Source organism: Labrus bergylta, chromosome 17 (genome assembly GCF_963930695.1).
Source record: "Labrus bergylta chromosome 17, fLabBer1.1, whole genome shotgun sequence".
NCBI classification, from domain to species: domain Eukaryota; kingdom Metazoa; phylum Chordata; class Actinopteri; order Labriformes; family Labridae; genus Labrus; species Labrus bergylta.
In genome coordinates, this window is record NC_089211.1 from 15,866,101 (window position 1) to 15,967,107 (window position 101,007).

Genomic DNA, 101,007 nt, shown 5'->3' on the forward strand with positions numbered 1-101,007 from the left:
GGTGTAATGTCAGTGAATACGCCTGGAGTGGTGGAGCTCCTCTGTGGCCAAATACCCATATCTTCTGTCACTCAAAAGAGACAGTTAACAATTTCAAATTAATGGAAATAACCCTTAAATGAAGAATAATTGCCCCGTATGAAAATTCAATTACTGTTAAACCATGATGAAAGACTGATTGAAAATTATGAAAACTGTCTCTGACAGAGTAAGAAGACTAAGAGGTAAAAATTCAAGAACAAAAGAGGCATCATAAAGAACATTTTCAAAATGGATTCTTTCATTACATTATCAGCTCTACACAGTGCTAAATTCATATATTTCATAGAGCTAAATTATCACTAAATGGATTAAAGACATTTCAAATTTAATCTCATCAACAGTACTTCAGCCTTTCATGGGAAGAGAAATGTCATATTGATAAGGAAAAGCATAGCAAGAAGACCAAGTGTCTAGTGAAACACCAAGCGCTGCAAAATAAGGTACTGATAGGTAATAAAAAGCATTTATGCTACTACTGAAATGCTAATAGCAGCTGTAGTGAATGGTGAATTTGTGTATAACCTATAAGCAGAGTGTTGACATCACTTCCATCAAGTCCACAGAATTAGCAACTTCATTGGGCCCCCAACTCTGGATTAAAATGTATACCTCAAGCCAATTAAATTATTCATCAGTTTCTGGAAAATTGCTGATGCAGCTGTTACTCAGAAGGTATAAAACACTTTTTTGGCACTGACTACAAAAAGGATTTCCTCTTAAGAGACATTACTCACTGATTACAGTAACTAATTACATCACAACTGTGATTTATCCTTTTCATAAAACAACAGCTCCCTCTTCAGGATTTTTCAAAACAGATTCACAAGCAACAGTTTGATACACTCTTAATATGAGAAGAAATATTAATCATGCCCAAACCCAACCATTTTGTGATAAAAGTCTTTATGGAATAAGAGACGCAGTATACACATGGAGACACTGATGGCTTATATTTTCATATCTGGTCAGTGCTAAGATGATACTACTGTGACAGTCTCATGTGGGGCAGCCCTTTTCAATTTAGAGAGTTTGGTGCTTTTCATTAAAGTGGAAATTATTCAATTTGCAAACTGAGTTCACTGTTCACTGTTCAGTTCTCTGTTTAGTTCACCAGCAGCTCAACTCAATAGTGACAGCGCCTCACTTCTAGTCAGACCGGACATGGCAATCATAGATTTAAGAGAAGAACATTTTGATCAAAAAGATGCTCTTTGATCAGCTTCTGTCGACTCTTTCTTAAATTATCCTGCCTTTTTTTGTAAAGATACATAGGGAAGGCGAGCTGCCTAGAAGATGTAAATGGAAAATCCATGGTGAAACGCCTCTATATTTAATAGAATACTGCCCCCTGGTGGTGATACAACATGCAACATGCAGGTAGTTGGATAAGAATGAAAACTGGAAAAGGGTTGAAGTACAAGAAATATTTACACAAATGAGAGCAAGAAATCATTCATCAAATATTACTCAGGAAGTGGGCTGAAGATTCTCTTTAGATTTTGTTGCTGTTGGTGAAGAGTTTGGCTTGACGTTGGGTTTACATCCTACTCAAAGATTAGGCTTATATCAATTAATTCATGACGTTAGCCTGACGTCATATTATGACATTTGATGGATGTCATTTCCGACATTGGGCTGATGTCATTTCCTGATGTTGGAGTTGTGGCATGCTCCGACCTTGGGTTGAAGTTGTATTATGATGTCATGTTGATGTCAAATAATGACGCCCAGCTGGCGTCATATAATGACATTAGGATGATGTCAAATAATTACTTTGGGCTAAAGTCCTTTCACAACATTAAGTTGACATCATATAATAATGTTGGGCTAAGAAATGTATGGCAATAGCTTTTGTAGCTGTTACGAGTCAGCTCATCAGAAAATATCACAGGTTTGGGCAGAGCAGGTCGAAATCTGTCAAAACAGCGCTCTGTTTGTTGCTCTACAAAATAAGAAGTGGCCGACAAAATGTTTTTAGGACTGGAAGTTTAAAAATGTCGTAACTATTGGGACTCATGATTCATCATTAATCTTGATTAGAAAAGAAATGTGAAAAAACACTTGAACAAAGTGCTGTATTCTGATTTTATTAAAAGCATTTAATCAATATAACAGCAAACAAAAACATAACTTAAGGTTTCAAAATAATGAGAAAAATTAATTCCATGACCATAAAATATGCACATTTAACTGAACAATCATGTTTTTAAGCTCCTAAAACCTAACTGCAGAGCCAGGGTTATAAAGGCTTTAAGGCAGTGTTCTGAACATATGAATCGACATCATTTATTTCCAGTGATTCTTTGGTAAGATATCTTGTTCTCTTTGGTCAGGTTTCAAGATTCCCCTGATCCAGTTTCTCCTCGTTTGAACTGTAATTGAAAAAGAAAAGATTAACTTAACACCAGTCTACTGAAGTTATCATCTCATTCAGTGTGGTAGATTTATATTTGATGAATATTCAGGTCTAGCAGATTGATTTCAGGACTTACGGCATTCTTCAGCAAGTTTCCAGATTTGGTGAAGATGTTGGGCTTTCTTAGAGACAGTTTGGGGCTCTGCGAGGTGGTCTGCGACGTCGCCTGGGGCGGTGACAGTGTCTGAGGGTTGGTTTGGCTGGATGTGTTTGAGGCGGGTTGTGATGGTGAGTAAGACGACTGATTTAAGGAACTTTGTGATGGGTTTGGTGTGTACGGCTGAGATGGGACATACGGCTGAGATGGGACATAGGGCTGAGATGGGACATACGGCTGAGATGGGACATACGGCTGAGATGGGACATACGGCTGGGAAGGTGTAAAGGTTTGAGGAGGGGTGTAGGTAGTAGAAGGAGTGTAGCTTTGAGGAGGTGTGTATGACTGAGGTTGTGGTGGAGTGTAAGCTTGAGGCGGTAAGACTGTTGGAGCTGGTGCGAACGGGTTGGTGCTTGCAAAGCTCTGGGTGTTCTGGTACGGCTGTGTCTGTGAAAAGGACTCAGGCTCTGGTGTTGAGTCCAGCAGAGTGGGTGGTGGAGGGGGTGGGAAGCTATCCGATAAGTCCTCAGAATCGGCGACGCCGGTCTCGGGGGGGTTGAGCTCGTAATGCCTCTTCCTGAGCTCCCCTAGACGGACTCGCTCCTGCTCCAGCTGGCTCTCCAGCTGCAGCACCTTCACCTGAGAGGCCCAGAGAGCAGAACATCTTCAACAACAGTGGACTAAGGGAGACTCACCCCCTTAAAAATTCAGCATAACTATTCTCTGGGATTCCCCCCCGAGAGGAGAATGCTAAATAATGTAACAAAAACCAACATCAATTTTTACATGAACTCCTTTTAATCAGAATCACAACGAAACTGGCCCACACACTATACCTCTTACAAAATAAATATTTATAATTATCCAGTAAGTGTGTAATAATTGAACTTAAAATGTAAAAATCTAATTTTGAAAACCTTCGAAGTCTCATGCCCCACCCTACCCCTTTTGTTTTTGGCGCCGTCAAGGTTTCTCTAGGTTTAGTTACCCTTAAAGTAAAAAAAAAAAGCACAATAAATTGCCCTCTCTGGTGCCCTGTTAGTGGAGAAAACAAGATAAAGTTTCCTTTTGCCCCTTAAAGTGAAAAGTTGAATAAATCTTTCAGATGGCCTTTTAGTGGGGGAAACTCAGTAAGAGTGCCCTCATAGTTTCCCTTCCAGTGCTGCAGACACGATAGGGTGCCCTTTTAGTGGAGAAAATGCACTCAAGTGCCCTCTGTGATGCCTCACAAGAAATACAAATGTGACAAAATTGGCTTTGAGATTCCCATTAAAGGAAGAACGTGCTGCTTTTTTGATTGATTTTTTTTCAAGCTGCCTATGGCCTGCATTGCTGTGCTAGCAGGCTAATGTTTGCACTCTTCAGTTAGCTTGTAGCTTCACATTGCATGTGAATTGACACGGAATGACCGTGATCCAAAAATGCTTCCAGGACATCCACATAAGCAGTAAGTATTTTCTTCTTCTTTTCCCTAGTCCTTGACTAAAACAGCTTTTATACGCAAGGGGAGGAGTCAGCCGTCCCGTCCATGTAAACATGGCACGACAACAACACTGTCAGTGGGACTCTCGCTTCTCACTCATCGTAGACAGGCATGACTCAGACAGATATTTACAGAGGATAGTCTTGATTTCGTCTATATTTATGTGTAAAATGTTGTATCTTCTTCCTTTAAGTGGTAGATGTTAGTTAAAGTTTGCTAAAGACTGTTACTGCTAAAGTGCTCTGTAGACTTTCTCTTAGTGGGGACAGTTTCATTAACTGTCCTCTATGAAAAAAGGGTCATAGGACCCTCTGCAGTGCCCCCTTCTTGGGGCAAATGTTCTCCCCTTATTAAGATAATTACACAAAGTGCCCTCTGGGATGATCTCTTAGAGGAGGTAATTAGATAAAGCACCCTTTACCATGACCTTTTCTTGGAGAGAATTTCCTGCAGGAACCTTCGGTGTTCCCTTCTTGTGGAGAAAATGAGACAAAGTGCTGTGTGTGCTAAAAATAGTTTACTGCTTTGTGCATCTGTGAGTATTTATTTCAGAGTTTAAGTAGTTACACTTAGTCACAATCTGAGTCAAAACAAAATAATGTTGATCTTAAATACAGTTCTGAACCTTCCAGCTGTCAATGTTAGGATGTGATAGATAGATAGATAGATAGATACTTTATTGATCCCGAGGGAAATTCAAAGCATCCAGTAGCAGGTTACAAAGACGTACATGACATGAAACATTTGTTACAAATTAAACCACAAAACCGACGCACCCCACCCATGCATATATATTAACCCGAAAAAAAGATTTAAAGAATAACCCTAGATGAATCAAACTTAAACTGTGCAATTAAAAATAGACTTATACAAGAAATGCACATAACCCGCGCAGGGATAAAAATATATGTGCAATTTAAACAAGAACCTATAAACAGTTGAGGAAAAAAATTTGATTAGATAATTAGATATCCTCACCTGCGCTTCCATTTCTTCTGTTTTCAGCTTGATCAGCGACAAGCCAGAGAAGTCCATAACACCTGTGAAGACATGAGAGTTCATTGCATTTAAATGTCCGATCACTGTTTGCAATATTATGTTGATGTTGCTTCACAGCTTCCTTCCGCTGCCAATAAGTAACCCGATAAATCATTTAATGCACGTCTAATGTAACCAGAGTTGTTAAGTTTCTCCTCTCACCTTCACTGGTCCTCCGCTTCCCGTGTTTGGTGGAGGTGACCACCACGGCAGCCATGTCATTAACGTGCCGCGACGCCTGCTGCAGCGTGCTCAGCTTCTTGTTGTTACGATCTGCCTTCACCTGAAATGATGACACATCACAGCACGACAGAACTTCAACGAAAGAAGACAATTAAATCACCACATGGATGGAGTAACGAGTCAAATATTTGCTCATCGGAGCACTTTGCAAAATGGCTTGTTGATGTTGTGATTTGATTTCCTACCTTTGAGGCGGCAACCAGCTGCGCCGTGCTCGCAGCAATTTCATGACAGCAGGCAATGAGCTCCTCATGTGTACCTTTCTCATCCACAAAGCGGTCAGCAGAGTCTCTGACAGTAACAAGGCAAACACATATGTACTGTTACTAAAAAAAAGTTTGATATATTAAGAATAGATATGGAATAACTTTTAATTGATAAGACTAAAATTGTCACTTACAGCAGCTGTGTGGCGCCCCAGCCCACGGCTTTGGAGGCGGAGATGAGTCCTTCTGTCCAGCGAGAGTTCTTGGCGTAGAATTCTGTAACAGAAGCTGCGCCCTGTGGTAGAAAAAAATGTGTTGACATGTGTTATTGTTGACACGCAACTGTTAATTCGGCTTTTTGCTTCAGCGGTAATCAGAATAAATCAAGATGTTATAAAACTAATAATATGGAATTTATTCCCTTTCTCAAAGTCAAACATATCATAGAGTCAAATAGAGAAAAAATAGGGACAATACAGCCTGAATTTATTTTTTATTCATTCAAAAAGTCAGCAAATCATTCGCTTCTGTGAGTAAAGGTTAAAATCAAAGTGACTATTTGTTTTTGTAACTTATTGATCTCGAATAACCTCAAACTCACCCAAAAAAATAAAACAACCCTTTCCTGTTTGCTGATAAGAAAACACAACTTATCGATTAACTGTTTGAAAGAGACTTTGCATTGGAATATGAAGACAGGATGTCAAAAAACCCCTTGGAATAATCCTTTAATCTACATTGGTAAAACTGAACACTTGGCTATGTGTGAACGACCTCAGAATAAACACAACTCAGGAACAACTCAGGAACACAGCCGAGTTAATCAACACGGCAGGGGATGCCTTTGATGTGCTCTGGACAAGGGCTGGGGCGATATGGACCAAAACTCATATCTCAATACTGTCTAGCTGAATGGCGATACTCGATATATATATCGATATGTATTTTATTAACAGTGAAAACACATGAAAAAATAAACTAACTGTTTGTGAATTTAAAAAGTAATATAATAAAATAAAAATGTTCCTTAAATACAATAAAAGAGAGAGAGAGGAGGAGCAGGGTTAAGAGGGACAAACAGTCAGTCATCATCACAGAGATGAGAAAAAAGTGACCTGGCACCTCTATAACGTTATTTTAATGCAACTTAAACTATATCGATATTAACGATATTGTCTTACCCTATATCTTGTTTGAAAATATATCGATATATCTTAAAAACTCGATATATTACCCAGCCCTCCTCTGGACTATCTCAACAACTGACCTAACAGCTTTAGACCTGATGAAGAATCTGTCCTAACCAACATGCTCAATTTCTGATATAAAAGAATGTCGGTTCAATCCCTGAATCGGATATATATAATTGTGACATCAAGAGTAACATTTTCATGTGAGTTAGATTCCACTACGATCATCTATGACGGAATTATACATGTAGGAAGTCTTTTCATATGAACCTGATGAACTTTCACTGAATCTTACGTGGAGCACTATTGCCCCCTAGTGGCAAGATTGCTGCACAGATCTAAGTTTTAGGATCGAAGAAATGATGATACGTTAATTATGTTATTTTGTTCTAGTTATAGGAGATGGTATTTGAAGATATGATTTTATACGTTTCATACTATATTAATGTGTTTTTGAGAATGTTGAATGTTATAACGCTGGTTTTATTTCCATCCAGGCAGAAATTGTCTGACTGTCCTCAGGTTTAATGTAATGCGAATTCATTACATCTTTGTTTGAAATGTTTAATGTCTGAGATAATACAATAATCTACATACAAATATTGACATGGTGATGTTCATATGATCAAGTTCTTATTTATACTCTTAATAAGTAAGAACTCGGAGTGAATCAAATTAATGAACAATTAATTATTGATAAAATAGCCCATCTTCACAAACTCTTCACTCTTAGTTTTTCTTTCACTCTCTTGTTTTATTTTCACTTCTCTTGTTGCCTTTCGTGCACTCTTGTTTCGTACCATTCTTGCTTTCTTCACGCTTTGCTCCCAAAAAAGCTCAGAATCACAGGACCTGCAGACCTCGTTTCCATCTTATAATTACCACTATTTTTCAGGTTATTATTATTCAGTGTTATTACTTACGTTGTCACGTCAGTATCACTGTCGTAATTATATCCTTTGCATATTTACTCCCTTTATATATCTTTTGTTCATCATTTTTCTTAATTAAACTTCACATTTAAATTTAAATTTTCAGTACTTTGACTGTGTATTTTTATGGTTTTAACTGCTTGAGAATTTACCCCAATGATATGAGACAGATTTATAAATTAATTAATTAACTAAGGTTAGTTAATTTATGCTCATTCTTCGAGCTGGTGCCCCGATTTATGTTAGAAGTAGAATAATACGCTATATTTTATTAATAAACTTTAACAGATTTCACCAAGGGGACAATAAAGAGTCTTATCTTATTGCACCACTTTGTATCGTATTGCATCATATCGCACTGTATCTTTTCGCATCACTTCATATCGCATCACATCGTATCGTATCACATTGCATAGTATCGTATCGCATATCATCACATCGCATCGTTTCATCTTGTAGCTGTACAATGAGAGGGTTGATTTGTCTCTTGGGGAATACATGAAACTGAAACTATGTAAATAAATAGGTTATATGACCTTGTAAAGTCGTCTCATATTTTCAACTCTACCAATCTTTTTAGAATCAAAAGTATGCTTAATATTTGCTTGGGAGAAAATCTGATATGGTCTTGTAATTTGATATTTAATTGACAATGTATTACACTGACTCACCCTTCCTCCTTCCACAATGTCTTTTTGAAGGTCAGTAGAAGCTGTCACCAGCATATGAACAGCCTGGAGGGAAACGGGAAGAGCAGAAGAAGTACTGAATAAAAATGATCCTTAGTTCATAAAAATACATCTTATGGTAGACTGACTTTTTTACCTTCATCAAGTCTGAGCAGGAACCCAGGATGCTGTGATGAAACAGAAATCACACAGGTTAGAGCAAACAAAGGGAGGGAGAGAAGCTTTATGTGTTATGTTTTTAGATGTGGTGTTCGTCTCACCTCTGGTTGACCTCAAGCTTAACACCACTGGTGTCTCTCCTTGCTTGATTCATAATCTCCTGTGAAGCAATAATTGAATGAGAGACATTAGGAATCAGGAGGAGTTTTTTGGAGTTTGTGAAGGTTATGTGTTTAAACGTGAGCATTTCCTTACATCCATTCGCAGCACCGCCTCTTCAATTGCAGTTGATGTAGCGATCATCTCTTTATCTACCATTGATCCCAGCTCCTCCTTCAGCACATCCTGCCCTTTCGGACGCAACTCCTAAACAGAAGACATACAGTCAGATTTTAAACAAGAGCTGGAAGCAAAAGTCTTGAGCTGTATAGCCTTATAAGAGAAACACTTGTGATGAGTACAGTAACTTGGGGTGGGGTTTCCATGTCACCACATGAACATTTCTGATTTGATTTCAGCATGTGAATATTTGTTTCACATTAATTAACCTTTGTCAAAATGTTAAAGTTAAGGATTTAGCTCAAAGCTTCTTTTGTCTTTAACAAAGATAAACATCAGTCTCACCTGTCCCAGAGCGAGGAGCCGTTGAACGGTGTAGCGTATCGCAGATGGATCAGCTCTGGGTAAACTGGCCTGAAGCTTCAGATCTTTCAGGTACTGAAGGCAGTGATTGGCACAATCCCGACAGCTGTCAGTTAAACCTGCACAGCAGACAAGGAAAGAGGGACAGCATGTTGACTGTTGGCGCGTAATGTATTTGACATGTAATCTTGGCAGTTGGTGTGTGAGTGTGTGTCTCCTACAGTCGGCCTGGTCAGTGGGTGCAGAGTGTGATGTCGCTGCTCCGTTAACAATCGTGTCAGCAGCGAGGTGGGAGAACTGTGTGACCGCTCTCAACAAACCACTGGCATCTGAACAAGAGTAGAGAGGCATTAGATACATTCATGGTCTGGGGTTAACGTACTCTTAACCCAAAGCGCACACAGCTTACTGACCGTTTCTGTTTCCCATGTAGACCTGGTGGCTCTGCTGCATTTTATCAATCGAACCCAGAGTGATTTCAGCTCGATTCACCAAATAATCTGAAAAAAAAAAAAAAAAAAAAAAGAGAACTGGTGAGCAAAATGGAATCAAAAAGCAAAATGTCAATATGAGGATGAGGTAGAATAGGTGATATGAAGTTAAAGGGGAATTTGAGTTATGTTTCAGACACTTAGAATTTCATTCTGAGACTGTCAATGGCAAAAAAAAAAAAAATATTATGGAGGTGCTTTAATCAGGGATATTTCTCCTCAACAATCTGATGGATTTGTGGCCATTTAAGACTAATAGCTAAAAGCGATGTTCTTTCAGAAAATGTTCTTCTATTATATGTTAAAAGTGTAGTGTTTTTTAAAATGTAAAAAAAAAAAAAAAAAAAAAGGATTCCCACAATCAGCAACTTCCAGTGTTGAAAAATGAAGCTGATACGGAAGTGCAAAAAAACTGCAGTTCCTTGAGTGTTCACCTCGGCAGCTTCCAAAAACAACAGAGAAAAAAGCAGTATATTCTGCAAATTTAGTACGCTTCCGGTGGCGCTGCATTGCTGCGGTGTGGACTCCTGTTCTGTGCTGTTCCTGGTCTACAAACACTATAATGAAGTAGTTAATGATGGGCAAAATCATTGTATTTAGAGCCCTCTTATTCGGTGAATACAGTGTAACAAATGTTATTTTTGAAGGGGGGAAATGAGAGGTTCTACCAGGGGAACTGATGCAGCTGATATGTATGGGGTCGTCCACTTTGGCCACAGCATCCAGTATGATGCCTTCAGCCTCCACCACAGCACACTGCAGCAGACAGAACTGCTCCTCCTGCAGCTTCTTGGCCAGCTCTCCTTCACGACACGCCTGAAGTTTCAGATAATCGCTCTCGTCAGTAACTAACCACCATGACAACTACAGCTTTATCGTGCAGTCATAAACAGTGCAGTACCTGTTGCTGTAACTGAGTGTGCAGGATTCCCAGCTCCATGCTGCTCCTCTGCCTCTCCTGCTCCAGGGAGCTCTGGTGGAGTTGAGCCTGCTGTCTGAGGGAGTTCAGCTCGGACTCCTGATCCCTCATTGAGCGCGTCAGCACCTCCCTCTCTGCCTGTAGTCCTGCAAGTGAACTGCTCAGCTGGGTCCCACTCTGAGGATCAAAACAGGCATGACTGTTTTAAAACTGTGATTTGTCAATTGAGGACTGGTAGAGGATGAAGTTAAGGGGAAAATATTCCTACCATCTCTTTGCTCTGCAGGACGTTTTTTGCAATAGTCAGTTCCGCTCGTGTCGAGTCCAGCTCTCGCCTCAGACGGTCGATCTCCAACTTCTGCTCCGCGTTGATGGTGAGCTTATGGAACACAAGGCAAGTTTATATCTTTAGCACCTTTCAAAAACAAGACAATGTCGAAGGGCTACACATGAGGTAAAGACATTAAAGCTGCAACAATTAGACAAAAATAAGGGGGAAAAAAAGCACCAAATAGTTCATAATCAATGTAGCGCTTTGCTGTAATTTAAAGCAAAGTGTCTTGACATTTGCTGGTTTAAGTTTCTTAAATAAAATTATTTAATGCTGTTATTCATTTTGTGACAGTAAAGTTGTTTCATTGGAGCTACTGGACAATGAAATATGAAAACAAACTCTCAAATTGACCTGAAAATGGAAGTTGTAAACAGTGAAGTCCTCAGCTATGTGCCCCATCCTGCATGTTAATGACAATTCTTTGTGGTGCTCTGTCCCCAGTCTGTACCTGCTGCTGGAGCTGAGCTCTAAGAGACTCCAGCTCTCGGTTGAGCCGGTCTCTCTCCAGGTCCAGGGAGCCCTGCTGATGCTGGGCCTGTTGTCTCAACAAGGACAACTCTGAGTCTTTCTCTCTGGCAGATCGCAGCAGCACCTCCCGCTCGGCCTGCAGAGCTGCCAGGCTGCCGCTTGCTTGAGATCCCTCCTGAAAACATTTAAACACAAAACAAAGTAGGTGAATAAAACATCTCTGAATGCAAAAAATCACAGGATAAAGCTGTAAAGTGTCATTCAATAGGGAAAAACCAGATATAGGGGACTGACAAGCAGGAAAAGAGCCACAGGTCAGACTTGAATCCAGGGATGTTTGGAGGGTGCGCCCCACTCCACTAGATTTATGAAACGGCTCGGTTCACAGTTTCTGACTTGGCCTGGTGGTGGTGCTGATGATGAGTTTGTTGGGAAGTTTAAATCAGCCATAAGGTTTACAGTAAAATGAGGATATGCCTGCTTACTTCAGTTCCTATCTGAGAGCATTGTAACTGTGATGCATTCACTGACTGTGAAGAGGATGCCTTTGCTTATTCCTACACAAACTGATATGAATTTGAATGTTGATGCTTCCAAATAGTTTTGAGCAAAGTGAGGTGCAATTTAACTAAAGCCATTTTCAGACTTTTTTTATTCTGCAAAAGTGCCGTTAATAACCTCCGCCATCATCAGGTCATCGTGCATTCAAACTGATTCTGCAACAGAGTAATGTTGGTGTCCCAGTCTGTGAATTCACATTGCGTTTCGGCATTGCGGAAGCACGTGGCACAGTGGGAACTCCACATAGACACAGAGTGAGACATGCACGCACACACAGCACTGCGCCGCCGCACGTGACTCTGCTGAAACTGTATCACCTCTGTAAAGCCTCTATTACTACCTTCGAAGACGGTTATGAGGGGGGATCACTTCACCCCCCCCCCCCCCCCCCCCCGTTACGCCTCCGCGACATTCAGATCGAATGTGAAACGTCACAGGGGCGTAAATATCGGGACTTGAAACGGCAGTCTGAATAAGGCTTGTGATGCATTCGCTTGCTTTTGTACTTATTCGGGTCAATTCAAAAAGTGACGCTTCAACCACTCTTGCTCCGACTGAACCCCCTTTAAAGTAGATATTTTCTACTTAATTGTTTACCAACAAAAGCCTCTTAAAACAAGGATGTATTTGATTACTCTTGTACCACCTGAAGGGCATAGAGCTTTAGGTTCTGTTACTTTTATTCCTACTGTGGGTTCCTTAAAGAGCGATTCATCCACTTTGTCTACTTTTAACAGCTTGCTGACATAACTGTGAATAATGATGTATACACTAAGCTTAGGATAAGATGTTCAATGTCTGCCACTACTACTGAGCTATAGTAACTTTAATACTTGCTTCACTGATAAAAGAGTATGTTCATATTTGAAGATTATGTCTCACCCTCTCTTTATTTTCCAGAGTACTGCGAAGGAGAGCCAGCTCTGCTCTTTGCTCCAGCAGCTCTTTGTTCAGGCGTTCCACCTCCTGAAGTTGGTTCATCTGATCAGAGGAGGAGACATGTAGTACATTATGAGGGGCAGTCTTTTTTACACAGTAAAGTTCCAGGTTGAAACTGAGCATATCAGCAGATGTAGCCATATTGTTCTGCAGTGGTTATGGATAAGATGACGACGAGGTCCCACCATGTTTCTTTTCTCCTGTCGTAGATATTCCAGCTCACTTTCCAGCTGCTGATTGGCTCGCAGCACATCGTCTTGGCCGTGTTTTGTACTGGACAGCAACTTCACCGTTTCTGCGTTCTGCACAATCACACACAAATAAAAGACTGCCTTTAACAGGTTCGACATCTAAAGAAAAACACCAAATCGTCTTCTCCCTGAGTGTCAGTAAGACAATTATATCCACAAATGTCGACATTGTCCTCTACTCTGATGTTGCAGCTCACCTTCTTCATTAAGTCAGCATGGCTGCTGATCAGCTCTGCATGTCTGTCTTTGAGCTGAGTGAATCGAAGCTCTGCTGCCTGAGCCCTGGCTGCACAATGAACAAGAAACAGGATCTCAGTAAGAGTTAGCTACATTCCTGTGTCTTTTTTTTTTTAAATTGATTTTTTTAAACAAATCTGTGTACTCACTGTCGGCCTCTTTGAATCCAATCTGAGCACCAACACTTGCCACATTAGCAGACCGCAGAGCCTCCACTTCCATCCTCAGATGTTCGTTTTCCATCATGGCCATCTGCTTGTGTGTGCGCTGCTCCTCCATCTCCGCTTCCAGACGGTTCACCTGAGACTTTAACTCAATAACAGCCCTCTGAGCCTGAAGGAAAAAGGCATGAATAAGGGGGTATGTTACAGCGATATCAAAGGGTTTGTACTGGAAATGTGTACCGAGCAGCTCAACTGATCTACTGACCTCAGTCTTGATGAGCTTCAGCTCTGGTCTGAGCACCTCCAGCTCTCTCTTCAGACTCTCGTTCTCTGTGTTCTTCTTCTCGTCAGGTGCTGCCATTTGGTTCATCAGATAGTACTGCCAGGACAAGGCATACGAGTTTCAAGCTACACCAACGCTATGAAATGTAAAGCACTCCTTGCCTTCTAAGCAGGAGTGGCCTTTTTCTACCTTCAAGACCAGTTCAATGATAACAACAAAAATACAAATTTCTACATTTTCCTTTCTGTTTTAACCTTGAATCTAACTTTCAAATAGAAATCTCTCATTTTGTGTTTACCATATTTTGAAAACAACATCGACAGCCCCGATCGTTCAGCACCGACAGAGCGTAGAGATTTGGTGTCAGATCTCACAAAAGGGGAGATCGCTGTTTTGTCAGATTTTGTGACAAGTTTCAATCATTGTGAATGTTCTTCTTATGAAGATGTGTTACCAGTATTAACTTTTGTGACTATGAGGCAAAAGATTCCAAACTCCTTCATATTTTCAGCTAAAGGTTACTTCCCCCGTCTTAAATACAAACAGGACCTGCTGCTCATTTCCTTAATGTGCATCTCTGTGGAGAAAAACTCAGATACAAAAAAAAGCATGCTCCTCTCTCTCTGAGCCCGTCTCTGTGAAGGCTTACCTGTGGCACCTTCGGCTGCCGCTCCACTTCCTCCCCATCTAGCCGCTCCTCATTGGGCATGACCACCACTGCCTTTTTATATTCGCCAAATGCTGCGGCGCGGAGGAAGTTCGGAGGAGCCTGCGGGGGTTTAATAACCAAAATGTATGTTATTTCAACAGAAAAAAAACTTTATTTAAGTTTAAGTTGAAGCATCAGAGAAAACTCCGTACTTACATCTGGGAGATCAGGGATCCGGATGATACTCTTAAAGAACTCAATCTCTCTGGCTCTGTCGAAGAACTGTTTCAGGCTGTGAAAAAAAACAAAAACACGACTGTGATTGAGTGAACCGAAAAAAGATGTATGCAAGGTTAATAAAAGACATAGCATACAAAGGCATTTTTTGTCATTGTAATACTGATCAACCTGTGTAACAAATCTATTTTAACTGTCAGATGTAAGGGAAGAAAACATTGGCTTTTTCCAGTCCACCAGGCTGGGGATGAGTTTTCTTTTGGTGAAGTTAGTTAGCAAATATCACAGGTAGCAGTCAGCCTAACAGATAGACAACTGGTAAAAATAAAGACCGATTTTTCAACTAAGCAGTAATCAATTTGTCAATCCCCAGGTTACTGAAGCTGCTGCCTACGTGTTTGTAGAAATGCGTCGATTAAATACCCTTAATAATACAGTACAGGGAGTAGACAACACATACGTTTGCGTTGAGTTGGACTATGCAGACTGTAATACAGGTTGAGGTTGTCATGTTTTTCTGACAGTGTTGGTCGGGCTGTTTGCTTTAAAATCCCCTTTCCCAGCTATAAAGGTGATGAACGTGAAATGGACAACCAAAGAAAAAGAATACAGAAATATATATCAGCTGAAAAGTTTGGGAACCCCTGATGTAGAGATTTAAAGGTCCCACATTATACTCATCTCCAACCAGATTAAATAAATCTCAGAGCTCCCTAAAACATGTCAGTGAATTTTCTTGTTACTAATCCACTCTGATCCTACATTTTATCATGCCTACAAACCCCTCTGTTTCAGCCCTGCTCAGAACAGGCTGTTTCTGTGTCTGTAGCTTTAAATACAAATGAGCTGTGTCTGACCACGCCCCCTCTCTGGTAGGGCTAGGGTGGCTTGCGCTTTCTCGCTTCATGCCCGATTGTTTACGGTGAGAATGCAAACTCAGAGGGCAGAACATACACCTTGCTGTGTCAGCGTCACCAACCTGAGGGAGGGGTTACTGCCCTTTGTGATGTCACAAAGGGAAAATCTCCAAACGGTGCAGGTGGAGCAGGTAAATGATGGAGAGGATGGACTTTTCTCATAATTGGGGGATTTTTAGAAAGGATAGGGACACATTTTAGTGTTAGAAAACCACGACGAAGTGTATTATGTATAACATGTGACCTTTAAGTGGGATAATACCTTTTATTTTTTGCCTTATATTACTTCAGTTACACTGAAATCCTACCCTGTAAATAGATCACGGAACCGCTCTCGATGACCTAGAAGAGTGTCTGGTGCGATGCCTAAAAAACACAGAAGAACATGATGAATTTTGGAGGTCTAGTACAGTAAGGTTTGATTTGATGACGAACATTTTTCTGCGACACTCACGGCTGTGAAGTTTGAACATCAGCAGCACAGAGAAGTGGTAGAGGAAGCTGCAGTCCAGGATGAGCGGGATCAATGGAGTCAGTCTGCACTGTCCAGCTGGGGTCGAAGGTTTGGCCCCGTTGGCATCAAGCTGACGCAGAACTTCAGAGAATATAAACAAGACATTAAAGCTCAGTTAAAGGACTAGTCCAGTGGTTTTCTGCACTTTTATAATGTTTATAAAGTCACATAGCCTTATGTAAGGTCTTTAAAACATGAAGAGGTGGATTCACCTGTCTCAGACATCTTTAGTCCAGCATCCAGGCAATCCAGCAGCTCCTGTGTCATATCCAACCTACAATACATAAAGCAACAATTAATAAAAGCGTTAAACTGTTTCTTTTAATAAGATGTGCTGTATTTGTTAGTGACAAACTTACACTTTGGTCACGTCTGTTCCTGCTTCTCTGTCTAAAGTCTCATCGCTGACCTCCAGGTTTCCTGGGATCGCCTCGTGCTGAAGAGGAGGTTTTTATTATTGGAAATCAACCTTTTTTTTAATAAACTGACACTGTGAAATCTCTTTATATATAAACCATAAAATTGTTTATTTTTATGTTACCTTCACATGGAATTCAATTTTGTGGCAGAGATATTTGGCTGACAAGGCAACAATGTGGCCGTATCGATCATGCAAGCTTCCCTAAAATAAAATGAAAGGTGAATGTTATAAGAAGTCAGTCGTTGATGGTTGTTGAGTTGCATAAGATAAAATATGAAATTTAAAGAAGGACACAGTGGTAATAGATGAGCAGGTTGTCTCAATCTGTGAAGGGAAAATTCTACAATTTGTTTAAAATGTAAAATAAAAAGAAACATAATATTGGATCCATGTTCAAAATGATGAAGGATTGAAGTCATTCAATATATAAATGTACTATGTTGGTGCTTGTACCTCAATAGGGATTAGTTGCAAGGTTTTTACACTGGTATCTAACTTAATAAAATCATCTCTGCTACTCACCCAGAGAACGCCCATATCTTTAATATTGCGACAGTATCTGTGAGAATCTCTGACGCACTGCAAGACAGAGAGAGAGAAAAGAGAGAGAGATAGAGAGAGAGAGAGAGAGAGAGAGAGAGAGAGAGAGAAGAGCGATAACACATCATCAAGATGACAGAAAAGTAAAAAAAAAAAAAAACAAGAGGTAAAATGCAAGATTGAAGCATTTTTAATGTTCAAACTCACATTTCTGTGTCCACCACGCAGCACTTTGTGCAGCAGATAGCAGAACTTCCAGCTGACCATGGAATGGCTGGACAGAGGCAGGTTGATGGCGTAGGACCAGAAGGTTGTAGCTCCGGCCTCCTTATATGTTCCTATGATGATTTCTTCACAGCTGTCAAGGAAACTCCAAAATACTAGTGCACAATCTAGATTTAACCTTTAACGAGTAGATTGTTAAATTAAATCCTGGTTGACTAGTTTTACTGAAATTACTCAACAATCTTACATCGAATGGTCAGGAAGGTTTTTTAGTTTTAGTTGTTGTCACCAGAGTTTGATTTCTTTTAACTGTAGTGGCCTTCATTCTTTGCCACCTGTTCCCTAATCCAGCTGAAATTCGTGATTCATTGTCTGCTGTTTTTTTTTTTTTACTGTATGACAATTTTGACAACTTAAACTACTACCTTCAAAAATAACTGAAATTGCAGTAGCCTACCTTTGGCTTCAACTTGAACGTAAAAAATAAATAAAATACACTTCCACAACAGGAGCATATGTTAGCCTACCAACATGCCAGACTTGAATGGTGAATTAATGGTGAAGTGTGCTAACCTAATATAAGATAAGATAAGATATACTTTATTCATCCCAGCAGGGAAATTTAGGTGTTCCAGCAGCCAGCATACATACAAACATACAACACAACACATACACACATACATATCCCACCCATACAAAAAACATGAGCCCACAATACATAGCCAGGATAAACAAAAAAGTGGTATGGATGGTTCATGTGCATAAGTAGCTGTTACTCATAGCTGACTGACTTTATTGATTAGATTTTTAAAGAAAATAGTCAAATAAAAAAAAAAATGGTTGTAGGTGTTTTTGTAAAAGGGAAACAATGTGGTTTGATTTCAAAATAAAAGGATACCGCGGACATATTTCTCTTTGGGCGGTGTTTCAGTAGAGGTGACTGTTTTGCTGATGCTGTGAAGCTGAAAGAAAACAGACAGGTAAAAGGTAAACAACTGGCTGCCGGTTAAAACCAAAAAGTTGGATTTTTACAGTCTATTTTTCCTTAAGTACAACAAAACATCTCATGCAATATGTAAATGGGAATTGAAATCATTTAAATTGATGAAGGCTATCAAGAATAAACTACTTATTTTGTAGGATTGTCCTACGTTTCTGTTCGCACTTCAACCAAATATTTTCTGTTCTTGTAGTGCGCCTACAAGAATTAAAATAATAGGCCGAGTCATTAAATGTCTCTTATAGACTATTAATAAAACACAGTATATCTTTGTGTAACACTCCTCCTTCCGTGACGGACAGAATAAACCCAGTGGGGTAAAGTTTAAACCTGTTTTAATTAAACCGATCACTCACCTGTTGCTTGCCAAACTGCTCTTTCTCCGCAGCCAACGCTTTTTCCGTCTTATTGTCACTTTTGTTCTTGCTTTTACTCATTTTGAGGCTATACTCCACGCAAATTGAACTTGAGATGTATGAATCCAAGGTGTCAGCTCCTCACCTCCTGTGCGCTCTGGTGCCTCTTTAAAAAAAAAAAAACCAATAGGTGCGTCAGACGCTCCGTGCGCACGTCCCCAAAAGATTTCTCTTTAAAGTCGCTTCTTCAGATTGAAACATCGCAGTATTCCTCCACAAAGAAGTAAACGAAGAAACGTGTCATGGATGTAAAAAGTCCCCTACTGAGCAAAAACGCGTCCCAGAACAAAAACAGTTGTGATTCGATGAAAATCTGAGATTATTTTGAGATTAGTATAAACAATATTCAAACGCAAAATAAAATTAAATATGTTACATATAAAATAGCGAAAAGATGACAAAGTTACAAATCCAAATCAAGAACTTTGTTTTTTTTAAACAGCTATCTACATTTCCTCTGAGTCACCCTGCAGACTTGTAGGCGGTGAAACTGGAATGACAAAAGGACACACCACCTAACAGCCCTGTAGGACTGGTTTCACATCACAGGTACATAACACAACTCAGCCTTTAAAAACCTATAGAGGGTGTCAAAACATATTTTTATAAACATATAAAACATATAGTTTTTTTATGGCCGTACAAAATAAGAATAAAAATTAAATGTAAAAAGCGTGGAGGCACAAAATAAAAATAAAAATTTATGGGGTATAAAAATGACAAGTTCATGAAAGTCTGTATTTTAAAACGTTATTTCTCTGAGCAACAGTGGAGTTCATACTTTCATAGTAAAACGTATTTTGAAATGTTTGGGAAATTCTCATGTAGTCATTGTTTCAGTCTATATCAGGCCGTCCACACGTCTTTGCTGGCACTGTGTCGAGGGCAGGGTTTGGGTGGAGTTTCACCAACCTGTTGGGGAAAAGAAAACAAATCTGTAATGTCTTAACACACCCAAACTACAAGCAGTTTAACTGAACACTTCACTCCTCCTTATTGTCCCACCCCATGCATACAAATGGATGAAACTCCTCTACCTTGTCTGTTGGGGAATATGGCTGGCGCTGGTGGTAGTGGTGGGGGGATGTCGGACTCTTATGATGATACAAAGATTCAGAGGCCCCAAGCTCTGAACTGGCCTGAATGACCTGCCTGGACTCATCTAAGAGCTGCTGCAGAGAACGGCTGGATAAAAAATCATCACCCTGCAGGAAAAGGATTAAAAAACATGAATCAGTGATCGACTGAAAGGAATGGTTCTTTAGAAGAAATTCACTTCAAGGCTTTCTTGAAGGGAATTAGACAAAAAGATTCAAACCACTGGATTTCTACCTCTGATGAATTTATAGATGAAGTCAGAGGACGGTTAGCTGAGCATAGCATTTAGGAATGGGAACAAGGGAAACTGCTTATCTGGCTCAGTTCAAAAGGTAAAAACAAGCACCTCTAATGCTCAGCACTGAACATGTTGTATTATCATTGTTTAATCCATAAACAAAAATCAGACAGGGACCATGTGATGGTTTTTACACTTTGTGTTTGGTATAAATTAAACAAAAAAAATGTAAAACATAAAACTGTAATGAGTAGATTTTCAAGATTACCTTACCTTTTAATTAAACAAAGCCATGCTAGCATTTTCTTGTTTCCAGTCCTTTGCTAATCTAACACAGTGCTAGCTTTAACTTCATGACATAAGATTGACAAAAACTTTGGTAACACTATCTTCTATAACCTCTGCAAAAGAGACACTAATGAAGCCATCATTTTTTTTGTTTATGTGATCATGGTTACTTAATCTTGACTCTTCCTTGATGAAGTAGTAGACACTGCTGCTCTTCATATGAGGCCTTACATCTATCAGGTGTGCTGCGCAGACTCCCCGTTCCAAGTTGGCTGTTCTGTGTTGGTGAGCTGCCGCTAAAACCGCACCATCATGAGACAGTTTGAAATTCTTCACCCTGAGTGATGAAGGTGAACAATTCTCTGGACAAGCACAGCTGGGTTCATCCTGACTGAGACACAAAGACAAGAAAGCATAGACATAGTATCACACTCTCACACACTTCTGGTCTTTGCAACCAGGATGTGACACGATTTATCTCGTGGTTATCTGTGTAGTCATCGTTAACTGCCAGGATGAGTGTTTTTCTTGCTGTTAAAAGTTCATACTACTGTGTGTTTCTTTATTATAGCGCTGGCTTCAAAGAGAAACCTGGAAATCAAATCTCTCTTTTTCTTCGTCTTGCTTTTCTTGCAGAGTATTCACCTGGCTGGTAATCCATGATTGGCCCTCTCTCGCAGGTTGTCACGGGCACTCTCCAAATTGGACTGCAAAAGCTGGAGGTCATTCCGCTGATTATCACACACCTGTTAACACATGCAAACAGCATTATGCGTATTCATTGCATTGATTTGTTTTAAGATTTTGAGATACAAACCATCAAACGCTGAAAACAGCAGTCAGAGCATCTTTACTAGTAAAACAGAATGTGTGCGAGGAGTCCCAGAAATGTAAGATCCTTTGCGTTGGGCCGATCCCTGCTCTGTACTGGCCTAAATTATGATCTAGATTATTTTGATTGATATTGACAACTATGTTTTTGAGGTACTGGTGTTGAACTCTTATGGTCAAAATATAACAACAAACACTTTGAAACATTCACCACACACGACAGAACCTAGGAAGAAAACGAGCGCAGCACGGGCATGCAGCAAAGTTATCGTTTAATCTCGATGATCTTGGTTGGAGCATGGTTAGCTATGACAGAGCTACATTGAGCTGAAGAGCATCGTTATCCCGGACTTTAAGTCCCCTTACCCCCCTGATTACCTCATGAGAATGGAGCATGAATCAAATTCACTTGTACAGGGTTCAGTGAAAATGTAAACACTGTTTGCGTTGCCAACAGTAACCAGAAATGTGACAACGGGTATCTTTCTGTTAAATAGTACTTAAAGGCTAACTGAAGCAGGTTTAATAGAATAGACAGGGTAAGCTAATGACACCAAATCACATTTCAGTTGCTTCTAAAGTTGAAGATTTGAGAAGGAAAAAACCCAACAACAGGGTTGGCTTAAAGAAGGACACAGTGGTAATAGATGAGCAGGTTGTCTCAATCTGTGAAGGGAAAATTCTACAATTTGTTTAAGATGTAAAATAAAAAGAAACATAATATTGGATCCATGTTCAAAATGATGAAGGATTGAAGTCATTCAATATATAAATGTACTATGTTGGTGCTTGTACCTCAATAGGGAACAACCCAACTTCTTTGACTCAAAACAGGGACCCAGAAAGAGATCTGAAAAAATGAACATGTTGTTCAAAAAACACTAATTGGGATTTTACAATTCTATACAACATTTTTTTTTTACAATAGTGTGAATTAACAAGCAGTGGACATGACAGTGACCCAGAGCCACGCAGCCACAGTCCTGACACCACACAATCACTCTGAGGTATGCTGCCAAACCAGAAAGACACCACTGCCGTCAACAACAACATGAGCACGAGGAATGAGGAAACACGTATTCCTCAACAGCTTGAGAAGTGTTAAATAAAGGAATGCTCTGTTCATTCATGGCTGTATCTGTTTGTCCATTTTTCCTGAGTCTTTTGCTTGATTTGAAACGTGTCAAACTCTACCTGGCGGAGGCAGCGTAGCTCTGACATGGTGCGTTCCTGTTTGGAGCGAGCCAGCTCCAGCAGCTCGTCTTTCCAGCAGTCTCCCTCGCCTGGTGAAAGACGAGCATTACATGTTGCACTTCTCTTTGAAAGTCACTGAAGAGACCTCATTGATAGATCAAAATCAGAAAAAGTAGAATGCAGAGTTTGAATAAAAGAGATACAGTCATTGTGAAGTTGAGATTTAAAGGACAAGAATGGTAAATATTCATAATATCATGTAAATAATAAAAGGGGAAATATTCCTACATGTGAATGTTACACCAGCTCTATTTAAACGGCACCTACCGTGAACTGTAGGGTTCAGTTTAGTGCCAAGATCTTCAGTCTGTTATAAATCAGTTGTGATTACCTGTATGGGTATGGGTTAGCTAAAAAAAACATGTATCGCAAACAATATATTGTGTCTTGACTCTAGCCTGTAATATAATAGTGGAGCAGCTTTTTCTTTATTGGAAACATTGTGTGTCTGGTCTAAAGTGTGTTGTGTAGTTTTGACACCAACACAAACAAATGTGATGTCAGATTCTCAGGTTATAAAAAAAACATGTTTAACATGAAACGAGTCGACACTGACGATGATAATGTGTTCTTATATCCAAACAGATGCATATGTGAGAAACAGTGAAAATGCAACAAACCTGAGAAGGCGAGATCTGTGCGCAGCAGCTGGAGCTCCTGTTTGAGACGGATCATCTCCTCCCTCTGAGTGCTGCTCTGTGTCACCTGCTGCTGCAGCTCCTCTACAAACACAAGAGGATAACATGCTTAAGGAATACATAGACAACTATTTACGATTCATTGTATTGACCATACAGTATCATCATCAAAAACACCAAAAGTTCTCCAGGTCTCACCTCTCATAAGTGCAGATTTGCTGCCTTTTTTCTCGTCATAGGATCACTGATTCTGGCTGTTGTTTCTGGTTTACTTTAATGCTGAGATATGATCGATACAAAAAATATGTCTGAAGCATAGATTGTAAATATTAATGGATGAAGCCTGAGTGACGTCACCCAGATGGGATGTGACAGCTCCGGAGGGTCATCGGCAGCAGCAGCCGCCAGGCTGGAAATTCTGTTTTCACCCTAACTTTCAGTCAACCTAACGATAGGCTGAGAGCTGGAGCTGAGGCGGGTTTTAACCCTTATGGCAAACCACCACAACCACCTGTCAATCATTTCAGCTACGCACCTAACTATGGATAACACGAATTGTTCAAAAAAACTCAAAACGGATGCATTATTTAAAAAAATAATATATACATTGTGTGCCCATGTCGACAGTAACTAATCAGACCTATTGGTTTTATGTACCAGGCTGTAAACATATTAATTACTGCTGCTCTTTTTTTGGCTGTGGTGTGTATGTGACTTGGAGCATTCGACTAACTGCAGGATTTTGCACTTCCACATCGGCTTCATTTTTTAAGACCGGAGGTTGCCACTTGGTCTGAAGCCTCATCAAATGTATTATAGCTTTCACTGTCTCCTTAAATGCACAAACTCTCATGTACGTATGGAACTGGAGTTTTTTTTTTATCATGTACCTTTAAGATTTGTGATCTCATGCCTGGCCTCTTTGTGGCGCCGTTTATTTTCCTCCGAGTCTCTCAGCAGTTTGCTCTCCCGCGAACGACTCTCTGTTAGCGACGTCTCCAGATCACTTAGGCGCCCCGTAAGCTCGACTATTTGACCAGAGGCCTCATTCACATCTTTGTCCTGATAGGGAAAAGAGACAAATCACTTTAACCCAGCAGAGGATTCAGACACTAAACGCTTAACGCTAAATTCATGTTAATCAGAAGACAGACACATTCATATAGTTACACACGTGACAAAGACATTAGTCTACATGCGCACCTTGAGTTTGAGCATGGACCTCAGTTCTTCCTCTCTGACCTGCAGTGAGCCAACTTGAGTAGACAGAGCCATCAGCGTCGAGTTCAGACTCTGGTTCTTCTCCTGAGAGACACCACAGACACTTAAGACATGTCAGCCGAGAAACTAAATCCTCTGAATCCTGAATCCAGAGACACTAAAGCTTCACTGACAGTTTTATTTTAATCAATATGAAAGTTGTGAGAAGAATGAGTACCTTAAGCAGTATTACTATGCAGTAAATAATGTATTCTTTCTGTACATTAAGTATTGTTTTTTACATACAAAGGAAAATTTTGGTTCATGTCAACAAAATGATCCCATCAATTGAAAACAATGCAACTCTGGTTGATCTAAAAACACCCAATCTCTTCAGGTGACATCACTCTGTGTTATTCTTACAAGATATATGTAGTCTAAAAGATATAATTAAAAAAAATAAAAAATTAAGGTAGAAACGTGTATTGTAGTATATGGTCTTGTTGTTCTTTCATGTTATTATGGTACCTCAAAGTCTTCACATCTCTGGCTGACGTGCTGCTGTTTCTGTTCCAGCTCACAGAGCTGATCCCGGGCTGCGCTCAGCTCCTTCTGGACTTCCTCCTCCCTGGCTTCCACCACCCACACGCGTTTCGTCAGAACTCTGATCACCTCGTTACGCTTCTGCAACTCATCTGCACATAAAACAACAAAATAAATCACTGGTCATGTAGAATAAGATGCTAATAAGCGCTTAATAATGACTAATAAGCAGCCAGTATGCTACTAATTAGCGTGCTAATAGGCAACTAGTTAATGGTGAATATTGTGACCTTAATTTAAGTTGGGTTAGTGTTACCCAACATTTTAAATAGAGAATAAATGTAGTTTATAACCTGTTCATTTAATAAAACTAAGAGATTAAGTAGTCTCCAGAAAACTCTAGACAATTTCTTTAGGTCCACAGTTAAAACCAAATGATACAGAAATAGATAAGCTCATGAAGAGACAATTTCTATTTGCAAGTTCAAGAATCATCAATAAACATGTGTTCTTGATTTCTTATTCCGCATAATTAGCAGTTTTGGTGTTAGAATAAGTACTGGATCAGTACCATGTAAGGGTGGGGGGGGGTTAGTGTCCTTACCATCCAGACGTGCACACCTTTGCTTCAACGTCAGCATCATCTGGCGGTCTTGTTCCCAGGCCTGAAGCTGCTTCCGATGGGAGGCGGCCATCGTGTTCAGCTCCCTGTCCCGGTCCTTCAGCTCGGCCATCAGCAGCTGCAGCTCTCTCCTCTGCCTCTGGATGGTGGAGCTGCTCAGGTCTCTCACGGGAAACTGTAGCAACAGAAACACATAACGCCATGTACGCTGAAATAATTACCAGATTAAAGTGATCAGTTGTAAAACGCTTGCTGAGCTTGACAGAGTAATATTTTTTTTTTAATTCACTGACTGATCTGTGACTGCACATTCAAAATATCTGGACCCTAATATAAGTACATCGTGAATGTATTACTCTGTTTACAACCGAGACTCAGGCGGCAAATATGTTTGAGTTTGCTGCCTTCACAGTCACAAATCCCTAAAAGCAACACTAATTAATCTTAAACCCACATTTCAGCTACTGCAGGCAGCCAGGAGTTTAGACATCCATATTTGATCTCACCTCTGTGCCCAGCATGCAGGTGGAGCTGAGGACGTCTGCTTGGGTGGGAGGTGTACTTTGAGCCCACTTTTTTGGTGTGCTGCTGTCCATCTTGACACTTGTTAGGACATGAGGTTGGCCTGTATCCGGTGAAGCACAAATATTTTTCTAAAAAAGGTGACAAGTTTAGAATGAGGCATTTTAATTGCGATGCTATTGATCATTTAATTTATATGCGAAGAAGACAGAAATGTTACCTTTTTAACTGGAGTACTGTGCCACAAATCAGCTGATGCATCTAAAACAAAGTCAAAGTGGATGTTACAGGGTGGAGCTTTCTTTGTCCTGTATAGAAAACATACACAAATAAACAAAGATGATAGATGTTGGTAAAGATTATAAGCCTGCTGTGTATGTTTACCATCTGACCAAAGGAAACAGGCTGAGGCTTTCTCCACAAGCTCGTCCATTACATCATAACAGCACCAACCCACTTCATTTGTTGTGTTCTGTCTCTCGTTGTTTTAGGCTCATTGTTGTTTTGTTGAGCTTGTTGATGACTTTTCAGAAACCAGCAGCAAGAAGTCTAAAAAAAAAAGGTGAGTGTGTATTATTTAACACAAGGCTACTGTCAATCCCATTAGCTGTAAATAATGTCTCTGAAAAACTGCAATTTCTGGCCAACCTTAGCGCTTACCCTAGTCAAACTTTTCAATGTGAATCGGTGAATGAGGTGAGGTATACAAGGATCGGACAACAGCGTCACAAGTGTTCTCTAAACTTTTTAACTGAATTGGTAAAAAAAAAAAAAAAAAAAAAAAAATTGTATAATAGAGAGTAAATTCTTGCAAACTCCCATATAAGTAATTTATGGAAGCTCCCAATTAATTTTATTGATTGTCTTTTTCGTCGTATAGCTGTCTTATCCTTGAAATATTTAGCCCAGGAAGAAAAAAAAAGGCAGAAATCGTTAAAAGGAAGATTTTCAAAATAAAAGTAGGCTAAACGAAGCGCAAAGTGCTGAGAAGCCATCGCGTGTTTTAAGATTTTTAGTTTCATTTGGAATCATATAACACCATTTGGTATTGAGCTTCCAAAAAAAATGGAGTCAAATAGTTTAAATTAAAAAAAAAAATTGTCTTTAATAATTTAGTCTACACGCCGTGCAATAAAAAAAAAAATAATGCCCATCCTGATTCATTGCACCTCATCATATTGATTTAAATGGTTCTGTCAACACCAAAGCTCAAGATAATCAGTTTATAAGGTTGACAGGTTGACTTCATTCACGAAAAAACCAGGACACAACACCTTCAAAACACATCAAGGCGAACACAGAAAGACTCAGGAAGAGCTTCTTTCCTCAGGCTGTCCGGACTGTTACCTCCATCTCTCCCAAGAGTGTGGAGAGAGAGGGAGAGGCCGAAGATGCTTGTTTAAATATCTCTTGAGAACGGGGTTTTGTTGAGGAGGATTTAGGGAATGTGAGTAATAATTAAATCCAACAGATGGCAGTAATGCATACTTTTTTTGGATGCCCAGCTGCCAATAAAATCCAAAGAAGAAGAACTACACGCTTGAGTTGAGTCGTGTCTTCCTCCGGTCACCAGGCGGCGCTGTTGCGTTCTGACGCCGCGTTAACATCCGCTACAACAACTAAAACAAGAAGCACTACTAGGCGTGCTCCAAGTACGCCAACTAACCCTTATTCAATAAGAATGCCAATCTGAAAGTCAAACTAACGTGAAATAATGCGAGCGGATTCACTGAAAATACAACAATTTTAAGAGTATTAGTTTGTGGGGGTATGTATCGCGACATTTTCTCAATGTTAATCCTGTTCGCTTGTGCGTTAGCCTCGTTAGCATGCTTAGCTTAACCCCCTTACACCGAGGTGCTAACGGGGCTGACAGCTGGGTGAGTCAACGTTACTGGATGAATGAAACCACTCAAAATAAAAATTGGTGATAGTTCTTTTGGCGAGGTTGAGTTTGTAAAGTGATTACAGTGCTCTACTGCAACTTTGATATTAGAAATGCAAACATTGCTTCAAGTTTTGTACCTTTTTTTTAAAATGTATATTTTTATAGCCCACCGGTGTGTAGAATAGCCACATGGGTTAGCCAGCTAGAAGCTAGTTGATTATTCCAAGCTTTTGAAGGCAAGTAGTAGTAAGACTGCAGTTTTCTTTGGGCTCTGTGGGAATGTGTATCTGCTCTGTGCTTGCTGACAGTAAATAAAGATAATCAGAGTTTGTTAAGCATGATTAAATACTGCCATTGCTTATAATCTCCTTTTTTAAGATTTATCCTTCACCAGTTGTGAGGCTTGAGTGGATGCTCTTATTTTCCAATCTTTATTTACATCAACATTCACACATTTGTCCTTTTTCTATCTGTCTCTAATCCAGATAAATTGTGATGGCTACTACTGAGATGGAGTCTGGTTCCTCAGAAAGCAAATCAGAACATGGACCAGTTGACTCCGATTCAAAGCACCCACTGAAAGTCCTTTATTGTGGAGGTACAGTGTGTAACATTTCACTCACGCGTCGATCTTAATGTGATTTATTACAGCACCTTTTTTTAAATTGTGACAGTGTTTTTTATTCTCTTCCTCTTGCAGTGTGCTCTCTACCTACAGAGGTACGTGTAATGACCAAACAGCTACATTCATTTGATGTTTCATCGGCTTACTCATAAATAACCTCCCGAGCTGTTTTACTGTTGTGTTACTGACTCTGCACTGTTGTATCTGCAGTACTGTGAGTACATGCCGGAGCCAGCCAAATGTAGGCATTGGCTCGAGAAGAACTTTCCGGATATATTTGCGAGAATGACTGTAGGTAAGTACCAACTTTTCTTATACGAGCATACTGCGAATGCCTTATCATCTTATACACGCTCTTAGTTGAAGCTACGTGTGTATATTGAGAAAACATATTATACCCATCTGGATTTATTTTCACAAAAGTCTGTCAAATGTAAATTTATACATTAGGTGTCCTTTCCGTAATACACGTCAATGTCCCACACCTCTGTTTCATCAATCAATCAATCTTCATTTGGATAGCAAATAACAAATGTAATCTGAAGACACTTTACAAGAAGCAGGTAAAAGACCTTCCTCTTTGTTATTTAAAGGGATACTTCACCCGTTGAAACATGAATCTGTGTTGACATTGGGTCATATATGTAGTAGAAATGTGAAATACATTTTGAAGTTGGTGCCTTCTTGGCCGAGAAAAGGCAGAAAGTGTCTTTTTGGCTCATGTGGATGAAAGACACCAAATCCCAGAATGCACAGCACCGCAGGCCACTCCCACTAAGGTCCTCTATTTCAGAATCAGAAATACTTTATTAATCCCAGAGGGAAATTCAATTGTTACAGTTTATCCAAAATATACAGTATAGCAGAAGAAATATAGTAATAAAAACATGTACAGACATTTACTTCAACACATAAGACCATTTCCTCAACTGATTCCAAGATTTCTTCCAGAATTGATCTTGGAAATCCCGGGTAGAAAACGGACTCTATATCTGTGTCCATAGGCAAACAGTGAGAGCACTACCAGTCCACCCCAGCTCAAGCCGGCCCAGGCTCCTCGTCCTCACCACCGCCACCTTACGTCTCGGCTGCTGTGCAGCAATACAGCCGCGAGACGGTTGCTGCAGACAGGCCGGTCTTGTGTCACAGTGACCAGCGGCCGTAACACAAGACCGGCCTGTCAGCAGCAGCCATCTCGCCGCTATATTTATATTTTTTCGCCGTTATTAGCTTTCTCCATAGAGCCTGTTAGCATAGCTTCCAAGAAATATTCCGGACGTTAAGTTTCGATTCTGGGAGTGAGTTCCCACCCACTGATCTGTGATTGGTCTGTAGTTTCAGTGGTTGAAAATATGAGGAACTAGCGTTGTAGTTTCACCCCGCTAACCGCAACAGCTTCCAGTGACACAGGGGAGGGAGGGAGAGAGAGGGAGAGGGAGAGAGAGAGAGAGAGGGAGAGAGAGAGAGAGAGGGAGAGAGGGAGGGAGGGAGGGAGGGAGGGAGGGAGGGAGAGAGAGAGAGAGAGAGAGAGAGAGAGGGAGAGAGGGAGAGAGGGAGGGAGAGAGAGAGGGAGAGAGGGAGGGAGAGAGAGAGAGAGGGAGAGAGGGAGAGAGGGAGAGAGGGAGGGAGAGAGAGAGAGAGAGAGAGAGAGAGAGAGAGAGAGAGAGAGAGAGAGAGAGAGAGAGAAGCCAGTTTCCCTGGTTGTCTAAGCCTATAGCAGCATAACTAGGAGCTGGTCCATACCTGCCTCAGCCCTGACTATAAGACTCATCAAAAAGGAAAGTTTTAAGTCTATTCTTAAAAGTACAGAGTGTATCTGCCTCCTGGACCCTGACTGGTGGATGATTCCGAAGGAGAGGGGCCTGATAACCGAAAGGCTCTACCTCCCATAGTACATTTAGAGACTGTAGGTACCACGAGCAGGCCTTATAACCGAAGGCTCTACCTCCCATAGTACATTTAGAGACTGTAGGTACCACGAGCAGGCCTTATAACCGAAGGCTCTACCTCCCATATTACATTTAGAGACTGTAGGTACCACGAGCAGGCCTTATAACCGAAGGCTCTACCTCCCATAATACATTTAGAGACTGTAGGTACCACGAGCAGGCCTACATTGTGGGAGCGTAATGTTCTTTAAAATGTTTGGCTGTAGATTCAAGGTGCTGCACACCTGTACTCATAATCTCAATCAATCTGAGATTTCCCCCAGAGAGCTCCTAACTTACCCTTTAAAAAAATCTAGTGCCGTGATTCAAAGGTAAAATAAGGAGCAGCAAAGAAAGTGCAAGGTTGACAAAAATATCAAATCAAATCCAAAACAGATAACACAGACTAAAGACATATAGCTTCCAGAATGTTTGACATCACGTTTGCTCTTGTGGATTAACCTCTTCACATGCTGATAGTAATATTTATTTGCTTCACGTTGATGTACCTTGTGTTGCTTTGGGTAGGAAATGTGAGCGCATCTCCGACGAGATCGACCACAAACATGATCACTGCACGATCCAGTGTGTAGTCTGTTTAATGAACTCCCTGTCATCCAGTGTTTTCAGAACGTTTCTCTTGTGTTTATCTCTTTACACTTCTGCTTGAGAAACTCTTCAGCCTCTTAAAAGTCCTCCTCACTTCTCCTTTGAAGTGTTCTCCCTTCGCAGCTCTCTTAAGGGCTAAGACGCTTTGTGAATTGCTTTCATCTAAACAAGTCTTTACTTGGAGGGGATTTTTGATGATACTAAGAATTTTCTTAAAGCTCTAAGAATACGTGCCCTGTAGTTTGGTTTAAAACGGTTAAAGTGGGAGAGTATTCGTTTGACTGTCAATCGAATAGTGTTCCATTTTCATTCCAGCACAAATGACATGGTTAAATATATTCAGAAGATTCACATGAAAGCCCTGAAGCAGCAAAAGATTGTATTTGAAAACGAGGACTGAAGTTGATCAGAATAATTTATAAAAAATCTGAACACAACTTAAGTGTCCAGGAAGAGACCAGGAATCCTGAATGTTCTCACTGTCTTAAACTTCATACAGTGATCAGCAGTTACGCTAACTGTTAACTTTATACAAGAACGCGCTTTGTTGGCGGATCGGTTTTGATATTTTTCCCATTTTCCTTCCATCCAACAGGCCCGGCATCAAATGCACCCAAGCAGGAAACCGGCACTGGAGAAGCTCCCCCTGTAGGCGAGGAGGAGGAGAAGAAGAAACAGAAGAGAGGTGAGTTAGCCGTACATGTTTTCAACATCAGCGTTACGGTGCTCATTTTAAGTGAAATGAAAATAATAAGTGAAAGGAAACATTTGCGAGCTGCTGTCTTTGCTTTACTTTTCTTTTTTAATTTAGGTGGAAGAGGCCAGATCAAACAGAAAAAGAAGACGGTGCCTCAGAAAGTTACGATAGCAAAGATCCCAAGAGCCAAGAAGAAATATGTCACACGGGTTTGCGGCCTGGCAACATTTGGTAAGAGTTTTGTGGTTTTCATTTGTGCTTCTGCTCCTTCTCTGTTAATGCTTTTGTTTTTCTTAACATGGATTTTGTGTTGACTCCCTCAGACATTGAACTCAAAGAGGCTCAGCGGTTCTTTGCTCAGAAGTTCTCTTGTGGTGCCTCAGTGACAGCAGATGATGAAATAATCATTCAGGGAGATTTTACAGATGACATTATCGACGTGATTCAAGAGAAGTGGCCTGAGGTGAGCTGTTCAAATCCATTTTTATCTTGCTTTCTTCATTCCCTCCAGCCTGTTCACTCTGGGACATTCACCACTGTTTGCTAAAGGCGGTTAAGTAATGTTGGCTAGTAAAGTCATAGAATCTAATAATACATAAGCCCATAATGTTTTTAATTTTAAACTCAACACCCCCCATCATAGGAGGACAATTTATTTATATCTAAAGATCTATTCTGACGTGGACTCGTCTCCTCGCTGTATCCAGTTCTTATATAACCCGACCAACCAATCAAATGTTGAGTATTTGAATAGATCATGTTTATGATTGGTCAAACAGACCAGGACAAACTAAAATACTTTTCAGTTACTTTTTACATTTTGAGATGAAGCGAGATGTCCATGCCTACATCCTGGGCCATTCAGGCTGTTTTTTTTTAAAAAATCTTTTGACCCCTACTTTAGGGTCGCTCAATGAGGCAGAATTGGCTTAGATAAGTTGCTCTAAGTCTGACCCATTTTTTTTTAACAGTTTGGTTTAAATTTAAGCAAAGCCAAGGGGACATGGGATTTTGGAGAACGATGCGATGATCATTTAATTTGAGTAAAGACTCACAGATCTGGCTGCTCTTAAAGTAAACATTTCCTTTTTCAATTGTAATGAAAATTGACCTTTTCTAAGTAGATTGTGTAACTCCTTTGTTCCTTTTTAATTAAAAAGTAAGTCATCATTTTCTAAAACGGCTCAAACCTCACTTGAACAGCACACACACACGCACTACCACATGTATCCATACATTTGAAACCTGCTCATTTCAATATGTCAGCTTTTTCAAAAACAAGCTTTGAAATCAACTCCTGATGTCGGCCCGTGCGTCTCTGTGTTGCAGGTGGATGATGACAGCATTGATGATCTGGGCGAAGTGAAGAAGTGAAGACCAAATATGCACTTTTAATGAAACGGATGTGACCTGTAACAGCAACAAACACCTGGCCAAATGCACACATTGATTCATTTTCTACCTATTTTATTTACTGTTCATAAAAAGCTGCGGACTTGGCCACTCACTTGGCATTATTATTATTATTTTTTTTTAAGCTAATAACTGCTTCCTCTCGTTTGCCAAAGGTGTGGTATGACGCGAATCCCTCCCAAATGTTCTTCACTCAAACAAACTGTAGGCTAATAAATTTCAGTCTCCTTCACCTCTACGCTCTAACTGTACTTCTTTCTGAGTTTGTTTCACGAGGTATATCTAAAAAGTCATTTATTTTTCAGGGCTTATGTGAGTCACTTAAATGGCTGCAGGTTGCTTGTTTTTGCACGTTATCCCCACGAGTCAACCTTATTCTGCTGCATAATAGTTTTATAATGAGGCTGTGCTCCCCAGTCAGATAATATTTACTGTTGTTTCCATGCTCCTCTGGGTCAATATCACTTCCCCAAAAGATAACGGATAGTGCACAGATGCTCGCTCCACTGAGGAATAAGTATGTTTGTCCGAGAATCATTTGCATGAGTTGAAAATCACCTGGTACAGCGTTATGTACCTGTGTTGACTCAGTGTGGAGCAGCAGATTGGTACTCACCTCCTTATCGACGTTTTAAAGCATGAATCTCACACGCTTTGGTGAGTGCTGCGCCTTCGAGTCTCCCATCCTAGACCAGGTTTTGCCTCCGATACTGGTCCTTGAGTTCATGTTTGGACTGGCGGGTAACGTTGTGGCACTGTGGATGTTCATCTTCCACATGGATACATGGAAGCCGAACTCTGTGTACCTGACTCACCTGGCTGTTGCAGACTCCATCGTGCTGTTCTGCCTCCCTTTCAGAGCAGACTATTACAGACGGGGGAAAAACTGGCTGTACGGTGACGCCTTTTGTCGAATTCTGCTCTTTTTGCTCGCTGCAAACCGTGCTGCCGGGATCTTCTTCCTCACGGCTGTGGCTGTCGACCGGTACTTCAAGATCGTCCACCCTTTGAATCGAATCAACAGGTTGGGTCTTTGTTACGCTCTCTGGGTCTCGCTCTTTCTCTGGGGTCTGATTTTTCTCGCTACCGGGTATCTTCTCGCTGATCAGCACTTTTTCACAAGCAACAACCGTACTCAGTGTGAGAGTTTCAACATCTGCATGGGCTTCAGCCCCCTCTCCACCTGGCACAACACTTTCTACATCGTCCAGTTTTTCCTCCCCACGGCAATCGTCGCTTTCTGCACCATCAGAATCACCTGGCAGCTGAAAAGCAGGACCGTGGACAAAAATGGGAAAATCAAACGTGCCGTGCAGTTTGTCTCCGCTGTGGCTCTGATCTTTATTACCTGCTTCTTCCCCAGCACCGTTTCACGCATTGCCGTGTGGATCCTCAAGGTGTGGTATCAAGAATGCAAGTATTTTGAGACGGCTAACCTGGCGTTCTACACATCCGTTTGTTTCACGTACTTCAACAGTGTCCTAAACCCGGTGGTGTATTATTTCTCGAGCCCGGCATTCAGCGGCACCTTCCAGAAGCTCCTGAATAAACTGCTGAGAAGGAGCAATGATGAAACTGACACTACTGAGAATGACATTTCCACGGTTGATGGTAGAAGAATATAAAACCAGCTACTATTTCAAGCTGTTACATGAATGCATGATGCATTTCAAAGTTCAGGCTACTGATTAAAAAAAAATATCCTGATTTATAACTGTAATAAGATTTAGTGAAGAGGTTATGCTGTGACTGTTACAACAAAATTGAACAGCCTGTAAAATTAGCAATTTACTGTTGTGTAAACAGCAGGCTTAACATAACCCCTCAAGGGTGAAAGCCCAAATCTATTCTGTTAGTGAGGATTATGACTTTCATTTAGATTTTCTAATAATGACTTGGTATAAAAAAATATTAACTTGGTATTGCAAATTTTATTTACAAACCTTTCTTAAATATTTTGTGGAAGTTACTTATTTTAGAAAGATACTTTTTCTGAGATGCAGAACTGTCATTATTCATATACCAAATTAATAATTTATTATTGGCAAGTCCTAACTTACTGTTATATATAGCTGCATTATTGTAGAGAACAATCTGCATTCTGAGATACTAAGGATAATACAATATTAATTGTAAGAGATTACTTTATAAAGTCTTTTATTTGGAACATGTACCTGCTCATTACCTAAAAAAAAAAAAAACATTTTTAGATTGCATCCTATAAAAATGATTTGGCAGATTTTCCCATCTATAGTGAAACTGGGCTGCAATACTTGTATGTGTGATTGCGCTGTTAAACATTGACCCACCACTAAGATATTTCAACTTCTTTTCTTTTCTTCCAGTAAATAAAGAAATAAGATAACCTGTTTAAATTTTGCAACTCTCTTGCCGTTTCTCTTTGTGCCTTTCTCGAAATCTTTGAAATTGTCTATAAAAAGAGGTTGGATGTCGGATGAACTGAGTTTACGTTCTGTCCCGTGAAGGCATCATTACTTCCCAAGGTGACGTCATTCTGTCAGACGGGCTGGGGCTGAGGGAAAGTAGAGCCGCTCGGAAAAACATGTAACGGTGCGAGGTTACGCTGCACCTACGCACCCACGACATCCTTAACTGAGACCCAGTTCCACCAAGAGAGACCAAGTAAGAGATCACAGAGAATATTTCCACGATTGTCCGCTCTTCTTGTTGCTGTATTATCATCTCAACAGAGCCCTACGCAGTAAATTAACAACTAGTTTTGAGCTAAATCTGAAGCTAGCTAGCGTCCAAGAGCGCATTCCGTTAGGGAGAGGGAGAGAGGGGGGGGCGCTCAATACAGATAAATACAAAATCAAAGAATAAGTTCAATGTGTGACGCTGAAAAATAACATGTTTGATCAAGTTAACCCGATTATGTCAAATAAAAATGTTTTAATATGTTGAGGGTAAAGTGGTGCAGCAATTTCAAGTTGCTGGCTTGTGAGATGCAGCAAGTGAAAGGAGCCCAGCCCATGCTGCACAAACAACAAGACCTGTGTCCTCATCTGCTACAATGACTTATTATATATTCATGGGAGATTTGTTTAAGGCGAGACTGTCCTTTTTGAGGCTGAAAACAAAAGCAGTGGGGGTAGTCTGACATGCTGCTGGAGACTGAGAGAGGACTGGATGAGATTTGACAGCTCTGGGTGTGCTCGGTTGTTTTGGTCTGTGTTCAGGGAGCAGCAGCAGACAAGGGCTTGTTCCTGTTACCTGCTCAGTGCATTGGATTATTAGTCTATAAAACAGACGTCTTCATTCGCTGACATTTGCATATACGGTAGGTACAGTCAGATAAATATGGACAGTCAGATAAAATCGTGTAGATAAAAAAAAAAAAACATGCTTTTATTGGGTTTTAATCTACTGGGGGAACTCATCTCATATCAGCAACTATCCAATAACGTGTTATTCACAGGTCTTGTGGCTATCTGTTTATTAATTTTGAAGTTCTGGCAACATTTTTGATAAACCCCTGAAGGTCTCCTAAACACTTACATCTATTTTGTGTTTTTGAACTGAAGTTGAGATTCCTGAGCAGTCATTTTCAACAGGAGCCAGGATCCTTTGGAGGGGTGTGAATTGAGTGTTCGGTCTTCATTTTTTTTTTTACAAAGAAACAGTTCTTGTTTGAACATTGTTAGGACTGTATGTTCTGGATACTTCCTTAACTCTGGCTAAAAGTTCAGAGGGCTAGTCGTTTGTTTGACTTGAGTTGTTTTGTGGACTTTTAAGTTCTTGATTCATCCTTTTAAAGAATAGTTTCTTTGAGCGTTCCTTCGTTCCAGGGACTAACATAATATTTTTGGTTAAAATGCAACAACATATAGTCTTGGTGACTTGTGTGCAAATCAACCAACATTTAAAAGGTATGCCAGATGATATTTTTTTTTGTTCGATAATTTCAAAGTAAAGTTTCTTACAAAATAAGCAGAGAGATGTGCGGTTTGCAGCTACCGGTATGTGGGTAGAAATCAGAGCTGCTGCTTGAGAAATGGGTTAAAATCTTTCTAATTAAGCAGCAGATGGAGTATTGTTTTATTTAAATGGTAGAAGAGTCAGCAAGGATTTTGAATTTTTTGTAGAACAGCTGTATGTTTTTGTTCAACAACCTCTGTTTTTTTTTTTTTTTTGATAATTTCAAGGTATTTATTTTTCATGAAAACAAAGGCTCAGCTCTGTGACTAATGTAGAGTTACTGCAAAAATTATCCACTTATGTTTTTGTGTTCATAAAACACAAAGTGACTTAAGGAAAATGTTGTAAGACAGCAAAACAAAAATAATGGCAAATAAACTGTTATGTACATACATATAGGTATAAAAACTGAAATATACATAACCCAGCACAAAAAAGTGTATCATCGACTACTATCTGTAAATGAGTGTGTTCCCCACTGCTCAAAAAACCCCAGTCAACCCAGCCCACGATGAAAACTTCTGCCCTTACTGTCGAAAATTCCTCGAGTGCAAATACTTTAATAAATGCTCTGAGTTCCTGTCCAGAAACAATCTGTTTGACCCAAATTAGCCTTACTTTAAGTAGGGCCACTCTACTGAGACTTCACTACTGTCAGTAATGGAATCGCTTTAGCTAAAGCTGCTGGTCAGTCCTCATTTCTATTGCTGCTACACCTGTCAGCTGGCTTTCAACGATCAAATCCTTTTGTCCATGCTACTTGAACTTGAGCATCTCAGGATCTGCCCTCTGCTGGTTCGTGTCCTACCTCTCAGGGAGATCTTTAGAGTGAGGTGTCCAAAGCGCACAATTTATCAACAGGGGTGCCTCAAGGGTCAGTGCTCGGTCTCCTTCTCTTCTCAATATACAGTACACACCCTCACTTGGTGCAATCATGCGCTCTCATGGTTTGGTTTGTCATACCATTGCTATGCTGAAGATACCCAGCTCTTGCTGTCATTCCCGCTAGATGACTTTACAGTCTCAGCAAGAATTTCGTGACACCTTTCTAAAATCTTTAAATGTATAATCGATCATGATATTGACGACGATGATGACGGTATTTAGAATGGTTTTGATGCTGATTTGAACTCACATGAGCAGCTGTCGATGTTGTTGTTGATGATGATTACTTTAATATTTCTTTAAAAAGAAAAAAAAAAACGTACTGATACTGACTTAACTGACGTTTTTTTTCCTCCTCTCTTGATCCTTGCTCATGTTGTACTTACTCTCTTATACGTTGCTTCACACAAAAGCATCTGCCAATTTAATAAATTGTAGAATTATAGAAGTTGTATCTGCTATTTTTAGGCAAAAAACTGACACAAATGAATAAGCAAGACTTTTAAGATGTAACAGATTATTTACATACATACTACATAGAGTAAGGAGTTATGGAGAGAGTGATATGCTGAAGCCTTCACAGTGTGAAACAGAATGTCTGTGTTGACCTAGTTACTCTAAAATGAATCATCTGCTTTTATTAATAAAATACATGAGCCGCTGCCTGACACCTACAAGACCTGCAGAAACCAAAATGTAGCTCATCGTCCGGAGAAAGGCCCGTCTCACGCTAGAGTCTCATTTCATTTAATTAAAGCCATAAAATGAAACACACTGGACGAGTGTGAAACTGTACACATGGCAAAAGGTCAGATGATGTCATCTTTATAGATGGTGATAACAAATAGCCTGGCAATAAACACTGGGTTGTGGAAAAATTGTTGGAGGTGTTGTGGTTGCAGTTGGAGACAGGAGAATTGATCATGTTTTATAATATTGAAGAATAATATATTTGATTATTAATGATGGCCAATAGAAAAATAATCAACATTATCATTACTCCTAAAATAAAACAGATTGCTTGGGTCTTATGTGTTTGTTTTTTTGTGTAGTAGTCCACCAAAAATGTGTTTTTATATTTTGATTGATTCACAAAACAAAATGTTTGGTTTTTGCAGCTGACTTCTTTTATGGAGTGGTGGGAAAGGCCCAGTCCCCCACCCTGATCAGGCCAAACCCACAGGCGACAAAGCTGCAGCCATGAGCACCACAGGCAAGGTCAGCGGGCTCAAACCCCCCACTAAGATAGCCCGACCATCTGGGGTGCCAGCAAAAACCTCTCCATCGTCTGGTAAGACAGAAATGAAATAACTTAAAAAATACTGTTGTGTTGTTTGAAGTATCTCTTAAACCACTCGGTTACAGAATTACTCTCTTCCATTTACTTTAGAGGTTTTTGTGATTAGTCGTTTTATCCTCACTTATCATTAAAGCTGTTTTAAATCTCCTTTTGTTCATTAACCGTCTGGTCATTTCTCTTGTTTTATGTCCTTGTTAAGCTCTTTCTTACTTTAATTTGGAAATGTGAGAAAGTTCAGGTGGAGGATGTTATGAGTATTTTAACTTTTCATAATATAAACAAGAAGATAAATATGAACTGCACAGTGTGAAAGTGAAAATGAGCCTATAAACAAGAGGAATATAATGCAAATATGATGCAAAGCTGGATTGTATGTTGCGGTGTTTGCACTGAGAAACCTTTCAGACCTTTATTAATAACACCTGGCTGTCAGTGTGATCACAAAGATCATAATTTAATCAGCAAAGACCTGCTGAAGTGAATTGATCGCACGGACCTCCTAAGTGTGATGGGATGCAAACACATATGTATGTTTAATAGTGTGTTTTTGGCAGTAGTCATTTACAGAAATGTTGTGCAAAAACAAGTCATCTATGTGTAAATTGTACTTTGAGCAGCATCCACAATATACCTGAAGAACAGTTTATTAAGACCAGTCAAGTATTGAATAAATAAATGGAAGCTGCAGTCACATAAGTCATTTAAAAATATATATGTTTAAAAAAACGTCTGCTGCCTTCCATCACGTTTTTCTATCATGACACAAAGAGCTATGATATTAATGCTGTTTTTTCCCCCTTTTCTTAATTTTTAGTTTTTTACTAAAAGGGGACATATTATATAAACAAAACACTTTTACAGTGTTTTTGAACACTGTATTGTATGTAAGAGACATTTAAAGAGACACACACCAAAACGGAGCGTTCTGAGAGAGCTGGTTTATACAGGGTCACAAACCTCCTCTGGTGCTTGATTCATGTTATATTTTGACAAAGGCAGAGCAGAAGTTTCATTTAGACTACATCGACTGTTTGAAAAAGTAGAAAATGGGTATAATAGGTCCTCTTTAATCTTTGTTAGAACAAGACAAAGCACTAAGAGAAAGCCTTACCACCATCACACTGGCTTTGGATAGTACTAGTGTCATTTTCTAACAGTCTATAACCCAGCTTTTAGTTGATGTGACTGATGTCATTACAGGTACTCAGAAGCCAGTTCCTCCGGAGAAACAACACGGCAGTGTGACCTCCCCGACCCAGGAAGACTTTAAGATCGGAGAGCGGGTCTGGGTCAACGGCAACAAGCCCGGCTACGTGCAGTTCATCGGGGGGACTCAGTTTGCTCCCGGGCAGTGGGCGGGGATTGTGTTGGACGAGCATATAGGGAAGAACGACGGCTCTGTGGCGGGGGTCCGGTACTTTCAGTGTGAAGATGGGAGGGGGATCTTCACACGTCCTTCAAAGCTCTCCAAGACTGTGCTGCCTGAAAGGGAGGCAAACGGAGGGCACGCCAGTCCAGCACCAGGAGCTGCTGCACCAGGAGCTGCTGCACCAGGAGCTGCTGCACCAGGAGCTGCTGCACCTGCAGCCAGCGAGTCTGCACCTGCTGGAACAACCTCAGCTGGTAAACATGGACAACACCTGTGTTTTTTTTTTTTTTTTTTTTTTTTGTTTGCTTTGAAATCTTTTCTAATAAAATGTTTTCTTTGTTTAGCTCAGGGCAGTGGCATCAAGACTGCACTTCAGCGTATGCACGTTCAGTCTAGCGAGTCAGTGTCGAACCTGTCAGACACAGAATCCATGAAGAAGATCAAGAGAGAGCTGAGGCTGGGAGACCGCGTGCTGGTAATTGTTGGTTATAAAGCAGTATCAAACACACAGTTCTACTTACCTGATAACGGCTGGTTTGTATCAAAATCTGGTTCATCAACAAAGTATGTTTAACATTCGCTTGGTGTTGTGGCCTATACAAATCACAATATGGAAAACGAAAACTAAGGAAATGCTTTTTGTGTGTGTATGCGCAGGTGGGTGGTACAAAAGCAGGAGTGGTGCGATTTCTGGGAGAGACAGACTTTGCAAAAGGGGACTGGTGCGGAGTGGAACTGGATGAACCACTGGGAAAGAATGACGGAGCTGTAGCAGGGACCAGGTAAACAACATGGACAAAGAGCCATTGTAAAACATCTGTTTAATTACAATCATAGAGGTTTGGTTTGCAATAGAGGTCCATACAGGCAATACATCCTAAAAACATCACAATGACATCAATACACACATATGAACCATAACCACCATGGATATCATCATGATGGATGTAGGTGAGATAAGCGACATAAAGACCAACAGTATAGGCATAGTAAAAGTGTACAGGCATCAATGCCTTCAGCTTATTTAAAAACTCAACTGCTGATGGGACAAACGACCTCAGGTTAGATTTGGCCCTCCCAACTACAGTGAACCTGCTCCCTCTCGGCAGAAGTATAAAATCTGCATGCAGGAGGTGCTGAGGGTCTTCCAAGATGGCCTTTGCCTTCTGAGTGGCTGTTACTTGGAAAATATGGCCAAGATCATTCAAGTCAACGCCGACAATCTTTCGGCAAAGTTTAACCAGCTGACGTTTTCGGTCTATGCAACGTCCTGTTTCCCTCTCAGATATTTCCAGTGCCTGCCCAGATACGGCCTGTTTGCTCCGGTCCACAAGGTGACACGTATCGGCTTCCCCTGCACCACGCCGACCAAGGCCAAGAGCTCTCGGAGGAGGTCCACCCTGAAGAGGAGCCCAAGTGCCTCCTCCATCAGCTCAATCAGCTCCACCACCTCCTCCATCAGCGGCAAACCCAGCCGAGCTGGACTGGCAAGTGTTACTCTGACCCAACAGACCTCACTGCAACAAACCTCACTGTCTTTTATTTCAATTTTCAGTTGATTATGATATATTTTTTCCTCCTTTGTCCCTTTTTTGCAGCCTTTTATACTTGGTATATATCGCTGGCTAAGACGATCAGATCAGAATATACAATTTTTAAATCAGTATGTATCCGTCACTGTGTTTTTTTTTCCAGCTGACAGAGACGTCTGCTCGATATGCTCGTAAGATCTCCGGCACCACAGCCCTCCAGGAGGCTCTGAAGGAGAAGCAGCAGCACATCGAGCAGCTGCTGGTGGAGAGGGACCTGGAGAGGTGTGAGGTGGCCAAGGCAACGAGCCATGCGGGAGAGGTGCAGCATGAGTTGGTGCAGCTGAGGAAAGGACGGGATCAGGTAAAGTGCATGTGCACATGTTAATGTTAACTGCAGTCAAACAAAAAGACAGGCAAAAAAAAAAAAAATCAAGGGAAATGATGACTTTCCTCTCTGTACTGATATAGATTTAAAAAAAAATAAAAAAGCTATTTTAGCTTATGTAACAGCTAAACTAAAAAGTCTGCACACAATGACTCATGCATAAAAACATCTTTTAATCACGACTTATGAGGCGGAGACCTTCCTCAACTTGTTAATTCCTAAGCCATGGTCCAACAACAAGCATTACAAAATACATTAAATTATATTTTTATGAATATACATGATAACTTCAGTGTTCTACCTCTATCTCTGTTTGTAAATCCGGGCTAAAAACACATTTTTATTCCTCTGACATTTTCGGTCAACTAATCCTTTAAGCTCTTGTTCTTTTTCTGCTGTTGTGTTTTTGTGCTGGTTCGTTTCTCTTTGTGTCTTTTATGTCTCCTTTTGCACAACACTTTGGTCACCTATAGCTGCCTTAAGTATGCTCTGTAAACAAACTCGGTCAGTTTACTACTAAGTTAGTTCAGTCAGGAGAGACTTAAGTAAGAGTTTACAGTGATTTGTTTAACAGTTTTGGAAAAGTAAATATGTAATGACTTCATGCACTCAGAGGGAGGCAGGATAGGACACCCCCTTATGGAGTCTAGACCCTGGTGGTGGTGGCGATAGAAGATTGCAGGATGTGATGAGGAGTGGGTTTCTGAGGCTGTATCTGGACTCTGCTGAAAGGAAAGGAGGTGACTGATGGGGCGGAGGAGGGTCGCGGCGATCGCACTGAAATGACAAACTGACTGCTGAGGAGAAAGAGAACAGATTGTAAAATGTGACCGCAGCAGGATGATTGGTTGAGAGAGGTTGTGGCAGAATCGGGTTGGATTATTACTTAAAGAGTAAACGCCCATAATCAGCTGATCACCGCAGCAGGGAGGAGGTGGAAGTGGTAGAGAGGGAGTGGCTAAGTTAAATGAATGAAATTGAATGAATGTGTGAGAGATTATAACCAGTCTTTCTGCTTGAACGTAAGCTGAGCTCCATTTCTGAACGACTAATAAAACATTTCTATCAACAGGAGACAATCAAGAACTCTCCAAGAGTCACGGAATTGTTCAATGTCTCAGGACAAATCAAACATAGCGTTAGAGGCCTTTTCTGACTGAAGGAGAAACTTTTAATTTATCAGCATTTTAAAGATAACCTCGTCAATCATTAAAAATGATAAAACATATAAATGTTGGTGACTGGATCTTCTTTGTGTGTGTTTTTTTTCTCTTACAGTATGCAGGAGAGATGGAGACCAAGTTGGATCAGCTGCGTTCGCTGGTGGAGGCAGCCGACCGAGAGAAAGTGGAGCTGCTCAACCAGCTAGAGGAGGAGAAGAGGTGGGTGTTCTGTCCTCACCGGCACATGGTGAAACTGTTTAAAGGTGTTATTACAGTCAGAGGTAAAAGCAGAGGATCACTGCTCTGGAAATGTTTCTATGTGTCATTATCTAAACTGTACAGTGATGGAAGTACTCATATCTTTTATTGAAAGGTATATTTTGTAACAAAAATCAACTCGACCTATGTCATGTATTTATTGTTTGGTTGGTTTGTGCTTTATCTCAAATGTTTCCAAAAACTTTAAACCCAAGAGAAGAGTAATTAGAGTAAAAAAAAGAGTAAAAGTTATAGGTGCTTTTCATTTATCCTACATTTAGCTTTAACCAACCAATGGATGGCATCACTGGGACTACACCAAGTGGATTGTATACAGTCTATTGTTAAAGTGAAAGTCTTCCTTGAGGGAGAAAGTAAAAATACATATTTAGATCCTGGTCTGTGGCTAAAGGTTTAAGCTATCAAATAAATCTAATCAAGTAAAAAAAAAAAAAAATACAACATTTCGGTTGTAGATTTAGAGTACAAATAGAGACATGACAGCAGAAATAATCTCAACCTGTCTCCCACTAGGACCTACTGAGAGTTAAAGTGCAGTACTTGTAGATGTACTCAGCTACTTTCTGAATATGAACAGTAGAAATACTTTGAATGGAAACTTTCAAATTGTCCCCGTTTGACAGGAAAGTGGAGGATCTGCAGTTCAGCGTGGAAGAAGCGTGCATCACCAAAGGAGACCTGGAGGTAACTCATGTTATATAATCCGGTCCTCAATTAAACATATTCCCTCACTCACTGCAGCTATTTACCTCCCACATGTCAGGCCAATGTTTGAATGAGACTCATGTTTGAATAATTGACGGACTAAATGGAAAGTTGATTAGGTTTCTTATTTAAGTTTAAGATTTTCAACCCAGATTCACTGGTAATGTGACTTTACAGATCCATTCTTAAACACCTCTAAGAGCTCACAGGCTCATTATGGTCACTGAAATGATTACTACCAGATCTTAATGTATTTATTTTTGAATTTGGAGGATTACATCATCACTTTCTAAGCAGATGTCTAAAATGTTGCGATGATGTTTTGCAGTGAAACCAAAGATACGTTTATTTATAAAGGACTGTTCATGTATACTGTAGAGCAATACAAACAGAACATGAAGAGCATACAAAGAAATATGACACAAGTCAAATTAGGCGGGACAAATAATGATTAAATTAAAAGAATAAAGGGAAACAGTGAAAAGGAAAAGGAAATAAAAAGCATTTAAATACAACTTCTGAATATAAGCATATAAGGAGTGGTTGAACTTGTGGGAATGCAGCAGCAAATAAAAAGATTTGAATATCTGAGAAGACCCCAAGAAGAAAAATAATATGATGTTCAGTCAGACATTTGCTTTGTCCAGTTTCTTCTGCTCCGATGACTTTAGGTCATCACATCTGGCTAACACATGTCCCGGTTGAGGATTTGAAGCTAGAGACAGATACCAAAGTTCAACCTGTGCACCTCTCAGATCGTGAAAAAACTTCTGGAAAAAAATCACCATGATGTTTAAAGCCCGTGTTATGTGTGATGCATCCAGACACCTGAAGTCTGAGCCCGGCTTTAGTCTTTGTTTTAAAAACAGAACACTGTCGACCTTGAACCCTCCTGAATGTGAGTTTTTTTAACCTAAACCTCCTGAGCTTGTCTTTTTGCTTTGGCTCGCTTTGTTGAAGCACCATCTTCACTTTGAAAATGTGAAGATTATCCTCTAACTTGCATAACTGCTTTCAAATGTCTTCTAAAGATTAAGAGCCCATGATTAAATCAATCATCCTCTCTTCAAGTCTTCAAGTCTTCCTCCCCCATCTGAATCATTCATTTGTGTTCTCGCTCTGACATCTTCTTTCTTCCTGCTTCTTTTATTTCTTCACTCATTCTAAATTCACTGACTCTTACCTTCTGATTTTCCAACCATCTGCAGCACTTACATTACCATCCTCTTTTCCCTCTTTTCATCCACGCTCCTCTACTTGAGCTGTTTTTGTTTTTAATCTTTTCGCCTCGCCTTCAGTCTTTTATACCCTTTCATCTTCCTCTCTTGTCTGCATCTTTATCCCTCTTCAGAGGAATTACCACCTGAATTAGCTTCCTTTAAATCCTGGATTACAAGCAAACAAGTGCAATTAGAAGAGAAACACAAGTTTCTGAGAGTCAGAATGAGCTTATTGGAAGAATGAACTCCCTAATTCATCAGAGAAATCTTCTCCTTTGTCCACAACCAGCTGATATAACAGAAACAGAGCCTTCTTTCTCACTGGCCTTCTCTTTAAAGTCTTTTTTTGTTTCTTTCTGTGCGTGGCACAAAGCTGGCATGTCAGTGTTGCATTGCTGTTTGTTGTCCTTCTCTTCCTGCTCTCTCTTACTAACAGACGCAGACCAGGCTGGAGCATGCCCACATAAAGGAGCTCGAGCAGAGCCTGCTCTTTGAAAAGACCAAAGCTGAAAAACTCCAGAGGGATTTAGAGGACACTAGGGTAATGCTGGCAGTCCCTTGATGAGTGACGTCCTTCCCCCCCACCACACTCGATTCATAATGATTCACAGAAATCATCGAAGGAACCACAGCAATGCAAATAGTCAGACTTATCGACACATGCAAAGCGGGACATTTACATTTCACTGGGCTTGAGCTTTTCTAATCATGCAGGTCTATCTCTGAAAGTTCTGCATGTTTGCATGATGCTTTTTTTTTTTTTAGAAGATAGACTTTTGCTTCTTCTGCTTATGAAGATGTCGCCCTTCCTTTTTGCTTCAACAAAAAAAACTCAGGAAAAGACCAAAACCAAAATACTTTTAATTTCTCCACTATGTCATTTGGCCTCAAACACAGTGCTTCATACTAAAATAATATTATTGAATATACAAATATAATGAGTGTCATTAAAAAAAAGGGCATTAATAAGTTCCTATTAGTGATGTCGTTTTTATTCAATCATTTGTAGACAGTGGCGGATGAATCCACATTTTTGCTCTTGTGAGTAATTAAAGCAGCAGTAAGGCTAATAAGGACTGTATGCAAACTAAACAGTGCTCAAACATTGGTGCCCATGATTTGCTATTAAGACTTTTAATGCTCCAAAGCTTAGAGGAAATGGATTTATCAGGCTGTGCACACATTGATTTTGATTTTGGTATTTTTATGGTATTTGTTGACAAAAAAAGAATAAAAGTTTCAACACCGCTATCCGTTACCCTTTAACCAGAAGGTCCAAACTTTGAGCGGTCTCTCAGGAGTCAAAGTCTCCTGAAGTAAGAATATGAATCCCTGCTGATACCACGTTCTCCACGTTTTTTGCCTTCTCCTGTCGAGTCCGTTTTTCCCACTTGATACGACACAATACATCACACATTATTTTCCCCTTGTGGAAATGAGTCCCAAAGGGGGGCCATCAGGTGTACAACACAACATTTTTGTCTATGTGAGGCAACATTATTAATGTCCACATTTTAGAAAATTCACCAATTTCTGATAAGGACGCTGATAAAGTGAATTTTTGAAGCAGAAATTATTTTCTTTATGAATCCTGAACCAATGTGACAACATGGTAATCGTATGGTTGATTTGATTTACATTTTTAAGGATATTTTACACATCTGAGTACTTTAAAAACAGATAACGTCAGGTAAGATGTTTACTTCTTGCTGGGGTAAAAATAATTATGCAAGTATGAGTATAATTAAATAAGTATGAAGGCGATAAATGCGACAAAAGTCAACTTTGTTGTACATTTATTTTTAAAACTGAAAGAAGTAGATGTGGTATTTTCATGAACTTGCTTGTATTTTTCTCGACCCCACAATACAATCCAGGCTCATTCCTTTCCTCTGTCTCTCTTCGATATCTTCACTGGCTTCGTGCCGTTCTCTCTCCACGCGCTCCGCTGCAGGTGGCCACGGTGTCGGAGCGCTCCAGGATCATGGAGCTGGAGAGGGAGGTGGCAGACCTCCAGCTCAGGCTTCGGGCGTCCAAGCAGAAGGAGGATGCTGGGTCTCTGTCCCAGCAGCAGATCAGCAGCCTGAAGGCCCAGGCGCAGTCTCAGGAGAAAAAAGTTTGTGCCAGAAACTTTGCAATCCAATTCTTGTTCCGCTGATTCATTGTTAGAATCATATAGTTTATGGCAGGATGTGAAACCAGAAGACCTGCTGTCATTTCTTTTAACAGCCCGTCTTAAGCCCCTGGATTAAATAGATGTCATTTCAGTGTGTGTTTGTTAAAGCTACTAGGTTAATGTATAATTTACGGGTCCTCTCAGGTGTACGTGTGTCAACTCTACATTCTATACTGTGTGTCCTGAACAGATCAGTGAGCTGAGCGTCGACGCGGAGAGCAAACAGAAAGAGCTTCAGTCTCTGGAGAAAGATAAGAGCGACATGGAACAGCAGCTGACTGAACTGGTGAGAAAAGGATGAAACCGGGGAGGGAAACTCACCACGAGGCCGCTAATAGCTCAACGACTTGCCCGTTATTTGCTCCTGCTTTCTGCTCCGTCTCAAGAACCTATTCGACTATCTGCATATGGTGCTAATGATAATCAAGCACAAAAAAAAGCCCATAAAAATGTTCTGCTTTGTGCTGTTTACACTTATTCTGCGTCTGACTGTGGAGATGAGCCACCAGCCCCTCCCCTCTCTGATGTGCTGTACGCTGTGTGTTGTGTGCTCTCCTCTCTCCACATCGGCAACAGTTGAAAAGCTGGATAGGGAGGAGACACCTGAAGTCAACTCTTGAAAGATGTGATACAAGTTTAACCATTTATAATAGCGGTAGCTTTCTCCCAGGGTCGAGCCAGCCGCAGCATCCTGTCTCGATAAGATGAACCTCTCATCCTGTGCTGTGTAACTGTCTCTGCACATGTGGATACAGTGTTTGCATTTGTTCTTGGGTGAAGCCCCCAGACTGCTTTAAACCCTGATTTCAATTTAATTAATATTTACAGACTACAGATGCCTAATTAATGTTCTGTTGACCATTAAATGAACGAATCCCCCTGTAGTTTTGGCTCTAGAAGTTCCACAGAAATGTGATTGGGTCTTATTTAGTCATAAAGCTGTCCTGACTTAAACAGAACTCCCAGTGGGCCTAATGAAACACAAGGCAGACATGTAGAAAACGCCAGCATATTTCCTCAATGAAGTGCGTGTCCATGAGGGTCTAATTGTAGATTCCACTAGTCATGTTGTTTTTCACTGTTTTTGCTCGCGGGCATCCTGAAAGTGGCCTCGTTAAGAGAGGTATTTTATCCACAAAGCGTGCATGTTTTTCAAGGCCTGGTCATCATTTCTAGGTTAGCTAAAGGTCCAGGAATGTAACCGTGTAGTCAACGCTGATGTTTTCTCCTTCTCAGAGACAAAAGCTTGAGACAGCTGAGGAGGAGAGCAAGAGGACGGCGAAGAGCATGCAAGGTAAACCTATCAAATGTTACTCGGCTTGTTTTTTTTTTGTTTTTTTTCTAAATGTCTGATCCTTTTCTCATCCGTTTTCAACATGACTCTTACGGTTGATGATGTGTTTTGTTGTTGTCAGAATTGGAGCAGAGTTTGGAGAAGTCGAATAAGGATTGCCAAACCCTGAGAGAGGAGAGTCAGAACAGAGAGAAAGAGCTGACACAGGTGGGTCAACACATCGGTGGTGAAAAAGAACTGAGTATCTTTCTGCAAGTGCAATTTGGAGCTACCTTGACTTACCTTGAGAATTTCAGTTTAAATTGATTTCATGCTTCGATCCAATTTTATTTATCTGAAGTTTGAAATAACGGCTAACCTTCAGATTTGAGATGTAAATTGGGGAGAGGTTGATAAATGCTTTATTACCACTCAACCACACATTGGGGAGGCATTGGGATGAGAAAATAAGTAGTTCTTAAATTCAACAGGCAGATTCTTAATCTTTGTAACAAAACATAAACACATAATATCCACTTAGAGTTAGGGCTCCTTCAAAAAATATTCTTATCTCATAAATCATCTTAATACTTCATTAGGATTTTTGGAGGCTTTTTGCCATTATTAGATAGGACAGCTGAAAGAGAGAGGGAAAATGTTGGGAGTGGAGAGTGGAGGATGGCATGCAGCAAAAATGCCGAGGTCGGATTCGAACCCACGGCTGCTGCCTCCGTACATGGGGCGCGACAGAACCGCTTGCCTATGCGGTGCCCCAAACATTAGGACTTCGATGCAGGATATTGATTTCAGCATTTTCATCGTTGTACTTCTACCTAAACTTACATCAAGAGTCTGTATTTTTATTGAGTCTATAAAGAGTTTTGTATATAATTCACCAGAATAACAAAAAAGATTACAACTGTGAGATCTAAGTTAAATCTTTAGCTCTCCTTATTATTGTTTTACATCCTCTCCTATTGTGTCTGAAAACAGTCTGATTACTCAGCATGTTGAATATGAATGTGCATTTATTGATTTTCACCGTGATACCTCAGTCGGTTTCAAGCTGTGAAAACATTTGTACAGATTTACATTTGTTGTATTCTCAGGGGGAAATGATGAAAATGTCACGTTCACATATTATATAAAGTTGTGGGCACTTTCAAGTGGGCTTCCCTTTAATCCCTCCTTCTGTAATCTTCTCTTCTCAGCGTTCTTTCATTAAGACTTAGCGCAGCACTCCCACTCTGACGCTGACACTGTCCTCAGGCTGGATTTAATGTTGTTAAAACATTACTAACACACACATGCACACAGCACTCTCATTTCCATTTTGGGTTTTTTTGAGTCCACGCCGCAGCGCTATCTTTGATTCAAGCTGCTAAATGTGTCATTTGTCATATAACAATCATTTGTCTTAATGAAATACTGAATCTGTTTCCTGGAAAGTGTCAAACATAGAACATGTGAGAGGATGAAACATGGCGTTTTACAAGAATACATAAAGTATTTTTTGTACGGCAGTTCAAAATACAGGAGGTTCACAATCGTCCTGTATTGAACATTTTCCAAAATTACAGATTAGGCATGCACAGACTATATAAACTTCTTTAATATCACAGAGACAAGTGACAACCTTGCACTTACTTTTAAGCCACATATCATTAAAAACTATAAATTGTGGATTTGAAAGTGTGTTGGTACACAGAAAAAGAGTTAGGTGAAAGTAAAACAGCAGTCTTTGAGTTTAATCAACCTTATTAATGTCGAGGTGAAGCATCTCCAGTAGTTTATTAGATTATTACTGTGTACGCTTTTCTCCTTACCGAATGTCTTTTCTGATTATGGTTTCAATTCATTTATCAATCAGTCGACCAATCAATCAAGTTTTATATAATAGCACATTAGAACATATTCATAATCACATGGAATTAAAAGTGCTTCACAGTGATTGATCAAATGTAGGATGTTAAACGTGAATACTGTAAGTGGTATTCTACTTTTTGGTAGAAAACAAGGCTTTATTACTGGATACTTACAAATGAAATAAGTATAATGTTAGTTGTGTTTTTGTGAGGACGGAAGGGAAGATTTGAAGTTTACTTGGACACATTTAGTCCAGCTGTGTTGGCAAGAAATAAGGAGTGCTTTAAGACGTGAGGAGTTTTTGTCTGGTTATGAAACAAACTCAGATTATTTTTTATGCTTATTTATGACTTACAAAAGCAAATAAGACCATTAGAGAATGAGATTTATTATTGCTACAGGGTGATTTTATATCTTTGTCTCTCCTGCTGTGGAGTTCTTGTTAGACAAGGCGGCTATTAGCACTACCAAAAAAATTTTTTCAGAAAAGTCACTGTGAGTTAGATGTTAGGCTTTTAAAATGAAGCTAGAGGGTCACTTTTTTGTCTGAAAGAAAACTGTACTTACACATTTACATGACAAGATCTGCAAATTTAATAAATCGTCCTGCTTTGTCCACAGGGGGCGCCAAAAACGACACAAACCAAAAGTTCCTCCCAGCAGCTTTCACTTCTATTACTTACTGTACTGACATGACCGAATTACACTTTCCGAACATTTCTTAACAAATGAAACCATTGATGTTTAGGATGAACCCAACGAGACATACAAAGTCTTCATAACGGAAACTAATCGTGATGTGGTGAAAAAATAGAGGCTGAGTCGTCGCCTGGAGTCTCTCTTTCTAAATTTGAGAGACCCCAATGGACCATACAGCTTGCAGTCATAACAGAGCATTTTTGTTCTTGTTTCCTGAAGTCAGAGCTTTCTGCTCTCACTTCATGGACATGAACAAGCTAGAGGCGGACTGAGTTAAGAGCTTTCTTTCTTTTTTTAGCAAAGATTGTGTGCGACCTCTGTCTGCTCTCTCTGATGAATTAATGGAGCGCTGTTTTTTTAAATGAAAAGGTCCTTTTGGGCTTCAGGCCTAAATTAAGAGTGATATTGATGTTTTTCGCCTTTTGCTATATAAATGTTAATATTAAGCTGTTCTAATTACTTTTTGTCATATCAACAATAGATCAGATGAATCTGTGTGCTTAGAAAGAGAACATTAACAAATAGAAAGGAGTGTGATTTGGACATATCAGGAGGACACAAACACAGTCATGGTATGTTTGGGTTTGGTGTACAGCGTTTGTCTGCTGCCCTTTAGTGGCTGAATACAGTTTGTGCCACTTCAGATTAATAATACAAACTTTTAAAATAGTTTCATCAAATTGGGATGTATACGTAGATGATTTGAGGTTAATCACAACGAATCAAATCGTTATTGTGAGAACAGACTTTCACTTACTGTAATTATCCCAAAAACAGCAGAATTATCATATAAAAGGCTGAATAAAACCGAGCACCTGAGAGAAATTACATGAAGAATGAACCATGCTTTATCTTCTTGTCATCATTACAACATTTTCATCATCACAACGCTTTCACGGTCAATGACAAATATTTCGAGAAATTAGTTTGGAAATTGTGTTTTGTCCAAGTCAGACAATGATTATTTTTTAACATGTTCTCAGGTTAACAACTTGTCTTGTCATATTTCATTCTCCAAACTTAGCCGTACCACTGAATATGGGGCTAAATGTCATTATTATGTTCACCCAGGCTACGGAAAAGTTCGACAGGACGGCGCTGACGCTTGAGCAGCTGACCAATGAGAAGAAGACGCTTGAGACGCAGGTGAGTGCACAGAAAACATCTGAGATTGTATTCAGCAGAAGACCTTAAATACCCACTGTCCCTGAAGTCAACATGTCATCATTTATTTTTATAAGCTGTATATTTTTAGGTCTATGCAGTGACGCTCACTGCTGGATCCCTTTATGGTTTGTTGTTGTTGTTGTTGTTCTTCCTTTTTTTCTGATATTGCTTTGCTAAAAATCGTCATGCGGAAAAAAAACTGTTCAACTAAAATTGGTAGGTGGGTGGAAAACGCCACCCCTTACTCAGGCAGAGAAAATCACCATTGACCTCATGATGGCGCTGTAACAATCTATGCTTGTTTTCATCTCTAACACGGCTAGGCTTAGAGTCAAAACACTTTCATCATGTTAATCTCTCAATTAGTCTGTGTCTTTGCTCCGATCGTCTCTGGATTAGAAAATGCCACATTTGCAAGTTGTTATGAATTTTCTGAAACATGTTTTTATCTGAGAACTCGTCCCAAATAGTAAAGCCTGTCGCATAAGACGCTGACAGAACCATCTGTGGACTTTTGCAGCTAAAAGGGGAAAAAAAACTTACTGTTTGATCCATTGTTTACGTAGTTTTTCAGGAAAGACAGAGGCAAGGACCACTTTTTAGAAAAACAATAATGTTCTTTGATCGTGAAGTTCTCCATGGCCTTTCATGTAACCAGTTGTGATGCTTGTAGCTAACATTAGAGCAGACTATTTTCACTTTTGCTCTTTTATTTCTGGATTTAATAATGCTCAAATGTTGTGTAACTCTCTAATTGCAGCTCCATGCACAATAGAAATTCAGAGGAGAGTGAGTTTGTGTTTCTGTGTGTGTTTCTGTGTGTGTTTCTGTGTGTGTGTGTGTGTGTGTGTGTGTGTGTGTGAGTTTGTGTGTGTCATACACTGTGTAAAGCTTTCATACATGAACGTACATAAGTTCAGCATTCATCGCCTGCAGGTTTTTTATTACGTATTCACATCAAGGTTCCCACGCTTGATCGCATGTGACTGTGCAAGTCACAGTCATCGCATTGAATCAGCCGCGCATGAAGTCCTCCATCATCTCTCTCTGTTATCCTCTGTCTGTCTCTCCCCTCTCAGCCTACACGACTCACCTCCATCTGTAACGTGATATTTTCATCATTTCATACTCATGCGTCCCCTCTGACTGAGATCCACCTGCAGCCGTTCAGACACACTGCTGCTCCCCGGTGCACTCTGCCTCGCCTACACTCATCTCCTCTCTGAATTGAGCTTCCTGTGAGCTCCAGATGGTCGCTCTTATGACTTCCAGAGAAAGAATTGCACAAAAGAGCGGGAAACATAGACTTTAGATGAGAAACATGCTCTAGTTTTGGTAGAATTCATTGATGCTATTTGGTTTGTAAAACTCTTCATGCAGCCATTCAGTCACTGCAGCTTTAGCTCACCTATCTGTAGCTTTTTCACAAGGTGAGAAATATGTAAGATTTATACTGAATTCAATCATAAAATGACCTTACTATATCATCAGACATTAAGGAAGAGCTGACAATAATGCAGCAGCCAGTATGTCCTCTTTCTAAGTTTTGATTGTGGTCAATGGTTGGTCTCTATTTGTTTTTACTAGAGAAAGGTAGGCAGTTATAAAGCACTGCTCCATCGTCAACCAGGTAAACAGAAAACCTACAGGTGTTGCAGTCATGGAAGCCAGCAAGCCCAACTGGTTCAGATTGAACTGATCCTACCTTGGCATTTTTCTAATAAGCTCCACGATCAGGAACATGGTAAAACTAGGATCAATATTTGAGATGCTTTTGAAAAATGGAGAGGTTTCAAGATCGATGCAGAACTGGCTAAACACTGAAGCTTCAGTGTCCGCGACATGGCGACCTGCGTGTACATCGACTCTAAGGAGGAGGGACCGGGGGCAGACAGTTCTCTCTCTCTCTCTCTCTCTCTGATGTTTTGAATTTAGACTGCAGTACTCATTTTTAACACTAGGTGTCAGTTGCATATTGCTCCTTTTAGCAATAATTTGAGATTGGTCACAGTGAATGAAAAAAAAGTACTCCGTGTTTTTACCAAAATTCAGTCAAAGTCAACATTTTACAGTGTAGGAATTCTGTTTCATGTGAAAGGGACGTGTAGAAACCATTCATGGTTCCAGCTCCTTAACGTAAAGATGAACTCCTTTTTGTAAATTGAATGCATTTGTAAATGAAGCTTGGACTGTTGGTTGGACAAGAGAATCAAAATGGAATTTTCACTTTGATCTTTGGGTAACCCTCTGAACTTTCTCCTGTTTTTTCCTCCTTTTTTTTATGAATATTTTAGTACTTTTACTTGAGGGGAAAAAAACATTTCCTCCATTCTTGCTACAAAATCCTGTAAAATGTGTTTTGAGTTCATGTGGAACCGTCATGAAACAAGACAAATGTGACTACAGCTACAAAAAGAGAGACTGAAAAAGTAAGAACGAGAGAGAGAGAGAGAGAAAGAGAGCACAGAAGTTAGTCTCTGTAAAGAACAGACACAAACACACGTTTCGTAGCATTTATTTATTCATTACATCTGCCTCAGTGCTCCACTCAGCCATGTAGCTTTAGGTTGTGATGTAATCCTGCGTGTGTGTGTGTGTGTGTGTGTGTGTGTGTGTGTGTGTGTGTGTGTGTGTGTGTGTGTGTGTGTGTGTGTGTGTGTGTGTGTGTGTGTGTGTGAGATGCCTGGCCTGGCAGAACATTGCTTTAGTTAATGAACGGTTGACTTGAGTTAGACCCTTCTCTCTTAAGCTGTTATGCATCTGCTGGATGTAAAAACTGAAATGATGGCGTTTGTTGAAGAATGATTATTAGCTATAATGAACTATTTCTGTTTGTCCAGTTTGTGCTGCTCATCCTGCCTTTACACACTACATGTGTTTGGGACATGTTTCTCCTTTTTATACCACTTAATTGGCACCAATTAATCTGAGGATTAAATTCAATCTGACTGAATGATAAGGGTCTGAAAGCCTGGCTCTTATAAACCAGGCCTCCAGCCAATAAGTAAAATGTACTCATGCTGAGTGAGGAAGCATCGCTTGTATATATTCAGTTATTTTCTTTCTGAGTTATCACGATAAACTCAGACTTTAGCATGTGACTTTGCGATTGCTGTTGCTGCGAATACAATGGAATTGGGATTTATTGCGCAGAGCTAGTGCTTTAAACGTCTGGCAGGCTGCTTTTAAAGTCACTAACAAGAGTTCTTCAGAAAGAAGTCATAAACAGTTAAAATAACTTCTGATGGTCTCAGATTCAATGGGCTTTTATTAAGATGCCTGGAAAAAAAACCCACATTTTTAAACGGTTCGCTTTTCTTTCAAGTCATTAAAATGACGTTCAATGTTCACATTTGACTCATGTGACTGTGCAGTAGTTATCTTGAATTACTGTTACACTTCAGAAAACATTAAATCAATGTGAAGGTTACACTGCTGGGCAAAGTGTGCAACTACCAAACTTTATTTTGCCTCATGGATTAACAAAGAAAGCAACCTTCCATATTATCCTAGGAAAATATAGCTACCTTTCAGCATTCAATGGATTTTAGGGCTATTTTGTTATCTAGACACAATCACATATACATAAGTTCTAATGAGAAAATATACTTATGTTCAGATATACATTTTAAATGTGATAATATACTGAGCATCTGTCAGTTTTCAGTTAAGGTTAAACAAACACATACAACACATCGGGCTCTTTAAAATGTAATCAAAAGCCATTTTCAGCAATTTCTGACAAAAACAATGATCATGAAAATAAATGTAGTTTTTTTTTTAAAGGATTTTTTGGGGGGCATTTCTGCTTTTAGAGGACAGGGGAGAGAGAGTGGGGAATGACATGCAGGAAAAGGAGCCACATATCGGACCTGAATCCTGGCCTGCCACTTGGAGGACTGTAGTCTCTCTCCAATATATTGATATGGCAGTATATTGTCATTATATAATTATTAAATCGCTGGTGCAAAGTATTGTTATTCAGTTTATTAAAAACGCGATTTCCCTGACAGTTTGTCTCACTGCGTCAATACCTCGTGACTCCTCACGGTGGCGCTTATGAAATGAGTGAAGCTGATGTGAGCAGAGGGGAACGCTGAAGGAGAAGTTGCAGTAATAAGAAGTTGACTTTGATTTGAGGTGAAATTGACAACAAATAGTGAATGAATGAACATTATTAGTACCTTTTCAGGGGCATTTTGTATTTTTTCCGAAAATATATCAATTGAGGATATCGTATTGTATAACTATGGTATGGCATCGTATCAGTGCTGAACTGTATTGGAATAACCGGGCGGATATTGTGATATTTTTGCTGTCATCAACACATAATGCAGTTTTAAAAAGAAAAGGAAAACAACACTTTACCAGATAAATACAATCTGCCTCATTTTCTGGATTCAAATCTAAACCCCCTCCTGCTTTGATCCCACACGGCGTCCAGCCCTCTGCACAACAGCGATTCTTCCACACACACACACACATTTGATCATAAACTTGAAGAATAAACTTTTGGCTTGTTATAGGTTTACTGGTGCTTCATCGACCATTTCTAACAAAGTTCAAAGCTATGTTTAGTTTGCATGACCAGCTCAGTGACAGTAACTTCTGATTAGATGAAAGCTCGCTGGTCTGCCTGTGACTAACACAACCCTCCACGTGTAGCTGCTGAAAGTAAACAATCAGCAGCACATCCGCTCCGTGAACAGCATGTAAATGCATGAGACCACAGCATTAACAAGACCCATACCTGGGAGCGGGAATACTTTCAAATTAAATCGGCCTCACATAAATGAGCATATGCCTGGAGCGTCATAAAGTGACAGCAGCAGCATCCCCTGTTTACATTTGACATGACTCATTTTACTCTGCGACCACTGAAGTTGATTTCAGAAGGACTTTTATTGTAGATACATTATGGAAAATGAGAAAACTGGCAGTTTTTTTGTGCATCCAACAACAAAAAAGTAGAAGTATGTTGTGCCTTGAAATCGCACTTTGCACGTTGCGATTCTAAAACGATGTATCGTTCAGCCGTACATTGTTTCGTATTGTATCGTGAGTTACATACAGGAATCTTTGTTTGTTTGTTGTATACATCACATGTGTGGAGAGAGACTACCCTTCACTATATCTCTAGAGAAACTAGAGTATGAATGGCTGCTTGTGTTTTTCAGATATTGCTGTGACTCACGCTTACACTGAATGAAAGGTGAATCTTTTAGAGTGTGTGTACATATGGTGTCAGACAGTGAGGAAACAAGATTGCGAGCAGCAGAAATGAGGGTTGGGGGGGGGCGGGGGGGGAGGAGGGAGGAGCTTATTCAGGCTTACATAATGGAAGTGCTCAGCTTCTTTAACCCGACTGTGAGAGACGAGCGGGACGAGAGTAAAGGAGGGGGGGGGGGGGGGGTGAGTGAGGCTGCTCCGGCGACACACTCTCTCCATTTCCCCCTCTCGCAGCGTGCTCGGCGGGGGGATCGGAGCTGATGCTTTATTGATGCCCAGCTTGTGTTAGTCTGTGTTTGGCTGTAGATAAGAGGAGGGAGAGAGCGGGGCATAGCAACATTGCTGCAGTTGTTTTAGCAGGTGAACATTTGCAAACGTTGTCTGTGCAGAACATGGACATAGCTGCTCTGCATCAGGCTTACTCCAGTAGCATCTACTCACCTCACTATCAGGTACGACTGTCTGCTTTTCCTTTTTTAAAACTCAGAGGAGAAAAAAAAAAACAGGTCAGCGCTGGAGCAATGCAAGGACATTTAACTGTCACATGTTTGCAGGAAAAAGGAGGCTTTAATCGTCTACATAAACTCTCAGAAATGATTGTTTTTGTTGCTGGTTTTTCCAGGATTTCCTGAAGCAGGCTGTCATTGTGACCCAGCATTTGCCTGCTTTGGTTCTGTATGTTTTGTTATGTTATGTATTTGTGTGTGTGTGTGTGTGTGTGTGTGTGTGTGTGTGTGTGTGTGTGTGTATGCTCTGCACACTTGATCTGACTTCAGAGGTGCACTTAAATATTGAGGTGCCAGAAACTCACGTGTAGAGGCATTCAAAACAGAGCATCCGATTGGCAGCTTCATGGACTCTGTGACTCTTTAACACATTTTATTTGTTTAATTTGAAGCCGGTTGCAGCATAGGAATTGATTTTTAAAATCATTCATGCTAATTAATCATTGACTGTTGCCGTTTCCAAGCCGCTGTGATCACAGAGATGCATGTGTCCGACAAGCAGGGGGGATTATTGTTTTATGCGTTCTGATAGGATTTGGGACTTGATGAGTTACAACCAAAAGTTTTTCATGAGAGGAAGTGCGAGGGGTTTTATTTTTAGTAACACGTGGACTGAGCCGATCCTGCTGTCTGCTGACTCATCCCGATCATCAAGGCATTGTGTATTTTAAGTATAAACTGCAGCATCTCGCTTAATGACCCAGAATCTCTCTCTCTCTCTCGTCTGGGGGAAGCTTTATTCTTGGATGAAGAAGCTTTTGAAGGAGACTAAAGAAGAATGTGATGTTGAGTGAATGTGTGCGGTGTACAGAGGAGCTGAAACGAACCAATCTGTGAGATGACAGAGAATGAATTAGCTTTTGTTCTTAAGACACATTAAAGAGATGACAGGAAATATGCAACTGAGGTCTAGTCTGACTTGAACCAATGCTGATGCAGTTTGTGGTCGGTTTTTAAATCAGCTGCTGTTTTACTTCTTGTGAAAAAAAAATAAAGATTTCCTGCTTGTTTTTATCTTTATAAAAGCTTATTCAATAACTTTGAGTCTAAGGTAGTTGGTCAGACAAAACACATAGAAGTCATCACTTTGAAATCTGGGAAAAATTCAAGAAAATATTTTTTATGATTAATAGAAAATCAAATCAGCCCCCTAAGAAGTTTTTCTTGGTGTGATCTTGTGACCTTTCCTCACCTTCATTACCTACTGTGATGTCAAACTATTTAAAGGATACTCCCGTGTTTTAGTTTTAGCACTTTCATAAGTGCAAAATCTGCTGCTGCGAAGTCTCGCTCCTCTTTGAAAACATTTGAAAATAGACGCTGGTGCTCAGAAAAAAAAAACGCTAGGTGGACAAGGGGCCTAAACCCAACTTTATGTCTGAAATTGGTGGAGTTCCCCTTTAAGACAGATACAGATAAAACCTGTTTGTTTGGAAGGGATTAAAATGATATGAGTTGGGGAGGAGTTCAATATTCTCCTTAGAACAGGATGTAGTTTGTAGGGAGCATTAAGCAGTACAAAGCCCGACAAAATCTTACCATGATCAGAATTTTGTTCTAAATGATCACTCCTTCTTCGAGTTCTTTATAACTAAATCAGATCGTATCAAATGGATAGGAAAGTGTGTCTAACATTTCCTGTCTGTTTCCTTCATCATGTAGGTTACTTAAGTGTTTTTTTTTTGTGGTTTTGTCCATGACCTGTTCTCCTTTTTTATATTTAAACACCTCGATGATTAAAGAATAATTGCACTGAAAGGACTTACAGTGTGTGTTCTCTCTTAACGATTTAACGAGCTTGATCTTTAAAATATGAGAATAAAAATCCAGGAGGAGCAGATTGTTTTTTTTGCAGTATGTTTTGGCTGTAATCATTTCTCAGATTGTGCTGGAAAAAAGATAAATGCATTAGATTGTGGATTAAAAAATCACTGACCAACACAGGTAATGCTTCCTCTCGGGAAATCAGTCTGAATAGAGGCTTATGTGTTAGCTGGGAATGTTTGAAACTATTCCTCCTGTATTTCTGTTGTTTGTTTTGTGTTGTGTATATATTCTTTCTGACTGCTGTTCCTGTCCTGTGTCCTTTATCTGTACAGCTAGAGGCGTTGAAACAGCAGAACTCCAAATACCAGGAGGAGCTGAGTGTGTCGACGGAGCGGAGCAGCTCAGAAAACCAGCGGATCGGAGTCCTCTGCAAGGAAATGTGAGTACTCGGGATGACGAATGTGTTTTTTCCTGGCCTGTGTGTGCTCTCAAGGTGACCCCCCCAGCCCGCCACTTTATTGGACCGGTGTGTAAAATCTGTGCTGCGGGACCTCTACTGATAATGAGAAAGCAATTCTAGCTCTTATTGAAAACTTTATGCAAACATGGCCTTCTGTAACTGCATGTACACACTATAAAAATACAAAACAAAACACCTGAACTGATGTAAACATATGTGTAAAATGTTCTGTTTATGTGGCTCCATCTGTAAGTTTCCAGAGAGACTCCTCCACTTGTAAATATCTTTTAAATTGCTGCTTAAAGCCTATAATTAGAGAGAGAGAGAGACAGAGAGAGAGAGAGCGAGCCATGATGTGATTATTTGTCTGACTGAGTAGAGAACAATGCACCACAGTCATATTTTCACATTCAGAGCAAGAAAACAAGCACCTGCTGGGTTTTACAGAGATATTACACCATGAGTCATCAGTGACAGTGTTCAAAATGTTGTAAAAAGAATCAAGTTTTAGAAGCTGAATTACAATGATGAACACTTTACTTTGTTTACACGTAATATTTGAATGCATGATGATTTGTAGAATAAACAACTAACGCCGGTATTGAAGAATTGTCTTCCCTGATAAAATAACCCTGAGTGGGGCGCCGTGTACAGAGGCTATAGTCCTCACCGCAACATCCCCCGGTTTGAATCAGAGCTCGGCCTCAACTCTCTCCTCCCAACATTAGCTGTCTCTCTTCAGCTGTCCTATCCAATAATATTTTTTTTTTTTAAAAAGCACATTAGCTGCACTGTAATGTGACAATTCTGAAGCTACCAGGAGTCGCATGTCTTCTCTTTTAGTCGTAGCTAACGGCCTCGCTGGATTCTAACCCCTCAGCTAGCCGAGGCCGCCAAAAGGTCACAGAATCAGAGTGTAAAAGGATAAGTAGCTTTTTTTAATAACAGGATTACAAATTGTAATTCCTTTTAAATTCTTGTTGCGTAAAACAATTAAACCCAGATTAATTTAAATTGTTTTTTTGTCTCTGAAACAGCTGAGCCAATCACAGTCATGCTTTCAACGATAGAATACAAATAAGAGAAAAGTCGCCTCTTTATGAAATCATGCTGTTGTCCTGAAAGTGTGAAGCACAAAACGGCCCTAAACATTTTCAGTTTCAACGATTTTTACATGACACAAAAAGTCAATAATAAAAATATTCTTCCGATCAATTTCATGCAGTACAGAATCCCCCCCAACTAATTCATGAATCAATGTAGACAGAATTTCTGCCTTAGCCTCATCAAATTTTAATTCCTTTGATAACTCACTAGTTTAGACTGTTTTTAATGCTGGCTAAATACTTTCTGTTCTGTTACAGCCTTTTTTTTTTACATGACTTTGTTGTGCTTGTGCTGGATTCCCAGCCTGATGTTGTGGTCTATTTTTATACTCTGTGTGTGTGTGTGTGTGTGTGTGTGTGTGTGTGTGTGTGTGTGTGTGTGTGTGTGTGTGTGTGTGTGTGTGTGTTAGCACATCATATGTGGAGGCATATGTGATGTGTTTCCAGCCATGTGCATTTTGAGTCTTTAATTCATTTTGCCACACCTCCACTGAGTCATTGCAGCCCCCGAGCTGTGATGTCACAGCTCCGCATGGATGTAATTGGCTGAATTATAGTCATCAAAATGTAGCATCCTGGTGGAGGCGCAGCAGATGGAGAAGGAACTGTAAACAAATATTTTGAGTTACAGCAAAACAAGGGCGGCTTTCGTGAATTGTTTTCCGTCGTTCGTTTGCTTCATAAAAAAAAAAACCGAATCAAACAACAAAGCAAACAGGAATCATGTAAAAGAGGTCTGTTCCTCATCCTTTAGATTTGTCCTTCCTCTCTCTGCTGCTGTTATGTAATCGCTCCCTCTCTCTTCCTAGGACTGCCTGGCTCCAACATGGACGCCACTTTCACTATGACATCAGAGTGTGTGTTTCTCAGTGTGTGTGTGTGTGTGTGTGTGTGTGTGTGTGTGTGTGTGTGTGTGTGTGTGTGTGTGTGTGTGTGTGTGTGTGTGTGTGTGTGTGTGTGTGTGTGTCAAAGTGTGTGGAATCAATGGTGGCCTTTGTGTCAGCACAGAGAACAGCTGTAATCTCCACAGATCAGATGCTTTGATTGTATTTGGTTCCCCTGTGGATTTAGATCTGTATCTATCAGGCAGCAGTGTATATCACATTTTTAATGTTCAAGAATCATTTGTCGCTGAGTACATGTAGATAATATTTGCACTCTTAATTATACAATCAAACCAAGATTAATCCCTGTGATCATAATTCCACACTTTTTTTTATAATGTGTTTACTGCAGAAGCCCCTAGAAGGTACATACTTTGCATCAGCAGTGTAAATCTTTCAATATCTCACGATTAGATCCAAAATGTTTTTTTACTTCAAAATTCCTGATTCACAATAAATTCCCTATTTCTTCCAAATTGATATTTAGTTCAGTCTCCTCTACAGAATACTTAGATCGCTGCTAAGAAGCTGAAAATTGGGTCGCAGATGAGCTACCCCCTGTCTGGAGGCAAAAGCCCTCCAAGCGGGCGGCCCAGGTTTAAGAGTCCGACCTGTGGCTTCTTTCCTGCATCTCATTTTCCACTCTCTCTCTGATTTCCTACTCTATCCACCACCAAAGTCCAAAAGTAAATCGAAAAAAAGAACAAGCTAATTATAATTATTTCACATGAAAAAAAACAGCAAAATGTGTTCCAGATAATTCCGCTTTTATAGTTTTAACCATTTAATCAGCTGATTACAATAATATGCAGGAAAATCAAAAACAAACAAAATCCAAAACAAATTAAAGCATTTTTTTTTATGGCTAACTTGCAAAATTCTCTAATATAAGTAAAATCTGCTGACTCACAGTGTTTTTTTTATCAGAAACTTAACGGTAATGATAAATCGAAACACTTCATTGTTGATGAAGTTGTAAGGGTGCAAGAAATAAACGATGGATCTTGTTATTTTTATTTGGTCGTCTCTCAACCGGAATACAAGCTCAAGTCCATTTATCCTTTACCAATACTAGAGGGACGAGTCATTAAGGTCCTCAGGATTCATTCTCTCGGGACTGTTAATGTCTGTACAACAGTCTACGGCAATCAGTCCAGTAATTAGAGTCATTGTTAAATGATTCCGGACCAAAGTGATCCTCCACCGTTAAGATTTCTCCATTCGTCCCATGTGTACGTGTGTAGAAATGGAGATTTTCTTTTTCACTTTCAATTCCGTTTGGTCGCGCATCAAATAACAGTGCTGAGCGTATTAAATTTTAGATGATGCATCAAACAATTTCGTGATAAAAAATTGGAGGAGCTCGGTCACATCTGCTTCACTCTCTGCGAGCTGTTAGAATCCAGCACTTGAATCTTCCTGTTTATGTGACTGACACATGGAAAGTAGACAATCATGTTAAAGGCTCATTACCTAATAAACTTTGTTGTTGATTTTTAGTGCTGTTTCCCCCTTTCACTCAGCCTCCTCAATGTTGCATTTGAGTGCAGTTGATGCTGTAGAGCCATGGCCGATGTAATTACACAGCAGGCAGACAAACATTTCACCCAGATGGTGCTAAAACGGGTTATTAGTCACACAGATAGCCTCAGAGTCTTTCCTTTGACACAAAGCCGAAGAATGACCCACATGGAGATCATTTCAATCTCTGCAGCAAATCACTTTCTGCTCCAGCTTCCAAAAATATCCAGAATCAAACATGTCCAGACAACACAGTCTGTGCTGCTGTCTCCAGGTCTGAATGTGATCTAATGCATAGATTACGATATAAATCTAAAGTAATGCTGATGGTATATTTTACTAAGAGTACTGGATCATTCCTGTAGCGCTCTGTAGCTCTGCAGAGCGTTAAAACCCCACTAAGTATTCCAGCTGTTAAATCCTTGGAGATGTTTAAAAGAGGAGAGTGTGTAACAGTCTACATCAACAGCAGATGTGAACAAGCAGAAGGCTTTCCAATGATAAGAGTGAGTCTGTAGATTACTTCAGTATACGTGCAGATTAAACCAAACATTTACTGTCACTGTTGGACTTAATTGGTCAGGAAAAAAATTGACTTAGTACATTTGGCTGCCTCATGAAACACAAATGAACAAGATCTTTAAAAGTATTTTAATGAACTTGTTTTGCTTTTTATTTCTGGTTTGTTTAAGGTATAATATGTAGAATGTTATTAGAATTTTGACACTAAAATATCTAAATTAATTAAAAATGGACCAAACTTTTTGGACTATTTTTTTTTTTTGTTATTGAGTACTTACATTACATCAAATATTTCCAACAGTTATCTAAGCCAGAGAAATCTGTAATATTTAATAGTTGTAACAAGTTTCTTGTCAGACAAGACGTGTTTATCGTTGCCATGGAAACACCAGATGTTATGTCAAAGACAGCTACATAAGGAAGCGGGAACTGCTACTGAACGCTGCCGTACTGATGCTGTATGAGCTGCTGTGTTAAAAACGTCATATAAATGATACTGTGATACATCGTCTGTAAACGTATTCTCTTCCTCCTGTTTCGCTCGTTCTATCGGGGGTTGCGAGGGGAGGAGTAGAAGAGAGAACTCCCATGATTCCCTTCCAGCCTCGACGTCATCTTTTGTTATTGTTTTGATTGAGAGTCCTCTGGCAGCGGGATTTACTCTCTTATGTGTTTAAAGACTTGGTGGAGAACAAAACGGAGCAAAAAGAGAGCAAATACTGCTCATACTCGATCAGAACTTTTCACAGTTATCGATGGAGGTATCCATTAGCCAGTAGAATAATATAAACATACATAGATCTCGTTTCCTTAGTACAGCAGTTCCTCCACGTTTTTGACGCCTTGTTTTTGTTACTTTGTTAGTTTTCTTCAACGATAATTACCGACTGTGGATTATCATGCCGGGAAATCATCTGGGACAGGGAAACTCCGTATAGAAAAAAATATGCAATCCAGTTTCTCATGTTGTCTAACTTCTCCCCAAAGAAAACTGCAAGCGTGTTACATCCTCAAATGTTTGTTTTTTAATCAACAGGTGAAAAATAATTTTTTTTAAAAAGCACTTTACAGTGAAACAAAACAGATCAAATGAAAACAAGCTTTATATGGGAGGTGCAGAAAATGGCTGATTTTGCCATTTATGTTCCCTAAAACCTTCATTAATTTTTAAACCTGTGATTTAATGGACGAATAGTTTCAGACAAAAGTGGAAAAAAAGGATCTGAAACAATTTCCCTTTTATAACACACACATGTACGGAGCCCCTGAAGGTTTTGTTAACCTGCAGCGTGTTTAAGCAGCAACTTCTTTTTTATAATATTCTAAGGTATATGTTGTTATAGCATTTCAGTTATGTTGAGTTATCTCCATAAGGCGGAACTATTTGCCGAGGCAAATTACTTATTTATTATTATATATGCTACTATCTTGTGCGCACAAGATATATATATCTTTTACTTTTCTGGACTTCAGGGGCTCCGTACACATTTCAAAATGCAATGCAGGCTTATCAACATTTTTGCATGTATTTGTTGCATCCTGTCACTGACATATGTAATGCTGAACGTTTAGTCTACAGTAAATGATTCAAATCATAGCCGGTAAAACCATCTGCTGCATATCAGAGTGTGTGTCATGCTCATGTGGATGTTAAACAGGTGTGACACCAGCAGATTTAATCTTTACAGCCGTGACGGTGACACACATATCATAGAGAGATGTGACTGCAGCACTTTAAGAGTGTCCTCCTCTCTCTCCCCTCTCTCTCTCTCTCTCTCTCTCTCTCTCTCTCTCTCTTCCTCAGTGAGGAGCTGAAGCTGGCCTCCCAGAAGCATCTCGAGGAGGTACTGACCTTTCTTAATAAAGAAAATATAGTTATATAAGCGGTTACCTTCATCCTGTTATAGATCAGGAGATTCCGGAGCAGAGTAACTTGATTAATAGGTCTTGGCATAGCAAGGATTTACTCCCCGCTGTGTATGAACTCTTTAAGCTCAGACAGGGTTTAGCTTCTATTTAAATGCCTCGGCGTCTGTGTGTGTTTGTCCTCAGAACAATGAGGAGAGAAACAGTCAACAGCCAGACATGAAGACCAGGTAAGAAAACTGACCCGCTCCTTCTTTACTCTTAGATGAGTTTTGTTCAGACTTCTGCTCTCTAGATTTGATGAAATCATCAGAAAATGACATTCTTAGTTGCATGCATGCTGAAATTTAGAAATGAATGCTCTTTTTAAACACTTTTTATATTTCCTCTCTTCATTTGAAAAGAGACTTTTTAAATAAATCAACGTTTCAAAAGAAGTCCATGCACCTTAGTTTGCTGAAAAACTTTTCTTTTTTTTTTCATTAGTGGTCTGTATTAGGGCTGTCAGCATTAATGGGTTCATCAGGATGTGATAATGGTCTGAAATTAAAGCATTAATATTTTTAAATCACATCGATCGTGCATTATTTTGTCCCTTGGATGCACAGCGTAGATGAGCCAACGCAGCATTTTCCTGCAGTCACATCAATGGAAATGAATGACCCCGCTGCACCTTTGAATGGCTCATTTCACTTAATAAAAAATAAAATAAAATAAAATAAAAATCTGGATATCTTAGTTGACGAGTTATTTTCATTCAACTTTCATATTTTTTACCCTTTAGCCGTTTTGATTTACTTTTTGTCGAGTTACAGATTCCTTTTTCCGTGATTAATGTTGTAACCTTTGATCTACCAGAGGTTCCTTGTTTTATTTTCAAAATAAAAGCAGGTTTGTATCCAGACAGGAAGTAAATACCCTTAATTTAAGATAATAAAAGCATTACAAAAACAGTTTTGAAATGTAAAATAAAGGCATTTCAAACATCAAACAGCAGCTGTAGCAGAGAGTGAATGTTTGATAGAGCTGAGATGACAGCAGCCGATGAAGATTGACAGTCCTGTATCAAAGTCTGGTGTGTGATGTGAGATAAGAACATCAGAGCGATGGGAAAAGAGACGCGAGGAGAGGCTGATAGCTCTGTGGCGTCGGCTGGAGGGCGATGAAGGAAAGGTGATGATTCATGAAGATTAGATCAGAAAGAATAGATGTGAAGGGAGAGCTTTGACTGGAGATGTGATTCAGAGAAACGACCTGCTTCACTTCCAGATTCATTAATCAAGAGAAAGAGATGTTGTCAGGGCATCAGCTGGGTGTCAGTGCTTTGATTTAATCTGATTGATTTTTTTGTCACTTTTGCACTGACTTCATTTTCATTTTGGAGGAGGTTGTTGCTTGTTAACCCACTCTCGTCCCATGTTCAACTTGTCCCCAAAGAAAATGATAGGTATCAGCATAATGAGGATTTTTACTTCAGTGTTTCAGGAGCTGTCAACATATAAGCAGTTTCTAAACCTTCCCCTTTTTTCAACAGAGAAAACATTTCAAATCAGGAGATGGAGGGAGGCATCAACTACCAGAACTCCACCGGAGCTTTAATCTCAGAGAAAGACCGGGAGTTGGAAACTCTGAGGAACGAGGTGCTCACACGACTTTTCATTAAATGTCTATCAAACACCGACCTGCGTCGTCTTTTCGCTGTGTTAATCTCTTTCTCTTTGCCCCTGCAGATCGTAGTGCTACGAGGGGAAAATGCCATGGCCAAGACTCTGCAGTCGGCCGTGGAGACGCTGGAGAGAGACAAAGCTCAGCTCAAGGGACGTGTGCACAGTCTGGAGCAAAGGCTCATGGGAACACAGGGAGTGGATGGAGGAGACAGCGACGCTGCACCAACAGGTGAGGAGCAATGAGCGGAGAGGTCACACCATTCTAAGGTTGTCAAAATGTCAAATACTTCCATTGTTTTTGAAACAATACAATGTCTGTTATTCTTTCTGCGAAATGATGAAGCTTTAAAGAACGCCACGTCTTCAGTCATACTTTGAAATTGCAGAAATACATTGGCAACATGTCAGGACTGTAACAGACAGTGTGTTTGTGCAATTTAAACAGTGGGCAGGAGTTTGCCAGACTTTTTTGGTTATTAAAAATAAGAAATTATCCAAAGTTAGAGGTCTTGGAGTTCGCTTTTTTGTTGCCATGTTATTGAAATAGGTATCAACAAAGTTAGATGTGTTTCTGGTATCATATCTAAGCGTGAAGTTCTGTTACTGTAACAACCCCAGAACAAAAGGAAAGAGAAGGAACTTTATTTGGTAAACCTGGTTGTTCTGATTTCCTCCTGCAGGTGATTCTGCAGCTCTGGAGCAGCTCAGAGAGGAGAAGGAGTTTGCAGAGGGACAGGTGAGGCAGTCAGGATGCTTCCAAACCTACTTTCTCATCCAGCGGTGGAATCAGTTCATATTCACAGCTCCTTTGTCTTTTCTCTCTCTCTCTCTCTCTCTCTCTCTCTCTCTCTCTCTCTCTCTCCCCACCAGATCAACTTCCTGAACAGTGTGATCGTGGACTTGCAGCGGAAGAACGAGGAGCTGAAGATCAAACTGAAGAAGCTTGCTCTGGCTGAGTTCAACGGCAATGAAGGGACCGATGGGTAAGACATGAAGACGTCTGTAAAAGCTGCTTCTCTTGTTTCCTAAGATGAATATATATCTGGTTTCGGGACTGTTGGTCTATCAAAAGAAAGGAAGAGGTAGATTTAACATGAAACAACTTAAAGCTGTGAGATGCTCTACTCTCTAAATGGTGTTGGCATTGCAATGTCATCCACACTTTGACGTCAGGAATAGTGAGAGGGAGGAAGAAACGATTGACCCAACTCTCATATCTGTCCTGAGCATACGGCCAGAAAACAGTTAGCTTATGCTAGCTTAGCTTAGCTTAGCTTAGCATAGCAGAAAAGGCTGGGACAACGAGGACGCAGCCAGACTGGATTTCTCCCAAGGGAAGCTCCTCTGAAATTGACCAATGAATGCAAATCTTATTAAAGTACAACCTAAATGATGAGCCAATCAGAAAAGAAGAAAGCTAGGCAACATCATGTGATTATGTTTTAGGTTTAAATAAAACATGCAAGTTGAAATGTTCCTTTAATAAATGAATATGTGTTTGTCCTGATTTTTCATGGGGATTGTATTGAGAGTAAAAGACTTTAAATAAACAGTCTTCTTCTAACCTCGGTCAGATTTACGGAGGGCGTGCCAAAGCGGGACAAGAAGGCAACCCCACGCCTCTTCTGCGACATCTGCGACTGCTTTGACCTCCACGACACCGAGGACTGCCCCACACAGGCCCAGAGCCCCGACTCTGTTCCCCACACCACCTATCACGGCAAACCATCCGACGAGAGGCCCTACTGCGACATCTGCGAGGCCTTCGGACACGCCACCGAGTCCTGCAACGACGATCAGACCTTCTAGCGGCTCCAAAAAAAACAACATAAAACTCTCTACCTTCCTCTTTCTTCTTCTTCCCCTTTAACTCACCTTTTACTCTCCCCAACATACCTGACTACGTCCCTACAGATTTGATCATATTGTATTTTTATACTGTATTTATGCATATCACTGGTAGCCACTGTTCTGATCGGATTCCTTTTACTCTGCAGCTCTTCTCTCGAAAGATAACACTCGTCCAAAAAAAAACGCTGCTTCGGTGCAATATTGATGTTTTTGACTAAAGGAACCCGTCCTCTGCACTCGTCGTTTTTTTAATGTGTTGTTTTGCATTCATTTTGTTTCTAAAATTCTGCATAGGTGATGTTTTACACACATTTATTTTGCGGCTTTATTTGCTATTTTGCAAAAGAAAATGCAACCGATCAAAGCACAGATCAAAGCACAGATGAAAGTGAAGGGGAAATGAAGCACCTGTAAGACTTTACATTCCTGTTTTCCTGCAGCACATTCCTCAGTCTGTCCAGCCACCGAGAGCGATACTGCCATGTCAGACATGTGACTAATATTGTATGTTAACAGATGTTTTAACCCCTTCTGTATCAACCTGAGATTGAGTATTAAGGCCACTATCAGAGACATTTTTTTTTTTTAAAGAGCTGATTTTATAATATTATGACTTCTGTTAATGTATTATAACCATTAAAGAGATATCACACCTTTGTCAGCCGAGGTGTCTGATAAATAGAAGAAATATAACTGTATTAACAACATATTACAACTCTATTCAAGTTTTTCTTTCTTTGTTATATGTTAACTTAATTTAGAAAAGCCTTTTCCTAAAGATAACACTTTTTTATTACTATAGTTAATTAATGATATGCCTTAAACTACAAGATATTTTCATTATTTGAGAATATAAACTTTTTCATCATGATGCCTTCATTCTAGAAATACCATTAGTTTATTTCTCAACATTTTAGAACAGTTGCCCCCAAACTCTGATTTTTACAAACTTTTTAAGGATTTTTATGACTTTTTGTTGAAGACTTCACTACTTTATTCACAAAATGTTATAAATGTATCCTTACTTCTTTTGTAGAAAAAGAGATTTGAAGACAGAGATTACTTTTGATTTGACATGTAGTAACAGTTTCTGCCTGACTGATTACCATATTTTTCCTAAAAATCCTTCTAAAAATGTAAAAAAAAATATATGGAATTTTATCCTTAAATTATTGCATATATATAATTACTGTAAGAAATAACCCCTTCCCCCCTCAATATATGACTGCTTTTATATCAAATGTTTGACTTACCAATAACAACATACCAATCACTTTTCAGTTTGTCATAATATTGTTGTTGATGTTGTTTTTGTTTTTGTTTTTGACCCCTGTAGTGGCCTTAATACTCTTTCATAAATGACCTAAATGCAAACCTTTGGAAAAAACAATTACACTTTGTATCATGGTATTGGAAAACTGTAGCATTCAAGGTCACCAGCTTGTTTAGTCAGAGTTTGGTGCTGCACCTCACTGTCCTCGTTTCATTAGTTTACAACAAGTTAAAACCCCTTTTTTTAATCTATCTGCTGATAAAGACCCTGGAGTACAAATGGAAACTAATTAAAAATGTTGGTAGCTGTAATTGAACTTAAAGGGACACTCCACAAATTCGGCACATAGAGGTCAGTTTTACCCGTTTACTTGTTTCTTTATAAAGGCGTCACAATTTTTGTTTTAGATGAAAATTCAACGTCCATTTTAACAGTTTTCTTGGAGCTTTTTATTACCGTCACACTACCTTCAAGCTACATGCTGAGAATCCTAGGTGTTCAAGTGTCGTACTTTACTGAGCACTATTTCAGTGTTTGCATGAAAATGTGGTAAAAGGCTCCAGAAGAGCAACTGAACAGACTGTTTTGTTTTGTCAGCTTCGGTTTCCAATGTCAACATTTTTCATGTGATTTTTTTTCTCCATAGGTCACCACAGAGGTTTACATCTTTTAAAAAAAAATGCCACTGAAGTAACCGAGGATTTTTTGTTTTAACAATAATGTTGTTTTTTTTTGCTTGTTATTTATTGTCTAATCTTTCACTAACCGGCGATGTTCCTACAGAGAAATAAGCTAGCACTGATTAAAGGTGTACGGTCTGTACGAGGACTACTGTAGTATAGGTTGGCTTTTGAAATGCATCTGCCTCATGTTACAGTCACCAGATGAAACTTTAGAAGCCTCTACTAACTTAGTTTTTTTTTTGCACTGTCCACTTTAAAGATTCAGAAGTAATGTGCTGCGCTTTAACATTAGGATTCCAAATATGAAGTCATTTTATCAAAAAAAGGTTGATATATAATATTGTGTGTACACACTGCACTCTTTCAAAGCACATATTTCACATTTTTGGGAAATGTTCTTATTTGCTTTGTTGCAAAGAATAACAATTGATTAAACTCCATATGCTAATTATGGATCTACAGCAGGTTAGCTTAACAACAGACTCCTTTTTCCTGCCTCTTTTGACTGTGAGAACAACAGATGTGTGTATTTTTATTATACCAAAAAATGAAATTAATGTGATTTAAAGTTGTTAAGAAATAATTTCTTTAACCATAAGGTGGCGACAGGCTAGCTACTTCCAGTTTAAGCTTAGCTAACTTTGTTGTTTGTTTTTATTAGCAAATTGTCTCAAATTATGTCATTTGAGTCAGTTTTGAGTCCAAGACGACAAGTTTAAAAAAATAAAAAATAAAAAGTGACATTAGCAGCTCCAGATTTCATTATCTGCTACATGCATAACCTAAAGTCTGTAGTAATGTGGGTAGTACAGGCACCATCCTAACCCTATACAGATAAAATATTGGCCTGTGATGTAAAGTTGCGTCTTTTTACAAAATCTAATCACGAGTCATGACCTGGCTAGCTATTTTTCCCCAACTTCCATTTTCTGTGCTAAAATCTGCTAACAGCTTGTTAATTATAGCATCATAGTTAGCATGCAGATAAGAGAGTGGCATCAGTTTTTTTTACTTCCTGCTAACACAAAGAAAAATAAGAATCTTTCCTAATATGTTGAACTATTCTTCTAAGTTAACCCTGCAGCTATTGGACTTATTAAGCACAATATTGGATCATATTGAATCTGCCAGTGTAACAGTGTGTATATAATACATGACGTAACTAACCATTAACACTAGTCCTTGTAAATACTCATCAGAGGTTTCCTTATGATAAATGTGTACACAGTGCCATGGAAGCTAAATATAACTTTTATGTGAACTACACTTTATTTTTCTGCCCTGTTGATAAGATTCACATTGTTTAAGGAGGTTTTCGGGGTTGGGGGGGTCAATTTGTATGGATTTCAAAAAACATTGTGTACTTTATAAGTGGTGCGTCTAATTATTATTGTAATGTTTTATATGGCACCATCTAGACGTGGTTATGAAATGTTTAAACCGGTTTTACAGATGTTGACGTGGTGTAAAAGTCACTGTTTTCTATGTTCTGTATACTCCTGAACAGTCCAGTAGAAATACTAAGAAAAAGAAAAGCTTGTCTGTGTTGTGCCTTTTTTTTTTTTTAAACCATTAACCTCTTACAGCAGACACGTCTTTGTTTCAGACATCATTAGTTTTTAAGCTCACAGTTCAGTGTAGACTGCTCCATTATTTATTAAATCCTTAGGACGATTTCTTAAACCAATTAAAAACAGGCTTATGACAGTAATTAATGCTCATTTGTAGTAAATACAGTATCATAAAGGAGGCTAATATGGAGAGGCACTTAACCCTCCAGACTGGCATAATCCATGACCCAATTGAACACTATGAGGTTTTTCTCAGCTGTTTACAGTTTTTTATCTTTGTTTTTGGTCTCCACCACATCCTGAGAGAAATATCTGGCTCTTAACCATTTCACACAAATAAGGTTACATACAGATTTTCAAAAACAATGTTCCTACTAAATGCATGGGTGTTGATGGAATGGTTTCACATGAGCCACTTAAATGGACCTTAGTTTGTCATGTAACGCGCTGCCATCCACTGGCCAGCCATCGTAAGTGAACCATACATTTCTCAAAAAGCAACGATGACTGAGGTAAAGTTAGAAATGCAATGCAGCTCAGGAATATGTTGCATATCCTACTATTCAACAGACCCTTGTAGGTGATTTATTTAAATTGCCACATCAACAAACAACTAAGATGCAATATTACTGTTAAAATTTTAGGTCTGCAGAAAGCTGTTCTCTACACTGGACATCATGCTGTGCTGGCTATGAGTTACAATCAGTGTTAATATTGAGCCTTTGCTGTTCTTTAAAATATTTGATGTGGAGTTAAGCTTGGTATTTTAATCAATTAATTCATGTTATTAAACTGTAATTTAAAGTTGTTTTTTTATTTAACAAAAACTTTTTTTGTGAGCTGTATTACACCAGGTTCAATCAATGCTGCTATTGAAAGATGAAAATTAAAAGGTTAAATGTAAATATATGCACTCTTATCGCCCATTAGATGTCTGCTGAGAGCCTGGTTTTGCAGCATCCAGGAAACAACTGTTGAGGTAGTTTGATTTCCTCCTGCATATATACTGTATATATATCTTTCTGTATGACACAGGAAAAACTTCATATCTCATATTCAAGAACTCAACTTGATTCTCTCTACCTGAGGGGACATGTGCCAAAATGAAAAATGTTTTTTAAGAGAACATTTTTAATTATTTTGTGGATATGCATCGAAAAACTTAAAAATGTCTCTTGCATTATTGCATTGCATGATGTCCACTACTCCTGTAAGAAATACATTTTAAGAAACATAACAATTACTGTCACTTTGCCAATCCTTACATGTAGAAAATAACAAAAAGTTACTTTCATTACAAAATCTTGCTTTAATAATCCATGCATGCAAATATTAGGAATTTGTTTAAGAAAGCCACCAATGAGCTGAGTTTACAATATGAAAATATACTATTGCTGCAGGGGCTTTATGCTAAACCCCACTTTGTTTACTTATCAGTCAACTGACATCATAACATAACTAAGTCGTCAGAAAACTTTGAGACAATTACTGCAAACCTCTATTTTAAATTAAGTATTCCTTAAAACAAACTGGACGTTGTTTGTGCTTCTTTATGACCTTTAAAAGCAAACAAGACCATCAGCGTAAAGATTGACACTTTCTATAGTTTTACTTTTGAGGTCTCAAACTGCTGCCAGAATGAAGGGATCATATGAAGTCACATTTGACGGGTGATACACTTGTTTAAGAAAACAGGAAGAGATTTTTTGAGAAACGAGTGTGTACAGGACAAAATCAGCACAGAAGTAAGAGGTACTTTTTTTGTCCACGGAAGGCAGCAAAATCACCTCATACCAAAAGCTAAAGACAGAAACCCCGGTTGTTCTGATTTGTCCAAACTATTCAATTCGTGTACGTTTGTTAACTGTCTGAGAGCACAAACTGACATGTTCAGATCATAAGAAAAGTCACACTGATGTAAAATCAAAGTGGGGAGTTTTTTTAAATTATTTTTTAAATGCCATTTACTTTTGAAATGTGATTTTTTACAGTGCATGTGTGCATTGGTGTAGTCTGTGTACTGTTTTTTTTTTAATTATAAATTATGGCACTTAAGAACTACATCTTCAGTCATGCCGTCTGTCCAACTTTTAGATCAAGATAACTCTCACACCCAAATGTCCCGTCTATGCACAAAGGTCCTTGAATTTAACGTGGGTGATTATCCTGTACCTAAGAATAAAACAATGAACGCAAACACAAAAACATTTTATCAATTTTATTAAGAAAACAAAACCATTGGACATGATAAAAACCAAGCACTACTGATGGAATAAATAAGTCAAACCAAACCATAAATCTGTACAAGATCTAAAGTGAAACAAAAATGGTCCCAAGAAAAACATCATACAAGAATTTATATCTCACAGCTCTTTTTTTTTTTAAACACACAGTTATGAGCAAACTATAAGGAATCGGCTCAATCAGGTGAAAGCTACAACATAAGTGAGATCTTTTTTTCCTTTCTTTTTTAACTGAGTGTACATAATGCTGTTTATAACTGTTAATGTCATTACGATAGCATTTTAAGTTCCAGCACTGCTGGACTGGGAATGAGGTATATGCTAATCCATCCTCTAAACTGAGACCATTTTTTTTAATTTCTTTTCTCTCCATCCATGTGATTGCTGATTTGCTGAAATCTGATCAAGTAATTCTGTCATAAAGTTCTTCTGCAGCTCTGGTATGAAGTCACAAATATTCAGAAATGAAAGGAAGTCTGACATGTGTGAGGTTGTACATTAGAGAGGTTTAAAGGTCTGAATCTCGACTAACAAGTTCAAGTAAATTGCACAGATCTGCACAAAAACCGAGACCTTTGATGCTGTGTGTGTTTGTGTGTGTGTGTGTGTGTGTGTGTTTGTGTTAGGATTCAGCCAAAAGACAGCACCTTGAAGGAGGATCAGAACCAACATTTCATCTAAAAATCTGGACCCTTCTGTGTCGAGCTGCAGGTACACTTAGGCCAGAGATAAGTAGTGATACACAGAACATGTACAGAGATGGGGGGGGGGGCGATTAGTTATGAGTCAAGAGGGGAAAACCGGTTCAAGTAACAGGTCTTTTTCTTTTCTAGAGGGGAAAAACAACAGCTAAGTGCCACCTGACCTGGAATTCAGATTTTTGAGGGTTGTAGAGGTTTAAACTTCCAGAAGAAGCATCTTTAAAAAAAACCTCTGGCTACTGTTGGAGTTCCAGTCTGCGACTGTTCTAGAGGAATAGCTCTACATTTTGGGAAACATTTGCTGTCTTGCTCAGCGTTTTAAAGAATGATGCTACTAGTAGTGAGATTTAGAGGTGCTGATAGTTGGATTTCTCCGCCTGTGGAACAGAGCCGGGCTCGCTGTTTGGTCTCCATTTCCAGGCTAACGTGAGCTAAGCTAAGCAGTCACATTCACGTCTACAGTCGATGTGAGTATAACACGCTCGAGCCCTAAACTGCCTACCAGCACCTTTTCTCTCTGTTGATTCTGAAAATCTGAGGTTTCCTCCTGGAGGTCAGAATCACATTTCCACCCATTAAAACACAACTTGTCATTTTATACTGTTTTTATAGAAACTAAGGAATAATATAAAAAGGTGAATTTGAGAACTTGTGTTTCATTTTTACAAAAACACTAAAAACAACAAGGAGCTGTTTTATGGGGGAGGTCACATGGGACTATGTATTGGTGTTAAAATTGTGAAACAACTGAGTGATAATGTGTTAATAAATGCGTATAATCCATGTATCAGCACCTCTAAAGCCCACTAATTAAAACTAATCTTTCTGCATCAGTACAGAAACAGAATAACACCAACAAGAAGTGGACTTCCTTCCTTACAGGGAGTTCCTGAAACTTCATCATTCAACATTCATCTGGTGTTCAGTGAGCTTTAGAGGTGCTGATGAGGGGTTTGTCTTCTGCCTTGGACAAAACTGGTCAATCTGATTTTCTTTGTCTATGCTAAACTAAGTCCCCCCTGCCTTTTGCTTAACATTAAACATCAAACTATAAGAGTGGCATCTTACTCTCACCCAGAATGGGAATATTTTCCAAAATGTTGAACTATTCCCTCAAATAAAACCAAAAGATATCGTAGTGGAATAAAACAAATTTGACCATGCTCATTAGCGACGATGATAAGGCAAAAACAAACAAAAACAAAAAACAACCATGGCACCAGAATTGTGAGTCCAAACCTGTTTGACCTAACACGTGTATTTCATCGTAGCAACTCAAGGCACACCATCAGGACGTAAGCTACCTATGCCTGTCTTCACTACTTATCCAAAGAGTTTATTATCTTGCCCAGTACCGTCTTCTTCTTCTACAAACCACAAGCTAACTCACCTTAATAAACTTGTGAATGGAGAACTTTTCATGGATAGAGACAAAAGACTTCCACTACAGCAGCAAATCTATCTGTGATCGATTGTGACATACCATAACAGTGCATTGACCCTCCTGAGAAAAAAACCCTAAACACTTCCTAAACAAATATAGAACATTAGTCTAACAGGAGGCGAATCAGGAGGATTGGATTGACGTGGTCTTAGGGTGGAGGTTCCCCCTGCAGCTGCTGTTTTGAGACCTGGTCAGCCTCTGAGCTAAACCATTAGCAGTATTCAAAAACGGTCTCAGAACAGCGCCCGGGATCAACCTGGTCCTAAATTCAGAACGCCAGTGTTAACTCTTGTCGTCACAGGTGCAGGTCAGTTTTTGTGGTCTGGCCTGGTGGTGGCTGGAGCTTGGCTGACGGTGCCCCCTCCCCCCTGCTCACAGAGGGGGATTTTAGCCCCGAGTTCAGAGCTTCTCTTGGCATTAGTGAAAAAGTTGTGGAGAACTGGAAGGAAGCACGGAGGGGACCAGTGAATAGAGGTAATATCCATTCTCCCTCTGTGCAGAGGAGTGTCAGGGGGGGGGGAAAGGAGGCAGAGTGGAGGGGAGGGAGGGAGGGAAAGAAAGAAGGGAGACGTCCATTCTCCCTTTGGTATAGTTTGGGATAAAGAGAGGGGAGGGTGAGGGAGTGGGAGGAGAGCTGGTGTGTCCATTCGCCCTAAGTTATCTAGAGTTAATGGAGGGAGGTACAGAGGGAGGGAGATAGGAGGGGAAGGAGACAAACGTTTAACTCTCCTCAAAGTCCGGAGGAGAGGACTCCACTTTGCTCTTCTTAGTGAGCGGGGCCTCTTCCTCTTGGTCCTAGAAGAAGAAAAAAAAAATACATCAACAATGTGCCAGTAACAACAATTCAACAGACGAACAGATTGCCAAATGAGAAGCCAGAGCTAGCAAATCTAGAAATACAACGCCAGAAATGTATCCAATAAATAAATAAAACTCCTCAACAAAAGTTTGGAAACATTATTTTAGTCACTTATTTGCCTCCTTTAATAATACTAATTGGTGTTGGATTTTATATCGTTGGAAAGCCTGATTAGTCACCTTTACAACGAGGTATAACTTGTAAGGATCGTGCATTCGTGAGAAGAGCAACACAGCTAAGCGTGTGAGTAGCACCCCAAAAGAATGTGCCAAAATCCCCTGCAATGTTCTTCTGTTGGTATTCACTCCTAGCAATAAGCAATGGCAGTGTTTGTTGATGGTCTCATGATGTTGATGAATAAAACTACACAGTGAAGTTAGATTTTTGTCTGCAGATGTACTTTGAAAACTACTTGACATTGATTTTTTTTATTTCATTTTTATTTTACACACAGATAGTGACACACACGCTCCAAGGACAGCAGCAGCAGCTCCCTGCAGTCAGTGTTGTTGTTATTCAAGGTCCTGTTTTATCTACAGCATGTAGCTATAAATATTCACTGCACATTCACTGAGTTCCCCCCGGGGCAATGCACATGATGGTTGTAGTTGTAGAAAAAGCAGTGACGGAAAATGTGAAAAACACTCGAGTTTTTTCTTCTTTTGGTTTGGTTTATTTGTCCTGGGGTCAAAGTATCTGCCCCAGTGATTTCCACCTCAAAACTAATTAAAAAAAAGGGGAAAAGAGAAAACTAAGTTGGGGAAAATACAACGGCATGTTTTTCCAGAAAACAGTGGGCCTCTTTCACCAACGATTCTACACAACACAATTGTTCTTAAATCCTTCTTACGAACTTTTGAAGAAGATTCTGAGATTCACCAACGTTTTCTTATGTGGGATTTAATCTTAGGTAAGAACATAAGTTACCAACACTCAAGAGCACTCTCAGCTCGGTAAAAATTGTTTCAGTTGTTTTGTTTCATGTTTAATACATATTTTTTATGATCATACAACTTGTAGTGGTCTTTATAAGCACACACATGATACTTCAATTCACATATATTAGGCTAAGTATGTTTTTCATCCCATGCGTCTTTCTGTGTGTTCCTGTGAAACTATTCTTCCCACTGCTGGATCAAACAGCTTGTTTGCTGCTGACCTCCTGCAGTATTACCTCCACTTCGTCAAATGATAAAAGTTTGTTCTCCGCCTGGAGTCCGGTGCTCAGCTGTCGCTGTCTGCAGCCCTCTGATTGGCATCTCCACAATCGTGTTTTTTTTTGCTACCAGCATCCGAATGTGTGTGTCTGCAGGGCCCTGAACTCATTCCCTTTTATGGGCATTGGTGGGCGGTTACCTATGCACACTTTCAACTTGCTAACAACAAGGAGGTAAGCTGTGAACAATTCAGTCATTTAAGAACACGTCGGTGGATCTGACGAGTAGTCTTCTTAGAAATCTTCTGAAGGAAAAACTTCCAAGAAAAGTCGTACAAAAAAAAATTAAATCCTTAAGAAGATATCGGTGAATGCCCTGATTGTTGTTGCTTCCTGTCTGTAGATTTACTAACACAGAAGCTTTGTAGAAATATCTGGCAGTAACAAGTGGATCATCTGTTTGGCTGGATGTTATTACACACACTTCTCTGATGTCCTTTTCTGCTTTCATCTGACTCTAGTTTATAATTTAAAGGTCATCTTTAGATCTATTTTTTTCTTTATATGGCTTTGATTTGAATCCTGTTATTGGGGCGGGTATTTTTCTGTTATGCCTTGTGTTCTTTGTTTGGTTAGAGATGATGAGATAAAGGGGTCTCTGACGAGCTGTAAGTCAATGTGAGGTTCACAGACATGTTTGTACCTGAGTGGCTTTGCTGTCTGATGAGTCCTTCTCCCCCCCTGAGGACAGGCTGTCTCTCTTGGCACTTTGTGCTCTCTCTGAGGTTTCCGATGACGGGGTGGTCTTACCTGAGGATCAAAACACATCGACATCACAACAGGAACTCCATTCTTCATCTGACAGCAAATACAGAGGTCCACAATGAACAAGTCGGGTCAAGGCTGTTTTCTGACTCTTTACTGACACGATGTGGTTCTATAAAGTAACTGCACCATAGCTTTGGGTTTAAATGGAAGCAAATTGGAAGTAATTTAAGAGATTTGACTCTCGTTTAGCTAAACCAACAACTAGCTCGCTTAAAACTTTTAAATTGTGAGAGCCTGCTGCATTTTTGCCAAAAAGTTCTGCGGTGAATAGACTCTCTGAACTGACATCAGCAACATGTTAAAGAGTATTTTTCACCGTTTTCTGAGTTTATTATTCGAAGGATCGATCAGAGGAATAAGCTGAAGTTTCATTCTTAAGTTTAAGTCCCATTTCCTCACATGCTGTTTATGTATACAGCGATACATCTGCTACAGTTACAGTACTCTAAATGAGGCTTGTAAGACGTGCACTGTGTGTCTGAAATGCTACTACCGCCAATGGAACTGCATTCACATAAGATTTGTTTAAACATAAATGTTAGTGCGACATCTGCCCAGAGCTTATTCAGACCTACGTATTAAACTGTCGTCATAGTAACTTATAGAGGTCGATGTCTGAGGGGGCTATCGAGAGACTGAGAGGAGAGTAAAACAGGGTTGACGGTTTGAGTCCCAAGGGAGACAGAGAGGCCACAGCTGTTTGTCCTCCAGTAAACTGTGTGTACTTAACTAATGGGGAAGAATTTGTTTTGACTGTCAGAGTGATGATGTTTGAACCGATGTTCAAAGACGGAGATCCGTCATGACAACTGCTTGCTGTTCATCAAGCTTTATTATTTCAACGTGTCTGCTGATGTTAATTGTGTAAGCGTGTGTGTCTGACCCCTCTTGCTGTCCGGGCTCTGGTCACTCTTGGTCTCGCTGCTCTCGCGGTGAGACGTGTTGGTGGGCTCGGGGGCGGGGCTCGTGCTACAACTGTTTTCCTGTTTCACTGGAGACGAGTCGGCGATGGAGCTCTGGTTGCTGTTGTCGTCTGGAACAGACAAAAGATGGGAGTCGGTTTATTTGGAAATGATGAAACTTGACAGACATGGAGACACAAAACATGTCTCATCTTTTATTCCCAGAAGTAAAACCCAAAGGGGGGAATGCATTCAAAATACAAATAATCTGGTCAACATGTAAATACTTTTTTTTATTATTTATTTATTTATTTTTAAATGGAAGGTGGAAATGTCTGCTTTAAAAACATATTATTATTTCAATACAGCCTTCATTTTAAAATATATTTCCATTCAAAAAAGAATGCAAAAACCCTCAATAACATCACGGCAGGGTGAAGGTAGTCTAAGTCAATGATGCTTCAAAAACCAGAGAGAAAACATTCAGAGTGTACCGGGCTTTTTTCTCTTTCGTTTTACTAACTTAAAAACATTGAAGGGACTCTTTTTTCTTAAACTATTAGACAGAGCACAGCCACTAAACGTAAACAAACTGGTAATCAGACTTTTTGTCTACAAGGTGCCTGCTCAGTTTGAAAAAAATAGTGTTTTAAAATCTCCTGATTAAAGGAATTCAAATAAATGATCTTAAGACATATGAGCTCCGCATCTCACATCGCAGGACATGATGTAACGCCACGCTGCAACTTGCAGAAGTCACAGCATAATGCGAACAACATATCAAAGACGGCGGACGAAGCAACAAAGTCGGACACCATGAGGATGACGACTTTCCTACCAATCGCTCTTTAATAGGACATATTCATAGTATCAATGACAGCGTGGAGAAGAACACAGTGGCAGACAGAAAAGGGTATAAACAGCTTCATAACAGGCAACAAGACGACGTTTATAGCACCCACCATGCATGTCCATCATCCCCGGAGAGGAGCTGTTCTCTGGAGTCGTCAACTCTGAGCCGTATTTCTCATCTTTGCCCTTCTTCTTGTTCTTATTTTTCTACAAAAGACGGAAAAAGAAACCGCACACAGAAGCTCAATTTAAAAGCAATCAACATGTGAATTTGTCCTTGAAGAAAAGCTGGAACATTCTGGAACTCACATCATCTGATTTGGGCTCCGTCACTGGCACCCACTTGTAGATACGAAGGGACGTGTCTCCTACAGTCACCCATTTCTTCTCCCTGTGTAGGAGTGAAAACAAACTCAATAAAAAAGGAGCAAAGGCAACGCACGTTTACTTTTAAATTAAAACACTGAGACATGATTTTTTTAAGACGGACATGAACTGCAGTTCCCGATCACGCAGCATCTTGAGATTAAATAACTTTAATTTCTAAAAAAAACGGTTTAAACACAGTTTAATTTAACAGTGATTAATGAATAAAAGTTCACAATCATTTAAAGCAGAGGAGAAGAAGTATTTTTGAGGCTGGAAGCTATGTTCCTCAGAGTCTTATCGAAAGCTGTCAGTGAAATATATTATGTTTTTGTCTCTAAAAACAAAAACTACAGGAGATTAAACACAATGTAGGACTTTGCCTTGAGGAAGTTTGGTAGAGTTTTTATGTTAAAATGATAATGAGACGCAGCTAGCCCAGTGGTTAGTGCGCACGCCCCGTGTACAGAGCCTACAGTCCTCCAAGCGGGCGGCCTGCCTGGGGTTTGAACCCGACCCGTGTCTCCCTTCCTTCATGTCATTATCCCATTCTTACTCTCTCCATCCACTTTCCTATCTCTACAATAAAAAGGCCCAAAAAACTCCTAAATACATCTTTTTTTAAACGACACAACAATGGAATTACTTTTTGGCCTACTAGAGACACAGGTTCATCAAATTAAATAGCAAGTGCTGATAAAGTGATAGTTTGTATAGTTTATAATAAGCACAAGAAGTCTGTATTATGTCTGTAACATTAAACTATTGTTCATTCATTTGTCAACAATTTGTAAGACTGATCAATGATATTATCTTTACAGTTTAAGGAAACAGCAAAAAAAAACTATCCATCACAGTCTACCCTACTGAAGCCGGTATTTATATTGATTTTTGTCAACAACAATCTAAAACCTGTTAAGACAATAAAAAGACTAAATAAAATGCAGCAATGTTTATTTTATTTTTACTCTGAAAGTTTACTTTTCATTTTCACAAAAGTCTTCTACTGACCAAATCATCAGCTTTACCAAACACTACTTTATTTACTGTAAGCTTTCTCTCATACAACTACAAATATTTATATTGAAAATCTAAGATTAAAAAAAAAAAAAAGAAAAAAGGATTGACCTCTGAAATGTTGTTAAATATAAAGAACACAAAACATTGAGGGGGAAAAAAAAAAACTAAAGATTTATTTTACCAAAGTAAAGTATCAACATTTGAATGAAACTTCAAAACAAATAAAATAATAAAGCTTACATTCCCGGAAAATACACCGTGAAATAACACAACCCATTAAAATGTATAAAGTTTAAATCAATGTAGTCACATTTTTATCAACAAAAAAAACTGTTCAAACTTCTTTTCTGTGTCTTTCACCTGAGCACGTTTGATTAAACACTGATAAAATATTTCACACTTCTACATTTGACCCACCCCGGCCTCCATAAAACAGCCTACTAACACAGTAAATATGTGTATATTCCAGCAGTTAAATGTGTATAAAAGCGCTCTTTTAAACAGTGTTTTAAACCATGAAGACTGAGTCACTACGTGTTCAGCCATGCAACTACTGTAGCCTACTTCCCTCTCCCAACCCCCACCGTGCCTCCTTCTCTATCAGACCTAAAAGGGCGACTCAAAGCGCTTAATTTAAAACTCCACACGGACACACAAAAAAACTACTCCGACTCAAGAGCGCCGTCGTCCAATTGTTCCCCGAGTCGAGAGTTATCGGACGTTTCGGCTCAACAAAAAAAAAAAAAAACCCGCCGCCTTGCACTAACACACTCAACAGCGGGCAGCAATGGCTTCATGTGACTGCATCGAAATGGCTTCTGGTTCAACCCTTTGCTGTTTAAAAAAAAAAAAATCAGAGAGAGAGACCGGCTACGTGTTGTGAGATTCACACACCGGCTTTTTTTTCGCCGCGCTGCACCTGAGCAGCGACTACATCTGCCGTTCACAAATTGTCCTGTTTTTTCTCTCTCTCCTTTCAATTTCATCCCTCGCTCCTCAGTCTCGCTTCCTTCCCTCTCCTCCCCCAACAAGCAAGCCTTTTCTCGTGTTAGATAACGAAGCCAGTTTCCCCCCTCCTCCCACCCTCCTGTTATTTTTACTTACCATTTTCGTACTTTCTCAATAGCGGCCATAACCCGCTTGATGTCATCTTTCGCCCTGCTCCGGGTCTCAGCTCGGACCGACCTGCCCGACATTGCCGCGGTGGGTATAATATTTTTTTTAAAGCTCGCCGGCAGTTCAGACACAATGCAAACAGTAGAGCGCACAGAGGAGCCGACTGCGCATGCGCGGACTGATGAAGCATGTAGAGAGAGAGAGAGAGAGAGAGAGGGAGAGAGGGGAGCGTGGCTGCAGCTGCACTGTGAAGGAGAGATGTGTCTCCTGCTGTGTGTGTGCGTGTGTGCGTGTGTGCGTGTGTGTGTGTGTGTGTGTGTGTGTGTGTGTGTGTGTGTGCGTGCGTGCGTGCGTGCGTGTGCAGGGAGAACAAAGAGGCTGCTAACAGCATGGATCTCCTCAGTGCTGAAGAAACTATTCTGTAGTCTTTACTGGAGTTAAAGTGCACATACCAAATTGTAAGAATTCTTCATTAACATTAAAAGTCCTACTTGGAAAAAAAACAACGTGGAAAGTATTTACAGTGTCAACTCAAGTACTGTGTTTGAATATAATCTGAGGTAGGCCTACTTGCACAACATTTCAGTGCTGAAATATAAAAAAAATTACTGCTCTATTATTAAGAGTCTCAGATTGCAAATGTTTCTCAAGTGCAGCATTTGGAAAGTGCTTTACTAACTAACTTTAACCTGAAACATTTTTAGGGACTTATTAGCTGAGTTGGATAAAATATTTCGAGTTTTCTCTTCTGTGTGACATCATTAGGTGGAAAACTACAGGTGGAAATGTTTATTGTAAGTGCCTTTCTAAATTTAATGTAGGTTAATTGTACGTACTTGCTTTTATTAGCTCGAGAACAAAAGGCTAGTGAAGTTAAATGTACTATAGGTGTACTTGTACTTCACTTTATTACAACCCGTAAAGCCTACATAATAAACAAGCATGCACTTAAGTAAAAAATGAAAGGTAGTTGTGCTTGTTCTAACTGCTGAAGCCACAACTTGATAAACAGGGTAGGAAAGATGGTAAAACACATGCTGCCACACAGAGGGCTCATTGGGCAACATGTGTTGGGTTAAAGTTTTTTTTTTGTACTCCACAGCTTGGTCAAAAAATCCAAATAACTACATGACTGGACTTTGAGTAAAGTTATCAGGCATTTTGAATTACAACGTTGCCCTCTACTGCAGAACTTTGGTCAAAATGAGGAGTTCTGGTGTCTCTCAGCCTTTTCCATTAAAGCTTAGCAAAGAAAGATCAAACTCAATTTTACTAAATTATTCATCCTCTTCAGTCTTGTGCAAAGAATATAGTCTATGCATATGTTTCCTTTCCAATCGTATTTTAAAAACTTTTTTTTTTCCACAACAAAAGTCAAATACAAACATTGAAAAAAGGTAGGCCTCCTGGAAACTCAGAAGAAACAAATGGGTGCCTAAAAGAAAATGTATACTCACAGCCTTCTGTTGTCACATCTGTAATTAAAATACTGCAGTGACAGTTATCAAGAATGATCTGCACCTGAATTATTCTAGACCACTTTTTTTGGTGACTAACCTGAGGTCCCTGAATCTATTTCTTTCATGCAGAATTCATTTATTTAGTCATTTAAAAAAAAAAACACTATAATGTAGCCTAGTTATAAACAAACATAGCCAATCCTTTTTTTTATAAACGTCAAGTATTCCTCTGGGAATACGACTTAAGGTCAGTAATCATTTAGGATCTCCTTTAAAAACATGGGCTATTTATTTAAGTTTTTTTTTTTTAATCTATCAACATTACTTCTCCGTACTGTAGCTTGCAGTATATGCCATGTGTGCTAAATAATGTTTTTACCACATTTTCTGGTCCATAAAAGTAGTCCTATTAACTGCATGTCGACTTAAAAAATGTATGAGAGTAAAAGACAGCCGGAAAAAAACAAGTTTTTCATTAATTTTTTTTTTTTATAGATAAACTAACTACTATTTTAAGCAACATGTTTCCAACAAAAAAAAAAATATATCAAAACCTCAGAGTTCAATAGTTCCGACAGCACTCGAAGGGGGCCACATCGTTTACGTCATCTCTCTGCGACACGTCAACACGCAGCTCTTTTTTTGAGGATGAGCTAACAACAGTGCAACACTTCAATCACCGGTAACAAACTTTCCTGACAGACTCAAGCGCATTTTCTTTGGCTTTATTTTTGAGAACTGTGTGCGAAACTGTCAGTGAAGACATAATTAATTCTCATACTGTTTGTTATTTGTTTTAAACGAAGTGAGCAGCTCTGGCATGTGTCACAACTGAATGAAATCAGCATCCACACAGGTTGGTTTTAACACTGAAGACTGCAGCTTATAGGCTCCCCTGTGGACGTGCAATATGAATGAAGAAGGTAAGTAGTTCCAAGAGTAATATTTATATTTATATTTTATTTTATTAGCAGAGCACGCTAACTCCCTTTCACTGTTTCCACTGAGCAGAGCTGGTGGAGTATTTCAGGGCTCAAATGAGCAAAGACCCGGACATGGCCTCAGCTGTGGCCGCTATCCGCACTCTGCTTGAATTCCTCAAGAGAGACAAAGGTTTGTTTAGCTCCAGTATTGTTTTGCTATGCATGCAGATCTTTACTTGTACGAGTGTGAACATACCACCCTAAAAGCCCTGCTTTCAAAACCCTCATCAATTATATCTATGTTGTTGTTTTCAGTAAAATGTATTTCAAATATGGCTTGTAGTTGTTTTAAAAAAAAATAGAGAAACATTTCAATAATGTTTAGTTCATATTTTACTACCTCTTATGAGGTACCCCGTCTTTTACATTTAAAAAAAACAAAAAACTGCTTGTTATGTCTACATTTCTGATGCCTGCTCCCTTCAGGTGAAACCATCCTGGGCCTGAGGGAGAGCCTGAAGTGGGCCACAGACTGCCTGACAGGAGTGGACTCCTCAGTGGCTGTGTCCTCAGGAGGAGAGCTCTTCCTGCGCTTCATCAGTCTCACGTCACTGGAGCATCAGGTGAGCAGAAAAATACCAACAAAAAAAAAAGAAAGAAGTCCTGCAGTCTTCAATACATAAAAACAGGGGCGTCATGCAAGCCGAAATTGGGGGCTAAAATCAGTCAGATTAGGCGTCTTTCTAAAAAAAAAAAGAAAAGGGATTAACATTTATTATTAAAGGCATAAGGGTATTCAGTCTGAAGAAACCTGAGTCAAATAATGTCTCTCATTTTTTCTAGATTTTCTTATCAGATCTCTTCCATAATGTGAACTACAAAAAGCCTGACTAAATCCAACACAGTGCTCTGACAAATTCTAACGAAAGCAGCTACTGTTATTTGGTTTTAATCATTATGAGGCTTTCATACCTGCCTACCAGAGATCAGCACCTTTACCTGTCTGATGAATTTAAAAATGAGGATATAGGTTATAGTAGGGGTAGAAGGATAAGCCTGATTTAAAAAAAAAAATTTCATAATATAATATTTTACAAAAGTACATTCTTTAACAAAATACTAAGATGTGGAAAAAAATCCTTACAGAGTTGAAACAAATCTGAGGGGGTTCCAGCTCCCCAATTTGAATGTGCATGACGCATCTGCATAAAAAAAAAAAAAAAATCATCTTATAGCAGCTTAAACTGCTTAAGCAATGTAAACTAGACAAAACAAGACCAACCTTGGTTTAAAAAAAAAATGTTAGACTTAATTTGATGATCCGTTTGGCACATCAGTCTGTGCATTACATAGTTCTTTTATGTCTTCTTTACAGGTTGCTCCAAAGTGATTACTTAGAGAGGGTTTAATCAAGTTGTTCGAATTGAACTGAATTAGTCTCTGCCTCCGTCTGCAGGATCTGTCTCGCTGTAAGAAAGTGATGGAGGAGAGAGGGGAACTCTTTCTGGAGAAGATCTCGTTGTCCAGGACCAAAGTGGCTAAGCTCTGCCACACCTTCATAAAAGATGGAGCTGTAAGTGTATATTATTTCCACTCCTGTTTGTTAAATGTTAACAATAATGCAACAAAGGTGCAGATACTGTACTAAAAAAAAAGTCAGGGGTCATTTTGAGGTCTTCTTTGACCGATGAACAGAACCGTGACACCTTTTCAAGCAACTGATGAAAGAAAGGAATATCATTAACGGTAAAAAAGAATGACTGAAATACCAACAAGCTCTTCTTTCCCTCAGAAAATCCTGACTCATGCGTACTCCAGAGTTGTCCTCAGGGTGCTGGAGAAAGCTGCAGCTGAGAAGAAACGCTTCTCCGTCTATGTGACTGAATCGCAGCCTGACGCCGCCGGGTGAGCAAATACCGTCCGTAAAACTGTGTCTCAGTTCTATCCAGAAAGGACAAAGCGACTCATTGAATGATCCGTTCTTGTAAAAACGCAGGCGACAGATGGCAGACGCCCTTCGAAAACTCAATGTTCCAGTCACTGTGGTCCTGGATGCAGCTGTGGGGTAAAAACATTTACTTTAAAATCATTTGGATCTACAACAGGAATACACCTCACGTCTTCAGCGTGTTTTCGTCTAATCTTTTTTTACAGGTATGTTTTGGAGAAAGTAGACCTGGTCATTGTCGGTGCAGAGGGAGTCGTCGAGAGCGGAGGAATCATCAACAAGGCGAGTTTCAATAGTCAAGTTCATATCAGGCTCTCTGTGGATAACTTTGTGGGACCAAAGAGCCGAGTTAAATCTTGTTTCAGCACTTTCCTATTAAAGAGGGGGAGTTTTCTAAAAGTCTTTTAACAGGTGCATGGGAGTGCTAGAAGCCCCTTTTACACTGGCAGTTTCTGGGAGGATATTTGTGTCCCTGGGTGGTGGAAAGTTGTTCAACCCTGATCTGCCATCAGTGGTAGTAACAGAGGTGTAACATCAGATTTGACGTAAAGAACAAAGCAAAAGGACAGCAGACCTGTGTTATGGCGCTGTCGCAGAATTACAATATGAGAAACAAAGGGGGCTGTATGTGTCTCCAGGAGTGACCGCGTCAGAATCTGATGAATTGCTTTGAGTGATGTCAATGGAATCAATGTGAATCAGGGTTGTATCGGGGGTCTGGAGTTATAAGTGGGTGGCTGTGGCTCAGTTGGTAGAGTCGTCGCCTATCAACCGAAAAGTCGAGGGTTCGATCTGCAGCTGAGCAACATGTCCGCTGTGGCCTTGGGCAAGACACTTAACCCTGCGTTGCTCCCGCTGCTTCAGTGGCGGTGTATGAATGGATTTGTGTTGTACTTACTCTCTGATGTACGTCGCTTTGGATAAAAACGTCTGCTGAGTGAATTGTAGAACAAATGCAAATTAGTCTCAAAAGTCTTTATTACAAATTAAGCGATGAAGCTGTTTTAGGCAGACGTAAAGCTGTTCAAGGACTTTTTTGTTAAAGATAGATGAAAAAGAAATTGTGATAATGTTTTTGCAGCTGTCTTCAGTGAGAAATTCCTCATCTGGCACATAACCTGCAGCAGAGTTAAGAGCACATTAAGAAACTAGACAGAAATAGTCAATCTTATTAATCATGGTCTGCTTTGTTTTTTTTTTAGTCATTAATAAATGCATCAGGTTAAGTTTCAGTCTGTTTCTTTACCATCAAAACTCCTCACAGGAGCTTTAAGATCTGAAAAACATACAGAGGAGTGAGGCGTTGTGAGGTCTTATACATCATAATAATTCAAAGAAAACTCAAGCAGACAAATGTGGAAGAGTATAAAGTTCTGAATTTCATGTTGAATGGATGGAGAGTGGCTGAAAATGTAAAGACTGAATAAAAGTAAAGCATGTGATGCATCAGAGAGATCAACATTTCTCCTTCACTCCTGCAGATCGGCACGTATCAGACGGCCGTGTGCTCCAAAGCCCACAACAAACCGTTCTACGTGGTGGCAGAGAGCTTTAAATTTGTCCGTCTCTACCCGCTCAACCAGCAGGACGTCCCCGATAAATTTAAGGTATTTAACGTCAGGGAATTTCAAATCTGCATTGATCGTCTCTTTGAGTATTTCTTTTCACATCTTCTCCTCGTCCTCACTTCCACAGTACAAAGCCGACACCCTGAAGACCGTACAGAACCTTTCAGAGGAGCACCCAATGACTGATTACACGCCCCCTTCCCTCATCACCCTCCTCTTCACCGACCTGGGAGTCCTCACACCCTCAGCTGTCAGCGACGAACTCATCAAGCTTTATTTATAAAGAAAAAAAAAAAAACTGTGCCTCAGAACGCTCAATAAAAATATCAAAAGGTCAAAGTTTTGGGATTTATTTCTGTTTTTTTTTTTTTTTTACACGTTGTTTCATCAGACTTCCTCCACCTCCTCCTCTGGGCCGTCGCATGAAGCTGCTTCTGTTTTGTGTTTGGACTTTGGTCCACTTGTTACCCGATTCTCAAAGTCCTCCTCGCTGATTTTACCTTTCTTTAGTTTCTTGAGAAGGCGAGTGTCATTTAAAAGCTCCGCCATGTCTACATCTTCAATGTCGGAGTCCTGCAGACAAAAACACAAAGTAGAGCTCTGAATTTATGTTGAACTTCTCATTCAAGACCACTTTTAAATCTCTGCCTCACGTACACATGACTGCATTTTTTCACAGTCTGATCTAGTGTCAGATTTCAGGAGTTCTGCTGGTTTGCATGTTCTACATTAAACAATTTGACCACTACCGTAAATAAAAAAAAAAAAAACAAGCCCACGAGTTCTGAATTGGATGGTCACTGGTTGAGAAATACCTCATTGTGTTTCCTCTTGGCGGCGTTCTTCCTCCTGCGATCCTTTCTGCTCTTCTGTTTGGACCAGGACTTGTTCTTGATGAAGGTCCTTCTGGGAAGCGGCGGCTTGTCTTTCAGCTCGGCGAGCATCTTCTGTCTCTGTTTCTCCCTGTTCTTGTCCTTGTAGCGGATTGTTTCTGTGTCTATCGTTGTCTGGGTGAAACCAGGAAAATATTTGCCCCTCAGCTCAGGCATCTTGGGGAGGCGGAGGAGGGCGAATCCGCGGGCTAAAGTGGCATAATTCAGATCTAGATGGTAAAAAAAAGTAGCATTAGATGACATGTTTATACTTTATGAATTCTGCTGAGTTTGTGCTGGGCAATAAAACAGAAGACATTCTCACCTTTAACTCTGAAGATGAGGCTACACTCGTGTTTGGCGTAGGCCTGGACGCAGGAGACAAAGGCTCTCATGCTTCTGTCGAACATGGCTCGGTCCGCCAGAGACATAGCCTGAACCTTCGGCAGCACGTCCACAACATCACCTATAGGGGGCATCGGCTGCAACGGGCACTGAGGAGAATACAGAGTGAACTTGACGTGTGAGGGCCGGACTGTGGAAGTGCGAGAAAACAACTCATGTTTTATCTGTGACCATGGACTGTTCAAGAACTTGAAGTAACCTCAGACTCTTTGAAGCACTGAGAAGCCAAAGCAGTAGTGTTTAAAAACCTGCTTCCTTTCTAATGTGGGAGAAAGACTTTAACAGTAGGACACAAAGTAATGGGTGAGGTATCTGCAGCTACGTCCTCTTAGAGACAGTCTACAGCTGAAACCTACATTAACAACATAAATGTCCAAAACTTACTTTCTGGTTGATGGACAGAAAAGTGACGTAGGACTCCTCCATTGGCAGCAGGAAAACGAGGGCGTTGCCTTGATTTCCAATGCGCGCTGTACGCCCACATCGATGCACGAAGGCACTGAAATATAGAGGAGAAACAAGAGATAAGTTGTTATCGCAGTATGAGCATTAACAATAAGTCTGAATTTATCACAATAAATAGGACCTGCTATTTACAGTTACAGTATCTTATTGAATAAGATAAAGTATGTCACTTTTATAATACCAAACACACCATTCTATTTTAGCATTTTGCTTTCTCACCTGGCACTGCTTGGAGGATCATACTGCAACACCCAGTTCACATCAGGGATATCTATGCCTCTCGCCATGACGTCTGTGCACACCAAGATCCCACTGCAATGCAACGTGTGTAATATTTAATAAAGAAGAGTTCCACTTATACATAACCCGATTTTTGTTGCACCTGCACACGCACACAAAGTCTCACCTTTTCAGTGCGCGGAAGTCTGCAAAGATCTTGTTGCGTTTGTTCTTCATCTTGCCGTGGATGCAGTGGACCGTGACCTTCTTGATGAGCGTCTCGAGAGCTCGACCGTAGTACTCCACACACGCACACGTACTGATGAGGACAAAGACAGTTACTACACACTGACAGAAGAATGTTAAAATTGAAGACAAGTGACAATGAAATGCTTGGGGCAGTTTAATCTTGATTTTAGCATAAGAATTGATATTTTTCATCTATGTGTAGCTCCTGACATCTTTGTGATATTTTCAGGAGATTCAGGGTAGTGGTGCACACAGACTGTTTCAATAATTAAACATAAATAAGTCTTGATCATAGACTGTGTAAAAGGGTGGGTGAAACAACAGTCCCCTAAAAGCGAAGCCAAAAGATTTAGAGCTCCCCCTGTAGACTGGCTGAAGTATAGGTCATATATCCCGCCTCCTCTATGTTAACAGATGGGCAACGAGTCTTGCTTAAAAATGAGAATGCACGTCAAATAAAATGTTCTCACACGCTCCGCTGTCCTGATGGTTAATTTTTATCATTCTGGTTTATGTTTAAAGTTTTATTTTTCTAAGAAATTTAGCTTAAACTAGTTGTTTGATGCAAAAACGAGCAGATGTAAAGACGTGATTGACAGCTCTGTTAACAGATGTTGCTCATGCAGCGTTCTTAAGATATATAAGATAATCAGAGCAGAGGAGAACCGGCCAGAGAAACCCACCGAACACAAACACAAGAGTCATTTAACTTTCTAATTGTGAGTTTGTGCTTCAATCCGACTCTACAATTTGTTCCGCTGTGGACTGTGATGACTTGAGGGGATCTCTGATGCATTATGGGTAAGTTTTGTGTTTTGGTTAGCTGAAGGAGTGTGGCATCCACCAGCCAGATCCCATCTGTGCATGTCATGGCTCAAATTGACATCACCAGCAGAATATGCCAGTTAATGTATTGAAGGTACGTTGGCTTCAATTTTGTACACTGGATAAGAATGAGATGCATTGTCCATATTTCTAAACAGTCTTAATCGGGGTGAACAGATGTGGCCACACACGCAGCCCACCTTAACAATGTTGAGATATTTTCAGGAGTGCAGTGCATTAGTGAAATGGGCTTTTCAATAGATATCATTTAGTCCCCTGCTACTAAAACACATTCAAACATGCTGAATCTCTTCTATGAAAATGTACTGTCTGATGTTTCCGACAAGTTTAACACACCTGAAGAAGACCAGATTCTTCTCGTGCTTGTGTTGCCGTAGAAACGCCACCAGGTTGTTGAACTTGTCTTCTGATTTACAGATCTGGAATGACATGGCTTGTGTTATTACAAAAATGATTTTGGTTGGCGGGTTGTTTTGGAATCAGGAATCAGACTAACTCACAGTGTAGTAGTTGGAGAGTCTGGAAGGTGTTTTCTGGACGGCGGAGGCAGCCACGCCCTTCTCTTTGACGGTGATACGTACGGGGTTCCTAAGCCCCGCCCTCACCAGCTTCTCCAGCTCCTGAGTCTGAGTGGCTGAAAACAAACCTGTACGTCTCTGTTTGGGCAGGTAGTCCAGGATTGTGTTCAGACTGGAAATACAAATGTAGACACACGCTGTTAATAGTACAAAGACTGATTTATCCTAATAAAAAAAACAAGTCAGATTTATGTACATCCATTAGCACAAGAAGCACGACAGGGCTTTGCATATCGAGCTAATTTCTTCTCCAACCAAAAACATAAATTCTGTACCTGGCTTCAAATCCCATGTCCAATAGTCTGTCGGCCTCATCGAGGACCAGCACCTCCAGACTCTTGACGGAGCCGGCCAAGTCCAGACCATCTGACTTTCTCCTGAACATGTCCTCCAGACGACCAGGCGTCGCTATCACAATGTTCGCTCTGAAACACACAAGTGCAAAGATTTACAACAAGGTTATTATCATTATAGAAAACTGATTAAATGAAAACTTTTCCATGAACTGAAGTTAATGTATTTCCTAAATATGAGTGACAAATGATTTGTCTTTTGTAGAGGGTTGTTTTTGTCCTCTCTGTTCTGTTGGAATGCATTCTTCAAAATGGTATGATGTTTGGAGTTTCTATGACACGGTGCTTTTTCTGCGGGCCCTTTTGGATCTCGGCCCTGACAAGTGTCCCATATTAACAAAACACTAAAACTAACAGTGACATTTTTTTTAAAACTACACGAGAGGCACTGGTAGTCTAGTGGTTGGTACACACGCCCCATGTACGGAGGATGTGGTCCTCTAAGCGGGAAGCCCAGGTTCAAATCCAGCCTGTGGCTCCTTTTCCGCATGTCATTCCCCACTGACTCATCTCTACAATAAAGATACAAAAGCCCCAAAAATGTAATAAAACATAGCTTTTTCTAGCTATAAAAAAAGTTTAGACTTAATCAACAAACCAGATTGTTTTAAGTAATTAAAAGTTAATTTCAATTTGAAACAAAAAAAAAAGCTAAAACACTTATATATATATATATATATATATATATTTTTTTTTTTTTATGACCATCTGATGTCCTGATAGTCTTGTTGGGGTTAAAAATAAATTCTCCAAAATATTTTTGAAACACTTCAGAAAATATTCAATTCCCAGTGTAGAGTATAACAACATACTGATGCAACTCTGAAAATATGCTGGTCAATGCAGAGCTGCCATCATACAGTAACATGTTAGTTCTACTGCAGTAGTGCTTTAATGGTCTCTGTAATAAGAAGGGCATAGTTATTCTTTTGTAGAACTGATAATTGTACCTTCTGTATTTATCACATACCCTTGCTCTTTGAACTTCTCCACGTCCTCTATTGGGTTGCTGCCTCCAATCAGTAAAATCTGCCTGAAAAACAAGCATTCAAAAACACACGATCAGGGGAAAAAACTACGGAAGCCCTAGTGGACATGCATCCATACATGATGAATAAAGCTTCAGAAAAAATCTAGCAAGTGACTAAAGAGTGTCTAAGCATTATTTAAACGATCAAGACAGAACGAAGACGACTCAGGTCTCCTTCAGCGTCTTTGTACTTACTTAAACTGTGGAAACTTCTGGATGAACTGCTCCATCACTTCACTAATCTGCAGAGCAAGCTCTCTGGTGGGAGTGATCACCAGGGCACCAACCTGCAGGTAAAGAACAAACATTTACAGCTCAGCACTCTCCCAACAAACTAAAGGTTTGAAAGAGCGTCTCCTAAAAGTTTCGCCGGGAGGGAAAAACAAACACCAGGGGCCGTATTCACAAAACTTCATACGAGAACCACGAGTTACTCTGAGCGACCAAATTCTAAAGAAAACTCTTAGTCAAAACATTTTCTTATAATTACCCCTTAAAGTTAAGACTAGATCATTCACAAAGCACCTTAGCTCTCAGAGCTCTGAAGGTGAGTCACTGTTTGGAGTAGTGAGGAGGACTTTTAAGAGGCTGAAGAGGTTCTCAAGCAGAGAAGAAAACAGAAATGTTCTCCAAACACTGAATGAAGAATATTATCATTGACTCATAGTTGGGCTAAAAGACAAACATCATTTATGCAACCACTTCAGTCCATCTATGACTTTTTTCAGTGAGACAGAGTCCCACTAAATGTGGTTTGCTCCACAGATGTATCTTTTCACTGATTCAAGGCCCTTCTCATGCTGATGTAACTATCAGCATGTGATGAGGCTGCTGTACCAGTGAGCATGTGTTTTCAAATATATATAGTAATGTAAAGTACGGCTTGCAATTTAATCAACAGAGATGTTCATGCCTGGCTAGAATCTATGACTGGGCCCAATCGACTTCATCGTCTTTCTATGGCCATTATCTCTGAGTGTCACACCTCCGCACTAAGATACAAGTTTCAGTCGCTTCCTTGCTCAGAGTTGCTCTAAAAGTGTTCCTCAAATCACTCCTAAGCTCGGACTCTGTCAGCTCAAAAACATGGGAGCGTTTTTTTCTCAGATGGTCTCCTCCTCACCTGCATCTTCTTGAGCTTTTCTTCTCTCTTCAGGAGCAGCTCTATGATCGGAATGACGAAAGCCAGCGTCTTTCCGCTCCCAGTCACCTGCAATGACATGATGTTTAGATGGTTTGATTCATGATGTGTTTTTGTGAACTACTCAAAATGTCTTAATAATTAGTGATCTATGATTAATGTCAGGATTGACATATTATCAGTTCGTCTATCACAGTTGTATCAGTGTACAACAATAATGCTGGCATGTCTTCTTATCAGCACCTGTTTAATAACATCAATATATTTTAAAAGCACAATTCAGAATCTTTTCTTAGTGACTAATACAAAATGCCCTGAGATAAGAAAGACATACTGATGATGGCTGATGGGAAGTCTCTGCTCACTACATCTAATCCTGTCTCATCCACATACTGCATATCAAATGTAAATCCATTACTTGCATCCCTATTTATAAAAAATGGTACCAGTGCGTCTGGTGGATGGTAACTTTACACATTGTACAAAACAAGACAATTAACAGCAGCAAAATGTAGTCAAGGTAAACTGGTTTATTTAACTCCTGAGACAACAAATAGTTCAGAATAATTTTTAAATAATCTTTAGTGCATATTCAGATTTTAAAGTGATAAATTTGCATTTAAGTAACATACTAACCTTCTAAAAAAAAAAAACATAAAAAATATATCTTAATTTATTATTTCATGAACATTTTTGCACTCAAGTACGAATGTTATAAAGCAGCAAATACCTAAGTTTGTTAAATAAAATAAATAAAGTGAAGTTAAGGTTTAAGTGACACTTACCGCCTCAGCAGCAACATCTTTGTTTCGCATGAAGAGCGGGATACAAGCAGACTACAAATAAGAAATCAACATGTTAGAATAATAAAAAATCAGGCACTGTGTTAACTAGTTTGTAGGAGTGTAGCAAACCAAGTGTGAAGCTTTAGTGTTACCTGAACAGGTGTCATGTGTGTGAAGGTGAGCTCCTCGAGCGTTTGTAAAATGCTGTCGTTGAGTTTGACAGGTAAACTGTCCCACGTTCCCTCCGTCGCATTGTCCATTTTTTATTTATTTATGATGAAGAGTTTAATGCTCAATCTTGTTAGCCACTGCTGAGCTGACTCTCCACGCTGCTCCTGCTTCCGGGTGCGCTGATGTTTACAACCCAGATGGGAAACTAAGAGTTATCACGACTATAGTTCCGCATGCCCCCCACACCCTCTCACCACTGTTTTTAGCTGGGTTTTGTAGTCTCTTATATATCTGTAGGCCTACATATAAGTGTGTCCAACAAAGAAGGTGAGAACAGTAGTGTCTCCTACTTACGTTATATATATTTATATACTGTATATACCCCGACCATAGACTGTTTGGACAATGCATCTCCATTTCATCCCACTGTACAAAACTGAAGCCAATTTTAATATTCTGCTGGTGCTTATGTCAATTGGAGCCATGATGTGCACAGATGGGATCTGGCTGATGGATGCCACGCTCCTTCAGCTAACCAAAACACAAAACTTACCCATAATACATCAGAGATCCCCTCAAGTCATCACAGTCCTCAGCGGAACAAATTGTAGAGTCGGTTTGAAGCACAAACAAAGGACGAGCTTAATACTTTCATATTTTGCTGAAACTTTTAGTCTATATAAAAACTTGTTTCATTGATCATAGATAATCATGTGAAATCTTGAGAGACTAAATAAGCAGGCATACATGCTTCGGATCAGATATATCACAGTTTGCCCTGGATATGGAGTTCTGTAAAAGCATAAAGTAACAGAACGTGGATGTCATTTAAAGTAAATAATTACACTTATATTTTACACATAGCCTATTTAACCATATGTAGCCTTTCCTTACAGGTTTTCAATCTGCACCATGCTCTAATTTACTTTAGTCTAAGCGTATACTGGACAAGTAAGTACTGTACACATGCATGCAAATAAGATAATCAATAGTATCTCAATAAAATCGTCATCCAAAAGTTCATAGTTGCGCATTGTTTTTGTGTTTATAGTACATGGAGTGTTTCTTGTATGTTATTATTCGGCAGTAGCTCAGAATTAAGTTGGGAATCAGAGGGTCACCGGTTCAAGTCCTGGCATGGACCATGTCCAGAAATTGGTCTGGTAGCTGGAGAGCTGCCAGGGCACTTCCTGGGCACTGCCGAGGTGCCCTTGAGCAAGGCACCGAACCCCAAAACTGCTCTGGAGCGCTCGCTGTGGAGCCCCCTCACTCTGAGACCTCTCCATTAACGCATGTTCATAGGGTCCTGTTTGTGTGTGTATTTCGGCCTATGTGTGTGTAGCATGTCCATTTAAGAGAGCGTTTCCCCTCGCGGGATTAATAAAGTATAAATGATTATTATTTGTTTGGTTTTTATATTTCTTGTAAGAGGTATGTACCATCTATCAAAACATACAGACATCCTTAATATATTATTTAGGAAAAAAACTATAGATGACCATGAGATATCTGTTCATATTTTCAAAGGACACTTAATCTGAAATGGCTGCAAATTATTTCAAAGGTTGTTTGCTCTGATTGGACAATGATTTATTAATTGAAAAAGCAGTCAGACCTGATACTTTGCATGCAAATATTAAACCTGGTGCGGCTCTGCTGGAATACAAACCTGCTTGATGTGATTTTCTAACTTTTGCATGATGGGCTGGGCTATTACAGTATTGATTTTGTTTTTGACAGATTTCTTCTTTAAGACTTTCTCAGACTGAACTGGTACACACTTTGATTCCCCTTTGTTCCCTGTAAGTGGTTGAAAAGGTAAATCACATCTAAACAATGAATATATATATATTTTTTTTTTATTTATGAATGTGTGAAAGCAAATGCCTTCAACATGCTTCAGGATGTTAGAGCATGTGAATGGATGGAAAAGAGGGTAGGATGTCGCAGTTTGCACAGCTCCTGTAGGCGGCAATGAAGGGCTTGGAAAAGGCCTTGGTCACAGATGAGAAGAACCTGCGTAAATTGCATTTCTCTGACGATTTCTTCTTTGAAAATAGTGACGAACATAAGCTCTTCCTCTTTGCAGTTTTTGGTTCGAGGGGCTCAACCCTGGACAGGTGAGCTACCAAGGTCTTGACAAAAATGTGGTCGAAGGCTTGATTTTGCATTTCAATGGCTGACTGTAGCAAGCTAGCAGTGCAAAACTCTTCAGTGAGGTCGCTGAACACGTCGTAGAGGATCTCATCTGTGTCAAGAGCCTCGGAGCTGATAATGGGGATGTTACTTGCTTTGATTTCTGCAAGACACTTTTCTGTGAGACGGTTAATTATTGCTTCAGAGTCCGCCTCACTTGTTGGTTTGCTGATCAGTGCAGCGTTGTGAATTAACAGCTTCCTCAGCAGCCTCGAGACAACCTGCTCCTTTTCAACCTGGGGAGACATCAAGGTGTTCTGGATAGAGTCCTCGTCCCCCTCAGAGTTTGCTGCCCAATCATCATCTCTTGGACTGACAAAAATCTTTGACAAAACCTCGTCAATGTCAGT

The 101,007-nt window shown here is 39.8% G+C and overlaps 8 protein-coding genes across 17 annotated transcripts; 4 read left to right on the forward strand and 4 right to left on the reverse strand.

Moving 5' to 3' along the window:
* Window positions 1–2,108: 2,108 nt before the first annotated feature.
* On the reverse strand, window positions 2,109–19,273 carry LOC110000212 (huntingtin-interacting protein 1-related protein-like). Its single transcript, XM_020655412.3, has 33 exons — window positions 18,644–19,273; window positions 18,186–18,249; window positions 17,270–17,412; window positions 17,045–17,101; window positions 16,643–16,723; window positions 16,461–16,537; window positions 16,314–16,375; window positions 16,042–16,182; window positions 15,896–15,953; window positions 14,650–14,725; window positions 14,434–14,553; window positions 13,767–13,880; window positions 13,487–13,670; window positions 13,298–13,386; window positions 13,035–13,151; window positions 12,793–12,891; window positions 11,330–11,524; window positions 10,816–10,926; window positions 10,530–10,724; window positions 10,297–10,444; window positions 9,551–9,637; window positions 9,359–9,466; window positions 9,120–9,256; window positions 8,751–8,861; window positions 8,597–8,655; window positions 8,473–8,503; window positions 8,319–8,381; window positions 5,720–5,820; window positions 5,505–5,610; window positions 5,239–5,359; window positions 5,017–5,078; window positions 2,535–3,194; window positions 2,109–2,414 (listed from the first exon to the last, which is right to left on the reverse strand). The coding sequence occupies exons 1-33, from the start codon at window positions 18,722–18,724 to the stop codon at window positions 2,379–2,381; spliced, it is 3,894 nt and encodes a 1,297-aa protein (XP_020511068.2). The 5' UTR covers window positions 18,725–19,273; the 3' UTR covers window positions 2,109–2,378.
* A 149-nt stretch (window positions 19,274–19,422) lies between these two features.
* On the reverse strand, window positions 19,423–26,819 carry ccdc62 (coiled-coil domain containing 62). Of its 5 annotated transcripts, none has more exons than XM_065965662.1 (14): window positions 26,598–26,819; window positions 26,395–26,486; window positions 26,158–26,245; window positions 25,922–26,068; window positions 25,398–25,590; window positions 24,779–24,945; window positions 24,254–24,355; window positions 23,941–24,112; window positions 23,033–23,134; window positions 22,353–22,441; window positions 20,973–21,073; window positions 20,559–20,718; window positions 19,741–19,908; window positions 19,423–19,615 (listed from the first exon to the last, which is right to left on the reverse strand). In XM_065965662.1, exons 2-14 carry the CDS (start codon window positions 26,397–26,399, stop codon window positions 19,550–19,552), a joined length of 1,560 nt encoding a protein of 519 aa, XP_065821734.1. In that variant the 5' UTR covers window positions 26,400–26,486; window positions 26,598–26,819; the 3' UTR covers window positions 19,423–19,549. The 5 variants fall into 5 exon arrangements, with proteins under 5 accessions (XP_065821734.1, XP_065821735.1, XP_065821733.1 ...); XM_065965663.1 differs by having other exon boundaries at window positions 26,158–26,198; window positions 26,322–26,486; window positions 26,598–26,816; XM_065965661.1 differs by lacking the exon at window positions 26,598–26,819 and having other exon boundaries at window positions 26,395–26,591.
* A 715-nt stretch (window positions 26,820–27,534) lies between these two features.
* On the forward strand, window positions 27,535–33,329 carry denr (density-regulated protein). 2 transcript variants are annotated; one of them, XM_029281518.2, is made up of 8 exons: window positions 27,535–27,817; window positions 28,311–28,423; window positions 28,526–28,545; window positions 28,661–28,745; window positions 31,583–31,672; window positions 31,799–31,915; window positions 32,008–32,147; window positions 33,014–33,329. In XM_029281518.2, the coding sequence occupies exons 2-8, from the start codon at window positions 28,321–28,323 to the stop codon at window positions 33,056–33,058; spliced, it is 600 nt and encodes a 199-aa protein (XP_029137351.1). In that variant the 5' UTR covers window positions 27,535–27,817; window positions 28,311–28,320; the 3' UTR covers window positions 33,059–33,329. The 2 variants fall into 2 exon arrangements, with proteins under 2 accessions (XP_029137351.1, XP_020511073.1); XM_020655417.3 differs by having other exon boundaries at window positions 27,536–27,705.
* Window positions 33,330–33,450: 121 nt separating this feature from the next.
* Window positions 33,451–35,475, forward strand: LOC110000214 (hydroxycarboxylic acid receptor 3-like). Its single transcript, XM_020655416.3, has one exon. It carries the CDS (start codon window positions 33,736–33,738, stop codon window positions 34,720–34,722), a length of 987 nt encoding a protein of 328 aa, XP_020511072.2. The 5' UTR covers window positions 33,451–33,735; the 3' UTR covers window positions 34,723–35,475.
* Window positions 35,476–35,609: 134 nt separating this feature from the next.
* On the forward strand, window positions 35,610–73,929 carry clip1b (CAP-GLY domain containing linker protein 1b). 3 transcript variants are annotated; one of them, XM_065965767.1, is made up of 24 exons: window positions 35,610–35,740; window positions 39,040–39,212; window positions 40,422–40,738; window positions 40,769–40,844; window positions 40,935–41,065; window positions 41,248–41,372; window positions 41,876–42,077; window positions 42,286–42,483; window positions 43,786–43,889; window positions 44,573–44,633; window positions 46,311–46,415; window positions 47,829–47,990; window positions 48,241–48,336; window positions 49,287–49,344; window positions 49,466–49,551; window positions 52,960–53,034; window positions 60,890–60,996; window positions 66,855–66,894; window positions 67,103–67,146; window positions 68,451–68,556; window positions 68,647–68,812; window positions 69,264–69,319; window positions 69,454–69,566; window positions 70,158–73,929. In XM_065965767.1, exons 2-24 carry the CDS (start codon window positions 39,122–39,124, stop codon window positions 70,390–70,392), a joined length of 2,754 nt encoding a protein of 917 aa, XP_065821839.1. In that variant the 5' UTR covers window positions 35,610–35,740; window positions 39,040–39,121; the 3' UTR covers window positions 70,393–73,929. The 3 variants fall into 3 exon arrangements, with proteins under 3 accessions (XP_065821839.1, XP_065821838.1, XP_065821840.1); XM_065965766.1 differs by having other exon boundaries at window positions 40,422–40,844; XM_065965768.1 differs by lacking the exon at window positions 46,311–46,415 and having other exon boundaries at window positions 40,422–40,844.
* A 2,235-nt stretch (window positions 73,930–76,164) lies between these two features.
* On the reverse strand, window positions 76,165–85,569 carry bcl7a (BAF chromatin remodeling complex subunit BCL7A). Its single transcript, XM_020655410.3, has 6 exons — window positions 85,437–85,569; window positions 83,256–83,337; window positions 83,057–83,153; window positions 82,076–82,225; window positions 81,068–81,174; window positions 76,165–79,144 (listed from the first exon to the last, which is right to left on the reverse strand). The coding sequence occupies exons 1-6, from the start codon at window positions 85,526–85,528 to the stop codon at window positions 79,070–79,072; spliced, it is 603 nt and encodes a 200-aa protein (XP_020511066.1). The 5' UTR covers window positions 85,529–85,569; the 3' UTR covers window positions 76,165–79,069.
* Window positions 85,410–91,686, forward strand: eif2b1 (eukaryotic translation initiation factor 2B, subunit 1 alpha). 3 transcript variants are annotated; one of them, XM_065965769.1, is made up of 10 exons: window positions 85,410–85,535; window positions 87,715–87,831; window positions 87,920–88,021; window positions 88,318–88,454; window positions 89,288–89,404; window positions 89,624–89,736; window positions 89,828–89,896; window positions 89,986–90,061; window positions 91,261–91,386; window positions 91,475–91,686. In XM_065965769.1, the coding sequence occupies exons 2-10, from the start codon at window positions 87,819–87,821 to the stop codon at window positions 91,628–91,630; spliced, it is 909 nt and encodes a 302-aa protein (XP_065821841.1). In that variant the 5' UTR covers window positions 85,410–85,535; window positions 87,715–87,818; the 3' UTR covers window positions 91,631–91,686. The 3 variants fall into 3 exon arrangements, with proteins under 3 accessions (XP_065821841.1, XP_020511063.1, XP_020511064.1); XM_020655407.3 differs by lacking the exon at window positions 85,410–85,535 and adding an exon at window positions 87,437–87,590; XM_020655408.3 differs by lacking the exon at window positions 85,410–85,535 and having other exon boundaries at window positions 87,518–87,831.
* ddx55 (DEAD (Asp-Glu-Ala-Asp) box polypeptide 55) lies at window positions 90,740–98,643 on the reverse strand. Its single transcript, XM_020655409.3, has 14 exons — window positions 98,443–98,643; window positions 98,291–98,341; window positions 97,488–97,574; window positions 96,560–96,651; window positions 96,305–96,367; window positions 95,257–95,406; window positions 94,904–95,093; window positions 94,740–94,822; window positions 93,496–93,627; window positions 93,309–93,401; window positions 93,009–93,123; window positions 92,545–92,713; window positions 92,163–92,449; window positions 90,740–91,920 (listed from the first exon to the last, which is right to left on the reverse strand). The coding sequence occupies exons 1-14, from the start codon at window positions 98,548–98,550 to the stop codon at window positions 91,735–91,737; spliced, it is 1,806 nt and encodes a 601-aa protein (XP_020511065.2). The 5' UTR covers window positions 98,551–98,643; the 3' UTR covers window positions 90,740–91,734.
* Between the last annotated feature and the right edge of the window lie 2,364 nt (window positions 98,644–101,007).

Coding starts and splice junctions, on each gene's coding strand:
- eif2b1 (XM_065965769.1), top strand. Junction 88,022..88,317: donor ATTCCTCAAGAGAGACAAAG/GTTTGTTTAGCT, acceptor TGCTCCCTTCAG/GTGAAACCATCCTGGGCCTG. Junction 90,062..91,260: donor GCGGAGGAATCATCAACAAG/GCGAGTTTCAAT, acceptor TCACTCCTGCAG/ATCGGCACGTATCAGACGGC.
- ccdc62 (XM_065965662.1), bottom strand. Junction 24,946..25,397: donor AAGGTGTGCACGTCTGGATG/GTAAGGACACTA, acceptor TTTTATGTGCAG/ATGAGTTGCAGAAGCGTAAC. Junction 24,113..24,253: donor GGTCCATGCTCAAACTCAAG/GTGCGCATGTAG, acceptor TTTCCCTATCAG/GACAAAGATGTGAATGAGGC.
- LOC110000214 (XM_020655416.3), top strand. CDS start 33,736: ATGAATCTCACACGCTTTGGTGAGTGCTGCGCCTTCGAGTCTCCCATC.
- LOC110000212 (XM_020655412.3), bottom strand. CDS start 18,724: ATGAGTAAAAGCAAGAACAAAAGTGACAATAAGACGGAAAAAGCGTTG. Junction 13,671..13,766: donor TGAAGCTCATCAAGACTGAG/GTCAGTAGATCA, acceptor TTTTTCCTTCAG/GCTCAGAGGGCTGTTATTGA. Junction 3,195..5,016: donor CAGAAGAAATGGAAGCGCAG/GTGAGGATATCT, acceptor TGGGCCTCTCAG/GTGAAGGTGCTGCAGCTGGA.
- denr (XM_029281518.2), top strand. CDS start 28,321: ATGGCTACTACTGAGATGGAGTCTGGTTCCTCAGAAAGCAAATCAGAA. Junction 28,546..28,660: donor TGTGCTCTCTACCTACAGAG/GTACGTGTAATG, acceptor TTGTATCTGCAG/TACTGTGAGTACATGCCGGA. Junction 28,746..31,582: donor ATTTGCGAGAATGACTGTAG/GTAAGTACCAAC, acceptor TCCATCCAACAG/GCCCGGCATCAAATGCACCC.
- bcl7a (XM_020655410.3), bottom strand. CDS start 85,528: ATGTCGGGCAGGTCGGTCCGAGCTGAGACCCGGAGCAGGGCGAAAGAT. Junction 83,338..85,436: donor ATTGAGAAAGTACGAAAATG/GTAAGTAAAAAT, acceptor ACTCCTACACAG/GGAGAAGAAATGGGTGACTG. Junction 79,145..81,067: donor CAGACAGCAAAGCCACTCAG/GTACAAACATGT, acceptor TTCTTCTTCTAG/GACCAAGAGGAAGAGGCCCC.
- ddx55 (XM_020655409.3), bottom strand. CDS start 98,550: ATGGACAATGCGACGGAGGGAACGTGGGACAGTTTACCTGTCAAACTC. Junction 97,575..98,290: donor AAGATGTTGCTGCTGAGGCG/GTAAGTGTCACT, acceptor ATGTCATTGCAG/GTGACTGGGAGCGGAAAGAC. Junction 96,652..97,487: donor AAAAGCTCAAGAAGATGCAG/GTGAGGAGGAGA, acceptor CTTTACCTGCAG/GTTGGTGCCCTGGTGATCAC.
- clip1b (XM_065965766.1), top strand. CDS start 39,122: ATGAGCACCACAGGCAAGGTCAGCGGGCTCAAACCCCCCACTAAGATA. Junction 40,845..40,934: donor TGCTGGAACAACCTCAGCTG/GTAAACATGGAC, acceptor TTCTTTGTTTAG/CTCAGGGCAGTGGCATCAAG. Junction 60,997..66,854: donor GGAGTCCTCTGCAAGGAAAT/GTGAGTACTCGG, acceptor TCTCTTCCTCAG/TGAGGAGCTGAAGCTGGCCT.